The sequence below is a fragment of the Pelodiscus sinensis genome, chromosome 10, assembly GCF_052426305.1.
Source record: "Pelodiscus sinensis isolate ZL-2025 chromosome 10, ASM5242630v1, whole genome shotgun sequence".
NCBI classification, from domain to species: Eukaryota; Metazoa; Chordata; order Testudines; family Trionychidae; genus Pelodiscus; species Pelodiscus sinensis.
The window spans coordinates 39,551,074-39,691,865 of record NC_143061.1 but is presented as its reverse complement, the minus strand read 5'-3'; the positions used below and the strand labels follow the sequence as shown (position 1 = coordinate 39,691,865).

Below are 140,792 nucleotides of genomic sequence, written 5' to 3'. Positions count from 1 at the left end.
CGCGGCATGGAGTCCGCACTAGCGGACATTTAAAAATGGCGGTGCCCAGCTTTATGCAAATGAAGCCCAGGAAATTCAAATCCCAAGCTTCATTTGCAACTCCGATGCCTATATTACCACCCTTGTTCGTACTAGCGTGGTAGTGTAGACATACCCTTAGAGTTCTTTGAAGGGGTTAACAAACATGCAGACAAGGGGGATCCAGTAGATATAGTATACTTGGATTTTCAGAAAGCCTTTGACAAGGTCCCTCACCAAAGGCTCTTGTGTAAATTACATGGCGATTGGATAAGAGGGAAGGTCCTTCGTTGGATTGAGAACTGGTTAAAACACAGGAAACAAAGGGTAGGAATAAATGGTAAATTTTCAGATTGGAGAGGGGTAACTAGTGGTGTACCCCAAGGGTCAGTCCTGGGACCACTCCTTTTCAACTTATTCATAAATGATCTGGAGAAAGGGGTAAGCAGTGTGGTAGTAAAGTTTGCAGATGATACCAAACTGTTTAGGATAGTCAAGACAGAAGCAGACTGTGAGGGACTCCAAGAAGATCTCACCAAACTGAGTGATTGGGCAACAAAATGGCAAATGAAATTTAATGTGGATAAGTGTAAAGTAATGCACATTGGGAGAAATAACCCAAACTATACGTACAGTATGATGGGGGCTAATTTGGCTATGACAAATCAGGAAAGAGATCTTGGAGTTATCGTGGACAGTTCTCTGAAAACTTCCACGCAGTGTGCAGCGGCGGTCAAAAAGGCAAATAGGATGCTAGGAATTATTAGGAAAGGGATAGAAAATAGGACCCAGAATATCTTACTGCCCCTGTATAAAACTATGGTACGTCCACATCTTGAATACTGTGTGCAGATGTGGTCTCCTCACCTCAAAAAAGATATTTTGGCCTTGGAAAGGGTTCAGAAAAGGGCAGCTAAAATGATTAGGGCTTTGGAACGGGTCCCATATGAGGAGAGGTTAAAGAGACTGGGACTTTTCAGTTTAGAAAAGAGGAGGCTGAGGGGGGATATGATAGAGGTCTATAAAATCACGAGTGGTGTGGAGAGGGCGGATAAAGAAAAGTTATTTATTAGTTCCCTAAATAGAAGAACTAGAGGACACCAAATGAAATTAATGGGGAGCAGGTTTAAAACTAATAAAAGAAAGTTGTTCTTGACACAGCGTGTAGTCAACCTGTGGAACTCCTTGCCAGAGGAGGCTGTGAAGGCTAGGACTATAATAGAGTTTAAAGAGAAGCTAGATAATTTCATGGAGGTTAGGTCCATAAAAGGCCATTAGCCAGGGGATAAAATGGTGTCCTTGGCCTCTGTCTGTCAGAGACTGGAGAGGGATGGCAGGAGACAAATCACTTGATCATTGTCTTCAGTCCACCCTCTCTGGGGCACCTGGTGCTGGCCACTGTCGGCAGACAGGATACTGAGCTAGATGGACCTTTGGTCTGACCCAGTACGGCTATTCTTATGTTCTTATGTTCTTATGTTATTCCAAAATAATGGGCATGCTCAGAAGACATGGAATAGCTCCCTCTGGTATTTCGAAATAGCTCTGGAGTGTAGATGTGGCCTAAGAAATATCTGAAGAAAAACTACTTGTGTAACTGACTGCGTGTAGTTGCCAAGAGCAAGGAAAGCTATGAATTGCGATACTTCCAGATTAACCAGGATGAAGAAGACAACTAAATGCACATAGATCCGGAAATATTTTGTACATTAAATTTCCTTCAACAAAATGTGGGGGAGGGAAGAAGTATAGTCAACAGACAAATTGTTCTTTCATCTAAAAACATATGAAGGCTCATCCACTGAAGTATATAGCTCAATAGATAAAATATGCAATTCGAATAAAAATACATCTATGTTCAGAAGACAGAGAAACCAGTTTCACCAAGAAACAGTATTTAAAATTATTTGCGACTGACACTTCTGCTTTGGCTATTTAATAGACTGACTAGTGAATGCCATTGTATAACCAGAAATGTGTGCTATAAAGGATGAAACTATTACATTATGTAAGTTTATTAGTATGTTTTGTGTAGATCGGAAAGAGGTAACCATACATATGACCTTCATCTAAGAAAGAAGAAAAAGAAGAAAAAGCTAAGATGGTATTGAATTCTTGATTGCTATTCAGACTCTTTCCATTAAGGATTTTGTCAATCAGCCTTAGAGAGACCATTCCTTCTGATGACATTAATGGACTTACTGAGTAGTCCTTAGTCATGACTCCGAATATCTTTCTGTATTTGCATATGTCTACACAGCAAGTTATTTCGAAATAACTTTACCAGCATCTGCACAGCCAAACTGCTATTTCGAAATTAAATCGAAATAGCGGAGGGCTTATTTTGAAATAGGTAAACCTCATTTCATGAGGAATTGCACCAATTTCAAAATTGCTATTTTGAAATAAGTGTTGTGTAGATGCTTATTTAGAAACTAGCCAATTAGCCCATCATAAGACGGGATTTTCAAGTCTCTCCTCCACGTCCGTCTTCTCTTCAGAGCCTCCAGTCTCTCACTCCGTCTCTCTCTCACTCTCTCTCTCTCTCTCTCTCTCTCTCCTCCTACTGCCTCCCCCTCTCTCTCTCAGCTCTCCTCTGCCTTCTACCTCTCTGTCCATCTCACTTTCTCTTCTCCCCCCTCCTGCCTCTCACTCTCCCTTTCTCTTCTCCTCCTCCTCCTGCCTCTCATTCTCTCTCCGCTCTCCTCTGTCTCTGTTGGGGATGCACGCTTATCCAGGCCCTGCCGCCTGGGCGTGTACATCACCGCTCCACCACCCGCAGTGGAGCTTGGCAAGGGGGAGCAGGGCGGTGATGTTAACGGCCGGGAGCGGGGCCTGGAGCCGCTGTCATGCCGCACTTCACTGCCCCACCCCCCTTCGCCTCCCGCCGTGGTGCTCAGCTGTGTTCTGCGCCACTAAGCTGGGCCAACACAGAGGAGCAAGTGGGGCAAGTGGCCGTTTGGGTTTCCCCGCAGCGGCTCGGCTGAGTGGCGCAGAACTCAGCCAAGCGCCACGGCGGGAGGTGAAAGGGGGCAGGGCAGTGATGTACATGGCCAGGACCCACTCCCTGGCTGTGTACGTCACTGCCCCGCCCTCATTCCCCTCCCGCCATGGCACTCGGCTGACTTCTGCACCGCTCAGCTGGGCTGCTGCGGGGGCCCAAATGGCTGCTTGTGCCGCTTGCTCCCCCGCCGCAGCCTGGCTGAGCGGTGCAGAAGTCAACTGAGCACCACGACCGGAGGCAACAGCACCCCCTGGAGGCAACTCATAATGCTACAGCGTCACAGACATTGGGCTACTATATATATGATGAGGGCCTCCAGCCCTTCCCAGGGTGCCCTGGTGGCCACTCTGGGCACAACCAAGAAAACTCCCTCCCCAGAGCACTTAAAGGGGTAGACTCTGGCTACAGTGCCTGTGCCAGCTCTAAGCCTGCCAGCCCAGAGCCAGCAGTCGCTGCACCTGACCCAGTGGCCCCAGCATGAGCCAGGCAGCCAGTGCCAGCCAGCCCTCCACCGCTCCCCAGGACCAGTCTGCCAGCTCCCAGGAGCCTGCCAGGGGCCGGAAAAGGCAGGCTCCTGCCTGCTCCAGTGCAGAGATCAGGGACCTAATTCAGATTTGGGAGGATGCCGCCAACATCCATAATCTTTGCACTAAATGGAGGAATGCAACCGTATACAGGTGGATAGCTGCCAGCCTGGCCACCAAAGGCCACATGAGAACCCAGGAGCAGGTTCGTATGAAAATAAAGGAGCTGCGGCAGGCGTATGCCATGGCCACATGGGGCAGCTCCCAATCAGGGGCAGACCCAGACCCCTGCCCCTATTTTGATGCAATGGACTGCATCCTGGAGGGCAGGATAGTCTGTACCTACCAGGTGGTCATCGACCCTGGGGCAGAGCTTGCTGCCTCCTGCTGCTCCAGCCCCTGCTGCCTCCCCAGCTACCACTGCTACTCCCACTCTTTTTCCTCCTGCTGCTTCTTCCTCCCCACCCTCTCCATAACCCCAGGGACACCGAGACCCCTGCACCCACAGTGCTGGGAGACAGTTGGGCTGGCGAGACCCCCAACCCTGAGCCCTGAGCTTCTCCTCCCCCTTCCTCCCCTCTCCCACCTTCTTTCCCTAGTCTCACCTCAGTTTCATTCCCCCCCCCCCCCGCCCCAGTTTTGTTCAATAAACAGGCTTTATTGTAATGAACACGTGTTTTTATTGTACAGCAGGAAGGGAGGGCTACAGAGAGGTAAGTGGGAGGAATGAGGCACAAGCCCCAGTGGGGCACACCAGGGAGACTGTTACTGCCTGCAGACCATGCTGCCAGGCAAGCAGCAACATGTCCAGGAGAAGCACCAGAGTGCCCAGGGGCAGCTCCATGCTGCAGAGTGCTGTGGTGTCTTGAGTGAGGGGAACCACAGCATGCAGAGAAAAAATAGCTTTGCTGTCCCTCAGCGAGGTAGGCAAGCAAGCAGGGAAACCTTAGACCCAGCTGTCTGGGGGTGGAGGAGGGTCCCTTTAAGCATAGGTGTCAGATAGCCTCAGGCAGCAGCCACACAAGGTAACTCCTGACCTGATGCCCTGCAATAACCGGTTCCATCCGGTCTTAAATGCAATTCCGTGTCCTATCAGTGTGGACACGCTATTTTGAAATAAGCTATTTCGAAATCACTCTGTAGTGTAGACATACCCAGAGAGTGTAAAGCTCTGAGCTTTTAGGCTTAATCTTCCAATATACTTGGAAAGAGGAAGGGAAATTTCTATGTATGAATAGTTAATTTCCTAGCTTGGAGCCAAGAGATGAGCTATGCTGGTATATATATTTATGGGGAAATAGTCTTTATCAAAGATGAGAAATTAATAAAAAATTCTTTTGACTAGATTTTTTTATTTTTCAAGTATTTTTGGAACAATTTCTCAAAAAATACATAGTATTAAGTATTTTCAAAATTATTCCTTTCAAAATGATTTTAACATTGTAATGCAGCTTGCTTTTACTACATTTCGGCAATATTTTAGATTGAAAATTTATGCCACATATTACCACTCCATCTCTAACTGAGGCTAAGGATTGACTTCCGATTTCAGCTACAATTTCAAATGTCTGCATTTATCATAACTCAGATCAATACAACAATTCTTCTCAGCTCCATGTTTGCTTTAGCTATATCCATCCTGATGACCGTGTTGTCCATTGGCTAGGCAATAGGAGCCTGGAAACCTAGATTCTTTTCCTATATCATGGGCGGGCAATAATTTGTGATGGGGGGCACTCCAAGATTTTGGGAGGGGTCCGGGGTCTGGGATGTAGGTTGAGTGGAGGGGGTTGGGTGCTCTGGAAAAGTAAGACAGTGCACATCTCTTTTATTGGGCGCTTTCTTGAATGAAGGCTCAAGTGTCTTTTGACATAATAAAGCTAAACATATTATTTTTGGATAGACACCACATAGATTTTTTGGGATGAACATCACTGAATGACATATTTAGGTATGCTGACAACGTGTCTGAGATTGTCTAAAAAGCCATAAAACTGTGGGAACTTTCATAGCTCATTGCCTGTTTGTATCTGCTGGGGGAAAAGTCTGCAGAGGGTATGCAAAAACTCTGTGTATTGCATCCAGAGTCTCTAAATAATAAAATTGATGACTGATGGTTTTAAGCTAATAATAATATAGCCATGGTGTGTGTGTGTAATGTATATATAAATTTGGTCCTTTCTGCCTTTATGAAGGGGGAAAAACCATTTGCAAGTAAACCAACAGTTGTTTCTAGCTACACAGTGGTTTCCTGATGTAACCAGATCTCTTATGAGAAACATTAAATATGTTTAATCAGTCACATTTACAGCTCTTGCAACATAAATTATTAACCATCTCTAACGTTCTAGAATCACCATCCAAAAGACAGAAACAAAGTTACTCTTAAGATAATCAACACTGATTCAGGGCTCATCCTTCCCATTCTATACACTGGAGGCTTTGCATTTGTTTGCTGCTATTAATTTGATTTACTTATTGTGCTGACTGAGTTAAATCTGACCTTAGACACAGAAGAGGTAAACAAATTTAAACCTAGGGTAACTTTGGATAGTGCAATAACAAATTGGAGGGCCTACATGAGGCACAATTTCCATGTGCCTTGAACTTCTTACCCCAGAAATATTCCTGCTGAAATTTCTGGAAGATTTGCCTGTGTAAGGACTGCAGAATGAGTGTTTACAACAGTTTATGAAAATTTCCTAAGATTGTGATGTTCCCATAATACACAAGCAGCAGAGTGAAACCTAGTGGATAGTACACTGAACTTGGACTCATGAGACTGGGGTTCCGTTCCTGGTTCTGTCACTGCCCTGTTAGACATTTCACTGCTCTGATGCTGACCTCCTTTTGTGTAAAAACAAATGCTATATAAGAGCTGGGTGCTAGTTATAGTCTTTCCTCTCCCAGTCTGTGTGATACTAAACCAGACAGGATTACGTGGTAAATCAGCCTTTGCTATGGAAGACACAGGAACGGATGTGCTAATTTATTTATGTAAATATCTCTCTATAGAGAACAGTTTCTGCACAGGCAGTCTTCACCATGTAAACCAAGTTTCATCACATCTGGAAGACGCCTGGAGTGCATCTTCCTGGGATGTGTGGAGGCTCATCAGCCCAGCCATCCATGCAGGTACTTTATGACCCTTGCCACTGAGTGCTCCTTAACCATTAATGGGTTTCCTCCCCAGCAAGGTTGGAACAGCAGTTTTTTGTGAGTGTGTATCTACATTTGACCCGGGAGCGAGGTTCCCTCTAAGCTGTGTGGCAGCATGACTGCACAGCTGCTTGATAAATCCCACCCAGAGGCTCAGGACTGCCACACAGGGAAGGGCACTTCTCTCTCAGCTGCTGTTGCTGTAGTTGGGGCTCATTAAGCAGCTGTGTGACTGTGATGCTGTGCAGCTTAGAAGGAACCTCACCTGAGAGGTGTGATTCCCACCTCACAGAGATATACCTGTGCTAGTTCTGCTTGTGTTGGTGCCTAAAAATAGATGTGTGTAGTCCTGACACACAGTAGTAGTTCGATAGGCTTTATTTTATAGCTTTGTTGCATATAGTTATATAGATTTTGTTTCATAAGCTTTTTTATAGCAGCTGCGAAGTATTAAAATAGATTTTGTATTAAGTATTATAAATTAGTAAGAAATTGGTTTTAGAATAGTTTTTAACTTTGTAAGTCTGTGAGGGTATGTCTACACTGCCACCCTAGTTCAAACTAGGGTGGCTAATGTAGGCATTCGAAGTTGCAAATGAAGCCCGGGATTTAAATATCCCGGGCTTCATTTGCATCTTGCCGGGCGCCTCCATTTTAAATCCCCCTTAGTGGGGACTCCGTGCCCGCGGCTACACGCGGCACAGAGTAGGTAGTTCGAATTAGGCTTTCTAATTCGAACTACCGTTACTCCTATTCTAAAACCAATTTCTTACTAATTTATAATACTTAATACAAAATCTACCTACTCTGTGCCGCGTGTAGCCGCGGGCACGGAGTCCCCACTAAGGGGGATTAAAAAATGGCGGCGCCTGTCAAGATGCAAATGAAGCCCGGGATATTTAAATCCCGGGCTTCATTTGCAACTTTGAATGCCTACATTAGCCACCCTAGTTCGAACTAGGGTGGCAGTGTAGACATACCCTAAGAAATCCTGCCTATTCCTTTGTAAGATAATGTGTTTTCTCTGAAATAAATTGTCTGCTGAGGAATGTGTGACTGTATGAAAACAAGAGACAGTAGATACCAGGTCAGCATGGTTAACAAAAAATAATTGATCCTAAAGCCAAAGCATACACATGTGAACAAGATCTGTGAAAGAGATAAACCAGCTGCAGATATTCACTCCCAAGATATTCATCGAAGTACTGATGGAGCACAACAATGGAAGCAGCCTTGAGGTAAACACCAATTAACAAGTAGATGACTCCAAAATGACACTGGAAAACCCATAGACTAGAGGTGGGCTTGCAACTATAAAAATGGGGTGTGTATCATAGAATCATAGAATCCTAGAACTGGAAGGGACCTCGAGAGGTCATCGAGTCCAGTCCCCTGCCCTCATGGCAGGACCCAGTACTGTGTAGCCAACTTCAGAGCATTGAATCATGACCAACAGAACCTGGCCCTTTCCTCCTGCCCAGCCTAATTGGCCACTAGCTTGGCATGAGCACCAATAAAACTGGTAACTATGGCACCAGCTGCAGGACTTGTGTCCGTGTGTGAATGAATTCATATGCTGATTTCTATGCTGTGTTTGCCATCACGCGGTATATTGTCTTTCCCCCTGGAAAAGATACTGTGTGCTTCTTATAACTTGTGTGCCACATAACCTGGTCAGGGGCCTGGTCTAACCACTTGGGTATGTACACATGAAGTCAGGTTTGATTGTATTTGGGAAGCCAGCTCAGTGGCCACCTGGGCTACAGCAGACCCACTGCTGCTTTCCAGAATTAGGCTGAAGAGCTTGTGCAAGTACAGCTGCATGAGCTGGGAATCTCAAATGGAGACATACTCTGAGGCATCAGCACCAGTCTTGTAATGTCTTTTTCTGCACCAGGGAGGGGGATTTCAGCAGAACTCCCCCTGAGACACAGACGCCTGCACCTGCAGAGAGGACTTCAGCTTTTCTTCCTCTGCAGCGGCAGGGGTAACTCCTATAAGGAGACTGTGTTCTTGGCCTTGCATCCAGGAATGTAGGGCAGGCTTGAGTATTAGCTGCTTAGCATTAGGGAGCCTTTTTTCATAGCCCAAGAAAGGCGTTGCTTTAAAAAGAATAAGACCTATTGTCAACTAAAGCCGAGAAGAAAAATGGAAGGAGGTAAAGCACTGGGTACCTAACATAATGACCAAGTTGATGAGACATTAGTCGCAATGGGAGGGTTAAGAAGAAGCAAATCAGTTCCCCAACTGTTTCAAACCAGCTAATGATCTGTAGAAGGTAAAAATATTTGTCCTCCTGCTCCCTCTCCATTGTGTTCTGCCCTCCTCACAGGCATATTGTCCATGGGCAGCGGCGGATTTAGGGCAGGGCGAGTGGGGCGGCTGCCCCGGGCCCCGCGCTTCCCGAGGCCCCGCGCATGCGCCTTGGCACCATGGCGCATGCGCTATGTCAAAGGGGAGGGGTTCCCGCGAAATTTTGCTGCCCGGGGCCCCGCGGCGCTGCCCCGGGCCCCACGGCACTCTCATCCGCCCCTGTCTATGGGGACCAATATTCAGAGACTTTCAACCACCTCCCTTCACAGATAGACTGCAGGGGGTGGATGCCTGTATGCTTGGCCCTTTCCTGTACGAAGGGAGCCAAATATATTATATTATATTATATTATATTATATTTTATATTATATTATATTATATTATATTATATTACAAATCCTGCTTCTTCCAGCAGTATGTACAGCAGAACCAGTGCAAGATGAGATCAATAAGAAACACATTTTTTTGCAAGCCTACCCATTAAGTTATCTAGAACATATAATCTAAAGAACATTGTAGAGTGTTATATCCTAAGAGCAAAGTTTTAAACTTCATGCTTCTGGAACTAAGATCTGATTAAGTGTGGTATTCGGTGCAAGGTCTTAGACATTCTATTTGCATTATTAACAGCATGATTGATTGTCTCACAACACCCATAAAGAAAACAAGAAACAGTGTAGCACTAAGTTATTATATATTATGAGATCTGGAGTGGCTCAGCCAAGCAGCCACAATGAACCATATAATATTCTCTTATGCATTTTGGTAACTATAACCTGTGAACTCAATTATTAACAACTGCTGCTTTACAAGATACTAAATATCATAGGATTACAGGTGTTTTACCAAGATATTCTTAGGCACTGTGCCACTTGTAGTCTTGTTTTTGTAATTATGCATATCCTTCCTGGGTTAGCATATTTTATTTAATACTTCCCTATTTTACTATTCTTTTAAGTGCAACTATTTTTATGAATTTTTATTAGTAACAAAGGATTTACACTGTATTTCCCAAGACAATTAAATATGTACTGTATTTGCTTTCTGAGAATGGAAGAATAAGAAAACTATAATAAAGCTTTTAATGTAAAACTCATAGATGCTGAGTTCTACCACAAAGACTTATTATGTCAGCCTAAATATTTGTTTTATTTGCAAAGATGAAAAACACAAAGAAGAAAGAAATCCTAATGGGATTTGCTTAACTATTGTAAGTGAGAAGGTCTTCTGTAGTGAAACAATCAAAACGTATACCTGATGTTTCCTAAGCTCATTGAGCTAACAAAATCCTTAAAAAACAATTGTACCATTCTCTACTCTGAAGGTCAGATTGTCACTGGACTTTGCTGGATTTATAAGCTGTGGAGGGAGAGTAGAAGGAATCTTCTCACACAAGGTTCCCCATGCAAGAACCAAGTCCAGCTACTGTTCCTCTGCTATTGTGAGTGTGTGCGCTCAAGGGCAAGAGGAGATGTGAAAAGGAAACAAGGCCATGACTACAGGTGGAGAATGTCTCCAAGGCTCCCATTGTCAAGAACCTTCAGCACGCCATCTTCACAAAGGATGGAGAAAGGCAGAGGGGGCAGTTTTCCCCTTTGTTTTTGCTTCTGGATGTGTTTTCTCTGCTGGGATCCCACAAGAATGTATTCATATTTATATGTTTAAGAAACTGAAGCTCCCTTGTATCAACTAGATTCAAGATTACTCTTCTTTTTTTCTAGAAGATTAATTTAGATCCTCTTGTGCAGAATCCTTTGGAGTACTGTGTCTGATAAACATCCTTCAAGAGCTTTCTTTTCACAGAGAACTATATATTTTCTTGCATTGGCACACATCATTTGACTTGACTTGTAAACAAAGGTATATTATCCTCTGGTAAAACCATTAACTAATGTCTGAGGGAGAACCCTGTGAAACCAACTTCCTATAGGCAAAAACATGCTCTCAAGAGAAATGTGATGTCTTAAAGACATTCTAATAAAGGGAGTTACATGCTCCTCTTATTGTTAAATAACTTTTGGGTTTCTATGTATTAAAAATCCCATGAATAAAAAATGTATTATGAAGAGTTGGTCTCTGAGGAAAATATTGAATACTTGCCGAGTAACCTCTACTCCAGTGGTTTTCAACCTATTTATCTTTATGCACAGCAGCTCTCTGTGTGTTAGGTGGGCTTCATCCACACAATATATTATATAGTAAATGTATGGCCCTGAGGATGCTACATGGGCCGCAGCTGTATACTAATTAGGCCATAAACAGGCTGTAGGTTGACAGCCACTGCTCCATTCTCTTCTGAAATCTCTAGAATCTATCTGTTTTCAATGAAATTAGTAGAGCAAACAGAGTTTAACAATGTTTGTACATACTGGATCAATGAAAAAGAGAATAAAAAATGATTCATTAAACTCATTGCACAAATCTAAATGCAGAGTTAAGGCTAACATTTCTGGGTGGGAGGCTATGCCTATGTAATTTTTAAACACAAAGCAGGAACCCAGGTTGAGACTTTAAAGCAATTTTAAGCTGCACATTCTTTAGCGCTAAGATGCATTGTTCAATTACTACCTAACAGAGTGGCCAAGTAATGCACCCTCACTGTGCTGATCTTGTCCCTGCTGCCATAGCAACCTGTTGGTTCAGGACTGAATGCTGGGATCATGCTTAGAAGGGAGATTGCAGCTCAGATAAATTTTGTTCAGCAAACGCTGATGGAGAAACACAACAGATGTTACTTTTATAAGCTACTGTGTGCTGTCATTTAACAAATGAAGCAAAAATCAAACTTTAATTTCCAGTGACAAGTAAATAGTGTGATTTGTTTATTATTTTATAATTGCTTTTGGAGGCATGGAGAAAAATCCTAATATAGCACCTTTGAGATACAAGAAGTGACACAAGATGTTGGCTTTCACATGTGACCTTAATATCAATCCACAGCCTCTGTGTGTATAGATTTTAAAACCTCAGGCACTAGTTATTTTAATATGAGAAAGGGTGCCTACATGCTTTCTATGAACATGTCATAAGGTATGGGGCAGCCCTACAATTGAAAAATATAGTGTTCTGGGGCCTGATCCAAACCCTTCAATCTTCAGTTGGTTTGCATCTGATCTCTAAACAATACAGAACTCAGTTTTCATGCTACCTAGTTTATCTTTATTGTTTTATTGAGTCTCCCTTCCTAGGAGAAAGGTCCATTCAGGTTCTACATGTGGCCCACAAACCTCCCTTAGACTCCCCGCCACTCCCATGCCTCTTTATAGCTGTGGACCTTGCACTTACCTTACCCCTTCCCACTCAGAATTTCTGCAGCACTGTGAATCAGCTGATTCGTGGTGTTCAAGCTCTGAGAAGGAGGTAGAGGAGCGGAGACTAAGTTGGGGTCCAGACTGTGAGTCACAGCAAGCAGAGGATTCCAGGTGGTGACACAACCCTTCACTGCAAGGATGTTACAGTGGTGTGATCAAACAGGGTGTACACACCACTTGCTGTTTTAACAGAGATTTATGTTTTAAGTACTGGTAAACGAGTATTAAGTGAGTTCACGTATAAGAGGTAAACCCAAAGTTACTACACGAAAATAAAATTAAAATACACTGTCCAGCGGCTAAGACAACAAACTGCAGCCTAAGTTCAAGGTAAATTTCTTACCAGTTTTCTTCTTTACAGTCATTACTGACATTCTCTCAGTCAGGACCTTCCACAGAAGTAGAAAGGTGCTGGTTCCCTTTGTCTGTCTGGCTATCTCTACACTACAAAGAAAAGTCAGAAAAAGATACGCAAATTGTGAACTGCAATTTGCATATCGTTTTCTGCTTTTCTTTCGGAAGAGGCTTTTCTGAAATTTGGTGTCTACATGGCACCAAATTTCAGAAAAACCTCTTCTTTCCACACATCCCTGCTTCCTCATACAATGAAGTTACCAGGGATGGTGAAAGAGTACGTCGGCTTTCCTGAATTTTTTTTTGGAAAAGTGGACACATTCCTTGAATGCGGCAGTGTAGACATAGCCTCTGTGTGAAAGACCTTTGCTTATGCAGGTGTCTCACCTATATTTGGTTCCCAGGGACTTCAACTCCTGAGGCCGCAGGACCCAGCTTGCAAGAGCTCCTTGGTCTGGTCCATGATGGAGGCCAAGATGTCGTCTTCGCTATCCACTGTTCTGTCCCAGACTCAAGATGCCCTCATGTCGTTTCTCCTACCTGTGCACTTTCCTGCCCCTGCTGCGTCGCACATCAGTGAGGCTTTCACTGGTTATGGTCACAACTTTGTTTAAGTTCACTGGAGACAGGTAAACAGCTGCCTTCCCTGAAGACTGAGTGAAAACCCGTTTCTCCCTTTGGTCACAAACTTTAGGGAATAATAGCAGTGAGCATTCATAAGCCCTATAGTACATATATTTTTCAGTGATATTAGTCAGCAGTGTGTCACTAGCTGTCAGAGAAATCCTTTCTTGATGCATTGTTGTAATAACGTATACAATCAAGTTGAATAAATTACTTATCAGATTCAGACCCCTTTGTCTTTTTGGTCGAGTAAAACATTAAAATGTACTCTCAGATAAAGTTCCCTTTCTCTGCCAGGGAAGAGCGAGAGACCCTCCCTCCCCCCCAATGCGGTCTGGTGAAGACTTCCTCCCCAGCTGCTGATAAGTGTCTTTAGCGTGGCCCTATGTTAGCTTGATGATTTTGTTTGCCTTGTAGGTAGTAAATGCACTTTCATTGTCTCCCCCTTATGACTAGGCTCATCAACCAACCAAGTACCCATTCCATTATCTATGGTAGATTGGGTTTATGCATTACTTGCCAGACATATATTCAGAACATAAGTCCAGCACTTATCCATAACTCAGTGTACACACTGAATACATATACGATGCATGATCACTGAGTTGTTAGTTTTCCAGGTACATGACATTATTTACCTACGGACTATGACAAAAGTGAATTGGTGGTAGTAATTACTCAAGGCCTGACAGCTACAACTGATACAGACTAGTGAATGACAACTGAGTGTTTGTGTCACAGCCTCAAAACCAGAATGTTAATTGTCTTTATAACAACGTATGGTGTAGATTGCTGAAGACCTGGGATTAGAAAACAAAAGGCTTTGCTAATGAGAGCTGGGGAAGGCTAGCTATGGCAGTTGTGAAGCCTTACACTGCTGGTTGCTTGGGTTTACTTGGTTTTGTATTGCTCCCAGCAAACTAAGCCAAGGGAGAAACAATGGCAAGCTGGGACAAAGGGAAGCGAGTTCAGGAGTGCACAGTGGGCCCACCAAGTCCAGAACCCAGACTGAATGCCAGGGGATGTAGTCACAGGGTGGTGGACATCTTTAAAGCCTGGTCTACACTAGAACTTCACCATGAATTTACTCCTCCCACCATGGTTGCTTATCTAAGTGATGCGGTCACACTACCAAGCCTGTTGTTCCACCCTATGGGACGCAGGTGAAAGGAGTCCCGTAAGTACCCACGGCGGATTTTTGGACCTTGCGGACACCAGAAGCATAGGCCCTCCTGCCAGGCTCTCCAGGGTGCTTCCTTGTTCCATGAATCCCAGGTAGGGTCCATCTATGTGGACACGCTACCTCAGAGAACATTCAAATCCTGGCCAAAGTGGGGACGCGGCCCTTGTCTTCTCAGCATCGTGTGCCCGTCATAGTAGATTCAAGCTTATCTCATAGTGTAGACAAGCCCTTAGGGATTGGCTTGTTTTGGTCTTGCTTTGAATGGGAATTAGCTTTATTGTTGTCTTTTTGGGAAAGTTGGGATGCTTATTTACAGCAGGTGAAAATTGGCAACCCATTCCTCACCTTTTTAATAATAAAGAACATGTTTCTTTATTGTCACTCTACTTGTGCTGAACATTGTGTGGCTTATTTCCACTGAAATAGTTGACTGGGGCTTAGTTCCACTGAAATATTTATATGCTAGAAAAGTTTCACGGGGAAGGATAGCTCAGTGGCTTGCATGTTGGCATGCTAAACCCAGGGTTGTGAGTTCAATCCTTGCAGAGACTGTTTAAGGATTTGGGGCAAAAATTTGTCAGGGATGGTAGTTGGTCTTGCTCTGCAGGCAAGGAGACTGGACTAGATGACCTTTCAAGATCCCTTCCACTTCTAGGAAATAGGATATCTCATTTAATTTAATTTTCTGTTATGAGGAAAATAAGTTTTACAGCAGGCAAAATATGGAATTGCACAGTATTGCATATAGTCTAATGAGATGATGTCTTCCGGAAATTTTTAAGCTGAACTTTAATATGAAAGTGGCAGTATTCAATCATTCTGTAGTTTAGCATTTATCTCAAAGTATGCAAAACAAGATCAGCATTTACTGAAGACAGCCCTTTATGTCCTTGGGAAGCAACCTGAATGTTATTATTTATAAAAAAATGTCAAGCAGTAGTGTAGTTCTTAACTTGAAAAAAAATTATAGTTTCTTCCAGCTGAATCAAAATTTGAGAATTAGTGCCTCAGCCAATTAGGTAACTAAAAACAAACAAAAAAAATCTGTAACATCAATTGTTTTCAGAAAGTAAAGTCATTGCTGCCATAAGGAAGTATATCTCTATCAACAGCAATTGGAGTTATGCCATCTTATTCCTTGGTGAATTTGGCTCATTATGGTATTTTTTTCAATTTTTGTGCTTATATTTTTAGACATAACATTTTTTTTAAATCCAGTCCCAAGCAAATCCAGACAGAATATTTTTTTAAAATCCAGCCCAAAGCAAAGACTGCAGTGGAATCCTTAATAAACTGCACTTGAACAGGATGATGAGAATTAAAAGGTAATAAGAGTTTCTCTCTGCAGCGTCTGTGTAGTATCTTTATTAGATATTTTGTGATGGACACCTGCTAAAACCCATACCACACCACACCCATTGGCCATAAGAAGCACTCAGATGCTTAAGAATGTGGGCAGAACCTTACTTAGGTGTCAGTTCTGGAAATACTTTAACTAAACTTATGACTTAGTCCAATTTCTTCCTCCCCCCATCCTCCCTCAAAAAGCAGTGGCCATCCCATATACAATCGGCATTTGGAGGAACAAAACCTTAGAATTTCTGAAAGTTTTTAACAAGAACTGGAGAACTTTAAGGAGTCCGGGTCTATATTTACCTATTACATTCTTCCTTGACAATAACATAAGCCACGAAAATCATTTGTCAGCCATTTGCCTTACCATGAGCCTAATTAATGGAATAAACTTCCATGCAAAGTGGAGGTCATGAATAACCAAAACTTTTTTAAACTGTAAGGAAAAGGGTCATAATTTTTATGAACACATCAAACATATAAAGAAGGAGTCCCTATTCATTGTGCTATCATAGTCAAAAAACTAAATTATCTTAGTTCAGACCTGTGGGTTAACTCCTGATAGCAACATATGAAAGAAATCATGAAATTTATGGTATTTTGAAATTCTTCATTGAAGAACCTACTTCCCAGCACTTTACTTTTCCTTATTGGATGCATAGTCCTCATGACAAGTTTGGGTTTCCTTGGTTTCATATAGTTTAAAGACTTCTAGTACAATGTGTCTTTTCTGCTGAATAGATCAGCCTCCTATAGAGCCATAACCAATCATCTTATGTGACCAGATTGTCAAAGGATTCCATGAAGCCTCAACTCCAAATTATATCAGGAAAACTGCAACTAATCAGCATCTTCATTAATCAGGCCAGTACGTGACTGTGGAGCCCAGAAACATTTTCTGCTGAATGATAATATTCCTAGTTTTGATTCATTTTTAGAAATTAATTTTCAAATGTTTTCGCCTAAAAATCAGTCTATCAACTGTCATAAAGAAGCACAGTCTATTGTCCAGAAATAATATTTATTCATCAACAATAAAACACAGAATAGAAAAAGCCTTGTAAATAAAACTATATATATGCTGTATTTTTATTCAGTACTCCACAAAAACACTACAGACAGTAACAAAATAATCGAATTAATTTAGAAAACTTCAAATATGATAGCACTGTTCATTTATCATGTTTTATCAACAATGCAATGGTCATTTGTTTACATATTACATTTTTACTTAAATTTGTAATCTTGCTTCTTAAAACTATGGAACCAAATGTTACTTGATCCAAGACTTATAACATATATGTATATCCATAAACAATAACAACTCTTAGAAATTTATGCAGTCTGTTCAACGGTAACTGCAAGTTGTTTGGGGGAGGAAACATAACTGAATTGGTGTAAAAACCAAAACACTGAAGAAAAATTATATTTGGGGTAACAATTACATATTTTCCATTGCCCGTTTAGTAATGTGATCTCTTCCTTTTTCTGATTGCTCCTGGTTTAGGTACTCCAGCACCTTTACCAGCATATCTTCATCCAGAAACTTCCTGTTTTGTGTGTCGTCGTTCTCCGGGGCCATGGACAGCCTTTTGCTGAGTGAAGTGAGTTTTTCAGATTCTTGTGGTCCCAGCTGATTTAAATGTTCTTTAATTGCTTGCTCAAGCTGGTCATCATCCTGTAGTTCATTTTCAGAGGAAACTGGGCCGGGAACACGTTTCAGCTGATTTGTATTGATAATTTCAGGGTATTTTGCCAACATCTTTGCCAAGTAATCAGCTAGTTCTTCATCTTTCTCATTTAGTTTTTCATATTCCATTTGTCTTCTTTCCAAATCATTAATCCAAGTAGCTTTAGGAAATTGATGTCCTTTAGGTCTTCTAGGGATGTAGGAAAGTCTTGGCAAACTGTTCTCGTCATTAAGCTGATTTATAAAGTAGGAGGCTTTCTGATTAGCTAAACTACCAGTCCCTAAAAGATTGACAATATCTTCAATATTAAGATCTTCGGGCAGTATTTCTGGCATAACATTAAGTGGCTGCTTCATGTAACCATTTTTATGGTTCATTTTATTTTTAAATACATCTGTGCGGTCTAGATTAGTTTCAGAGATGTCATCATCCAGCTCTTCTGGGAGCTCTGGCTCCTGTTCTGTCTCTACCCTGTCACTCTGATGTTGCTTTTCTCCAGTTTTCAACATGTCTAGTAAATCCTCTGGAGGGATTTGTAAATTCCTTGAAATTTCTATTAGTTGAGATATAGACTGAGGATCAAGTTTTTCCAAAAATGTACCTGCCCTTTTTTCTTCATTTCCAGTCCTTAACCTCCCATTTCCAGCATCGCTCATCAGCCTCTTCAGATAATAATTAATTAACTTTGTAATGTCATCAGACATTTGATCTTTACTGTCTCTCCTCATATCATTGTCCAGGAAGCCTTGCTTCCCTGACCTATTCATTTCATCATCAATCTCTTCTTCACTTTTATCAATTTCCTCTTTATGATCTTTTATCTCTTCTTGCGTTTGGCTTTCCACTTTTTCCTCTATTGGATTCCAGTCTTCTCCTCCCACTACATCTTCATAAGCAATATTATTCACTTTATATACATCATCTTCATCTTCTGTGTACAATTTCTGGTCCTCATCCACTTTCTCTTTTTTGTGATTACTTGGTCCTGTCATCTTCCCCAGCTCCTGAAAGACTGATTCCAAAGTAGCAAGACTTTGGGGTGTGTACTGTTCTTCTACTATTTCATTGGTCCGCTTGAAAGGACTGTCTCTTGAACTTTCTTCATCATGTACATGTGGCATTTTGACAAGTTTATGACGTCTCTCAGGCCACTTATAAGCCTCATAATCATCACTCATATCTGCTGGGAAGTTATCTGAACTCACAGCATATGGTTTATTTTCTTTTGATCCAACCTTTGACTCTTTTTCTGTTTGCCTCAAGGCTTCCAACATTGACCTAACCCACTGGGACTCATCTTCTGTCAAAGAATCTCTTATATTATCTGATAGATGACTCTGATCTTTGCTTTCCTTCTGCTGCAGAAGGAATGGGGCTCCTTGATAGAAATTATAATCTGGGCCATTTTCTTCCTTGTTAGCTTGTTTGTGGAGATTTTCTATATATTCCAAGGCTTTGACCATATCTGGGCTTGGAAGCCTTTGTAAATTTTTCACTAAGTAGTCTGGGTCTTTCTGAAGCAGCTGATAGTGTTGGATTGAAGCTGCTTCAACACAACAGATTAGGACAAAGAAAAAAGTGAAAGAGGATGCTGCTCCATGCCAGCACATTTTAGCACATGCCATGTTTGAAATCTTGCCTTAAAAAAAAAAAAAAGGACAGTTAACATACAGAGATAAAATTTGAAAATTATGAAGCAAAAGCAAATTTGAGATTACTGCTTTGAACTGGACCTCATGGTATTAATAAAATCTTTATGGTTTTATTAATTATGAAAAGCCAATATAACTCCCTTTATGGCAGTCCGAAAATGATAGTGAGAATTTGTTAGTCTTTCAGGTCTTTGGCACCTATTGGTTTGCAATGGTAAAACCATTTTATCTTTAGTGTGAACTTTTTATCTGCCAAAGAATAAAGTTAATTTATAAATATAGGTGCCAAAAGAAGAAAATCCAGATCCTACATAGTTTATTTTATATGCATCCAGTATGTAGATACTGATTTGAGCATCAGCATTTGAAAATTTGGCCTAAAATATTAGGACAAGCTTAAAGATAAACTGTTCATTGAATCCTGGTGCCCATTTGTCCAGTCTGCTACACTAACTCTGCTGAAAGATTTTGTTCCAGGTTAATTCTAATGTAATAGTGTGGACAATCTGGCCAATAAAATCATGAGGTTTACTTGTCTCAGTATTGTAAATATATTAAAATATTCTCCTATGCTGGTTTTCAAAAATATTATTAATATCCAAGTTTGTTAATTTTTCCATAGGCAGCAAGGAAAACTAAGCCCCTTTGTTCTGGTTAATTTATTTGGTCCCTTAAGGGTGTCATGTTCATAGCCTCCTAAATCACTCTTTTGTAAATGGAAGTGGTCAGGCAGAGACTGAATGGCAATTTCTTCTGTGGTAGCTAAACTGTATTTCATTTTTGTTTTGAAATGAAGATGGGCATTTTGTCATTCACTTCAAGGCAGTAGAATGGATACACATGTGGAATCTTTGCATTACAAACCAAATTCTCTGATGGGTAAAAGCCTTATGAGTTAGTCATATATAAGCATCACAGTCATGTCACTGCAACATATGAAAATATTTCTATAAAGGGTCCAATCCTACAAGGTGCTGGGTATCCTCACCACCTACTGATGTTAAAGACTCCACTCCCAGGAGATGCTTAGCATCTCATGGGAATGGGCTGTAACAAATACTACCCTCTGATTTTACCCAATTCAATTATATTATTCTATGAGTCATGAATAAATATAGTAGATGAAAAAAAACCCCACCCTTAGCTTAATTGACTTAGTTCGTTTCATTCACTTTCCCCATGAGCCTATGGAAAACATCCTGTTGAGATGTCAGTGACTCATACTACTAGGCCAACATACATAGACTAGAATTTACCTATGTCTGTAAGTAAAAAAAAAAATTACTGTAGGTATGTTCACTTCAATTCACTCACAGGGTTTCCATTCAGATGATTATTGTAGTTTGTCATAAAATAAGTTGACAAAGTAAAGCAAATGAAATAAGTTCAGTTACCCAAAATTACTTTTTTCCCTCTATGCATTCAACAAATTAATTTTGAATATCAAATACTTTCCCTGGTCAACTATTAATACACCAGACTGGATTATTTTAGAGAAGTCAATAATACAGTCTCTTTTTGTCCTTATACAAAAGCAAGAGAACCCCATACCTTTTGTTATGGAAAAGGCTTTGGTTTTGAAAGAGATAAAATCAGTCAAAAACAAAACAAAACAAAACAAAAACCTGCATAGTTACAATTTTTATGTTGATGCCTAAAGTTGCAATAGAATGAAGCTAATATTTTTCAATGGAGAAGCTGTATATTGTTTAACCATTAACTTATTAATAAATAGAATATTGTGCATTTTCAATAGCCGAAAAATTATTTAATAATGATAGATATAGCTCTTCCTGGTAAGAAGTCTGCTAAAATCCTTCCTCTGATGAAGATGATTGTTTCAGCCTCTGACAGTACATACAATTCATGTACTGTAGTGTAAAACTCAGGAAAATTAAGTAAAATCATGGAAGAGAGATCCAGAGGCAAAGTGTAGACAGGCATTTTATTCCAAAATATTTCATTTTGAGAATTGACACCTTATTAATTCCTTTCTGAATATTTCAGATGAACTTCGTTCAGGATTAGTTTCACTTCCAATTTATTTATACATGATATTTGAAATATTTTAAAATATTATTTGGATATAATTTGTTTTATACCTCTAAAACTAGATTATTTGATTACCTTAGGTAGAGGAAAAGGTTTTCTCACCAGTCTTCAGACCTTTAACTTATAAATATGAAAAAATATAATACATTTTTTCATGACTTCACATCTAGAAAAAGCATTCTCTATTATTTATCACTTTTAAAGCACATTACTATAAAACAGCTTTTTTCCTAAAGGTTGTAGAATGGTGGTGCCGGTCTTGGTGGATTAATGTATTTATCTTTATTGTAAAATCTGTCCAGTTAGCATCCAACAAAGAGAGAAGTAATCTCTTATTTGGACTCTTATTCTTTAAATTAGATAGTCACTGTTTGTAAAATGAGGTGTTTGAGTTCTCAGTGTAATATGCATTGTCAAAGGAAAGGAAGAGTGACAGTGGGGAGTCTTCTGAGAACAGGCAAACAACCAAAAACAAAATTCCCTTTCTGGGGTGTTTCCATGGCAGCAGTAATATTTCCCACTGAGCCCCTTCCTGTAGATTCACATATTGCTCTAATGGGAATATAATATCTCCAATTACAATTTTGCATAAAAACTCATAATCTTTTCTATGGAACTCACACATAATGCATAATGCTCTGTGAACTACAGCAGAAATCTCTATGAGATTGTCCATAAGGAAAATATGAAAATGCAATATATCCTCTTTATCATTCGTATATTTCTGAGCAATTAACATTGATTGCAGTCAATTAGCATTCTTAAGAGTTTGTCTTAGTGCTAATATACAAATGAGGGTTTATATTAATTTAATTTCAGTATTTTGCAAATCAAGTGGTTTCTGAATTGGAATACTGATTGTTTAAATGTGTGAAAGACTAATTGAACTGAACATGTATCCAAGGCAACCTCTTATTTTACACATGTCAGTGAACCACTGAGAATGAATGAAATTACAAAGAGAAACATCAAATGATGTTTTCCCTTCAGAGAACAAATAAAGCTGATGTCAAATTGTAATTACCAGCTGTAGAACCATTAACTTTCCCCACTTATTCAATATTTTAATTATTCCCTTTTAAATATTTTTAAAACCAGATTTAAATCCATATGTATTTTTAAATAATAGGTAAGAGGGATAAAAAAGAGAACGATTCAGCCACCTGGGAAGCACTATTTCTATGCTAACTGAAGTGCATCAGGTTGTCATTGTGGTCCCTAATTTTACTGGTTTCCCAGTGTAGCATGGAATGGGAAAAGCTTTGAACAAAGAACATTACATTTAATCTCCAAAAGTACAAAGGAAAACGCTCCCTTACCTGTATGACTTAGAGAGCAGAGTGAACCCAAAGCATGGTCTTCCTTGTCTTTTTGCGATGAGTTTGTGGACTGTTTTCAGCACTAGGACAGCTCCCTCTGCTTATACTGTACATCACCTGACTCTGCACTGCCACATTGACGTCACCTCACCCAGTCACAAACCACAAGCACAGCAGAGCAGTTGAGAGAATGCTGGAGAAAAATAATAGTTTGGGCTATTTTTGAGTTAATTTTTCTGTACAATTATGCCCCCTGTCTGCCTCTAGAAAACACTACAAGCTTCATAACATCCTAAAGCCTCAAAGCCAAAGAGACTCTCTGAATAACAGAGACTTAAATCACTGGGGGAAAACCCTCAACAAAAGTAAAAAGAGCCACAAAAACCATTCTGCAATCTGCACACAATTAATAAACAGCATTGTTAATTTCAACTCTCGGCACTCTTTTTGAGAATACCAGCCAGCATAGCTAACAGATGATTTTCCCAATCTAACACAATAATACATGCTTCAGTTTATAAGTTTATATGTTCAATATTCACCTACCTTAGCTTTTAGCCTGTGTACAGCCCCCGCCGTGTACCCATTGCAAAGAGTCCACATTACGGTTTCCAGTTTAATTTCAATAGGCCCACACTGGTGTAGGATTATATAGCAAAGAAACGTAGCTAATACATACATTTTATAAACTGTCCCCCAAACATTAGGACACAGTTTAGCATGTGCCTTTTCTGTGGGTGCACTGTGTCTCTGTGGAGGTGGTTTTCCACAATCTGAGTGGGTCATTCCTGCCATTCTCATCTCCCTCTGCACTGGCATGGTATTCCCCACTCTCCCCCAAAAAAACAGTGATGAGAGAAACAGAAACAGGCCAGAAAGAATGTTTCTACATAGGTTGTATATTGGGGAGGAGGTGTTATAGCAATTCCACTACACTATTCACTGACCAAAAGCTCAGCACAGAAGTGCAGAGTACCATGCAGTCTCTACTGCATACTCATCATGGCAGTAGAATGGCTCTTATCTTAGGAATGGAACAAAGGTCCAGAATTAGCTCTCCCTTTTTGTTTCCTTTTTGGGGCAGAAGTGGATAGGAAGGGCTCTTGCTCTTAATTATTCACGTAGGGTCCATCTACACAGCACCCTAAACTCGAAATAAGATAAGCAAAGTGCATATCTTATTTCAAATCTATTTTGAAATAGCATATTTTGAAATTTGGCCCATCTACACAGTGCCAAATTTCAAAATAACACGCTATTTTGAGTCATCCCTTATCCCTCATGCAATGAGGTTTGCCAGGTTAGTGAAAAAGCATGCCCATTACTTAGAAAAATATTTTGAAATAATGGGTAGCTTGTGTAGACGTGGGGTAGCTATTTTGGGATGTGTAGACTTACCCTTAGTCACATGTAAACATTGATGAGTCATTTTAGTAAATGCTATCCTCAGTTATCAGAGTACGAAGACGTGTACATGTAAGCAATTCAGACAAGAATGCTATTTGGCTGTAAATCAGAAAGCACAAAATATAAAAGCCATTCCTTAAACTGCAGTTTTATCTGTTATTAATGCTTTCAACTTCCTTTCTATTCTGTAATGGTTATTTTACTTCCGCCAACAAAACAAGAGCTTCTTTTCTCTAAATAAATCTTTCTTGACAATTCTGACCTTTTGCAGCACAAAATTTAAAAACTGGGATGAATGCCCCTTCCAAACCAATAAATAGTACTAAACTAAATTGTTGTAAGAAATAAAGAAATTCTACCCTGAAACCACCCACCCACTCACCCACCCAGTATACTTGTTGCATTTAGAGTGCCTGGTATGGACCTCTAAACAATATAACAGGCTTTGCTTCCTTTTCACCTAACATACTTTGATAAAATACATACATGTTGTGTCTGGCCCCTGTACAGCTACACAAGGGAGACTGTCTTTTCCCATTGCATTCCCTATTTAGGATCTGGTTAAAATCCAGCATTTTCTGTTAGGAGCTCAAACCAAAGGGGAAGGAAGCGACAAGGCCCTTTGCAGTTTCCCTGTTGATAAGCATGCAGCAATGATTCGGTTGCAATCTACGCAAAAGTGATTTTCCTCATTAGAGATATCAGACGTATGCTGTGTAGGCTTGTTGACTCTCAGGTTTACAGACTGTGCAGTGTTGTGAGGCCTCTTTCCCTCACACAGTCCAGCTAAACCCTGGTCTGGATTAAGCAGCTGTGGAATGGATTGCCGAATACAATGTACTCTCACTCACTCAGCATGGACGAGCACTTACAAGAGGCTACAGTTATAGGGGTGCTCCTCCAACCGACTGAGGAATACTTTGAGGCATTAGACTTCTTTAGGACCGATTTCCCAATATAGCAAAGCCACTCTGTAATGCAACAATGCTACAGTGGCACTGAAGGCCCATGAGACAAATACAATCTGTGTTATTTTCATTACACAGTTATAGGCCCCCTCCCAGTGTTATCAGTGGCATAGATAAGCTTAACCTGCTCTCCTGAGCTTCTAGCAATAGGGCCAGCATGAGACTCTGGCTTTGGAAATATATCAGCTACTGCAGCTGTCAGTCTGCATTTTCCTTTCTCAAAATACCAGTCACCATTCTGGATCTCTAAATCACATCTCTCTTTATAACACCTAATCTCAGTTGAAATCAATGGATGTTATGCACCTAATTATCTTCATGAATTTGGGCCTCAGGGCACAGCATTGTAGGATGCTCAGTGTCTCTAAAGAGCTACTATGAAGCCTCCACTCCTATTGAAATCAATGGCACTACATGCATGAGCAAGTCTTCGATGGACAGTGTACCCGCCTGAAGTCCCTAACTAAGTAATTATGTCTTGACAGTGGCTTTCCAAAGCATTTTAGCCATATCATGCTCACCACTAAACTTGGGGCAGCCAGAACAGCCAAATCCAATGTTTTAAAAATGATGTGTCTACATGGCATGTTTGGCAGTGCAGATAAGGTTTAAGTGAGTGCCCCAAACACACAGATATTAATATAGTACGTAAAGTCTCCACCTGACCTGGTGCTGCATGATGGAAAAGCTGGAAGAATCAGATCCTTGTGTATAAGTTTGAGAGCAAACTTTAAAAAGAGATTTTGGGTACGTCTAGACTACCGCGTTTTGTCGACGGAAGTTTTGTCGACAGATACTGTCGACAAAACTTCCGTCGACACTTTGCGTCCAGACACATGGAGTTCTGTCAACAAAGCAAGCCGCTTTGTCGACAGAACTCCGTAGTCTGGACGCAGTGTTACAGGCAATAACACCTTCTGTCGACAGAGTTCTGTCGACAGAAAGTGTTATGCCTCGTAAAATGAGGTATACCAGCGTCGACAAAACCGCGGAGTTCTGTCGACGTTATGTCGACAGAACTCCGCGGTAGTGTAGACGCTGGTATTGTTTTGTCGACAAAAGTCCACTTTTGTCGACAAAACTAGGTAGTCTAGACACACCCTTTGTGTCACATGTTAAGGAAAACATGTTTTTATTGCAATCACATCCAAAGTGACTTCAAATTGCAAGTGTCCCTCACCATCAAGGTAATAATAATGAAGAGGGAAAAATAAAAACAATTTGGAGGAGCTGTTGCTAGAAAACAAGAGAGAGACAGCATGGACTGGAGGGCTGGGAGTCAAACTGTCTGGGTTCTATTTCCACTCAGCCCCTGATTTGCCAGTTGACCTTGGCCACAGCCCTTCCCCTCTCTGTGCTCATATTACCTTTCTAACCCTTTCTCTAGTTTGTCTAGTCAGTCTAAGCGCTTTGTGGTAGGATCGGTCTCTCATCGCGTACACACACAACCTGTAGCATGATGAGGCCCTTATCTTGGGTGGTATAAGTAACAAACAACAATTGCGAGCATGCTTATTTGTTGATGCATCTATGTTTGCCAACACCAAAGAGATTGTACTTTGTAAAGAGTTAAACTCAGTCTATTACCTACTTCATATAATTGGTATCAACAAAGGTCAATGCTGCCTAAAAAATAAATTGGATTTTGTCACTTTCCCCCTGACAACTAAAAATAATGTACTGTAAATGCATAGTTAATATGCAGTCACAACATTTCAAAATTGCTTTCCTATCTGACATCAATATGCATAACATTTTCCTCTGGGAAGGAGGAAAGGGGAGCTTTGCTTTAACTCAATACATGATGTCTTTCTTTGTAGACAGAAGTTGGTCCAATAAAAGTTATTACCTCACCCACCCCCCAGTCTCTCTAATTGCCACTATTGATATTTTACTTAGTTCATACATTTGACAAGAAAATCTAGTCCTATATTGGACCACATTGTTCCAGCACATGGTTGGTGCTCAAAATATCAGCTATATCTATATGCAAATCTCTCTCAGCTCAATAAATGTAGTTCAGAATAAAAGGCTTGCATTTGATTGTCTGATTCATACAGAAAAAAAAAGAATAAGTTTAGGAAACAGTTAGGGCTTTGCTGGTTTCCAGTTGTAAGGGCAATCTTGAAGGACCAAAGAACCAGAGTAAGGCAAGAGTCTGTGGGGGTCCTAGAACATTAGGAGAAATTCCACACTGTAACAGGATTAAATAAGTTCAAAGTCAGGTGGGCCAACATGCCTCACTGATCAGCTAGTGCTAGTTCCACAGGGCCACTTTTAGAACATGGATTGCTGAGAATAAGCAAAATCCACTTTCATCCAACATTTACGTGTTAAAGATCTTAGTCCACTTGCATTTTTAAAAGAAGCCTAATCCTGCCTTCCGATACATGGGTGAATAACTACCGCAGCTGCCCTGACCTTGTAGTCCTTTCCTCTAGGGTATTCTCCTGAGCACCCAATTCTGTTTTAACTTCAGTTAAGTGGAGTTACATCAGTAAACTGGGGTACGCGAGATCAGATTACGTATGCAATGGCGTGCAAACTCTCCTGTCCCAATGGCTATGGGAAATATTTGTCCTCAAATACACACGTAACTTCCACTACCAGTGGTGGGCTCTTCCCTTATATGGCTATGACTATTTCAGGGTAAGTTGTTCTTTACACCCTTTTTAATCGCTCTCATGTACATCCTTCTCATAACAGCTTTTGCTATCTTCCCCCCTCTGTAGATGGTAGCCCACCCTGAGACTATATCTGCACTACTGCAGGATTTGACAGAGTGGAGATCGATGCACTGGTGGTTGATTTAGTAGGTCTCCTGAAGACCCACCAAATCAACTACAGATCACTTGCCAGTCAATCCTCGTACTCTTCCCTGTATGAAAAGAGTAAGGTAAGTCAATATGAGACTGTCTCCCATTGACCCTGAGTGGTATAGCCTCTACAGGTAGTCAATCTAAGGTATGTCGATTCCAGCTATGTTATTCACACAGCTGGAGCTGCGTAATTTAAGTCAACTTCCTATGGTAGAGTAGATGTAGCTTTACAAGTGGTTACCAAACTTTTCAGCATCACGCACCCTTTTTGATTTTTGAGAAACTCTCATGCCCCTCTCCCCAAAAAATAACAGCAAAACTTTTGAGGGGGTAAAAAAAAGGAACTGAGCGGGGCCGAAAAGCAAAACTTGTTGGGCTCTTTCTTGGGGTGGGGGGATTAACAGAGGGGGAGCTGGTTTGCCTTGTGCTCCCCCTGGAATTCCTTCATGCCCCCCAGGGGGGGCATGTCCCCCAGTTTGGGGACCTATGCTTTAGACTTAAGCTCTAGGTTTGCAGCCCTCTGAAATTTGCCACCTCTGAAAAAAAAGGAGTAGCATAGCTACATTTGGCATCTGCAAGATCTTTCTCTCCAGGATCCTAGGATCAGTAGCTAGTTAAAGGGACTCAAAACAGTTTCTTCAAAATACAGTATGATTGATTCACCCAAAGGTTTATACCTTCAGAGAAGTGAGGCCTACATACCTGGGTCAACCGAAACACTATACTTTCTTTGAAAGTTTTGGCAAGTTTCACTTGGTCCAAACACCACTGCTCATAGACTGGGAGATATTGGTTGCTACTATAGAATACTCTGCATCTCTCTTAGTCTCTATCCTGAGTAATTACTGCTCACTCACCTCCACCCTTATTTTCTAGGCCAGAGTCTAACCATTTCATTGGGGAGGGAGAGGGAGGTTTTACTTTTAATCTTAAACTCAATCTGCTGGGCATTCTTGAATTCATAGCTGTATTATTCTCTTAAGGCCCTTTGGTATTTTTCCTGGCAATAGCATAACTCTGTCACTGTTCATTTCCTAGCTTCCATTAAATTAATTCTGTGTAGTCAGGCAGAATAGTATCAGGCAGGGAACCTGAGTGGATATAATAGTCATACAAAATAATACAGTTCTCTCACTCATTCTTCCACAGTGTTTTACGTCAGAGTTTTGCTCAAAGTGCTTGGTTTCTACAACACTTGCTTGCCTCAGTTGCTTAGGAACCAACACACCCAAGATCACGCCCAAAACAGGAATCTATGAAAATATAATGGTTTAGCTGGGATGGAGCATTCACATATAACAATAGTTTCACGGCACCTGCTCCCATTCCCACAACTGCTTCCTATGGCACCAATATGCCTGGGGAGCTGAGCAGAAAATCAAAACACCTTCAAACCCAAATAAAGAACAAAGAAGAGCATTGGAAGAAGAGGTCCAGCACCATGACTATTTTGCTTTCAAGCACTTAGAAGAAGTGTATTTCATATGCTAGAGACTGTGATTCTGAAACCTTAGCACCTTCCCACCTCAGGACAGAGGAGAATTGGGATAAGGCTAATATTATGTTTTTAGAGCACATAGAGGCTCAAATAGAGAGCTTGGCACCATAGCTTGCCCAAAGCCAGTAGCAGAGCTGGGAATGGACCCCACTACTCTTTGAGTTTCAATCCAGTACCTGGTCCACTAGCCCATATTGCCTGTTAGACCCCAATTAGTTGTTCCCTTTATGGTTTCATTGCACCAGTCTAAGTGGTTTTGCCTAACTGCAAAAACCCACAAAAGGCCAGAAACGACGTGTTCAAACCCAGTGTCTTTGAACGGATATCTGTTTTCAGAGGGCTCTGAAATGATACTGATCTGAGTTGCTGCCATGCATATCACAAGTAATCCCACTGCATTTGATGGCATTTTTCACTCCCATCGCTGATCAGAATCTGGGCCCCTGGATTTCCCCTTCCTTTAACCCTTCAGGAATCTCTTGCTTCACTTGTATTTGTAGTTGTGGGGTGGTGCCCACGCATCTCAATTTGTCTAGCTTTACAGACAGGGCTGTCTGTGATAACATAAGGCGTAAATGCTAACGACCATGGGCAAGATTCTCAGCTGGTGTAAATCTGCTCCACTCCATTCAAGTCAAGCCAATGTTCATGTTGGTGTACCTCCTTTGAAGGCAAGAAATTCAATACAATTACACAAGGAAATAATTTAGCCACCCATGCCAAATCTCCATCAGACTCATGGTTCTCTAGAAATGCTGGAAGGTAGGGGGAGGAGGCAAGAAAGAGGCTGGGTGGGAGTTTGAATGAAGGGGTGAAGTGGGGGCAGAAGGGAAGGTCATACCCTGCAGCAGAGAAGAGGGTCAAGCAGCCCCTGGCAAAATGAGAAGGGACACACATTTAAAGCAACAGCACATACGAGATGCATGCTGATTGCACTCATCATTGTGAGAACCATACGCTCCCTCTGCTCTTTTATGTTACATTTGCCGGCAATTTAATTTGCCCCTAATAATGGATCAGTTTGTGTTGAAAAAGGCATCATAAAAGGAGAAACAAGGGCAATCTTATATCTTGCATTAGGGTCATGGTTAGTGCCCATGCCTGATTTCAATCCTGCAGCCCATTGGATGAAGAGGGCCACTCATGTAGCCCACTCACTAGCCCATCGCTGTTTTACATGGAAGCTTGTGTGACCCAAAAACTAAATACACAGCACTTCTTCTCATGAATCAGCCCATATTTTTACACACACCTATATTCAACTCAAATCAGACCTAACATTGAGGCAGCATGTATTGGGACCTATTCCAGTCCTCCTTTAGCAGCTCTTGCAAGGACTTGTGTCTCACCCTAGCAGAAGCAAAGTTAATCTTCAAATAGTACCAGGGTGTCATTGTCTTCCTGAGTCTGCAGACACCCCAAAACACTGAGCCCATTCTTTGGATCTGACTGAGATGCCACAGCCCCTGGCATAACATAGAAATGATTTTCACCAGCTGGCAATGGCCCTTAACTCCGACAGCCTATGAGACACCACAGCAGTGCAAATTAGACCAGAACAGGGCCCTAGTTGTGCCCTGGTTCTGACCCAGCACTCGCAGAGAGATGTGAACTAACCACTTCAGCTCAACTCTTAATGATTTCACTATTATCAATGTAGTTAAAGATCACAGAATTTCAAGATGGGTTGAGCCTGTGCCCACTAAACTCATTGACAAAGCTATTTTTTTTTTAATTTCATGATAAAATTAGCTCCTTAATTTGCTCACTACCAGTATAGGTTTGTCTCTTACACTAGTTCTTCCAGCATTTGTTCATTTCAATTATGTGCCTTCCACTAATTATTTTAAGACTCTTCCATGCTATGGAGGTGCCTGGAAGCAGCTCGTGATTTCATGCCTTGTCTCTTAGATATATTCCTGGTCTTGAACAGAGAAACCAAAATGAGGTCAGCAGCCACCAGAAACGGAAGAAGGGGACAGCACCTACCACAGGAAGGAAAATGTAAACAAGAAAGCAAAACCAGCATTAATAGAGTTCCACTATTCTTTTCTAATTCAGCCCCCGAGGTGAGTAATGTTCACTAACGCAGCAAAACATTCTAACAAATGAAAATGTGCCTTTTCTTATAATTAGCAAAGTATTTTTATTCCCTTCCTGTCTCCTCCACCCTCTTCCCCGGCAGTTTAGATGCCTTCATGGGCATATGACATCGGCTTTCCAACATGCGGTGTAAAAATATCAATATCTGTTTTGCATAACTGCTATGAGCGAGTTACATTTACCAGCCAGCAAAGATCAAGAGTCTTCTGGGAGCTTGCTGGATCAAACTGTCATGGTTTCAACACTGCTTTGCGTCAGACAGCTGAATTTAAAGTCAAAACACACAGTTTCAGGGAATAAGACAATGAGAAATTCTGAGTCATACTCTACTGAGGGTGAAGAGAACAGATTAATAGACAGCAAACATGAATGAAAGTGAATGTCTCATTTCAGTCATGCTGCCAGTTCTTAAACTCAAAATAGGCTTTATTTTTAGACATCCGGAATGAAGAGGATTTCTTTGCACCTTGCTAAAGAGAGTTTAGAAAAGATTTTAAAATAACTGAGCGCCAAACTTCGGTTTCATTTACACCACTCAGGAATGTGGTTCTATACATTCAGAGAAGATTTGCTGTTCACAATTCACTCTTAAATGATATTTCTTCAGCCATCAGCTTTAGCACAAATTGCTCTTATCGTGGCTTTCAGAGGTGTCAGGGTGCAGTATGAAATAGTCCTGTCCCACCAATTCAGCCAGAAGGGGAAAAGTTGTGGCAGACATACCAAAGTTCAGTCACAATGGAAAAATAAAATAGGTTATAGAAAATAAGGCTGTGTAAATCCTCACTTGCTGGGTCACAAGAGAACCACCAGAGACGCGTGTTGACGTGAACCAAGCCTCTGACCTCTTCCCACCAGCAATGCTCACGAGGGGCAATGTTAGATATTGAAGGACCATTATTTCTGCTTTTCAGAATAAAGGTAATAGGCTGGGTAGCCTGATTCTGCTCTCACACACACTGGTGTAATGCTACTGACTTCATGGGTGTTATTTCAATTTGGCAGTCCCTCTGAATGTGGGTGCTTGAGATTCAGTAGAAGAATTTACGCTGCCATTTAGGCCTTTTTAGACCAAGGCCACTGAGCATGTGTGTGTCACAGTTTGAATTAATCTCAGTGCATTAAACCACCTCTAGTGGCATCACAACCCACCCCCCAGTCACAAATTTTCCTAAACGTTAGCAAATAAGCAGAGCTTGCGCAAGGTACCAATCGCCATTTCTCCCATAGCAGGAAACTGGGGTTGTAAGACACAGAACCTCCCCATACTGTGAATAAAATAAATCAATTTGGGGCTTATGCCAAAGAATATCCCCTCCCTAACTAATCAGTAACCTTGTATTTACATCCTTTATGGCAGGGCCAATTAAAAAACTGATTTGCAAGCCCACCCAAGAATGCAAAGTTTGGCTCCTGTGCCGAGCTCCATAGAAAAACGAATGGAGAAACCAACCAATTTGCCTTTGATAATACCAACAAACACTACACACTCTTGCTGATATGATAAAAGATTATGGCCAAGATCCTCGTTTGGTGTAAAAATCAGTGCAGTAGCATTACTGGCAATAGAATTAGGCTATGGCTCTGCCTTCTGCCACCACAAATCAGTAGAAGGGCTTTACTTCTGTGTGAAGGAAAGGCTGGAGTTGTTAAAACACTGAGATTATATTGCACATTTTCTGTGCTTGTTCCTGAGACTTCAGCAGAGCATAGCTTTAGAAAAACCCACCCTGATTAATAGCTCCTTGATGTTTTCAGTAAGTTAAGACAGGCAAGGCTTCCAGAATCTGTGGTGAATTCACTTGGACATGTCAACCCTCGCCCCTTCAGGTAAGACATTGTAATAGAGGCATTCATAAGTTAAAAAAAATCAAAAAGAGCACAGCATCTTTGAGCTGCCTGAATCTGAGTCAAAAATATTTGCAATAAAAATTTGATTACAAGACACTCAGATTTTTGAGGCAAAGCTCATGTGGGGGAGGGTCAATCAAGAAGAGGTTTGTAGAAGGGATTTGTTAACCTTGTGGAGATGGCAGGGGGCAGAAAATATCCATTTCTCCTGCTTGCACGTTATCCTCCCTTTACTCTCACCTGTGCACTGTAGTCCTGTGCTTTGCATCTCTCATTCCTCCCCACTCTATATTGGTCATCATTACTGCTTTCTCTGCCTGGCTTATTCGTTCTGGGTCACATTTCTTTATGTTTCCCCTCATCCTACCGCAATTTGCCAGGCACTTGAGCTTAGGGAGAGGTGAGCAGGAGCATGGGGGCTGACCCTAGCCTCCATCTTGTATGAATGGGGAGCAAGTTAGGCTGCTTTCAGTCTTTCCACCAACATTTGTCTGTAGATGGATCAGTTGCTATGGGGGGAGAAGGCTGGCTTGAGAAGGCTTCACTGGGAGTTTCATAGAGATTACGATGACAGCACTACTAGAGATAGACCTGGGGGGTAGTCCCTGAAGTGCTCTCCCCCGGCACCTCTTTCCCACTCCAGTCATTTAAACCAACTCATCTGGCTACTCCATGAGGCAGTGCCTACGACTGGGTTTAACAAAAACCAGCAGCTCTGTTTGCTGAAAAAGGAATGGGCATTACCTGGGGTCTAGGGACTTATGCTTAGCCTCTTTCTTTGTAACCAGAGCGATTCAGTCATGCAGACAGGGCTGTGATATTCCTGGCCAAAGGCTAATCTGGCAGCATCCATAATGTTGAGGCTGATGGTATGTGGGGGGATATGTGGCAAATGGGTCACACTCCTGGCAGAAGAATGTTAAAGCTGGCACTGGAGATACACAGCTGAGGCCACAGCATTCTGCATAGTGTTCAAGTGGCTTTGACAAGCCCAGGAGGAATTAATGAACTTCTTTTCATACCGGTGTGCTTTTAGGAAATAAAACCTACATTTTCACAGCATATGCCATCAACAATTTACCTTGAATGAGGGTTTCATGAATGAACAAATACCCAGTGTGGGAGTGCAGAATCAAATTAGCTCAGCAAGGGAGCATGTATTAGACTCCTTCACTGTAATCACTGGGTTGGGCTTGCTACATTTTAAACAAGTGGATAGAACAGTTGAAATGCTTACGGGCAAGGATTATTTACAATGACTCCTTATTCTGATAAAGGATTTGCAGGTACTTGGCTCCACGAGATTTTGGAGCTAAGCCATTCGTATCCCTTAATTATACCAAAACCTCATTCAGTGGCACATTAGTCATTTGCAAACCCAAAAACGTTCAGTGATTTTTTAACCCGCTGCTGGCTTACAATGCCTTGTATTTTTATCAGCATGTCCATCTGGGGATATGAGGTAGCAATTTATAGTAACACAATTGCCATTCATTGTTTGCAATATTAAACGAGTCACAAAGCGTAGCCCAGCAATAATCAAAAAATTCACCAGGTGACTGATCTTGTATCCGTTGCTGTGATTGCTGACATTCAACATCCTTGCCCTGCTCCCCACTCCCATTCTTGCCTGCCTTGTCGCTGAGGCCCTACCACCTGCTCACTCCATACCTTCACTCACTCATTTTCTGCTCGGGTTGCTGGCTCTGGGTGGGGCTGGAGATGAGGGGTTTGGGGTACAGGAAGGGGCTCTAGACTGGGGCCAAGATGTTCGAATTAAATATCCTAATTTGAACTACCTTTAATTCTCTACTTACTCCGTGTCGCGTGTAGCTGCGGGCACGGAGTTCGGACTAAGGGGGATTTAAATATGGCGGTGCCCGGGAACATGCAAATGAAGCCCGGGATATTTAAATCCCAGGTTTCATTTGCAACTCTACTTGCCCTAATTACCCTACCTAGCTCGAACTAATGAGCTAGTGTAGACGTACCCTTCGGGATATAGAAAATCATGCTATGGACTGATGATAGTGGGCGTCCTGGAAGGCATCACTTCTGTCAGTAATGTTAGGATTGATCACATGAATATGGGTTATAAACATAGGTCCACACAGCCCACTAAAAATAGTTGGAAACCAGAATTTCTGTTCCCCAGGAATTAAAAAATTAAATTTAAAAAGTCATTCTAAGAACCAAAAGGTTTTCACCAGAACAGAAATCTCCCCCACCCTCCTCAAATTGGAATCATCAAAACATTTCATCGGGATAACGTCAGTTAATTTAATTTAAACTTTCATTTTACATATTTAAAGTTATAGATAAATATTTTAATAAATATTATTTTAAAATACATTTCATATAAAAATCAAAACAGTCAAAATGATAAGGTGGACAATTGAAAATTTCATCAAAATTAATGCAATCCAGCTAAATGTTTAGATGAAGCAGTGTCTTTTCCTGGGAAATTGTTCCCCTGAAATTAATTTTTGACCAGGCCTAGTGTTCTTTGCAGATGAGAGTTTCTATTTTATCAATTACATTATTTTATTCAAATCATACATAAAAGAACAGCAACATGAGCCTTCTCATTCCTCCATCCCACCCTAATCTTTGGAGTCCTGGCCCCACTTTCCAAAATGATAGGTAATATTTGATCTCTGTAGCCATAGCCCATATTCTTCTGCTCGGACAGCTGCTCTGCAGGAGAGAGTAAGGATGGGCTCTAGAACTGCCAGGAACATGTTTGATGAAAGTTTCCAACTGGAAAATGCTCTTTCTGTAAAACTGATTTTGTTGTTGTAGAAAAATCATCTTGATTTAATCAATATACAGTGACAATTTTTTTTTTTTTTTTTTTTTTGGGTAATTCCAGATTTTTCATTTTGGAAAAATTTTGAAGTTTCTCTTCAAAATGGAATTTCATTTTATATTTTACTTTTATTATCACTGTCCTTCTGGCAGCCTCAGATTATGTTCTCAGAGTCCTAAAAATAGCTGCATCTCTAATCAGTAAAATGAATGTTTATTCTTCCTTTCTTGTTTGTGAAGTCAGTAAAATGAATGTTTATTCTTCCTTTCTTGTTTGTGAAGTCAAAGTGTCAAATAATTTCATTGCAACAAAAAACAAGCAACACTTTGAACAAGAAGAGATAAGAAAATGCTTCAAGCTCCACTAACCAACAGCTGCTCTTAATGATTTTAAAAATAAAATAGAATATGCTTTCTATCATAGCATATTGTAACATGTTAGTAGCACATAATGTGCCTTGCCATCTCATAATATATGTCATAATATATAACTAATATTATGAAATACCGTAAAATAAAATATAAAGTTAAAAATAATTTCAAAGAGAGTTTACTTTTAAAATGAAATTTCAAAAAAATAATTCTAAATGGAAAAATTGGATTTTTTTTTGTTTTATTTTAAGTTTCAAAAACTGGACCAACCTTTTTCTATGCAGGGTCAATTGTAGGGTCCCATTATTAGAGGAAAGTGAGTATTTCGGGGCTCTTGGATGTCACTATTTAACAAATGTAATCAATTTTCCAGGACTTCAGGGACTAGTTAAAATCCAAGATTTTTTACAGGGTATTATCTTAGCTGTGATTTATAATTTATATAAAGGATTTTTATGTACATATAAATATAATATAATTTTTATTTATATATAAAAAGCACCAACCTGCTGCTGTTCACCTGCTTAATACTGGATAACTTTGTCTCTTATTTTGGTATTCCAGACAATAATTTGGAGCCCATTATGGATCATTTTGGGGGCAAATGTTCCCTTTTCCCTCCTTCCCTTCTAATAGGAACAGGCCTATGTCTATGGAATCCTTAAGATACATGCTGATTTGCCCAATGCACTCTGTGGTTTTCATTTGTGCATTACGAATCAAAGTGCCTGTAGCTCTGGTTAACCTAACAAATTTGGCCATAAAAAAAATCATTACAATATTATTCAATGCATACAAGTCATCAAGAAGGTCATTGGACTTCAGTAGGATTTTTGCCTGAGTAATGAAGGTAAAATCAGGACAACTACAGCCACAACTCTCAAGAAACTATGCGAAGAGAATAGAAGACATCTAGGTTAATAGGCTACCTCCAGACTTGTATTTAAAATACTTCTTAATCAATACTGCAAGGTGTTCTACATCAAACTTCATAGATAGTTTGTGAGCACGTTTGGTACCTTTAACATTCTGACAGAAATATGGAATCCATAAACCTGATGTAGAATTGGGAATGGGAGGGAGAATTTTTTGAGATAGCAATGGAGCTGACAAAGCCTACATTTCTCTGCCATTTGCGATTGACATTTCTCCATATTGATTTTGGTTTTAAATGATTTTGACTGCCTTTGCAAATGATTGACTAGGTCCTTTTAAAAAATATTGAAAATCGGGGAAATGCAAAAATGTTGCAGCTCTCTGGGGCTGCAAACAGCCAGAAATTAGTTCTGTGATGTTTTATCATTTTGAAAATGGAGTTAATTATTAGGCTATGGTGTTTCATATCACTCAATCTAGAAAAGTTCATTTGAGCTAGACGAAACAGACAGGTTGTTCTATTCATTATCCATCAAAAGTCAAAATGCAATCAATCAATATTATTCCAACATACTACCTGCAAGACAGCTGAAAAGTAATAATATATCTGCAGACTGAGGAGGGAAATTGCCTTAGACTTCCAAACTGTACTCCAGATAATCCCTGATGGATGAGAAGTAGAGCATTAATGATAGACTCCTCTGCTTGAGCTAGTAGTTGTATAAAATCCCTACTTTGCTTCTCTCTCTGGTTGCCAGGTATAGTCTATATAAAAGTAGAGAAAAGTACTGTTATAGTATATTACACTACAGTAAATATGTTGCTCTATAGCAGCAATGGGCAACCTAGGCTAGTGAGTGGGCTGCATGAGTGGCCCTCCATCTGAGTGGATGATACACAAATATTCCCCAACGACAACAGGAACACACTAACTCCTAAACAATAAGATCGGCATGATAATATGTAATAAAAATCATAGAATACTAGGACTGGAAGGGACTTCGAGGGGAGTTATTACCCATTACCTTGTATGTTTTCATTTGAGTAAAACATTTTGTGTCGGAAAGATAGAAAATATGGCAAAAGATCACATTGGCTTAACCACGAGATCTTGCATGATCTAAAAATAAAAAAGGAGTCATATAAAAAATTGAAAGTAGGACAAATTACAAAGGATGAATATAGGCAAACAGCACAGGAATGGAGGGGCAAGATTAGAAAGGCAAAGGCACAGAATGAGCTCAAACTAGCTACAGGAATAAAGGGAAACAAGAAGACTTTTTATAAATACATTAGAAGCAAGAGGAAGACCAAGGAGAGGGTAGGCCCACTGGTTAGTGAGGAGTGAGAAACAGTAACAGGAAACTTGGAAATGGCAGAGATGCTCAATTACTTCTTTTTTTGGTCTTCACTGAGAAGTCTGTAGGAATGCCTAACATAGTGAATGCTAGTGGGAAGGAGGTAGGTTTAGAAGATAAAATAAAAAAAGAACAAGTTAAAAATCACCTAGAAAAGTTAGATGCCTGCAAATCACCAGGGCCTGATGAAATGCATCCTAGAATACTCAAGGAGCTGATAGAGGAGGTATCTGAGCCTCTAGCTATCATCTTGGAAAATCATGGGAGACAGGAGAGATTCCAGAAGACCGGAAAAGGGCAAATATAGTGCCCATCTATAAAAAGGGAAATAAGAACAACCCAGGAAACTACAGACCAGTTAGTTTAACTTCTGTGCCAAGGAAGATAATGGACCAAGTAATTAAGGAAATCATCTGTAAACACTTGGAAAGTGGCAAGGTGATAGGGAACAGCCAGCATGGATTTGTAAAGAACAAATCATGTCAAAACAATCTGATAGCTTTCTTTAATAGGATAACGAGTCTTGTGGATAAGGGAGAAGTGGAAGATGTGGTATACTTAGACTTTAGTAAGGCATTTGATACGGTCTCACATGATATTCTTATCAATAAACTAGGTAAATACAACTTAGATGGGGCTACTATAAAGTGACTGCATAACTGGCTGGATAACCGTACTCAGAGAGTAGTTATTAATGGTTCACAATCCTGCTGGAAAGGCATAACAAGTGGGGTTCCACAGGGGTCTGTTTTGGGACCGGCTCTGTTCAATATCGTCATCAACAATTTAGATATTGGCATAGAAAGTATGCTTATTAAGTTTGCAGATGATACCAAGCTGGGAGGGGTTGCGACTGCTCTGAAGGATAGGGTCATAATTCAAAATGACCTGGACAATTTGGAGAAATAGTCTGAGGTAAATAGGATGAAGTTTAATAAAGACAAATGCAAAGTGCTCCACTTAGGAAGGAACAATCAGTTTCATACATACAGAATGGGAAGCGACTGTCTGGGAAGGAGTACGGCAGAAAGGGATCTAGGGGTCATAGTGGACCACAAGCTGAATATGAGTCAGCAGTGTGATGCTGTTGCAAGGAAAGCAAACATGATTCTGGGATGCATTAACGGGTGTGTTGTGAGCAAGACACAAGAAGTCATTCTTCTGCTCTACTCTGCGCTGGTTGGGCCTCAATTGGAGTATTGTGTTCAGTTCTGGGCACTGCATTTCAAGAAAGGTGTGGAGAAATTGGAGAGGGTCCAGAGAAGAGCAACAAGAATGATTAAAGGTCTAGAGAACATGACCTGTGAGGGAAGGCTGAAGGAATTGGGTTTGTTTAGTTTAGAAAAGAGAAGATTGAGGGGGGACATGATAGCAGTTTTCAGATATCCAAAAGGGTGTCATAAGTAAGGGGAAGAAAACCTGTTCATCTGGCCTCTGGGGATAGAACAAGAAACAATGGGCTTAAACTGTAGCAAGGGAGGTTTAGCTTGGACATTAGGAAAAAGTTCCTAACTGTCAGGGTGGTCAAGCACTGGCATAAATTGCCCAGGGAGGTTGTGGAATCTCCATCTGTGGAGATATTTAAGAGTAGGTTAGATAAATGCCTAGACAATAGGCATGGATGGCCAGGGATGGCCTAGACAATATTTGGTCCTGCCATGAGGGCAGGGGACTGGACTCGATGACCCCTCGAGGTCCCTTCCAGTCCAAGTATTCTATGATTTTTATTACATATTATCATGCTGATCTTATTGTTTAGGAGTTAGTGTGTTCCTGTTGTCCTTGGGGAATATTTGTGTATCATCCGCTCAGATGGAGGGCCACTCATGCAGCCCACTCACTAGCCTAGGTTGCCCATCGCTGCTATAGAGCAACATATTTACTGTAGTGTAATATACTATCACAGTACTTTCACTGGAAGTCTGTACCCTTTGACTGTACACACAGTGGGGCAGAGAGGAGGAAAGATTGTCAGGATGGACAGACCTCGGAGCAGGGGTTGGCAACCTATGGCTCGTGAGCCAAATATGGCTCCTAGAAGCCAGATATGGCTCTTCTGGAGCCCCAACTCAGCCATCCCTTGCTCCCCCCACAACAGGGAGCCAGCGCAGCCGCCACAGTCACGTGACCTCCTGCAAGACTGGACTGCCAGTGCCAGCTTCCTGGGAATGGAGGGGAGAGGAAAGGGGGAGAGAAAGCCCCAAGCCTCCGCACCGGATCTGGTGTGCAGGGAACAAGCAGAGCCAGAAATGGCTTGGCACAACAGCGTTTTCCTTCTCCTCAGTGTGCAGGGAAACCAGGAAACAAAGATGGCTCCCTGCACGCTGATAATTTGTTCCCCTGGGACACACTTCCCTGGAGGCTTCTATTGCAAATCCTGCCTGGATGCTTCCTGCTGGGGAATGGGAGCAGCGGGAGACGTGTTACATGGTGCCTGCCACATGGCACAAAAACAAGTAAGTTCCCCCCCACATGCCCAGACCCCCTTCACTCGTTCCGCCCGGTATCCCGAAATAGCCTTGCAGTGTAGACGTACCCACACTGATCATGTGGGGGCAGCATGCTCTGCCATACAATGGGATGAAAGGGGAAAGAGAGAGAGGATAAAAGAAGGAAAAAGGAGTTTCCATGTTCTTAAGAAATTGAAAAGGATCAAAACTCTTCATCTAATTATACTATAAAACAGGAGGATAATCATCCAAAATCAGAGGGGACGGTTTCTTGACTGGTTAGTTGCTCACTATGGGTATGTCTACACTACAGCATTATTTCGAAATATCTTATTTCAAAATAGTTAATTTGAAATAAGTTATTTCGAAATAACACGTCTACACACAAAATGCATTTCAAAATGCATTCCTCTGTCTAGTGCGGAGATCATGGATGTTGGGGGCATCCACCCCAAACCTGAATAAGGTCCATTATCTCTACCCTGGACCAGGAAGGCGCCTGCCTTCTCCGGGCCCTGGCAGGCTCCCGGGAGCTGGCAGACTGCTCCTGGGGAGCGGTGGAGGGCTGGCTGCCAGTGGCTTGCTGGCTCATGCTTTGGGAACCCATGGGTCAGAGGCAGTGACTGCTGGCTCTGGGCTGGCAGGCTTGGAGCTGGCACAGGCACTGTGGCCAGAGTCAACTCCTTTAAGGGCTCCAGGGAGGGGGGAAGGTGAGGAGTGTTCTTGGTTGAGGCTGGAGTGGCCACCAGAGCACCCTGGGAAGGGCTGGAGGCTCCCTATTTTGAAATAAGTGTCTACACAGCACTTACTTCAAAATAGATATTTTGGATTTGGTATTATTCCTCATGGAATGAGGTTTACCAAATTGGAAATAAGCGCTCCGCTATTTCAAATTAATTTCAAAATAGTGTTTTGGCTGTGTAGATGCTAGTAAAGTTATTTCAAAATAATGGCTGTTATTTTGAAATAACTTTGCTGTGTAGACATGCCCTACAATAGCAGTAGGTGAGCATGTTGGACTCTCTCCAGCTTAAGTATACAGCCAGAGGAAAGGGAAGGGGGGAAATATATGGCTTTGCACCCAAATAAAAGAATTGAATGAAACTTTGAAAGATTTTACAGAAATTGTCATTTCCACAGTAACACAGAAGAACTATACGCGATTTAGAAAAATGTTAGACATATGCTATTTTTCCAGTCTAATGAAATGTTCTCAAACATTGTTTGTGTCAAGGGATCCTCAGCGACAACAGAAGGTTTGTCATGAAACCAGCTGTCAGAGTGTTGGTCTGATGAGTCTTTTTTAAGAGGGTATGAATTCTTGAAGGAAACAGACACCCAGTTGATTCTCCTTCTCCAAATCTGCCGCATTCCTACTTCTGTGATTTCTCCCATGACAGATTTAAAAATGAGCATCAGATGCAACAAACATAAAACTTCACAGGCACTGGATGACTCAATTCCAGGAGTCGGAATCCACCATTAGGTTCTAGTGGAAGTAAACAAACTTTCCATAGGATTCAGCTAGATTATTTATTTTATTTAATTTAACTAGACTAATTCAAAGGGTCTTTATTCATAGCGAGTAGTGCCTTAATCCACTCAAGGTTCCACTGATGTCATTGATGCCACCCATGGGGTAAGTAATATTTGAATGAGTAAGCACATTGGAGTCTGATAGCATATTAGAGTGCTGGACCACTTTCTCTTGCTTCTGACCCTAAACTACATCGCTGTTCTCAAACATACAGTTTCTTGCAATCGCTCATCACTTTAATTTGCTCCATTCACATCACATATGTCTGCAATCAGATCTGCATGTCTGCATCTGTGAAAAACAGAGTGGTGCTTGCATTTATGAGTCTGGACTATCAAAGTGTTCATCTACCAGTCTTCTGACATCCTCCAAATTGGGCAAGTCTCTGCATTTTCCTCTCCTTACTTGTGCAATGAGGGTTCCATTCGAAGGAACATTGTTCATCCAAAAAATGTCTGTTTTTAACTCAAAATGATTTATTCATTAACTATTGTCTAAAAATATGAGATGGTCGGAAGTGACTGCCAGGCTTACCAGGAATAAGCTTTGCGTATGTGCCTGTGTCAATGTGTAGACAGTCAATAGGGAGTTGTCTGTGACTTTCTATTGCTAAATCTTACAGTTAAATCAGAGAGCCAGATACTAAATCTAGCACTCCAAGATCTTGTCTTGAAGACTAAAGGGATTATGCATCCATGCATGGAGGTTTTCTCCATCTGTTGCAGATGTAATATTAATGAGTTGCTTAATGTTATTTAACTGCTTCAGCATATCCTGTGACAAACAGCTCACTGGGCGCAGAGGACTTTGTGTTGTGCTGTAAACAAACCCCCATATTGCACTATAATTAGCCATTTTTTTCCATTTAAATTAAGGGCTATGTCAATTACTCACACTCAATCTTTGTGTGGCAAGGCTCAATTTGCTGATTTTCTCATGGGCAGAGGAGATGTCCTTTCCCACTCACTTGACCTTTGTTCTGCTGGCATAACTCATTTGCTGGCACAATACTGGTTGAATGCTGAGCAGAGGTGATTCTCCTTGCTAACAAAGGCCATGGAACAATTTCCTTTTCCTTTTCTGTGTAATGATGTTGTGAAGGTTGGCAAATCCACTTTCTTTTTCTAAGTAAATGTATATGTTCTAGTCAGTGACTATTAAAACTTCATTTAAGATGTTTGCAGTTGCGACATCTAGATCACATCTACCACAGGGATTTGAAACGCTTAACCCTCACTTCTCATTTTTGAAGCCTTGAAAGCAGGGCTTGGACTAGAAGGAGCATGCACATGTGGAGAAAAAGGGAGAAGGTCTTGCCTTGTACATCAAAGATGCTTGCAAGTGCACTGAGGTTGAATTTGAAGCAGAAGGCAGAGCTGTTCCTGGGCAAAGATAGAAAGGGTTAAAAAACAGTGACGTCATGGCAAGTGACTACTGTACTATAGAACATATAACCAGAAAGAAGAGGTGGGTGAGGGTTATTTTTAAACAAGATCATTTTACACACACCCCAAAAAAACACCCCACCACAGGACTTGGTAGTGATGAGAGATTTTGACTAACCAGACATCTGCTGGGAAGATAATCCATCTGAGAACAAATTATCCAATAAATTCTTGGAATGCATTGGAGACAGCTTTTTACCACAAAAGGTGGAGAAAATGATTAGGGGAGAGGCTATTCTCGATTTGATTCTGACAGAGATGATGAAACTAGCTAAGAATCTGAAAATGGAAGGCAGCGTGAGTGAAAGTGATCATGAAATGATAGGAGGGAAAAAGAGTAGAATAAAGACAATGCACTTCAAGACCTTTAACAAACTCAGAGAACTGGCAAATAAGATTCCATGGGAAGTAAGTCAAAGAGTTAAGGACAGCTGGAAATTTTTAAAAGAAACATTAAGGGTGTAAGAGCAGACTATCTCAGTGCATAAAAAAAAAGATATGAAGTGTGGTTAGAGGCCACTGTGGCTTAACCAAGAGATCTTCAATGACCTGAAACGCAAAAAAGACAGTGATACAAAGCGGAAAATAGATCAAATTACAAAGGATGAATACTGGGGGGAAAAACCCACACGCATATAGGCGACAAAATTAGAATATGAAAATTAGAAAGGCCAAAGCACAAAATAAGTTTAAGTGAGTGAGGGTAAAAAGGAAGCATTTTACAAATACTCAAGAAGCAAGAGGAAGACCATGGACAGGCTAGGCCCATTACTCAATAAGGAGGGAAAGACAACAACAGAAAATGCAGCTATGGCCAAAGTGTCAAATGCCATTTTCATTTCAGTTTTCACTAGCAAAGGTTAGCAATGATTATACACTTAACATGGTGAACATCAGTTAAATGAGGTAGGATCTGAGGCTAAAATAGGAAAACAACAAGGTAAGAATTGCTTGAATAAGTTAAATATCTTTGAGTTGGCCAGGCCTAATGAAATACATACTAGGTTACTTAAGAAACTGGGTGAAGAACTCTGAACCATTAGCTATTATCTTTGAGAACTTATGGAGAGAGACAGTAGGACTGGAAAAGGGAAAATGTAGTACCTATCCATAAAAAGAAGAATAAGAACAATTCAGGTAATTATAAACTAGTCACCTTAACTTTGGTACTCAGAAAGATAATGGAACAAATGATCAGTCTGGGTACAAATGCACAGCAGCGTTCTTTTGGAATAACTGATATTATTTCAAAATAACGAAGTGTGCACCTATATAGCAAGTCATTATTTCAAATTAATTTTGAGATGGAGGACTTCTTACTCTGACTCCTGTAACCCTCATTTTACGAGGAGTAAGGGAAGTTGAAGAAAGAGTGTTCTTTCTTCGACTTCCAGCTGTGTAGACAGCGCCAAAAGCCGAATTAAGCTATTTTGACATCAGCTACGCAACTGACGCAGCTGAAGTTCTGTAGCTTAATTTAATTTTAGCCTTGCTGTGTAGACGTGCCCTCTGTAAGCATCTTGAAAATAAGGTAGTAAGTAACAGTCAACATGGATTTGTCAAGAACAAATCATGACAAAATATCATAGAATCATAGAATACTAGAACTCAAAGGGACCTCGAGAGGTCATCAAGTCCAGTCCTCTGCCTTTATGGAAGGACCAAGTACCATCAGATCATCCCTGATATCTATCTAACCTGCTTTGTCAGAGATTAACCAACCTCCCTAGGCAATTTATTCCAGTGTTTAACCACCTTGACAGGAAGTTTTTCTTAATGTCCAACCTAAACCTCCCTTGCTGCAGTTTAAGCCCATTGGCCAATCATCAGAGGTTAAGAAGAACAATTTTTCTTCCTCCTTCTTGTAATACTCTTTTAGGTGCTTCTCTGACAGAGTCACAAGTCACTGTGGACACACAGAAATCAGTAGATGTGATTTCTCTCAATTTTAGTAAGGCTTTTAAAACTGTCTCACATGACTATTTCACAGACAAATTAGAGAAATATAGCCTAGATGAATCTACTATAAGATGGGTGCACAACTGGCTGGAAAACCATGCTTGAAGAGGAGTTATCAAGGGTTCACAACTGAGATAGAAGGGCATATCAAGTAGGTTCCTACAGGAAGAATGGGTCAGTAAATCATCAAGAAGGTCAACATTAAAGGTATGAGAAGATCACTTTATGTTAGCAAGTGGGAGACAAGTTGCAGTACTCACTTTAGGTTTTATGTAACACAGCTACATATTTTATTGGTTTCTATGTCCAACACCATGTGACTTTTCAGAAGTGTACTTCTGTGATTTACTCCTGACCCTTCTCCATATAAAAGATTTGTCCTATTCTTTATCATCACATACAGTTATCCTCCTTTTTAAGTGTTAAATTGATTTATTAGTTACCTGAATCACAATACCTCTTTAATGTGTTTTTAACTATTGAAATTAGTTTAGCAATTTATAATCAAGTCATCCAACTGCCATTTCTAGCCTGTACTTATTAAAACTTCTTGGTGCCAGATTTTGTACCTCTTACCTAAGTTGAATTCACTTCAAATAAGACTATTCACATGAGTATTTCTGCTCAGTCTGAATAAAGATTAGAGAATTTGGACTAGAGCAATTCCATTGGAAATCTGTCTACCATTGACCTTTGTGTCGTGACTATTATACAAAGCTGGAAGACTTGCTAAAGTGTTTTTAGAAGAGTGAAATAGTTACTTAAAAGTTCAAGAGAAAGCACATAAAACACAGACTTCATCATCTCCTCCTCCCTCCCATCCTATCCCCTGATCTGCTCGAAGTTGGCTGAGTCAACACACTGGTGGGTGATATTTCTTTCAAAAAAATAAGTTTCAATTTTCAAGCCCATTCCTAGTCCTCAGTAGTCAGAGATGATGGCATGTACATATTATAACATTCTTCAGCAATTTTCTGCACTTCCATGCAAACAACCTTTTGCAGAGATAGTGCCATCTGCTTGGTTCCTTCTTATGCTTGGCAGTTCGTTCAGTATCAAGACACAGCAGGGTCTCTGTTATAACAGAAAACTAAGCCATAAATTCACTCAAGTCATTTGAAATAAACAAACACTGAGGCTTTCCAGACAGAGAAAACATGTTTACTGTTTCAAAAATGAGATTTTGGGTCACAGTGTTTGTCTCCATTATGTTGTAGGGAGGAGAGGCAGAACCAGCCCATCATGGTACCCCACCTGTCAAGCCCTAGGCTAGCACAAGTAATGAAGAATCGGCAGTTGTTCAAACACCAGGGCTATGTCTAGACTGCAGGCTTCTTTCGAAAGAGGCTCTTTCGAAAGCATCTTTCGAAAGAGCCTCTTTCAAAAGATCGCGTCTAGACTGCAGGCGGATCTTTAGAAAGAGAAATCCGCTTTTTCGAAAGAGAGCACCCAGCGAGTCTGGATGCTCTCTTTCGAAGATGGCCTCTTTACATTGAAGAACGCCTTCTTTCGAAAGAGGAACTTTCGAAAGAAGGCGTTCTTCCTCGTGAAACAAGGTTTACCGCCATCGAAAGAAAAGCCGCGTTCTTTCGAAATAATTTCGAAAGAACGCGGCTTGAGTCTGGACGCAGGGGAAGTTTTTTCGGGAAAAGGCTACTTTTCCCAAAAAAAACCCTGAGTCTGGACACGGCCCAGGTCTCATTTACAATGAAAAAAACACATGGACCAAAAAGTTGGGTATGTTTTTCCTCCTGTTTCACCCCAGACTAAGTCATGTTCCCAGAGTGCACTTGTTTGGGCAATGACCTTTTTTTTTTCATTGCAAAATAATCAATTTCTCAACAGTTGGGTGTTGTAAAGATGGCTACATTAAAGATTTGCAAAAGCGACAAGGAGTCCTGTGGCACCTTATAGACTAACAGATGTATTGGAGCATAAGCTTTCGTGGGCAAAGACCCACTTCGTCTGCATGTGACGAAGTGGGTCTTTGCCCATGGAAGCTAATGCTCCAATACATCTGTTAGTCTATAAGGTGCCACAGGACTCCTTGTCGCTTTTGCAGATCCAGACTAACATGGTTACCCCTCTGATACATTGAGGATTGTGAGGTTGCTCAGTCATTAAGGTAAGAAGTGCCATACAATCATTCACCTGTGCACACACTTGGCAGGAAAATAAAGAGTACCCATAAACTAAACAGTGAATGTTTAAGAGAAACTTCTTGGTGGAATATTTAGTCTTATGCTTCAGAATTAACTAGCATTTCATGATTCTCTAACAACATTCCTATGCTTTCTGAAGTTACTGTCTTCAGGCCATTCTAGTGCTGAATCATAATGAATTGGAATGTGACAGATTTTACCTTTCTAATTAGAAATGGTGATAACCTTCTTACATCATAGGTTTCACATTCTCAAAGCAACTCCATAATCAAAACATGAAACGAAAGAGTCCAGATTCATCTATTCAGGACATTTTCGACTGATATTTTGTATAGTTAAAGGCATTAAAAGTGTAAGAAAAATATTCATAGATCTATCACTAGGTGCCATCTAGATTGAAAGGACAGATTCCACAGGGTTCACTGTTGACAGCATTAAACAAAGTAGTTTCTCCTGGAATCACATTTTACTTCATCATGGTGAACATTTTGGACTGGAAAGACTCTGCTTCAGCTTTGAATGGCTTGTCACTTATTAAACAAAACAGAGATTAAATCAGCCTTTCATTATTGCCAGTTTCGAGACCCCCAGCTATGACTCTGCTACACTGATAGCTAAAAATCAAGGATCAACTATTTTAAATATAGTTACTATCAATTTCCTCAGGTAGTCTTACATCACTTCCCATTCAACTCTTCGGTGTGTTCCTATTTTCTGCATAGTTTCAGCCAACCAAAGCACAACTAGTTCAAATGAATAGTTGCACTTCGTCTTTTTTCCTAATTTTTCCAGTTCTTTTCCTGGTACTTCTCTGACTCCCTCACACTGTTGTATCTAAGGGTTTGTCTAAACTACAAGCCTCTTTCGAAAGAGGTTTTTCCAAAGAAACTTTTGAAAAAGCCTCTTTCGAAAATAAGGGTCTAGATTACAAGAAGATTTTTCGAAAAAGCGGCTCACTTTTTCAAAAGAGTCTAGACCCTCTCTTTTGAAAAAGCCCTGTTTTCATTCAATAGCACCTTTTTTCAAAAGATGACTTTCAAAAAAAGGTGTTATTCCTCATAGAATGAGGTTTACCACAGTTGAAAAAACTGCCGTATTCTTTCAATTTACTTTCGAAAGAACGCAGCTGTAGTCTACATGCAGGTGAAGTTTTTTCAAAAAAAGGCTACTTTTTCGAAAAAACCCTGTAGTCTAGACACACCCCGAATTCCTCTCAATCTAACATTCATCCTCATACATCTCCAATAAAGTAGAGAAGGGCTATCATGCCCATTTTACAGATAGGAGACCTTAGGCACAGAATGGCTAAGTGATTTGGTCAGAGTCATACATGGATGTTTATGGCAGAGCAGAAAATTAACTCTCAGCTCTCACAGCTTGGGCTAATGCTCTAACCACTAGATGGTATTTCTTCTCTGATGCACAAATCTCACAAAGCACAGACACACACAAAGTAGAACGGCCAATTGAATGTAAACGTTTAACTCATTTTTTCAAGTTACAGTTTGCTGGATTTTAGACTCTCCCACAAGAATCAGAGAGCTACTCTACTCTCCTTAATCCTGAGGCCATTTGCTGCTTAAATCCACTTGAAGGAAGAAAGACTATAAAAAGTCACCTGCCCTTTCTCCAGTGACTGCCAGATTCATTCAGGCCTTATGCTCTTCCATAGCCACACAAAATGCTAATAAGGCCAATTTAAAGATGAAGGAATTTCAAAAACATTCAGCATTGACCTCATTCTATTCCTTTTGAATAAAAAGGCTTTACTAGTAATTTCAACAACAGAATTCTGTTACCTGGAACTCCCTTAAAAATCCCACCCTAAAAAATGACATTACTAAAGATAGAAATTGAGATGTCAGCTCGTTAATGCAAGGAAATTAAGTCTAAATGTTACTCCTTCCTTTGTGGTGCATTTAAATATTGAAAACAGCTGGTGCTGTCTCTTACACAAGCAGCAATGTGTGGGCAGAGCTGGATAAAATGAGGTTTAAGAGGCAGGCTATTTTTCTTTTTCATTGCATTACTAAGTTTAGTTGAGATTCTGGATATTGTTATTTTAATACTTCTCCTCCCCCCAATTTAATCAAAAGGGCATATTTTTCAGTTCTGACTTCCAGTTTTGCACAATCTTTTTGGTATACAGGCAGTCCCCGGGTTACGTACAAGATAGGGACTGTAGGTTTGTTCTTAAGTTGAATTTGTATGTAAGTCGGAACTGGCGTCCAGATTCAGCTGCTGCTGAAACTGACCAGCGGCTGACTACAGGAAGCCTGAGGCAGAGTTGCTCTGCCCTGGGCTTCCTGGAATCAGCCACTGATCAGTTTCAACAGTGGCTGAATTTGGATGCCTGGGACAGAGCAGCTGGGGCGCTGCCGGGTAGGTCCCCGCAGTGTCGCACCTCAGCGCTGCGGGGACCAACCTGGCAGCACCCCAGCTGCTCTACCCCAGGTGTCCCCAAATCATCCGCTGCTGAAACTGATCAGTGGCTGATTCCAGGAAGCCTGGGGCAGAGCAACTCTGCCTCGGGCTTCCTGTAGTCAGCCGCTGGTCAGTTTCAGCAGCGGCTGACTTGGGGACGCCTGGGGCAGAGCAGCTGGGGTGCTGCCGGGTTGGTCCAGTAGCGCCGAAGAGCGGCGCTGCGGGACCAACCCAGCAGCGCCCCAGTTGCTCTACGCCAGGCGTCGTCGGGGAGAAAAGCCTGGTCTGCTGGTGAGGGGCGCACTAGCTGTGCCCCCCCCCCAGCAGACCAGGGAGACGCGGGTGGCGGGACCGCTGAGACACACCACGGTCTAGCCCGCATTCTCTGCAGCTTTGCTCCGCATCTCCCTGGTCCCGGAGCACCTGGGCAGCGGGACAGCCCAGACGGGGAGACGGGGAGCTTAGCCGCAGAGCACCTGGGCAGCGGGACAGCCCAGACGAGGAGACGGGGAGCAAAGCCTCGGAGGACGTCGACAGCGGGACAGCCGCGGTGCGTCTGGGCTGTCCCGCTGCCCGCGTGCTCCGAGGCTTTGCTCCGCGTCTCCCTGGTCTGCTGGGGGGGAGTTTCCCCCCAGCAGACCAGGGAGATGCGGAGCAGCTTTTCTCGCCCCGGAGGACGCGGGCCGCTGGACCGCGGCGCATCTGGGTGTCCCGCCGCTCGCGTCTTCCGGAGCGAGAATAGCCCCATTCGTAACTGTGGAGTCGGATCCACGTAACTCGGGGACTGCCTGTACATTCAACAACACACAAGGATTTCCATGAACAGCTACCAATCTGCATGTACAAATGGGTTACATTTGTCAAATAAATGCTCGTAAACGTGTACAGGTTGTACCACCAAAATCTGGGACTCTCTGGTCTGGCAAGACCACAGATGCTCTTGGAGCAGAGAACCCAGGAGATAAGGGCAGGAGGGTCAGCCAGGGAGAATATTAGAGTTAGAAGCCCAGCTGGGGGCAGTGCAGGACCAGAGTTGGCAGCCCCCAGGAGCAAAGGGCCGGGACCAGAGCCCCACAGCTTCCCCTGGCTGCATGGGAATGGGACCAGAACCCTGCGGCTTCCCCCGACTGTGCAGGGCCAGGAGTCAGAGCCCCAGCCCTACAACTGCTCCCAGCTGCACAGGAATGGAGCCCTGCAGCAAGAGCTGGAGCCTGTGCCACCCAGGGAGCCAGCAGTAGCTAGGCAAGCAGCCCAGCCAGGTTGGGGAGGAGAAGGCAAGGTTGCCCACTGGGGCAGACTGCCAGCAGCTGGTGACGGACCTGGGGGCCAGTGACAAGCGACTTCTCCATGTCTAGCACATTCTCTTGTTTGGGACCAGTTAGGTCCCGATGATGCCAGATCACAGCTGTCCAACCTGCAGTCATTTTACTTGTGTAATCACAGGTGTGTAAAACCCACCAGAAGGCTAGCTGTACAATTGCCCCTTAATATATGTTTTGTTAAATTAAACAAAGAGTGTACATCTACAGAGCAGGGCTACATTCGAATTAAGCTACATAACTTTGGCCACCTCAATTGTGTAGCATAAGTCGAAATAGCTTAACTCGGCTTTTGGCACTGTCTACACAGCAGGAAGTCAAAGGAAGAACACTCTTCCTCCGATTTCCCTTACTCCTCATGGAATGAGGGTTACAGGAGTCGGAGTAAGAAGTCCTCCAGCTTGCCATTATTTCAAAATAAAGACTTGTAGTGCAGATGCACACTGTGTTATTTTGGAATAACATCAGTTACTCCAAAATAATGCTGCTGCGTAGATGTACCCAGTGTGTGCAAATATAAAGTCAGATAGATGTGCATTTCTTCATAATTTGCTTTTATTGGAATCATATTTGAAACTCGGCTAGATGTATCTTTCCACTTTAGCTAAATACCAAGTCATTTTGATTAGCAAAATTATATTAACAGCAGCTGCTGCAAGAAGATAGTCAAACTGCATTGGAGGCAGTTTTACTCCCCTCTCCTTTATTCACATTTTAAAAGTGTGTGTGGAACAGCAGTGAATACTATGTATTGCATTTTAGAGAGCTGATCCTATTAGTTTGTGACTGATTTGCAGTTGTGGCCTTTCATGAGATCTGCTAGTGAAACTGAGATTTATCAAGAAAGCAATCGTGCAGAACATCAAGCAGCTTGCAGTCAACTTGTTTACCATATTAGCTGCTCTCCAGTTCTCCTGGATTTGGAAACCTTGAATGCTGTCACTGTTCATCACACACAAGAAGACACGTGTGGAACAAGATGCTTCTATGATTTTACATTTGTCTGCAGGGAACAACTACATTTATATTAAAAACATGAAAGGACAGATTTAAAAAATTGTGGCTACAGCAATTTTATACTAGATTGATTCTAAAGAGCTAATGGTGTTTAATGATAAAGTCTTGAGGGTAACTCACTCAAGTAAAATGTTCTGAAATAACACCTCCCAACAAGACTAGTGCAGGGCAACAGGCTATTGTCTATTCTCTGATGCCTTTGACAAACATTCTAAACAGAGGAGTTGTTCACAGTCAGACATATGTCACACTGCTCCCCTGCTTGTGAGCAAGTCAACATCCCCCAAGATATTGACGTGGAAAGAAATGTGTGCATTTCATCTTCATCTTGCAGTTTGCTGCACTCACATGGAATGTTGGTGGGGTTCTGTGAGATCACACTGGCTGTGTCTAGACTACATCCCTCTTTTGCCAGAGGGATGTAAATTAGACACTTCAAAATTGCAAATGAAGCGGGGATTTAAATATCCCATGCTTCATTTGCATAATTGTGTCATGGTGCTCTTTCGAAAAAGCGCCGTTTCGAAAATAAAACTGTGGTCTAGTCGTGGTTCTTTCGAAAATGGCAGGCTTTTTTTGAAAGATCCAGGATCTGTATGTGTTAAAGAAAGTGATGTTTTAAGTGTTTCCTTCCACCTCATACCTGACAAGTCAACCACTATTTCAGGAACTTACCATATCTGGATTTGGGACCAAGCAAATTTAGCTGGCCAAATATTCAATGAAAGTGCATCACTCAGAGAAGCTAGAAACAGCTTTGAGGTTTGTAGGCAAAAGAGCAATAGAAAACAGTCAATCCTTTTCCCCATGACTTTGCCCCCACTTCTCAGAGTACTTTCCCAATATCATCATTCATTTATTGCCTTGAGAGTGCGTGAAAATGAATGAGTGTGTGATGCTTGGTGGACAATTATATTTAAACAATCAAGACTCTCATGTCTGGGATCTAGGTAGATGTTTGCCTACTGGATCATTTATATGTCGCCGTTTTGCATCTGGTTTTCAAGTCACATCTTTTGTAAGTAGCAAGGACTCAGTTTATGATACATGTACCAAACTGGAATCTTCAGTGTTGCTAAGATCAGTACAGGAAGTCATGTGCTGAAGCGAACACACTGGAACTCCTAATTGGTCAAGAGTACTCCTGAGGCTCAATAGAAAAATCTCTGATTCCTACATTGTGGAGAAGGGGAAGGGGCCTTTTCTCGCAAACACCTGAAATTGTGTCCTACTCTCCTCTTCCTTAGACTAGCCACCCAAAGGAAGAGAATTGAAGGACTCTGACCATCAGCTGATGAGCATGAAATGCAACTGAGAGGACAGATCAAGACCACTGCACGTGAAAGCACGAGTACATCTTACAATCAATGATGATACAGGTAAACATTTACTTTTTCTAAGAGCTCAGACCAATCATGTGAGCTACAGATTTTGAGCAGTTTGAATATTCTATAGGGAAGCTTGAGGATATCTGAATGACACTAATGCCCACATATGTAAATGAGTGTGTGTGTCTGTCTGTCTGTGTCTGTGGCATTAACCCCTACGTCTGTTGTCAAACAAAAAAAGATCTCTGAACCAGGGTTGCTCTAAGTGTGGAATTTCAGAAATCAATCTGTTGGAACATACAAGGATTGTAGTAAGTGGGGAGGGACCTACATTAAACAACTCAAACTATGTAATCTTTGTGAACAGTGAAGCTTAATGGGAAAAACGGTGAAAGAAGCTGCTGCCAAGAAATTATTTTGAGAGATGTGCTTCCTTAAAACCAAGGAACAACACTGAGTTAAACAGATTACGTTAACAAAACGCTGAGCTAAACAGCTTACATGAACACAAACAGATTCTCCCCGTCTCCTTATTGTAAATTGTTAAAATAATGTTGTTTCATTTACTCAATGTTTGATTTAGTTAGTAAGCACAGTAATGGGTGAACCCAATACATTGAATCATTGGATCTATTGACTGTCTCAGTGTAACCTCAGTTTTGCCATTGTTTTCATTGTTAGGAAAATTTGGCTTTAATTTACTCAGTGATGATTTACTTAAAACTTTTATATAACTCCTGCTTAAATCTTTTAATATAGATGTTAGAGTTACTATGAATTGGTTTATTTCTCAAACCTTTAACTCAAACAAAATATGCACGAGAAAAAGCTAAAATAATTTAAAATCATCCCCAAACCCATACTGTATTTTAATTACTCCTACAGTTGAGCATGCATAAAAATCAAAGCTGGTTACCATCTTTATCATATTAATAGTATCTCCTTCATTTTAATGAATTAACTCTATGCATAAAGGTGTTGAGATGTGCGCTTCACAATTACTGTGTGACATTTGGAAAAGGGTTAATCAGCACTTGGTGGTTGCTAGGCAGTTAGGGGCCTGCTCAGGTGGTATGTTCTGCCAATGAGAGACTGTTCTGGTGAGGTAATGTTTCTATAGCTTTCTGTGAGAATTTTATGAAAAAAAAAATCAGTCTGCAATGGAATTAGATTTCCATGTTGCTCATGCTGTTAAATTTAGCTACTTATTTTTAATTGCCTGTGGACTGCTGAACATTCTAGTAAAAAATGACCAAGATCTATTTAACTCATATTAGCAAGTTTAAAAAAATGACAGGGAGCACCAACCAATAACCATTTTTGACAACTAAAAGGACTTCCGTGCTGTCTAGCATTTCATTATTAATGCACCTTGACAATGACTCTCAAAATAGTAACAATGGAGATTGGCCAAAGCAAAACTTCAGATTCAGAACTGTGGAAATGTTCTGGATTCAAACTTAATAGCTGGTCCTTTCTTCCTCTCTCCTCCCTGGAAGGCTGCACATCACAAAAGAGAAGAAAGTGTCTAGTCTTTTCTCATTTATGATCCACTTCTCTCTTCAGAATCTTGTTTATTCTCCCAGGAACCAAACACCTCCTTTGTGAGAGAGCAGCCTCTTGCTTCATCACTAGCCTACGTTTCTTGCAACATTTGTATTTCCTCATCTTATTCAGAGAACTGGTCATATTCAGTGTGTTCTTGGCTTCATGAGGTGATAGGTGTAGGAAGTAGGGTATGGGGGGCGCTTATGCACGCCCTGGGTTGACGGGAGTCAGGGAGGTTTCCATCATACCCAGGGTTTACACCTGGATTCAATGGCTCTCAGCTCCCCCACATGTGAGTATCCTCAAAAGGCAGATGAAGAATTCCACAATAACTATTTTGGCGAATACTGGCCAGATCTAGAAAGATGCTAAGCACTCACAATACCACTGATTCAGTCAGGCCTGGTTTTGTTTGCTTGTTTGTTTGTTTGTTTTTTGCCAGATAAGATGGCATCTACATAAGGAAAATCATTGTAGCTCTTAAGAGGTCTTCCCCCAGCAAACAATCCTAAAGCAGACTGGGTGTACTGTCTTGAAGTAAGGGGCTTGTTGAGAGAAGGGATGTGATTACAGCCGCTCCCCAAGTTACGAACAAGTTACAGACCAACACTTGGTCCATAACTTGAAGTGTTTGTAACTCGGATCCCAAAGAGTTACATGGCGACCATGCTGTTCGTAGGCGCGGATCACCATTCATAACTTGGATCTGCATTTACAACCTAAGTGCGGATGGTCATAAGTGGAGGTGGTTGTGATTCAGGGAGCGGCTGTATTCTGAAATGAGCCTTTTTTATTTGTCTCTTGTGATTCATCTGAACTAGGCATTTCCACTCAGACTTTTCATTAAGGGGTTGCTAATGCATGTAGCTTTCTTTCAGTCTGTGAATGCTTACCCTTTAACCGCACTGGTCTTTGATCTCTGGAGCTTATGAGAAGACAAATAAGCAAGTCATTTTGGCAACAGTTCTAGGCTTTACAATGTTTGCAGATTTATTGCTCTCAAACGAGAAAAATTATTTGAGAAGAAATGTGGCTATACTGATAAAAGGTCAATAAAGGAGAGATTATGTTCAATTAAAATAAATGTAAGACATGATTTGCTAACTGCCTTCTCTTGATTTTCAAAATAAACCTGGTTTGATTTAAAGCAGTTGGCTCTCCGGCTATTGTGGGGATAGCTTACCCAGCGTGGTGGGAGGGAAATAGGATCTTCTGGCCTGTGAACAGAAGCAGAAGCAGCTTTCAGTCTTTACAGACAGTTCAATTTCTTGGGCTACCAAATGGATTGGAGAGGCCCTGGAAGGGTCACGAAGCACACCAGTGATGAGAGACAAGCTGTGAGGAGGTGGCAGCATTTGTGGAACAAGACTTGGCAAGCCACAACTTTCCAATCACCAAGGAGAAAGAGACGCAGCTTGTAACTAGATCTCACACTTCCCAGCTTCTGCAGGTTGAGTTCATTGCACGCACCAGGACTCGCTGGCAGCCCAACATTCCATCCCATGTGCCAGCCTCCCGTCCCTCTCTCATTCAGGGTTTCCCTGAAGATCCATAGTTGCCCTCCCTTGTGTCTGGAGTTGTGCAGTCTCCCTGGCCCCTCCACTACAAGCTAGGGAGCCCTGTTCTAATAGCTCAGTATGTATTTCCAATCCTACCTCCCCTTCATTTCCTCCATACCCTTTCCCCATCCTACCATGTTGGGTTTGGTATACCCTCTATTCCAGGGGTGGACAATAATTTTAGAAGGAGGGGCCACTTCACAAATATTTGAAGTGTCCCCAGGCCAGGGCAGAAAGGGCGGGGCTTTAGGTGGAAGGGTCAGGGCCAGGAAACTTCAGTGCTCCCTTGCCCATAGGGTTGCCAGATGGTTTCAACAAAAGTACTGAACACACTTGACATTACATCCCAATCCACATTACATCTTATTTAGAAAATACCAGACATTTACATTTTCTCAATCTGTTTCCTGAACAGAAAGCTCAAATACTGGACTGTCCAGTTCAAAACCGGACACCTTACAACCCTACTTGCCCACAGACCCTGGATTGACCTGGGAGTGAATGAAGTCTTTGGCCCCCAGAGCCGCGAGAGAACCACCAGCTGTTCTGAACATCTGGCAGTTCCCTCTAAGTGCCCGCCCCCCAGTGGTGGGAGACTTGGCACACTCCCCTCACCCTGAGGCCAATCAGGGCCTGGGGATGGGAGGAGTGCACAATGTCTCTCGCCTTCTGTCCCTCCCTGCAAGGGGCATGTGGCACTTAGTGAACCACCAGTTAAACTGCTGCACGCTCCTGGCAGGGGAGGAGGTCCTGATTGGCCTCAGGGCAGGGGAGTGGAAAGGCCCACTTGGTGGGCCAGATCCAGCCCGTCGAGGCTTTCCTGCCCAACCCTGCTCTATCCCCTTACCAAATTCCCCCACCAAGAATTCCGTGTACCCCCCCATCCCTCCCTCTACCCATTCTAGTGTCCTACACCACCCCTTAGCAGATGCTCTATGAATCCAGTTATTCCCTTCCCTCTATAATAGGGATCTTGTCTGCCCCCCGTGTTACCTCCTGCAAACCAGGATCTCCCATTTCCCCCCTCCATTCTAACAGCTTTGTGCATGCCCCTACCCCAATTATTCTTCTTTCCTTCTGAGAGAAGTGTTATTCAGGGTGTCAGCACTTTCAGCTCTATTGAGATTCTAGGCAGGGAGGAGACAGGAGTGTGGGATGGCATTAATGGGGAGGGGGGCTTAAATTTTAGCTCCACAAAAAAGCTGATGAGAATTCATGCAAGCCCCCATTCCTTTCCCTCAAGTCAATAGGGGTTTGATCATTATGCCTAGAACATTACCTGAAATGTTGGACTCAGACGGCTGCAACATTCAAATTTAATGAATTGTATAGACACAACCATATCTAGCTGAATGTAAGGTTTCCACAAGCTTGGCCAATTACACGGTCCCATCAGGTAGGCAAGTCCCTTCAGAAACCACTTTCACTTGGAATTGTAGCTCATGAACCATAAGTATCTGGCACACTCAACATATTGTTATGAGACTAATGAAGTGCTGGTAAGGCCAGGTCAAGAAAGAGGGCTGGAGCTGAGGAACAATGAAATGCTTTAGAACTGGGTGGAAAGGATTTTAAAGGGCTATTGTCTTCTCTCAGTGATGGGCTTTTGTAGAATAAGTAATTTCTGCTGAGAATTAAAGCGAAAACGAGATAGGCCCCAGCCTTAAAACTTGGGTCTGGCTCCAAAGCCAAACTTTCCTCACAGGTTTCTGGTGTTGGTAATCAGGATTTTAGGTCAGGTCTGCTACAGCTAACGGCCCAATAATTTTGGTTCCATGTATAGATTTAGATCTAGCTCAAAGTCAGTGGGATGTTAGGTCCGAGTCTGGGTTCATCTCTAACTGCAAGTCACAGGTGAAAGGCAAATATGTAGGTCCCTTTAGAGGAATAACCAAATGATACAACTCTGATTGATTTCTCAATGCAGCTGAAAGAAAAGCATATTTCAAATGCCTACTCCCATGTCTAAAGAAAAAGAACATGAAGTACCCAGGAGTTCATTCTGAGACATTTTCATGCCGTTTTAAAGCATAAACAGGAGCTCTGACTCAGTGACTAACTAAAGGGAATGAGTCATGAAAAAAGTAGGCTTAGTGAAAAAAGTCTGTGTCCGAGTCTTTTAACCAGTTTGTACAAAAGCACAACCGACGGGATTGAATTGCTATTGTATTTGCTGAAGAGAGATAACAAAATAAGGTTGAAATCTAAGAACTTTGAATTACATCTTTAAAAGCCTTGTCTCATTCTACAGTACTGTGACACTAGACGTCTATGCTTTATTCCACAGGGGAAATAGCCTTCTATTTTTGTCCGTGGCATTTCCAACATCTGCATGACTTGATTTCTTTTGGATTATGCAGAATACAGAGGCGTATAAGGCACTTTTTCCCCCTCTAACCCAATGGATAGTCAAAATTCCAGCAAAGGGAGATCAGGAATAGATATATAATCATATTGCATTGCATCTCAGACTATTACGTTAGTCATATATTGCTACAAGTCGAAAGCAGTGGCACAGGGCTATTTTTAGGACAGAGGCATGAGCTGTGCTCCTCCATTTACCTCTTGTCTCACTGCCCCAAGTTGGGTAGGGTTGCAAGTTCTGGCTCAGATGCCAGTGCAGCAAATGGTGTCTGGTCCAGGAGAGTTGGCAACTTTAGCTCCAGCTAGAAGTAGCTATGGAGCTCTGGGTCAGCAGTGGGACCACAAGCAACAGCAGAGTCTCCAGAGTAAGTGGCCTGGACCCCAGGGACAGCAGGCTGTAGCACCCACGGGGACAAGAGTGACATTTTGGGAGAGTGGGGAAGGGGCTTTAGCTGTGCATACTAGAATGCTGCTTGCTCTTCTTCCTGTTCCCCTGACTACAGGGAGTGGGGGGAAGTACACAGTTTGCATGAATTAGTCCTCTGCTCCTCCCCTCACCTGCCAGGAGTGAGAGAAATGCTCACAAGCTATGTACTTTCCCCTCACTTCCTGAGACATCAGCGTCCCAGCTTCAGTCCTCCCGGTCTTCCCAAAATGGTGCTCTTCTCAGGTGGCAGGATCCCAGGGAATAGCAGGTCCCATGGGCTGGCTTCTGGGCATGAGGAAGCCGGCTGCAAAACTGGCAGATGCCGTAGCACTTCTATTTCTGCACCTATGGTTAGAAGAGTAGTGTACTGCTGTCACTTTTACACACTTATTCAAGGCCACAGGGAGTTAGCTATCACATGCCCGGTTTATTCATGTGTGCTTATGCTAGCCCACAGTGTGATACCTGTGACCATCCAGCTGTTACTTCAATAACCAGACTAGGTTGTTTGAACTCACAGTAGCATCTCCCGGGAATCCAACAGCAAGAATAACAAGCTGCTTTCAACATGGCTACATCTACACTGGCATGATTTGTGCAAATACTTTTAACGCAACAGTTTTTGCGTTAAAGTATTTTCGCAAGAGAGCGTCTACACTGGCATGTGCCTTTGTGTAAGAGATGTGCTTTTGCGCAAAAGCATCCATGCCAGTGTAGACACTCTCTTGCGCAAGAAAGTTCCGATGGCCATTTTAGCCATTGGGCTTCCTTGCGCAAGAAATTAACGTTGCCTGTCTACACGGGCCTCTTGCGCAAGAACAATTGTGCAAGGGGGCTTATCCCTGAGCAGGAGTGTCAGAGTATTTGTGCAAGTAGCACTGATTTCCTACATTAGAACGTCAGTGTTCTTGCACAAGTACTCACGGCCAGTGTAGACAGGTGGTAAGATTTTGCGCAAAATCTTGCCAATGTAGACACAGCCCATGAGATGGTCCAGCACATTCCATTTCAAACTCCCCTTCTAATCTCTTGCTGCCCTCTTTTATACCTGGCCCAGCAGGCACTGAGGTGGAGCAAAACCTCCCTTCTCTCCTTATTTTAAAAGGGAAACTTTAACATGCAAAACAGGTGAAAGTGGGGCAATGCACCCTGCTCTGGTAAGAAAGGGGCAGCCGGCATGGCAAGGGGTGCTCCCCTACAAGTGGAGGCCCGGTGTGTGTTCCCAGCCAGGCTCCTGCCAGCTGCCAGGGCTCCCAGTATCCTAAGGCTGGCCTGCTTCCCTAAGCATCAAGTGTGCCAAAGGAGCTGGGTGCTGCTCCCAGCCTCTTCTGCTGCTCCTCTCACTGCTTGGAGGCTGGGCAGTGCAGACATGAGCTGTCCCTGCACAGGAGAAGGGGACATCATCACCCATTTGCCTGCATGCATTGGGTACCCCCACACAGCCAGAGTTCCCTGGGCAGGAACAGGAGCAGTATGGGGGTAAGCACTATCAGGTAACCGGAGACCAGGATTGCCCCAAGCCCTCCACACCCCTCCAACCTGGATTGCTTTGCCCTGAGGGCCTCTGTACTCCCTCCTACACCCCCAACCCCACCCTGAGTCCCCTACCCTCACCCCTAACTCCTGCACCTCTCCTCAAGCTCCTGCCCTGAGCCCACACACACCTGTCAACTCCATGCCCTGAGCCGCAGCGCTCTACTTACACTTACATTTCTTACAGGTACTGTCTCATAGCAATTCCCCAACCCCCTGCCCAGAGCCCTCCCTCCATAGTGGCAATATGACAGAACCTGTAAGAAATTTAAGTTTCTTTCACCGCCTCTGGAAAATCTGAAACCCAAAACAACATTTCAGAAATATTTTATTAAACATACATACCGTTATTGCACTAGTGCTACATTCTGAACGTGTTTAACCCTGTATATTCCAACATGCTTTTCAAGTGTGACTAGACTGGGAGGTAATTGGCACCTATATAAGAAATCTCCAAGGCTATGTCTAAACTGCACCCTTCTTCTGCAAAAGCTTATGCAAATGAAGGACAGATTAGCATATTGCCACGCTTCATTTGCATAATTAATTAGGGGACGCTTTTGCACAAAAAGGAGCTGTCTGCACAGTGTAGACAGCTCCTTTTTGCACAAAATCCCGCTCTTGTGCGAGAGCTGTTCTTCCTGAAAAAAAATGAGGAAGAACGGCTCCTGTGCAACAGGAGGTTTATGCTAATCCATGCTTCATTTGCATAAACTTTTGCGGAAGAAGGGTGCAGTATAGATGTAGCCTAAGTATCGAGACAGTCTCTGTAATACTGGGACACCTGGTACACCTGAAGTGTGATGAAGACTAGATGTGCTTTTATCAATATTACGTGACCGCTAGTGATTACTATATCTAGAATTAAGCCTTTTCTGCTAAAAAGGAACCAAGTTCAGACTGTTTTCACAGTCACCAACAACTAATGGCAGTAAGAAGAGAGGAATCTTATTCATTTTTAAATTCATAAGCAATTGTTGTGAAAGAAACAAACTCATGAATATAATGCCATCAGACTATGGCTTCATGTTCTTTTCACTAGAATTGTAGCTACCTCTGCCCAATCTATTACTTGATTTACATACAAATTTTCTGGAAATGAATTAAAGTGTAAGGTCCTGCCAACACATCATTTAGAGAATGACAAAACCTGCTGCTGACTGCATTGCTGTGATCACTGCTTAAGGGGGGCAGTTGTCTTCTAAGTCACTTTATTACTGATGATTCAGCTTTGAAGCTTTGTACTTGTCTCTTTGGAATTTTCAGCTACCTTGCCTTGTAAATGCTGCACCTTGTTGTAAGATTGTTGAGCTTTGTCACTCTCAGCCATTTTGCTTTATAAGTTCAGAAACCTATTGTAAGCTTGGTGATTGTCGAGCCTTGCAACTTCATAATCTTTGTAACTCTCAGCCACTTTGCTTGCAACTTGCTCTAAGCTGCATTCCACCCTGTGATAAGAGTGAGTGAATGGAGCATGTTTGGGGTGAGGGAAACAGCAAGGCTAAACAGGGGGAGCCAGGAGGTAACAAAGACACAAGAACAAAACATCAAGCAAATGGTCTGGTAGCACTTTATAGACTATAGATGGTATTATGAGCTTTCGTGGGCACAGCCCACTTCTCAAGGATGCCCTAAGCAAACAAAGGACTCAGACTGAGGGAGGTCTGGGCATGCTCCTTGAGGAACGTGGAGGTAGGACCCCTGCATGCTTGAGAAGAGCCACCCAGTTCTTACAAAAGGCAAAAGAACATGGCAGGGACCAGCTCGCCTGCAGGGATCCATAGCTAGAAGCAAACCTCTGGAGTCAATAGTCCTTGGCTCACTCTGCAACCTTTTGCATGTGTAAGTCCTGCGGCATGAATGAATGTGTGTGTGAATGGACTAATGACTGTGTGTTTGTGTGAGATAGAGATAACTCACTCCTCTTCAGTTTAACCCTATAGTGGCACTCAATGACAGCTCAGTCCCCTTGGCTGTGTCTACATTGGCACCCCTTTCCGGAAAAGGGATGCTAATGTAGACTTTGGAATAGGCAAATCCGCGGGGGATTTAAATATCCCCCGCGGCATTTGCATTAACATGGCTGCCACTTTTTTCCGGCTTGGGGAAAAGCCGGAGAAAAGCGCCAGTCTAGACGTTATTCTCCGGAAAATAAAGCCTTTTCCGGAGGATTTCTTATTCCTACTTGAAAGTAGGAAAAAGCTCTGTTTGCATTCAAGAATGCCTTTTTTCGAAAGAGCACTTTCGAAAAAAGGCGTTCTTCCTCATAAAATGAGGTTTACCGTGGTCGAAAAAACCACCATGTTCTTTCAATTTAATTTCAAAAGAACGCAGCAGTAGTCTAGACGCAGGGGAAGTTTTTTCGAAAAAAGGCCACTTTAAAAAAAAAAAGAAACCCTGTAGACAAGACACACCCAAAGAGGAAAATTTTTAACTTCCCTATAAGGAGAAACAGAGAGTCCCAGGAGCATGAGAATAAGAGTCATTTAAGACTAAAACCTAGTTACTATAACTGTTGGTACTATTCTTAGTCACATAAAAAGATACAAGCAATAAAACACACATGATCTCACTTTTAAGTATTCTGTAAATAATTAATAATGACATAGTAAGCTGAACATCGGTGGCATTAGAAGAAATCCCCAGTGTCTTACTGAATGCGTAAGATACCAATTGCTGTATAACAGAGCCAATGTTAGGGAATAAGTCCAGGCAGCCTCTTCTGTCTTAGCAGGCCCAAATTTAAAATGAAGGACCAAAAGTTAGCAAACAATTTAAATATTTGATTAAATGGCAGGTTGCACTTTGAGTATCCCTAAAGAGATAATAAAATTCACAGATAATGGTGCAGTATGCGATAAAGGAAGAAAAGTAGATTTGTCTCTGTTTACACATTTCTTACATATGTAGACTTCCCCAACTTCAAAAGAGGGCTTACAGACACCATGTCACTTCCATATCCTCCTCTCCCCATGCTACATGCAAGCATAGCTCAGACTGAGTGGGAATAATCAAGGCCATTTTCTATAGACCAGTGGTCGCCAACCTTTTTAAGCATGAGATCACTTTTTGAATTTAACTGCAATCCAAGATCTACCTCAAACCCAAATACCTTTGCCCTGCCTCCTTTGTGTCCCTTCTCCAAGGCCCCGCCCTTGCTCACTTCATCCTCCCTTCCTCCCCCATCCTCCCTCACCTTTAACAAGGCAGGGGCAGTGGGTTGGGGTTCAGGCTCTGGTCTTGGATTAAGGGATTTGGAGTGTGAGAGGGGCTCTGAGCTGAGCTAGGGGCAGGTAGTTGGGATACTGGAGGGGGTTCTAGGTACAGGCTCTGGGAGAGCATTTGGATGCCCTCAGGGCTAGGGCAGAGGCCTGGGGTGCAGGAGTGGGTTCATGACTGAGGTAGGGGTTCAGGATGTGGGCTCCGACTGGGCACTGCTTACCTCAGGTGGCTAAGGAAGGCTCAACCCTGCCCTGGCCTTGCACTGCTCCCAAAAGCAGCCAGCAAACTCCACCCCAAGTCCTGTTGTGCTCCCTCTCTGCTCTGTGGAGATAAGATACAGAGTGGGAGGAGCACCTTGACATTAGCACCCTCCTCTCCCTCCCCTGTCCTGCCCTGCCCTGACCAGCAATCAGGAGGCTCCCAGGGTGGGAGGAGGCAGCTCCGAGGCAAAGGGCAGGAGGTACACAGCAGTAGTGGGAGGGGCAGTTGAAATGCCAGCACTTGATAGCCTGTTGGCCAGACCACTCAGGATCACCTGTCAGAGGCTCCAAGATCTACCACTGCTCGGCTACGTCTACATTGGCCCCTTTTCCGGAAGGGGCATGGTAATTTTTGAAATTGCAATAGGGAAATGCGCGGGGGATTTAAATATCCCCCGCGGCATTTAAATAAAAATGTCCGCCGCTTTTTTCCGGCTTTTAGAAAAGCCGGAAAAGAGCGTCTACACTGGCCCTGATCCTCCGGAAAAAGCGCCCTTTTCCGGAGGATCTCATTCCTACTTATTCTTATTCAAAGTAGGAATAAGATCCTCCGGAAAAGGGCGCTTTTTCCGGAGGATCGGGGCCAGTGTAGACGCTCTTTTCAGGCTTTTCTAAAAGCCGGAAAAAAGTGGCGGACATTTTTATTTAAATGCCGCGAGGGATATTTAAATCCCCCGCGCATTTCCCTATTGCGATTTCAAAAATTACCATGCCCCTTCCGGAAAAGGGGCCAATGTAGACGTAGCCCTATAGACCATCCATCTGTTAGCTGATCTTTCATGTCCACTTAATGTTTGCTTCATTAGCTGATACAGACAAGGTTACCAATTAATACTAACATTACACAGAATTCTTACCTTTTCCACTGGGAACTAGATGGAGATTGACTCTCTTTTCTCACACAAACTATTAAATAACAATCAGAGGGTTAACAACTTTTGGCTACTACTGACCTAGTCTGGAATTGTAAAAGATGAAAATTTCTGTTCCTCTTTACTAATGCCCAGATAGGTCCAGGCCATCACAATAACATTTTGTTTCTCTCTTCAAAAGACTGTTTAATGTTTTAAACTTTTTCCAGAAACAGTCTGGAGAATTGCTGGAATAGCAGATATAGTAAAACTAAGCAATGGCTACACCTCATTTAGAAAAAAAATAGACATGTTTATGGAGAGCTGAGAAAGTCCATTTTTTTCCTACTCAGCTCTAGATAATACAAGTCAGTGCAAATATGACAACAAAGGACAATTTATATTGTCTTCAGCTCTTGTAGTCCACCACACTGTTCGCCATCTCATTGTCCTCTGGAGCGCTTTCATGCTCATAACTAGCATAGTAGTATTACCGGACAGCCTCCTACCTTTTGTTGCCATATAAGATCTTCTGACAGCTTTATCTACCTATGGCTCAATCTCATCTAGATATTGAGATAAATCTCATTTAGATAAATCTCTGATTTAGACATTGGCATAGAAAATACTCTTTTGCAGACAATACCAAGCTGGGAGGGGTTGCGACTGCTCTGAAGGATAAGGTCATAATTCAAAATGATCTGGACAAATTGGAGAAATGGTCTGAGGTAAATAGGATGAAGTTTAATAAAGACAAATGCAAAGTGCTCCACGTAGGAAGGAACAATCAATTTCACACATATAGAATGGGAAGCGACTGTCTAGGAAAGAGTATGGCAGAAAGGGATCTAGGGGTTATAGTGGACCACAAGCTGAATATGAGTCAGCAGTGTGATGCTATGGCAAAAAAAAAAAGCAAACATGATTCTGGGATGCATTAACAGGTGTGTTGTGAGCAAGACACAAGAAGTCACTCTTCCGCTCTACTCTGTGCTGGTTAGGCCTCAGTTGGAATATTGTGTCCAGTTCCGGGCACCGCATTTCAAGAAAAATGTGGAGAAATTGGAGAGGGTCCAGAAAAGAGCAACAAGAAGGGTTAAAGGTCTAGAGAACATGATCTATGAAGGAAGGCTGAAAGAATTGGGTTTGTTTAGTTTAGAAAAGAAAAGACTGAGGGGGGACATGATAGCCGTTTTCAGGTATCTAAAAGGGTGTCATAAGGAGGAGGGAGAAAATTTGTTTATCTTGGCCTCTGATGATAGTACAAGGAGTAATGGGCTTAAACTGCAGCAAGGGAGGTTTAGGTTGGATATTAGGAAAAAGTTCCTAACTGTCAGGGTGGTCAAACACTGGAATAAATTGCCCAGGGAGATTGTGGAATCCCCATCTCTGGAGATATGTAAGAGTAGGTTAGATAAATATTGGTCAGGGATGGTCTAGACAGTATTTGGTCCTTCCATGAGGGCAGGGGACTGGACTCAATGACGTCTCGAGGTCCCTTCCAATCCTAGTATTCTGTGATTCATAACCGGCCTCCCCTACTCAGTTACTCCAGGTTGCTCTTAATAGGTTTATTACTTTTCCCTATGTCATCAACTCCTTCAATAAGACCTTTTCAATAGGTATGATACTTGAATTTACAAAATATATTTCCTTTGTCTCTTTGATGCAAGGCTTCAAGGAAATTGTGCTTTTTAAGTCTTAAAACAATTTCCCACTATTGATATTGTTCAGTTTTATTATTAGGTTTCTTTAATCCCCATCACTTTTCCATTTCTTTAATGTTTTAACTTTAATTTCCCTGAAAAGTCACTTTGTAAAATTCTGTTATTGGATTCTATATACAAAGTGTCCCATTTGCAAGTAAAAAGAAAGTGGACATTCCCCTGCTAGTCCAACCAGCTCAGCCTGGGCTCTGACAGTCACACTGGAGCCTGTCGGTCTGAAATGTCACAGATTTGCCAACCCTGGTGGTTTTAGAGCAAGTCTCGTAATATTTGTGGTTTGTCTTAAAAGTTGGGCATCATACAATTACACCAAAATCTCAGCTTTCATTTTAAATGTTTTCCAGCTCTCCTGATTGAAGAGAAATTAAGAAAAATAAAAATACACACCCAGAAGCCAAATAAACTCCAGGAGTGAAATTTGGCTTCAAAAATCATGAGCAGGCTCCACCAGCAACCCAAGATACTTTAAAAATACGACATTTGGGTGAAATAATTGAACACTTGGGCCAGTATAGATGCCAACAAAGTTTGAGTATGTCAACATCAGCCCTTTGGTGACATGATACCTATAAAACCCTGCTGTCCCTAGATTATGCCCCAAATAGATTTATACAGACATCGCTAAAGGCACAATTTGAAGGGAGACAATTGAGTAGCACTGGTATCTTGCAGTGTGTCTATACTGCAAAAAGAAGGGGGAACGAAGTCTCAGAGCTCAAGTCAATTGACAAACATGTAGGGTCAGCATTAAGGGGCTAAAAATATAGTCAGCTGAGTGGGGTCTGAGATTCGCTGCTGCAGGGTTATATTCAGTCTTCAGACTCCTTGCTGCTGGTTATGATATGAATGATTGACAGGGGGTGCAGTGGGAGAAACTGTTTAAAATTATTAGAGCCCCAGGGAAGCTTGCTGGCCTGACAGTTAAAAAAAGAAAGTATCTTTGTACTTGCAAATTGGGAAAAGTTTGCTACTTTGCTACAAAATCATCAAATCATGAATACGCAATACCGCAGGGCCACTCTCACAAGTTTTTCAGGTAGAATGACATTTTTAGATGGTTGGTAGGGTTGGGAGTAGATCTTTTTTGTTCCAAAGAATGCCACACATTTCAGTTCTGTCACTTAAAAAGCTAGGCACTTATAGAATACATTTTCATTTGCTGAAAAGCCTTTAGGAATCAGGGTAGGATAATTTTGATTTTCATAAGATTATATGGCCAATTAAACTGATGTACTAGGAAATTAGAAGTGGCAGATCTATAGTAATTGGCCTACCATGCTGAAGGAAGTAAACTCTACCCCTTTCTTTCACAAAGCCTCATTAGTTAACTCTTTCTGAATGTCTAGACTACAGAGTTTGTCCATCCAGGGAACGCGTCTGCTCTTCCTACATTTCGTGGAAGAGCAGACACACTCTTTCGAAAGCCCCATCTTCCTCGTTTCACAAGGAAGAAGGGCTCATCTGAAAGAGGCGATTTTTCCAAAATTTGGCCCAGTGTAGACAGGCCAAATTTCAGAAAAGCCTCTTCCAAAAAAACAATCGGAAAAGGTACACAAATTGCAAAGCACAAATTTGCGTACTTTTTTCTGACAAAAAGTGGCAGTTTAGCTGTAGCCTGAGGCTGTTGTCTAGCAGCCTCTGACTGTTGCCTTTTCTATAGTTGAAAGTTGATGTATTTTAGCAGTGATAAGGCATAGCGCTGTAGCACCTTAGAGACTAACAAAGTGAGTGTGAGTGTGTGTGTGTGCACACACACGCACAAAACCCACTTCCTCAGATGAGCTGAGAATATTCCTCAGTGGGATCAGAGGAAAGACACTGGTAGAATGTGGTGTTGGTGAGTTGTCCAGCAGGCTCCTGCTCGCAATCTCTCCTGTTCATGACAACTACAGCACCCCCTTTGCCAGCCTCTTTGATTGTAATGCTCAAGTTGTTTTGAAGGCTGTAGATAGCATTGTGTTCTGCATGGCTGAGGTTGTGTGTCACATGATGTTGTTTGTTCACAATGTCAGCCTGTACACATTTTCGGAAGCAATCGATGTAGAAGTTCAGATTCTTGTTAGGACCATCAGGAGGGGTCTACATAGAGACCTTCCTCTTGTGGTGTTGGTAGAGGGAATCCTGAGGGTCAGTGCAATGTTCAATGGCGTGTTGGAAATATTCCTTTAGATGGAGGTGGTGAAAATAGGTTTCTAGGTCACCACAGAACTGAATCATATGTGTGGGTGTGGTGGGGCCGAAAGAGAGTCCCCAAGATAGGACAGATTCTTCTGCTGGGCTAAGAGTATGGTTGGATAGGTTGGCACTGTTGTTAGGTGAGTTGAGGGTCCCAGAGTTGAAGTATCCTGAGGCATGTAGCTTCACGTCTACACAGCAGCTTTATTTCAGAGAAAGTAGCATTATTCCGAAATAACAGTGTGCGTCTACACTACAAGCCTTTATTTCAAAATAATGGCAAGCTGGAGGACTTTTGGAGGTTCCCTTAATCCTTGTGAAATGAGGGTTACAGAAAAGTCGAAGGAAGAGTGTTCTTCCTTCGACTTCCTGCTGTGTAGACAATGTCAAAAGCCTAATTAAGCTATTTCGACTTAGCTGAATTTGCGTGGCTTAATTTGACTTTAGCCCTGGGCTATGTGTACACTGCAGGCTTCTTGTGCAAGAACTGTTTTGTGCAAAAGGTCTTGCGCAAGAGCGCGGCCACACTGCCATGTGCTTTTGCACAAGAGCATCCATGGCAGTGTGGATGCTGTCTTGCGCAGGAAAGCTCTGATGGCCATTTTAACCATATGGATTTCTCGCACAAGAAGGCTTATTTCTCGTGGGGAGAGGAATAACTCTTGTGCAAGAAGCCCTCTCTTCTGATGCTTTACTGTAAATTTACTTGTGCAAGAACACGCATGCAGTGTAGACGTATCCCTGCTGTATAGATGTGCCCTTAGGGTATGTCCACACAGCAGGGCAAAAATTGAATTAAGCTATGCAACTTCACCTACATCAATTGCGTAGCTGAAGCTGAAATAACTTAATTCGGCTTTTAGTGCTGCCACAAAGCAGGAAGTTGAAGGATGAACACTCTTCCTTTGACTTCTCTTACTCCTCATGAAATGAGGGTTACCATGTAAGAAGTCCTCCAGCTTGACATTATTTCGGAATAAAGGCCAAAACCTACTTCCTCAGATGAGCAGACGTATCCAACTAGTGAAGGATAGTGATATTCTTTGACTATCTAGCCAATAAAAATGGATGTTTTCATATTTGTATGTAACATAAATGATTAAATAAAACAGGGATGGTTAACCTTAGGGCTGGATGCAGCTCCTTGGCTTCCCTGGATCCAGCCCCCAAGGCTCAGGTCCCCCGCCCCAGCTTCGGGGAACCTGCACCGGCACTCCAGCTCCCCCACTGCCCCACCACAGGGCTGGAGCACACAAAATCTGATAGTCTGGGCCTCCCCACGGTCTGGTGTGGGAGGGAAATGTGGGAGTGTCTTTCCCCTTCTCATTCGGGGGCCACATCAGTGTGATTTTTTGTGTGTGTGTGGATTTGTTTTTGTTTGGTTGGTTGGTTTTTTGTTTCTCACTTGTGTGAAGCCCTTGACTGACTTTTCTGCTAGTCAGTGGCCCCAACCCAAAAAACGTTCCCTACGCCTGAAATAGAGCACAGTAAGTTTAGACCTTAAACTAAATTCATAAATGAAAAAGTCATTTAAATTGAACAGTACATGCTTGCTGCCAAAGTTTTAAAGAAAGTCAAACTATTGAACTGGTGGAAGTCACTGGCTAATCATTCGGAACCAGCTTGTGACAGAAGTAGCCTCTTCTGCAAATGCAGAGAGAATAAACTGAAATGAAGAAAACAGTATACTTGTTGAGTTCAAGGACTAATGCATTCAGAGTTTGCAAACTGATTAGGAGTTGAAGAGGCAGGAAAGCTCATTTTCCCTCTTGCAACCTGAGAATAAAAATGAGATGTAGGAGGAATGAGATTTACTAGTTCTAAAATCTTGAAAGATATGGAAACCAAAACCAGCTGAATTCACTAAATACACATACTGCCTTTAATAAAATATGTTAATATGTTTTGCACTCAAAGCTATGATAAAGAAGTTTATCTAGCTCATTTAAAATTAATTTTAAAGAAGTCTGCATTTTTAATAATTCCAATTTTAGTGAAAATAGAACTTGATCCAAATCACAATAGGTTAATTTAGTGAGAAATGCATAATTTATGATTCTCTAACATAAAAATGTGCATAAATATTTAAGATATATAATTGCTTAAATCTGCTATATGTTTGAGCAAGTCAGTCTGTCGGTTCAAGAACTCCTCCTGAACAGTGAGAGCTAGGACCACCAAATTTGATATGCAGCTTCTTCATATCATAACTTAAAACAATGTATGAGTTTGGTTGTGCCAGGAAAATGGGATGTGCCTGGAATGGGATCGTTTTTCATAAAACCAAACAGAAGAGACACAGATTACCAGGCAGGTGAAAAGGGCTTCTTGGAGTTACCCCCTTGTCTGGGGCTGCCCCAACCCATGCCTCTCACCCTGTAGAGGGGTGGGGGTGGCTGAAGTCCCCCCAGGTTTGTATGGGAACATTGCTGGCTGTTCCACTTCAGCAGGGAGCAAGAAGAAATTGCAGTTTGCTGCATTCCTCTCTGGATGAGGAGTACAGGGGGCATATGAGTTGTGCACTTTGCTCTCACTCCTCCACAGGCACAGAAAGTGGAAGAGCAAATATCACTGGTATGAATCTGGAGGGGGGGGTGACTTTGGTGCACACACACACAGTTCCCAATGCTGAGTCCCTCCTTACCCTCATCCCTGACTCCTGATTCCCCCACACCCTCAGCCCCCTACCTTGAGCCCCTCCTTATGCCCCAGCCCTGAGTACTGCACTACCCCACACCTCGGCCCCCCACCCTTAGATACTCCTCACCCCCCCAAGCCCTGATTTCTGCACCTCCCATACCATCAGCCCTCTGCCCTAAGCCCCTAATCAAGGACCTGAGCACTGACACGTATATATGCTAATAAGTATATAGATACATTGAATGTTCATTAGCAAAAAGTAATTAACTTAAAAGCTATATTTAGTTGCAATTAAACATGTTGTAATAGATATGAACTAATGAGAATCAGTTTTTCTTTAATAAAAATAAAAAATGTAAAAAGATTAAAAACAAATTATTTTCTGATTTAAAGTAAGTTATTTGAATTGATTTAAAGTAAGTTTAAAATTAATCCAGCCTATTGCCCAGTTCATGACATTTGCTCTCATCAGAAAAAAATGAGTTTTGAGAGGTTTCAATACAACATCCACCATTCCCAAGAAGTCAGAAAGGTCTGTGTATAGGAATCACTTTATTTACCACTGAAGTTGAGTGCCCACAAAGATGACAGAAAGAGATGGACCATGCTACACAGAGTTGGACTATCAGTAGAATTCAGAAATGCAGGATGTTCTTACAATTCCTTCCCACTCTTCCAAAAGCCCTGTATGATTGGCTGCAATGACAACAAGTGACCAATAGCTCTTCTTTCTCTCTCATCCAGCAGAAATATAATATATGAAGATCTACCATCTCCTAGAGCTGGAAGGGACCTTGAGAGGTCAGTGAGTCCAGTGCCCTGCCCTCACAGCAGGACCAAGTACCATCCCTGACACATTTGCCCCAGATCCCTAAATGGCCCCCTCAAGGATTGAACTCACAACCCTGGGTTTAGCAGGCCAATGCTTAAATCACTGAGCTATCCCTCCCCCACAAAGCAGCCCAATGCTCCCTAAAACCATACTGGGGCATAGGTTCAGTATAAACTCAGAGCAATATTCCCTCCTAGAGACTAGTGGGTTTGGATGGGCACCATCCAACAGACCAGCCTGCACAACTTGCTTAGGCTACATCTAGACTACAGCTCTATTCTGGAGTACCAGAAGAAAAATTTCCAGGATACAAAAAAAATTCGGAAAACGGACACATTCTTTCACCATCCCTGTAAACCTCGTTTCATGAGGAAGAAGGGATGGCTCAAAAGAGGAGGTTTTTCCAAAACATGGCACCATGTAGATGCACCAAATTCTGGAAAAGCCTCTTTTGAAAGAAAAGCAGAAAAAGATATGGAAATTGCAAGCCACAATTTGCGTATCTTTTTCTGGCTTTTTTTGGTAGTGTAGACCTAGCCTTAGCTTGAGAACTCAAGATCGCATGGCTGAGGCAATGAATACCAGTCACAGTATGTCTGTATTTGAAACATTACAGAAGCAGCACTGAAGTGGTCTCACTGTAGCAAAGACATTTCCTACAGCAGTGGTCACCAACCAATAGATCGGGATCTACTGGTAGATCTTGGCGCCTCTGAGAGGTGATCTTGACTGGTTTGGCTAAGAGGCTACAAAGCGCAGCACTTCAGCTGCCCCTCCCCTCACAGCTGCGCATCTCCTGCCCTTTGCCTTGGAGCTCCCCGCCCCCGCGGGAGCCTCCTGCTTGTGGTACAGAGAAGGGAAGGAAGAGGAGGGGGTACTGATATCAGGGTGCCCCCTCTTCCACCCTGTATTCTATCTCCACAGAAAAGGGGAGGGGGAGGGCGGCACAACAGGGCTTGGGATGGAGGGAGTTTGCAGGCAGCTTTTGAGAGTGGTGCAGGGCCAGGTCAGGGGTGAGCCTGCCTTAGCCCGCCTGCACCACCACCCAGGAGCCATCTGAGGTAAGCAGTGACCAGCTGTAGCCAGCTACGAACCCCTGCCTCAGTCATGAACCCTCTCCTGCACCCCAAGGCCCTGTGCTAGCCTTGAGCCCCTGGACCCAAACTCCTTTGGAGAGCCTGTGCCCTGAACCCCCTCCTGCACCCCAAATCCCTGCCCCAGGCTCAGTTCAGAGCCTCTGTACACTCCAAATCCCATAGCCCAAGACCAGAGCCTGTGCCCCAACACTCTGCCCCTGCCTAGTGAAAGGGAAGGAGAATGGGAGAGGGAGGAAGGGAGGACAGAGTGAGCAGAGGCAGGGCCTTGGAGTAGGGGCAGGAAGGAGGTGGGGCAGGGTATTTGGGTTTGAGGTAGATCTTGGATTGCACTTACATTCAAAAAGTGTTCTTGCACTTAGAAAGGTTGGAGACCACTATCCTACAGTGAGGAAAGGGGCTCTTCTGTGGCTGTAGTAAGTTCTCTGCCCCAAGAGCAATATCTAGGTTAACAGAAGAATTGGCCCACTGATGTATCCTTGTCTATTCTGAGCCTTAGATAAGCTTCCCTAGGTTTTTCCTAGGTGCGAGTTTGTCCACATCCCTAAGCCACATTGCTAGGTCAACCTAACTTTCTAGTGTAGGCCAGCCGAATCTGTTAGCTTCAATCTCTTGGGAAAATTAAAGTCTTTTTGTACACAGTACAATTACTAGCTTTCCCCAACACCTTCATGCAGTGACTCTTAGCAAGTATGCATATGGATAAAGAGCTCTCTACAAGCAAGACAACTGTGCTGATAAAAGCTAAGTTACATAACCTGTTTTGCATTAATCTAATAACTCACGTGAACACTTGATTGGGACAGATGACAAGCCAAAAGCTATTTATAAAAGCACCTGAGAGCTATCTGAAAATTCTCTTTGTCAATACCTGGCTTCACACAGATCCTTCCCATAAATCAAACACATCCTCATAATGAAAATAGAACTTTAATTATTCACAGGCATTTCCCTTGAGCATTCTCTGATCTTTTGGTGAATGAGTAAGAGCAGCTGGTGCAGACAAAGCACACCATCTCTGCTGGCTGCCCTGTTAAAAGCAGTGACTCATCAACACATGACGTCAAACTCTCCACTCTTCCGAAATGGGAAAAAAAAAAGTTTAATTGGAGGAGGGGAGAAAGGCACTTGAACAAAACAACCTGAACTTCCTTCCAATTACTGCGTTAGTCATCCAGCATCCAAGTTGCCATAAAAAAGGCCAATACATGAAGAGTTAAATTACATACATCTAGTTTGGTCTTTTAAGTGGGTGACTTTGCTTTTCTATTAAAATGTCGGTCCATAAAACATGTTTCCTTACCAAATAAATAAATAAAAATAAAGGTTAAATACCTAGTGACTGTTACAAAACAGCATTCCCCTTGGTAAAACCCATTTACCAATTTTGCATGAATATGCTTCATCTCTGAGAAATATTCAATGTCATCCAAGGGAGAATGACTCAAAAAGAAGGAACTGATATAAGGAAGACTGACAAATATAGTGACTGCTTCATGTTTATTAAGAATTTTCATAAGGTGTTTGCATGATAGCAGATATCACAGACTTCAACTAAGTAGTTCTTGAAACTGCCAAAAGAGCATTTTACAGGATCAAAGTGCACAAGTGAGGTACCCTTACAAGAATATTATGAAAAAAATCAATAAAAGCTTCATGATAAATGCAAAATACCCTCCCTGCACTAGTTCAATCTCAACTAAACAAATGTGCATTACAGTTGAATGCACAACCTTTATTTTATCCCCTTGCGCAAACATTAGATTTGCAGCCTGCTTCCATCAAAATCAGCAGCAAAACTGGCAAGTCTCAAAGAACCAGCATATATGTAAAATGCAGTCCTACGCCAGAAAGACATTGTATTATTTTAAAGTGCCTTAAAGGTGGCATTCCTTATAAAAAGCAATTCACAGGTTCCTCTGAGCAGTTATGCTAGAAGCAGGCATACTAGAATTACTAGCTCATCTCTTCAAAGATAAAAGTCAAATAGCTTTTGCAAGATTAGAGGTGGTCTGAAAGGACAGCATGGCACAGACATAAATACATCAAAGGTCACACTTGGTAACCAAGCTAGGAAGAGAACCCAGATGTGCTGGCAAGATATAAACACCTACTCTCCCCCGGCCCCCCTTTTAGGCCATCCCCAGGTGTTTCCTGCTCAGGTTAATTGCATTAGTATTTAAATGAAAGAACCAAGGCTAATTGACCAATCACATGGCAGTCTCCAGACAAGATTCTCAGTGCAGAAAATATGGCATCAGAACTCTTAACAAAACTTATGCACCCTTCCCCTAACCTTTTTTTAATCACTTAACAGAAATGCTTCCCAATCTGATCTTATAAGCACCAACTTCATTCTTACAGCCACCCTCACATAGATTTTCTGCAGTGCCATTTTCCTAGCAACATTTGAATCCCTAGAATTAGATGTGCTGTTTTCTCACTCCTAAAGGACAGGAGACTTATAAAAGGAAGCAACACCTTCTGATTTCTTCCTTTGAGGTTTCTCTCATGAGTACTAGTCTCTAGCAGTGCTTTAGTACTGGTAATTCCAGAAGAAAAATTAAAACCCAATAGGTCATTCACTCAGTCTCAGATCAGCATGTGCTTAATTTTAACCACAAACTTAGTATTGAAAATGTGATTAAGGAGCAAATCATGAATCATTGGCCAGATCACCTCTTTTACAAATGCTTTGCATTGTCTTTAATCATTTAATCACATGCCTGTGAAGTAGACTTTGGATTCCATGATTACTCATAATATAGAGGTGGGGAATCAGAGTAGCAAGTGTGAAAACTCACAAGGGCAATTCCCAGAAGAAGTGTACAGGCTAAAGAGACAAAATATTAATCTCCAGGAGAGCAGAGGAAAGGACCTGGGGAAAAGTCAGCAGATATGATATCCCTTGACTTTAGCAAAGCTTTTGATATGGTTTCCCACAATATTCTTGCCAGTAAGTTAAGGAAGTGTGGATTGGATAAATGGACTGTAAGATGGATAGAAAGCTGGCTAGCTTCCCAGGCCCAATTGGTAGTGATCAACAGCTCAACGTCTGGTTGGCAGTAGGTTTCAAGTGGAGTGCCCTGAGGATCGGTTCTAGGGCCGGTTTTGTTCAACATCTTTACTAATGACCTGGATGAGGGGATGGATTGATTGTACCTTCAGCAAGTCTGCGGACGACACTAAGCTAGGGGGAGAGAGAGATACATTGGAAGGTAGGCATAAGGTCCAGAGTGACTTAGACAAATTGGAGGATTGGGACAAAAGAAATCTCATGTGGTTCAACAAGGATAAGTGCAGAGTCCTGCACTTGGGACAGAAGAATCCCAAGCATTGTTACAGGCTGGGGACCGACTGGCTGAGTAGCAGTTCAGCAGAAAAGGACCTGGGGATTACAGTGGATGAGAAGTTGGATATGAGTCAACTGTGTGCCCTTGTAGCCAAGCAGGCTAATGGCATATTAGGGTGAATCAGGAGGAGCATTTCCAGCAGATCTAAAGAAGTTATTATTCCCCTTTATTCGCCATTGGTGAGATTACATCTGGAGTATTGCGTCCAGTTGTGAGGCCTTCCCCTCCCCCCACTATACAAAGAATGTGGATGCATTGGAGCAGGACCAGCAGAGGGCAACCAAAATGATTAGGGGTGTGACAGGGCGCTCGCCCTGCACTGGCCCTTTAAGGGCAGACCCCGGCCTGAACCAGGGCCGGGGAGTTTAGCCCAGCTGAGGCTGTACTAGTCCATTAGGGCCCAGCTGGGCGCTATAATAGAGGATGGGCTGCTGCTGTGAGAGGGAAGCAGTGAGAACCTGGCTGCTGAGGGAGCTGGGGTGGGCTGGAGGAGGAGGAGGAGGAGGAGGAGGAGGAGGCGGCGGCAAGGCAAGGCAAGGCAAGGCAAGGCTAGGCTAGGGGAGCTCTGGCCAGCAAATCCTCAGACTGCAGGGCTTGAAAGAAGGCCCGATGAAGGAACATCGACCCCCGGAAGGGGGGCTCAGAGACAGACTTGGGCACTGCCAGAGGGCAGTGTGACAAAGAGGATGCCGCAGCCGGGAGTAAAGAGGGGAGACCCCACCCCAGAGAAGGCACCCTACCTACTGAGGGAGCCAATTCCTGAGGACAGACGGCAGGGGGGTTACGGTGGTGAGTGAACCCCCTCACAAGGGGGATGGAGCACATGACCTACGAGAAGAGGCTAAGGGATTTGGGCTTATTTAGTCTGCAGAACAGACGAGCGAGGGGGGATTTGATAGCAGCTTTCAACTTCCTGAAGGGAGGTTCCAAAGAGGATGGAGAGAGGCTGTTCACAGTGGTGACAGATGACAGAACAAGGAGCAATGGTCTCCAGTTACAGTGGGGAAGGTCTAGATTGGATATTAGGAAAAACTATTTCATTTGGAGGGCGGTGAAGCACTGGGATGGGTTATCTAGGAAGGTGGTGAAATCTCCATCCCTAGAGGTTTTTAAATCTCAGCTTGGCAAAGCCCTGGCTGGGATGGTTTAGTTGGGCCTGGGCCTGCTTTGGGCTGCGGGCTGGACTCGATGACCTCCTGAGGTCTCTTCCAGCCCTAGGATTCTATGATTCTAAGTATACAAACAGAGCAATCAGAGGGGCATATATATACTTGGTTCGATTTATTTTTTCCTGGGGTGGGGGGAGCAGATGGAGAGAAGGTGTAAGTAGAACTGAGGGGAGCTGAAAGAGATAGGGAAAGGCAAGGTGGAAAGCAACATAGAAGCTTACCAAGGAAAGACTTGGGAGAGTGGGGTTGGAGTAGAGAAGCAGGAAGTGGTTGGGGAAAACAATCTGTTAACAAATGAAAGTCATCTTTGGTTTATGTTGTGAATAGGCCTGTTGAACTCGCTCACATCCAAAGGTGTGAAGGTTAGTGTCCCTGGGTCAGACCTCTCCCATCCCTCCACTATTCTTGTTGTTCTGGGATAGGTTCTCCTCTGCTTCTCCCTATCCCAGGTGGTGGAGAAGCTTGTTGAACCCTAGGGTAGAATTAGCTGCTTTTGAAGATTAGCACCTGCTCCAGATCAGGCTTTGCTTTCTCCAAGTTCTATGACCAGAAACAAGAGGACCACCAAATTAGCTCCCACATCCACCCCCACCCCCCGTTTAGTGATTCCCAGCTTTGCTCATCAAGTAGCTAATTTGACACCACTTTGCAAAGCAAAGGGAGCAGGAGATAAATTCTGTTGATGAACCTCCTTTCCAGAACCACAAGACCAGGGCCTCTCCTCAGTGAAATACCTCCATCTAGTAAGCCGCCTTCTTCTGTAGTACCGACCAAATGTTAAATCAAGAATAGCCTTCATTCTTTCATTCTCTGGACTAGTGTTCATTGAACAGTCACAGGATCAGAGCCCTAGCTCGCCTCCATTGGTAGATCACCGCTCTCTTGGAGCCATTCACATACCTGCTTTGTTTGGAGCATCGCTGAAGTATGTTGGCAAGCTTTCGGGGGGAGGAGGAAGAAGTGGGGAAGGATGTCTTCTTCCTTGAACTGAGAAATCTTACATAGCAAAATGAAGAATAATAAGTTCATCAGGAGCTGTCCTTGTGCTGAATCCCACTTCTCTATTAGGACTGTGATCCAGATACAGGGTTGCTCCTGCTTTGACTTCAGTGTGCAATCTCCAGGTTTCCTTTCCTCAGCAGCAGGAAGAGAGTTAAGTCTCTCCCTAACCTTCAAACATGGAAATTGCTGCAGCTACCTGCCTCTGTGCAGGGACTGCCAGGGTCCCAATGTAAAGGAAAACATGACTAAGCTCATCTAGAGTGCATTACTGAATTCCCAGGAGGACTGTCCTTTAGCGAATCTTTTAACTTAGGCTATGTCTAGACTGCAGGCTTCTTTCGGAAGAAGCTTTTCCGGAAGACATCTTCCAGAAAAACTTCCTCCAAAAGAGAGCGTCCACACTGCAAAGGCACACTGAAAAAGCGATGTGCTTTTTTCAAAAGATAGCGTCCACACTGAATATCTCGCATTTCAGCTGTGATTACTATGGATGGAATGGCCACCAGGGCACCTGTACTTTTTCCTCTTTCCTCTTCTTTCGAAAGAACTCCCTCTTCCCTGTCCACACACGCCTTTCTCTGAAAGAGCTCTTTTGGAAAAAGGCTTCTTCCTCATAGAATGAGGATTACCAATGTCTGTTCTTTCGATTTTCTTTCAGAAAGACACAATTTCAGTGTGGAGATGTAATTGAAGTATTTTTTTGGAAAAACAGACATTTTTCTGAAAAAAAAAAACCCTCTCTAGTGTAGACATACCCTGAGTCACACCTGCAACAGAGCAAAACCACCCTCGTGTAGAAAGTGAAATTCAGCAGAAAATACCATCAACTTCCCTTACGTTTTCTAAAATGAGGTTATCAGAAATTTTAAACTTTGGCCACATAAAGCCCTGATTTTCTTGAAAACTCCTGGCTATGGAAAGAGCTGCAGGAAGCCTCTTTCTGTCCTTATTTGACTATCAACGGGTAGCTTAGTTTTCTCTTGGCCTCACTTCACATTGTGTATTAGTTAAAAAAATATATAGCCACTTTTACAGATTTAGCTTTCTTTCCCTCCCCACAATCAACTCCCCATTGTCTTGCTGCTGCAAACAGTTCTCCTGCCTTATGTTTGGGGGGGATGGGAGGAGGGGAGTGACTATGGAACTGTGTGAACAAATCCAGGTCCTGTATTCACTACTTTACCTGCTTAATTTAAATAAACTTTTACCCCTATCACTCTAAAAAAACAGCTATAGGAAAGTGAACTGAATTCTACTGCCTCATGCATCAAATGATCGAACTAAATTCCAGGGCCCCTATTCAACAAAGCACATAATCACATTTAACACCAAGAATGCATCAAGCCTCATCCAAGTCAGCTGGGCTACTCATAGGTTTCTCTACTGAAGAGCTTGGCTGAATCAGTGCCTTACTGCCAAATTGTCATTAGCAGTTAGATATAGCTGGAAAATGGTGGCAGGCAAGGAGGACTTTTTTTTTAATAACCGGATTTCTGGTTTTCCAAACCTCTTATTCTTCATCTCTATTTTCTAACCAGCATAGCTTGAATATCAGCTCCTAGGATGTTTGCAGGGTTGGGGCTATTGAAGTGGGGAAGCAGAGACATGTCTTTACACTTTAACACTACACATATGACCTGGAAATCAGACAGTAAGCACAGAATCTCACCATGTTATCTTTAGAATACTACTTCAGAGTACAATCATATTAGATTTGCTTTGACTTAATTAGTTTTTCATTATCATTGGGACAGAACTGTTACGCTAAACTTTATCATTTCCCCATTGTACTCCAGTTGGAAAAGGATTAAAATGAATAGCTTATTTTAAACTGCTTTCTCGTATTTTATTCAGTCCTTTCTGCACCCACTTTTTTTTGACAGCAGATTCACATGCCATTCGTTACATAGTATTTTGGATAAGGCCAAATCAGTGCTGCAAATTTAAGGTTTTTTCTATCACTTGGAAGAGACATGATGGAAGGGAAGAGCATCCACTAAACCAGCAGAAAATAGGATTCTCACAGTCCATCACAAAGAGCCAAATCCCTGTTATCCTCTTGTCACTAATATTACTTTCCTGGGAATATTCTTTTTGGATTCCATAATCAGCAATCACTTTACAGCCTTACCTTGCACTCTGGTTTTAGCTCTTCTCCTGGAAAGGTCTTTACCAGATATCTTCCTTGGTTTGTTTCCTTCAGAGCTACTCCCCCAGCGCACTTTGTCTCCACAGAAATAAGTGTGATGGTAGCACACCAGATGCCAGCTCATGCTGAAGCTGGAGGCCAATTCACCTGGGGTACGTCTACACTGCACGCTTATTTTGAAATAAGCTATTTTGGAAGAAATACTCCAAAATAGCTTATTTCAAAATTGCACGTCTACACTACAGGGAAGCCTCAAAATTACTCTGAGGCAGGCTTCCCTAACGTGGATGTGCTACCTCAATCCACACTATAGCTATTTCTAAATAGCTATTTCGGAATAGGCATTATTCTTCATGGAATGAGGTTTACAGAAATCAGAATAAGCTGTTCGTTATTTCAAATTTATTTCAAAACAATGAAATTGCTGCATAGATGCTTGCATTGTTATTTCAAAATAATGGTGCTGTGTAGATGCACCCTTATATACTAGTGTCGATCAAAGTGTTAGTTGTATGGTAATAGTATTTGATATTTAAACCTCATGGAAATCTTGTTAGTCTTTAAAGTGCTACATTGTCCTGCATTTTGCGGAAACTAGTGGGATGTTCTCAGTTAGCTGTATCCTATTCTAATGCAGTATAGTAGCAAACATTTACATTGTGTATACTCCTGTAATTAAATAGCCCATCAAAGGAGAAAAGCCTTTGTGGAATGCAACTGAAGATCTTTATCAGAAAAGTGCTAAATTCAAAGCAAGTGGCCATTGTATGTGCTGACTGGAGGTCAATAACTCAAAATGCATTCCTCACACTTCCTCATCAAAGAAAAAACCCACACGGGGTTGTTGAAGCAAAATGCAGGACAATGTAGCACTTTAAAGACTAACAAGATGGTTTATTAGATGATGAGCTTTCGTGGGCCAGACCCACTTCCTCAGATCAAATAGTGGAAGAAAATAGTCACAACCATATATACCAAAGGATACAATTAAAAAAAATGAACAAATATGAAAAGGACAAATCACATTGCAGAACAGGAGGGGGATGCGGGGGGGGGGGGGGGGAAGAAGGAAGGTAAGTGTCTGTGAATTGATGATATTAGAGGTAGGGAGAGTGGGATGTTTGTGAGTTATGGTATTAGAGGTGATAATTGGGGAAACTGTCTTGGTAATGGGTGAGATAGTTCAAATGTTTAAGTCCTTGTTGGCAAGTGTCGAATTTTAACATGAATGACAGTTCAGAGGATTCCCTTTCAAGTGCAGATGTAAAAGGTCTTTGTAGCAGAATGCAGGTGGCTAAGTCATTGAGAGAGTGTCCTTTCTGGTTAAAATGGCAAGAAACTGTTTTCTCTTTGTGATCTTGTCTGATATCTGTTTTGTGGGCATTAATCCTTTGGCGAAGTGTCTGAGATGTTTGTCCAATGTACATAGCAGACGGACACTTTCGGCACATGATAGCATAGATTATATTTCTGGATGCGCAGGAATATGTGTTCTTGATCTTATAACTCACTTGGTTAGGTCCAATAATGGTATCAGCAGAATGAATATGTGGACAAAGCTGGCAACGGGGTTTGTTGCAAGGGAAGGTACCAGGGTTGGTGTCATTGTCAGCTTGCTTTTGGTAGAAAATACTGTAAGATTGAAAGAGCATCCATCTCTGGACTATTTAGCCCCCTCTAGGGAAGCATACCAGATGCAGGGGAGAGCCCCAAAGACAATCTGGGAACCCTGAAAAGACTTTTGGGAAGCAGGCTGTTTATAACATCACTGCTACAATTTGGAATTACAAACTATGATTCTCTTGTTAAGATATTTCACCTGCTTTAACTTCTCTATAACTCATTTATCCAGTATTAAAGGAAAGCAACTCTTGCTAGGTTGATACAGGTGTAACCAAAGTACCTAGTACAAGAGTATGAATGTTGAAGGGGCAGATCTCCAGCTGGTGTAAATTGTCATAAATTGTTCCATTCAAATGAACAGAGCTATTCCAAATAAGGATCTGTCCTTCATGTCTCAATGTTTGTCTTTTATAAACAGATCAAACAGAAGATTTTGGCAAATTGTTTTCTAATTTTTTCTGTAATTTGTTGTATATTAAAACATCGGGTTATGAGGCCTTTTGCCCTTGTTTTAATAAATGAGCGAATGGAATTTAGAATATAACAATTGTATTATCATATACATTGGTCTTCTCTAGGGTTTGCTGAATTATAGCTACATCATTTCTTTTAGCCTCGGTCCCATTAGTCATAGTCTGAATCAATAGGTTTCCATGGCAGCAAGTTTCTGTGCAATGCAGCAATTCATTCTTTATTTCTGCTCTAAACTTCTACTGATATTTCAACCTTGACCTTATACAAATTTCCTTTATCAAAAGTCATTTAATACAATCACTAGAGTTTATTTATACCATGATCGAGCGCAAGATTCCACATGCTAGTTGCTGGAAAAGGTTGCTGCTTTTCTTCCAGAAAGATACTTTTTAGCTGGTTCTACCTCACATTTTTCAGAGTACAGTGAACCCTCGTTTATCGCGGTAGATAGGTTCCAAACCCGACCGCGATAGTTGAAAATCCGCGAAGTAGGGACATGTATATTTAACATGTATACAGCGAGCCCTCGCTACTTCGCGGTTCGACTATCGCGGATTCACGTATATACATAATGTAATGAAAAAAGTCCGCGAAGTCGGGAATCCGCGATGGTCGAACCGCGAAGTAGCGAGGGCTCACTGTAGTTGTTTTCACAGATTCAGACTCACACAACAAGGAGTACTGTGGCACCTTAAATGCTAAAAACAGATATTTAAGGTGCCACAGGATTCCTTGTTGTTTTCACATATTTTTGGCAGAAATTCAAAAAACCTAGACCCCAGAACCGTGTCAAGCTTTAAGTCTGCAAAGTGGGTTGATCCCTGTGCAATGCTGAGCTCCCAAATCTCCCCAGCATCCGAAGCTATATTTTGAAAAAAAAAATCAAAACATATTTGCTCTAGAGTAGTAGAATTTCATTGATCAGCAATGGGAGGGGATTTTCCTCCTTAAGAATGATGATCAATCCTATTATTTTCAATGAGAATCCTGCATCTAAATCCTTACAGCAGCTTTGAAAGTCTTAGCTACAATGTTTAGCTCTTTTACTCTTTCTTCATAAATCATTTCTACCCACCTCCTGTTCTCTGTATTGGATTATTTTTCACAGGTAATGTTCAACTGTACACTTCCTGTTGGATTGACCATAAAATAAATAATCATTTAGCTAAATCCTTTTACTGCAAAATATTATTCATGTTAATCTGTCCAACGAGTATTTTCAAAAGTCAACATGGAACCCATACATTAAATGGTACGTCTAGACTACATGCCTCTGGCGACAAAGGCATGGAGATTAGACTACCAGGCATACGAAAATGAAGTGGCGATTTAAATAATCGCCACTTCATTTAAATTTACATGGCTGCCGCGCTGAGCCGATCAGCTGTTTGTCGGCTCAGCGCGGTAGTATGGATGTTCCGCGGTCGACATCAAAGGCATTTGTCAACTTCCCAGGTATGCCTCATCCCAGGAGGCATACCTGGGAGGTCGACAAATGCCTTTGATGTTGACCGCAGAATGTCCAGACTACCACGCTGAGCCAACAAACAGCTGATCGGCTCAGCGCGGCAGCCATGTAAATTTAAATGAAGCGGCGATTATTTAAAACGCCGCTTCATTTTCCTATGCCTGGTAGACTAATCTACATGCCTCTGTCGTCAGAGGCATGTAGTCTAGACGTACCCAAATATTCTCTCTCTTGGTTGTTTACTTTTTCAAAAGCATACACATTTCATAGTCTTTATTTCATAGGACTTCTCCTCCCTCTTTTTCCACAGCTCCATTTGAAAGGGCCGTTGTTAAACACACGCTTGGTAGGAAGTTACCTATCTCACCTAAATATTTATAAATATTCAATACACTTCAATGAGCTAGAAATTGAGAACAAAATACCAACTACAAATTCAGTGACAATAAGGGTGTGAAACATCACTAGGCCTTGCAACACTTGGGCAATTCTCCCACTCCACTAATCTCATTTGTCCCCATTTTTAATATGAACATGCGTCAGTTATTGATATCTTATTCTGAAACACTCATTGATGTCACCATCACCCCGTCACAATTAGCTGTATAGCAGAAAGCTAGCCATAACCATTACAGTAAGAATCTCACAAGCAGAGAATGTTAATAAGAAAATGGAAAAAGTTAGTCAACACAGCTGGCAAGAGCTCAGAAAGAAATCTAAGCCAAAACATGCTTGTGTTGAATGGTTATTTTGAGAAATTGAGGCTGTGGGCGTTCTAAGCTCTACAACAAGGAGAGTTTAGATCACTGGATTTTATCTTGGTATTTAGGCTGGTTATTACAAGCAGTATTTAATATTACTTATTTCCAGTTCTACTGATAATTGTTTGATAATCACTCAGTAGTGACAACAGTTTCTCTTATGGGCCCAACAAAGTTTATATTCTCTATTGTATGGAACATAACAAGAGACTGAAGTTTAACACAGTAAATACCAATACTTTCAAATTGGGTATCAGTAAGACAGTTTTAATGTTGTACCTTGTCTATTCTAATAACTACCAAGATCAAATGTAATAGGATGTTAAAGCCCCATCCCTGCAATGCACTAATTGTAGCCCAGACCCACATCTGTTGAATCTTTTTGAAGTGGCACTCTCGTTAGACAAAAGGACACACCTATCCACAAAAGCATTGCAGGATAGCGCCTAAAAGAGATTTGATGATGTATTTGGGGTATTTTGCTATGATGTAACAATATGAATTAAGTCATCTGAGTTACTGACACTGTAGCCAGGGAGCAGGAACCACAGTACCTCGTGAAGTCCTAATTTGTGTGTTGTCTATAGCTGGTCTTGTAGCCTTTTCTTATCCTCTCTTTTTTTCATATATTTTAGCAGGAATACTGGCAATGCAAGGCCTGCAGGATTTAATTTGCCCTGTATGAGTTGGCTTTAACAGTAGTATAGTGGGATAAGAAAGGGTTAATGTATCGTCTAGACTTTATTTGTTCCTAATATTTCTTTTTAGAAATTATGAAAGACCCTGTGGGAAAATCGTCATTTTGGTCAGTACACAGAAGGATGTGTGTGACTCAGTTCCTTGTGAGCTTGTGATACCTAAACACCAGAATCTGCCAGACCCAGCTAACTGTCCTTTTGAGTTAAAAAAAAAAAGCAGACCTTATTGCACCTAACCACAAAACTTGCACTTTTTCCATGTCCGGGACCAGATCTGGTTGTTTTGTTCTGTGTGTTTTGTTCTGCTAGCCATTTCAACACCTGTCATAATAAAACTTGTAATCTGGTACTATCTTCATTATGAGTGTGGGTGTTGTTGTGGACGCCTAGACCTACCTCCAGAAGTATAACCATATGTGACCTGAGGTACGGAGGGTGAAACCTAGAACCTTCTAGTCAACTTGGTGAGCCTTACCCATAAAACCTCTATTATACCCCTCACCAAGGCTGTATTATCCAACAGGCAGACTAAGCACGTGCTTAGGGCACCAGCAAAGCAGGGACACACACACACACACACACACACACGATTTTACGGTATAGTATTGTTTTTATTTTGAATTACATGGGGGGGCACCATAATCTTTTCAGTGCTTAGGGCCTCTAAAGGTCTTAATCTGGCCCCGCCCCTTACCCAGGCTACAGTCTAAAGCTGGGCTAACCAAACAGTAAGGGTCCATATTGCAGTCCCCAAGACTGGGCATGGCAAAGAATTTGGGCCACATTATTTAACTCAGATACGATATGGGCTATATAAGCACTTAACACCCTACTAGTGCATCTTCATAAAGCATCCCTCCAGGTCTCTCGTGCATTATTGCCACTTGGGAAGTAGTCGAGCAAAGCCTTATGTTTCTTGTTAGAACCACCACAAAGGCCCCAGTTTTGATTTTCTTACATGCACTGAGAAATATCTTCGCTCTTTAGCTTTTCCATTTGATTTCACTGAGGCTGCTTGAGGAATATTGGCATAAAATAAGTCAGAAGAAAGTAAATTAATAATGATTTAAATGTTCAAGTCACTTATTAATCTGAAAAGCCAGTATTTTAAAAGATCATCTATATATGGTATGAACAGATTTTAAAATGATTAAACTAGAAGACTTACCGCGCAACGTCTAGATCCTTTAGGGCAGGCAGTGTGTGGGGGGTGTAAGAGTCAGGATGGGGGGTTGAGGAGGGGCTCAGGACAGGGAGTCCTATTCTGTAGGGCTCTCTCCCCCCTTCTCCTCCCCTCCAGATGGCAACGGCATTGCCCACCCCCCAGGAGCTACTCACCTGGTCTGGTGACAGGCAAGATGGTCTACCTCAGCTCCAGCTGGCCACACTCTTGGTGATGCGCCTGCCCCCCAGTGCTCACTCTGCAGTATAGCTCTCCCCTGTGCTCACTGCCCCCAGTGGCCACTGCGAGTATCATATCCCTCCTCTCTGCCCCTCCCCTTCCATGTTATGAAAAACAGTCCTATTCCAGGGACTTCCCATTTTCCTGGCACTACCAAACCCTAATCTTGTTTTAAAAGTCTGAGTAAGAGGAAGCTGCCTACGAAACTTGGTGGCACTTTCTTTCACTTGTTAGGAGTTCTTGAACAAATGAACTCACAGACAGACACTCAAATGTACATTACTGCATTGTAGATTACTGCATTTCAAACAACGATGAAATAATCTGCAGCCACCCAATTTCACATAACTGAATGTTAAAACCAATGTTCTGGAGCTATTTAAAAGCTCCGTTGTTTTCACTTTATTTCCATGATACTGGAAGTTTCACTTTGACATCAATATGGAAAAACAGATGGCTAGAGTAATGAATAAGTGAGCAGTATGATGCTACCAAATGACTACTCACAAGTCTGACTAACAAATTAGATAATACCGACAGAGAAGAAGTGGGTTGGCAATTAATATTAAAGTATTTAGAAAACCAGTAAGACACAAATAGACTGTGCAGGGGGTACCAGGGAAATATTTAGAAAAAAACCCAAAAAGTTTACTGGTGAAAAGAACTGAAATATGGCTTCTGCCATAGCTTCAAGAAGAATGAAAGGTGAAAAAAACTCTATAGTACTGGAGAAATCAAACCTGTACTTTTGGGCAACAAATTCAGGAAGATTAAAGAATTCTTTCAATGATAAAGAGAATGTCATGATTTGGAAAGGGTCTAGAGGGGAAAATATGGAAAAAACTTAAAGGGAAAAGGAATTTTTAAATTCGAAGACTATTAGAGTGGAATAATCACTGAAATGAAATGAGTTCAGTCAAAGCACTCGAAGTCAACACAAAGGGGGAAAAATACATCTTTGGAAGGAAACTAGACAAGATAACATGCTATTATCCCCTCCTTTTAAATGCTTTATCAAAACATTATTATAAAGTTAGTCCAAATATTTGTTTCTTCTCATCTCGTGTTGTTATTCTTGGTTTTTTCCTTCTTTGTATAGTTTATAAAATTACAATGGGGTTTATTATATAGTGTCCATTCTTAATAACATGAGGCCAATTGTGACTTCCAAGCAACAGGCTAATCTCCGTGCGTGTATGCCAACTTTAGAATGCCTAGTTTTTCAGGGGATAGTGCTGGAGACGGGTAGCCATTTCTGGACACTAATAGAAAATTAAATTGGAACTCAAGGGAGAAGTACATTCCACCAGACTCTAACAGTCATTCTTCCCCAAAATAATCTCATCCTCTTCCTCAAGACCTGCCCTCCCCAGTGGAGTCTATCAATCAGACTCTTCTTTTGTCCTATGATCTAACAAAAGGAAAAATTTATACCAGATGGACTAATTGGGATGGGGGGAAAAACATGGAATTAAACCATCTGGGTATGCCTAAACAGTAGGGCTAAAGTTGAATTAAGCTACGCAACTTCACCTAAGTCAATTGTGTAGATGAAGTCGAAAGAGCTGAATTCGGCTTTTGGCGCTGTCTACACACCAAGAAATCAAAGGAAGAGCACTCTTCCTTTGACTTCCCTTACTCTTTGTGAAATGAGGTTTACCATGAGTTGGAATAAGAAGTCCTCCAGATCAACATTATTTCAAAACAAAGGCTTGTAGCGAAGACTCGCACTATGTTATTTCGGAATAACGTCAGCCACTGCTGTGTGGACATAGCCTCAGAAAATAATAGAGAGGGCTCTAACAATCATGTAGAAACATGATGGACATAGCAGATCACAAAATCTTGCATAGGCATTGAATGTGGCCTTCTAGTATTTATCTACAATGGTAGACTTAGGGGATGGAAAAGCTCTCCTTTTATTGGGTAGAAGAGCAGGTGGTAGAAGGAAGACAGGACTCCTAATAGTAAGACTAGAAAGTGAGCTGAAGAAATGCATATGCATTTTGCTTGCTCTAAGTGGCAATGTCCTCAAAGCAGACTCCAGAAAAATATCTCAGCTTTTAAGAAAAATTATTATTATTAGACCTGAACAATCATTACATTCAAAAAATATCCTGTTACAAAAGTATATTGATGCAATCAGTGATAGATCAAAACTAGTATAAATATCTTTTGCAAATAATTTCTTAGATTGAAAAAGTTCACAGCTAAAAGCCATTGTATAAAACTCATATTTAGTCTAGGAGGATAGTGGTTAGAACAAACGTAATAACAGTTTTAAAAAACTCCTGTAAAGAATAATATACACTACTGGAGCTGACCTTCATTTTGACTACTATACAAATCCCTTTAGTTATTGGTTTTTGGTATTTCTCAGAGGATCTGGCACATAGAAAAGCAATTTCAATAAGTGAATTTCACAGGTAGTAAGCAGCATCTCTGTTCCTCCAGGAGGTTTGAAAGTTAAAATGCAGGCTTGCTCATATATTCCTCCATTGTCTGAAGAAAAAAAAAAAAAAAGCAGGTGAGGTGTTAGACTGTAAAGTACTATAAGATACAATAAGGACTAGGGATATAAAATCATGTTTAATTCATTAAATGGTTAAATGTAGTTCTACCACTGCCTTTAACCGTTTAAAGGTGGATGGGTGGGGGGGGGGGGGGGGGCTGCTCCAGCAGGGCTGAAGGGGCCCTCCTGCCTGCTGGGGTCAGGCTAGAATGGTGCCTGAAGGAGACAGAGACTGCCACCGTGTCTGTGGCTCCTGCATGGGCTGGGACCTGGCAACCACATGCGGGGGACCCAAAGGGGCTGAAGCATCTCCTTACCCATAGCTGGGCTGCAGGAGGGGGTTTGCTCCCAGGTAATGGGTAACCATTTAAGCAGTTACCCATTAACATGCCTAGTAAGGACCCGACCCTACTCCCATTGAACAGGATTGGAATTTTTGATGGATTTCCATCATATCCAAGCCATAGGATCAACACTCAAACAACAACTACAATAAACTTTAAACCCAAGTTAGATTGAGCAGCTAACTTGCACAGGTAGTTGCCTTATCTAGCTGGCCTTTTGTACGTGTCATTACTGCAAACTGATGGGCTTCCTCAACAGTCCAAAGAAGAACTAGTACTTTGCCCATGCCTCTCTCAGGACCTTGCTTCAGGACAGAGTATTATTCAAAAGACAAAACAGAGCTTTTCCTTTGACCAAAGTAATCATCAGAAGCCTTTCCACTTGCCCCTCTCGCCACCCCTTTTAAATCCATACTGAGTTATTTGACAGACAGGTTGCTCTTAACTCTTTCCGGGCCATTTCACTCTGTTACCCTATCAGCATGTGCAAATTCCAGCCTGTGATGAAGAAGCTGGATGGAAAAAAACAAAAGGATGGAAAAAAAACAAAGGGCCTATTCACATAGGCTGTGTCTACACTGGCATGAATTTCCTGAACTGCTTAAAACGGAATACTATTCCATTTTCAGTTTTTCTGGAAAAGGAGCGTCTGCATTGGCAGGCTTCTTTTCTGGAAAAGCCCTTTTTCCAGAAAAGCGTCTGTGGCCAATGTAGACGCACTTTTCTGGAAAAGAGCCCCGATCGCCATTTTCGCGATCGGGGCTTTTTTCCGGAAAAGACTACTGGGCTGTCTACACTGGCCCTTTTCCGGAACAGTGTTCCGGAATAAGGACTTATGCCCAAGCGGGAGCAGAACAGTTTTTCTGGAATAGCGGCTGATTTTGTACAGTAGAGCATCGTTGCTTTTCCAGAAATTCAAGGGCCAGTGTAGACAGCTTGCAGCTTATTCCGGAAAAGCGGCTGATTTTCCGGAATAAGTGGCCCAGTGTAGACACAGCCACAGTGTTTTCCTAACTAGTTCCATCAGCCTGTTGTTTGATTCCATGATAATAAAAATTGAATCATCTGTAGCATTTGCCAATTCTTACCATTCTTGGTAAGGTAATTTACAATATAAGAAAATGAAGCTCATTCCTGTGGGTTTTTTAATACAAATCTTATACCTATTCCTCACAGAAACCATTACATGGCCTCGTTATGGACAAACTGGAGGTTACCCGCACATACTTGTGCTGAGTATGATACAGTATTACAATGTAGGTCATTTATTACTGTTTCACTAATAAATTGCCAAAACAAAAACAAAACAAACCCCATTAACATTCAGGTAATCTATATTGCAGTATTAAACAAAAATTCTAATAGCAGAGTAGCCATCAACGGCATAGAAATATTAGGAATGTCAGAGTGCATTCACTCACATAATTAACTGATAAGCCTGGGCTCATCGGTTAATCCTAATGGTTACCCGCACCCCTCTCACTGGCCCCCCCCCCACCATGTAATGATAAAAATGTCAGCGGTTACGTGTTTACACAAATACACATTTTTAACATCCCTAATAATTATCTTCATACCATATCACAGTATACCAGATAGTTGAAGGGAATGAGATGTTGCCACCTCTTGTAAATCTATGGTTGTACCCCATAGCACTAAACTTCACACATGTTGGGATATCAAACGCTCTTGTCAGACAAGAAAGCTGTAGTGAAGTGTGTACCTCCGCTGTCTGCCTCACCTCTTGTAACATATCAGAATCTTCTATGGCTTTCACTGCTGATTTCTTTGATGTTTCTTGTATTTCTCCACCCATTATAAACTCATCAAGAATAAAATAGGCCTTCTCAAAATTAAAGATAATATCCAGTTCACATACCTGATGAAGCAAAGCACACATTTAGGAATGGTAGTATAGCATTATATTTATTCACATTCCTAGAGCTGATAGAGTGCCAAACCTATTCAACATATGCACTCTTGTGGCAGACAGTAAAGTGAGAAATAGAAACACTGAATATTAGGTGATATCACAACTTCTGTGCAAGTGAAATCATATTCTTTTCTGCATGAACAAAAACCAAATATAAACAGCTCTGTTTAAACACGGCTAAGGAATACTTATTAAAAATCATTTCATAGAGGAAAACATATTCCCATCCACAAACATCTTGCAGTCTCTGATAGGCCAAAACCAAGACCTTGCACAATGATTTATATTCAATAGTCAGATAAATTAGCTGCTCAGGAGAACATCGTAGAAAATATTTATAAAAGTGGGTCTCTTGTAACACCCAATTGCCATCCCTGGACCATCTCCATGTTCTCTGGCTCATATCACCTCATTATTCATCCACACTTTGCTGATCCCATGCCCTCATGTGGAGTTTCCTGTTGCTTGACAGGAGTTAAATGGAAAAAAACCCTCCTCAATATTAAAATTATTTTTGATTTTTCCTAAACTTGCTAGACATCATCTCCTCTCGGAAGAGATGTGGCATATTAAACATCTGGACTAACTTCTATTTCGGGATGGGCAGATAATGGAACGTAAACTCCCTAGAATAGGATGGGAACTATTTTCTGTTAAATGCTGATGATACACCTCATCCTGGATGTGTGGCCATGGTACAGGCAAGGCAGAGGGAAAGGTTGAGTAAAAACAGCTACAGAGATTTTCATGCCTGGCTTGTGACGAATAACTGAAGGGCAAAAATGATCACAACTAACATAAGGAAGAAAAACTTACATTGCCAAAATACCTGTCCAGCAGTTCTACATAACGATGAACGACTTCTAGTGTCAGAAGCTCATTATCCTGGTCTTCTATTGCACAACAAAAATACAAACTAGCATACCTAAAAAATGAAAATAGGTGAGTGTTCGGTAAAACCTAAAGTAATAACTCAATCAGAGATAATTTGATTAATTTCTCTGCCTATGCAAGCCTGTTCTCTTCAATGAAGCGAGGTCTATATGCAATTTGTGTTGCTCAGGGATGTAAAAAGCCACCCCCCTCAGCAACGTATATTATCCTGGTGCTTAGATCAGTGTAAACAGCGTTATGTCAGCAAAAGAACTACACCCATTGCTTATGAAGCTGGAGTAGTTCAGTCAATGGGGAAGCTCTAGCCCATTTGCTTAGAGCAGTTACATTAGAGAGCATATAGCAATGCAGTTGCATCGCTATGGCGCTGCTGCTGTAAACTCTCTAAAATAGCTGTAGCTTAACAGATGAGTTGATTTTCCTTCTCTGCACATTTAATTTTAAAAATAATATATTAACATTAAATAATTAATCTTTTAAAAAATGCTGGGCAGATTTATTGACTACCTCGTCAGTACTTAAGCTTCAGCACTGCACTTAAAAAGAGCAACTGGAATGGGACAAAAATCTCCCCAAGTGCTGCTGTAGCCTGTATTGTAGATGTATTGGTTTAGTCTGTAGAATAATTTTGTGCTTTAACAAAATAAGCATAAAAAGAAACATTTGGGTCACTAGTCAGGCTACCAGATGGTTAACAGGCCAATTTATGTGTTCTTTAAGAAATAGATTGCGTGTAACTACTCATGCTGATCAATTTTTACTGATTTGTAACAGTTGTATTTACTTAATCCTCCCAGTTCCTAAAACTGAAGGAAGATCCACTTGAGTGTTCTTCTCGGGATAGTGGCTGGAGCCCCATTTCAGCAATGCCTCTAAAGCTCTATTAGCCTATTCCTTTTCAACAAGCCACTTAAGAATATGCTTAAACTTTAGTGCTTTGCTGAATAGAGGTAGACTGCTATTACAGGGCCTTCATTTCTTTCCTGTAACAGTAAAGGGAGGGAATACAATACATTTGCAATACACTGACAAAGCAGAACATGCTTTTCAGCATTATATCTTTGAATTAGCAAAATGAACTAGACAAAGCATCGTCTATAATTTAAACTGTCAATCAATGTTTACTCCCATTTTTCTTCTGTGATAAGCAATACTGGTATTTTTCAAATGGCAATTCACCATGTCAATTTATGGAATGGGGAAAAAGCAGGCTGATTTTGTTTAGAATCATCGTGCCCTATTCCTAGTTTCAAGCTCTTCTCTTCATATTATATATTTTCATTCACATAAAACTACTCACACCTTTTGTAAACAAGCTTTAGGTCTTTCCAGTCAACAAAACTGCTCATCTTTTGATTGCGAGCCAGAATAATCTGAACAATTTCCCGTGTGATCTTCTTCCGCTCTTTGTCAGGTAACGTTATGTACCACTTCTGAAGTCTTAATTTCCCTTGTCGGCTGAACAGCAGAATAAATCGTATCTAGAGTAAACAAAGCAACATGATAATATCAGGTCACATGCAATTACTTTCCAGGAAACAACAATTCAACTGTGCAGATGGCCAATCTAGTGCCTATGGCACCTAAGCTCTCAAGAATTTCACTGTTACCATAAATATCTAAAGTCTGCCCAAAAACATTTCTCATTTAAGTATATGAAAGCAACAAAGATGTAATCAAATACATGACTTATTTTATCCAGAGAGTTTAAAGGTTAATTAAATATCCCAGAGAATTATGAATCATTTCAATATAATGAAAGATACTTGGATATATATTAGAATATTCCAAGGCACTGGTACAGTCCCACGCCCTACTCACTAGAGACAGGAGAACTGAGCCCCTGGATAAGGTAGGCGGAAGAGTGGCTCCATGCTCCCAGAAGGGGTGGGACCAGGGCAGCCAACCCTCAGTATTGCCTGGACAATGGAGCACCAGCCAGCCCTAAGAGCTGCCTTGAGCACAGAGCTCCAGGGGTGACTTAAAGGACCCAGGATACCATGCACCGCTGCTGCTGCAGCAGCTTTGACAGCAGTTGGGAGCTTAGTCCCTTTTGAATTGCCGGGTTCTGGGACAGTTGCCACCCCTCCCCTGCCCACCATTGGTAGGCCTGATTTGAGGAAAGGACTAATTTGATCATTAGGTTTACATATTTACTCTGTGAACCCAACTGTTACAAGTATGTAAAAATTCATATGTCGTCACAATAACCTAGAACATGTTGATGAGAAAAGGTATGAAAGGGAGACATACAAAAAATAATCTAAACCAAAAGGCACATTGATATAACTCAAGGGCCAAATTAAGATCATGCTTGATGAACAAGAAAAAGCAGGTCCAGAAATTACTGAACCAAAACCGGAATGTCAGATATTAGGCCTAGTTGGTGAACAAAATAATAAGGGACTGTGCTATTCTCCCCAATATTCTCTTCTAGGTTGCTTAAAAAGACTTTGGCTGGGAGGAAAGAGGAACAGATGCTATTGGAGTGAGCTTCACCATCACAGCTGCTGTCTCCACTGTTTCCTGGAATCCCAGGCCTTTGTCATCCAGGGCACATTCCTCAATCTAAGGTAACCAATCCCAAATTTCAAGACAAGGCTCCAAAGTTTGGGGATGGCAATTTTGTTCAAAGATAGGGTTGCCAGATTTTTTTAAAATGTTTAACCTGGATAAAAATTAATTTTCCTCTGCCTATATTCTTAGAAACAGCTGAATTGGTTTTGGGCTAAACATTTCTAAACAACGCAGACCTCGAGGCAGGCACATGGCATACAAAATTGCAGCCTAAATGGTTAAAGTTGGGCAAAGGTATAAATAACCGAAAATAGGATCTCATAATAGGAACTGCTGGGCAAGCTTAACAACAGGTGGCACTATCAGCTCAGCCCATAGTGTACACACATGCAATTCTGCTTCTCTTACTCATATTTGTTATGTCGTGGGGAGTTTCACAGCATAGGAATAAATCAGTGGAAAGACAGAGAGCTGGAGTAGGTGCAAGTGTCCATTTTATTACATAGCACAGAACTCACTAGAACAAGCCCAGACTAGCTGGGCTGACCCCAGTGACCTACAACCCAATATACAACATATTCCTCCCCCCTTAATAAAAACGTCCCTTTAAGAAAACAAAAACTAACTATGAAATGAGAGTAGACCGCCTCAAGTTCCCAGCTAACCCTGGGGATTATTTTGCCCCATTGTGAGTTAATCTCAACTAAAGGTCCAGCTGTTGAAGAGGCCTCCTTTCTCTAGGTGGATTACGGCGGACATCTGGCGTTCTCGCACCCGAAGATGTTATGGGTGCAAGCCTGACACTGGGCTGGGAACTTGAAGTGTGAACAGCCTGCTCAGGGAGGGGGTTATTGTTTGCCGCTGGTGGTGATGGAGGAAGAGAGTCATGAGCAGGTGATTCTTGACACGGTAGCTCACCAGCAGTGGGAAGGACGGGCAACTCAACTGGAGATGTGCCTTGGGGGCAGGAATAACTTGTCAATAACTGATCCACACGTCGCAGCCAGATGAGATCTTTCGCAGTCCGGACAGTATAGGAAACAGGTCCTGTTTGAACAATAATAGTGGCAGGGACCCATTTAGCTCCAGGAACATAGTTCCGAGCCAAAACTATCTGTCCAGGACTAAAGGTTCGGTCTTTTGCTCTGGATGCATGCCTCATGACTTGACCTTCCTGCTGATGTTGCACAATTTGTCGTGGTTCTGAAGGTTTCAGCAAATCAAAGCACGTGCATAGCTGACGTCCCATCATTAGAAAAGCCAGGGACACTTTGGTTGTAGCGTGAGGAGTGTTTCGGTAGGATAGTAAGAAGGTGTCCAGACTCTTTTGTATGAGTGAATGTTCTCTAACCGATTTCAAAGCTTGTTTCATTGTCTGGACAAACCTTTCAGCCAATCCATTTGTGGCTGGGTGACACGGTGCTGAAGTGATGTGATGGATCCCTTTTGCTTTCATAAAATTTCCAAACTCCTGAGACACAAACTGTGGACCACTGTCACTCACAAGTTGTTCAGGAATACCCAAATGACAGAAGATTCCCCGTAATTTTTGGATAGTACTCCCAGCAGTAGTGGAAGGCATTATACAGACTTCTGGCCATTTGAAATGAGCATCTACCACCACCACCAACATGCTACCTTCAAATGGGCCAGCAAAATCAACATGAATACGTTGCCATGGATTTTCAGGCCAGTCCCATGGGTGCAGAGGTGCCAGTTGAGGTGCATTCCTCACACCCTGGCAAGAAATACAAGCTCTTGCCTTCTCTTCAATGCCACTGTCCAAACCAGGCCACCAAAAATAGCTTCGTGCAATTTCTTTCATGCGCACCATTCCACAGTGACCTGAATGCAGTTGCTCTAACATCTGTTGTCTCAGTATTTTTGGAATAACGACATGCATTCCCCACAACAAGCACCCCGAATGGGTTGATAACTCCGTTCTCCTGGACATGTAACGGACAAGGTCAGATGAGACCTGAGAGTTCCGTAGAGATGTTCCACGCATCACTAGTTCCATTACTTGGGAGAGTACTGGGTCAACATGAGTTGCTCTCTTAACTTCTGCAGCAGTGATGGGCATGTTCTCTACCTGTTCAAAGTAAAAGATTTCCTTCTGGCCACTATCTTGATGTTTGACTGGCAAAGGCAGCCTAGAGAGACCATCTTCATTGCCATGTAGAGTGGCTTTCCGATATCTGATCTCATATGTGTGTCCTGAAAGACACAATGCCCATCGTTGCATACGACTAGCAGCCATTGGTGGAATACCTGAGTGTTGACCAAAAATTGCCGTCAGAATTGATGGTCAGTGAGAAGTGTAAACTTCCGTCCAAACAGGTACTGGTGAAATTTCCGAATTCCAAAAATGATTCCCAATGCTTCACGTTCAATTTGCGCATAGTTAGTTTCAGCTGTGCTTAAGGTGCGTGAAGCAAAAGCAATTGGTTTCTCCTCTCCTGAGGGCATAACATGTGACAAGACCGCTCCCACTCCATATGGGGAGGCATCACAAGCTAACTGTAAAGGTAAGGATGGATCAAAATGCGTCAGGACCTCTGCATTTAGCAATGCACATTTAGCCTCGTTAAATGCAACATCACAGACGTCAGTCCACTTCCAGACCTTGTTCTGGCCAAGGAGCTCGTGAAGTGGTTTTAATAGTGTGGCTAGCTGTGAAATAAACCTTCCATAATAGTTCAATAGTCCTAGAAATGAGCGAAGTTGACTAACATTTTGAGGGGGTGGAGCTTCCACAATAGCCATAACTTTTGAAGGGGACTTATGAAGACCAGTAGCATCAATGATGTGTCCCAAATATTCAACAGAGGGCTGAAAGAATGCACACTTATCTTTACGGACTCTTAGGCCATACTCTTCCAGTCTTTGTAGGGTAGCCTCTAAGTTCTTAAGGTGATCCTCCTCGTTCCCGCCCGTGACCAGGATGTCGTCAAGATAGCACTGAACTCCTGGCAAGCCACACAAGATCTGGTCCATAGCTCTCTGGAACAAGGCTGGAGCAGAAGTTATTCCGAAGGGTAAGCGACAGTAACGATAAAGCCCTTTATGAGTCACAATAGTCAACAGCTCTTGGGATTCCTCATCAACTTGCATCTGTAAATATGCTTGACTTAAATCAATCTTGCTGAACTTTTGTCCCCAGCCAGGCCCGCAAAGATGTCATCGATGCGAGGAAGGGGGTATTGCTCTGCACATAAAACAGGGCTAACAGTGACCTTAAAATCCCCACAAATCTGAATAGAACCATCTTTCTTCAATATTGGAACTATTGGAGTTGCCCATGGACTATGGGTAACTGGTATTAGGACTCCATTTTTTACTAGGCGCTCCAGGTCTGCTTCAACTTTTGGCCTGATAGCATATGGCACAGTTCTGGCCTTCAGATATTTTGGTTGGCTACCAGGTTTAATGTTCAGTTTCACGGTGATTCCCCTCATACTTCTCAGATCCTCTCCAAAAACAGCAGCATGTTTCTTTAATATATCAGTCAGACCTGTTTCTTCTTTAGTCATCCGGTGCACTTCTGCCCAGTCCAGTGGGATCTTCCTAAGCCATGATCTCTCCATTAAGGTTGGGTAATGGCCTTTCACCACAAACAGTGGTAATTCTGCAGTCCGTCCATTTAGTTCCACCTTAAAATCAGTAGTGCCCAATAGGGGTACTGCTTCTCCTGTATATGTCTTCAGAATTATCTTTGTTGCCTTAAGTGGAAGATGCTTCAACTTTTCCTTACACACCGAGTCTGAGACCAATGAAACTGCTGCACCAGTGTCCACTTCCATGCGTACTGGTTTGCCATCCAACAGTGGGGTTATCTGGTATTCATGGGAGCCCCCTTTCAAAGACAAAACATAGCATGGCACTTCTTCTTCAGACGAGGTGTCACTTTGATCATCAGGCGTCTGCTCGATGGTATGCAGATTTTCCTTTTTGTTCCAACAGACCACAGGCCTCTTTTTCTTTTGTTTGCAGGCACGCTCAATGTGTCCTTTTTTCCACACTGTCGACACACTAGGTTCTTACACAAGCATTCTGATGCATGGTGACCTGTCTTACCACAGCGGTAACATTCCTGGCTCCCCACTGTTTTGTGAGTAGGTTCTTGGAACATTTTATGCACCCCAGGGGGTGCACTAAGGTATTGTGCCTCCTGTGTGGCCAGTTCCATGGAGACAGCAATATCAATGGCCTTCTGTAGGGTGAGCTGAGCTTCTGTTAACAGATGCCTCCGTATAGCTTCACTGTGCAGGCCACACACTAATCTGTCATGTATGGCATCATTTAACATCTCCTTAAATTCACAGTGTTCAGCAAGCTTTTTCAAATTGGCTACAAATTGTACAATTGTTTAACTTTCTTTTTGGTCTCTGCTATGGAACCTGTACCTTTCTGAAATTACCAGTGGTTTTGGAGCATAATGTGACCCCAGGATTTCCACAATGTCACTGTAAGATTTGGTCTCTGGCTTAACAGGGAGCAGCAAACTGCATAGCAGAGAATAGGTCTTAGCCCCTACAGCAATTAAAAATATTGGCACCTTCTTCTCTTCTTTAATGTCATTTGCAATAACAAAAAGTTCAAAATGCTCAGTATATACCTGCCATTGCTCTAAAGTCTCCTCAAAAGGTCCCAGTGGCCCTGTAAGTGTAGCCATGGCTGCTGCACTCTCCCCTTTTTTCTTTCTTTTCCAGTCTCTGGGCTCCTTGATCTTACTTTCAGTTTGCACAGTGTAGCAGTCAGTTCTTACCCCCACCTTCCAGAACAGCCAAAAAGAGTTTGTTTTCTTACATTGACTTCTACTTCTTTTGTTGCTGGAGGCAGCACAGGTATCCCACCCTCGTCGCCACTTATGTCATGTCGTGGGGAGTTTCACAGCATAGGAATAAATCAGTGGAAAGACAGAGAGCTGGAGTAGGTGCAAGTGTCCATTTTATTGCATAGCACAGAACTCACTAGAACAAGCCCAGACTAGCTGGACTGACTCCAGTGACCTACTCAGTTACCATAACAACAAGATCTATATCTACAACCCAATATACAACAAAATTGAGTATCAGCTATGCAGATAATGCCATTAATTTAAATGGGATTACTTGAGTTCTACTCATTACAAGGGAGGGCAGCAGTGTCAGATCTAAACTATTAGTTAAAAAAATACCACCAAGCACACAAGAAAAAACTGGACTTTGGTTCAAATTGCTGGTTTCAAATTAATATTCATTTCCATGAAAAAAAAAAAGACATGGGACAAAACCAAATTCCCGAATCCAAAACTCCAATGGACGCTTTGGTGGCTCAAAATCCTGCTCTACTTCTGAATTTCATAAATTGTTCCATCTTTACTGAGAGAGAAATGAGGACAGATTCTTTGGGGCAGGATTTGGTAGCTCGAGGGAAAAGGCAACTTTGTACTTCCTCTGCCTCCACTCAACAATGAGCCATGCCAGGAACGTGGCCCTAACGCACAGCAAGAACACTTGTGGCCCAGCTACCCACAGCCCAAAGGGGCTATTCTATCAGCTGAGAATTGATGAGGTGGAATAGTGCACAGATACTTGCTTTTCCCTCACAAATATTCCCATATACTGTGGGCTAGGACGGCAGTGTACAGGAGTTCCTGCGGTGGCTTTACACTATCTGGGGTGGTGATTCCTTCCATACAGGGAGAATTATGAAGAGGCTGAATTTGCTGGGGTTCTGTTTTACACTGTAGGTGTGAATGCAAGAGTCAGGATCTAGATGGGGACATCTCAGGTCTGAAATGCTCCAACTCCAGGTCTAAATGCTGAGCCACACCCTCTGCTGGTGTAAATTCATGGAGCTCCACTCAAGTCGATACGGATACTCTCACATCAGCTGAAGATCAGGATGTGCCGTGGACTCATGTCTTATTGATGGACAATTTAAAACACATTAAAAGGATTGAAATTCAGGGTACAATTAAGATTCAGTATTATGATTAAAGATTCTGTGAAGAAAGCCTTACACTAGGGTAAATTATACATGCATCAAGTAAATAGAAATGTACCAGTGAAACTTCTTAAAACATATCCTGCTTCTAACCTTGCTGCACAAAGCTATTTGGCGGTTAATAAAAATGAACATCTAAATATTCCACACTGAAGGATGCTCAGTAGGAAGGAAAACAACCTTTTATCATATTTTCTTGATTTTAGAATGATTTGTTTAAATATTTAAATTAATAAGCACCAGCAGAGATAAATAATTGTTTAAGATTATTCCGGATGTAACAACATTGCTTCTTCTAGCTGCAAACCTTCTGAGACTAAAGATAAAATTGGCTTACTATGCATGTCTCACACATTGTGTGACACAGACTGGAAAACACTTTTCTAAGAGCATTTACAGACAGTGCTGTTGGCAACAGAAGAAAATACTGTATCTTATTCACAGAATCCATATGGATCTGAACTACAGTGAGTTTGTTTATTAATTGTTTTGCATGAGAAACTAATGGCTTCAAATCTTCTGTGTCTTTGTGATGTTCTGTATGAGGAGTTCTAGGCCCCTCCTGTCTTCTGAGAGGTCCATTGAACAGACATCTGAAAGTACTGTAGTGCATTCACACCAAGACCTATGTATACATGCAGGAGGGCTTACAGATTTGGGGGGGAGGGTCACAGCTCCATATTCCTGCAAGAGGTGGGGCTGGCCAGAGCGCATTTTACCGTTCCCCTCAGAGCTGCCCAGAGTGTGTGGTGCTCTGGCAACAATTTAAAGGGCCCAGGGCTCCGTCCCGCCACCACAACACCCTTCTCCCCCCAGTCAGCAAGACTGCGTACATGCTTTGTCCTTGACAATGCGTCTGTCATATTAGCAGACAAATAAGTTATCTGGAAACTAAGAGTTCTGAGTTAATCAGGAAGGTTTAAAAAATCATGATCATTTGTGGGGAAGTGAAGCTACGGGAAATGACTTTTGCTATTATTGGACTAGTTCACTTGACAAAATGAACATGATTTTGTAGCTGATGAAAGTCTAGTAGTTTTAATAGTATTCCCATGAGTTACCTAAATAAAAAAAGGAATAGCCTGATTAAGATCAAAAGTCTACGTCCTAGCATTGCTCTGATTGTGCTACCAAGTTGCTTTGGTATGAAGTTATAATGCCAAGCCACCGAATGGATGAGCCTCTGTTTTAATGCCAAGAAGGGCACCTCCCTTCATGCTGACAACGGCATCAGGGATTTAGCCCAGACGATGCAGTTCCCGATCCAGGGAAAACCCACGGCCTACCTCAAGGAGGGACAAGTATACCAGCACCTGGACACACCCACAGGAGTCTGCAACCAACAGACTCCCAAAGACACCTCATAGAGATCCTGCAAAATGCAGCTACTGTCAACTTCTCCCTGCTTCACCCCCTGGCAAAAGATCAATGCTGTCAACACCTTCCTGATCCCCCACATCTAGTTTGTTTTCAGGAGATCGTTCATGACCAAGATACCCCTGAACAAGGCAGACAGTACCACGAGGCAGCTGGGGTCAGGAAACGGCTTTTCTTCCCACAGAGGCCAGCACCAATATCCATATACACACAGGCAGGGCAACAACAATGTGCCTCAGATGGGTGACCTATGAGATGTGGTGGTAATCACCCATGCCTTTTGCTTCCTGCCCAGAACCGATGGAGAGAAGCATCTCAGGAAGCACCTTGCAGGACATGGTCAAGAAATTTATCACCAGGATCCTTTCCAAGCAGAACATCACCATGTACCCCAGTGGCTCCCTGGAGGCTGAGTTTGGGAGGGAGTGCGGAGACCTATACTTGTTTTGGTCCCACACATGCAACGTCTCGCAATGCCTAGCAAAGAGAATTGGCTGCCGCTGGTGTGGTGCGAGGAGCTGGGAGTCCTGATGCCATGCATAAACCATCACCACCCCAACTGACAGAATGATGTTCTTGAGTTGTAAAGGTGGCCTCCACAGAGTTGTCTGCTGGCAAACAGATTGGGTGGGGTATGGATTATTTTGTTATCTGCACAGCAAATTACCTACAGGGCCTATCTTAAGAATTAACCGTTGGGGGATGAAGACAATGAATTGGTGCACTGGGTTGCTGCATTTAAAAAGAAGTTACACACAGACAGAAGCAGGTGATGACAATTCTATTAAATACACTGCCGAGTGTCAATGACTGTTAAATATTGACACACAAATGAACAGCTTCACTAGAAGTCCCACAGCAAAAGAATTCCATAACCCCACCCTTCAAAAGGGAGACTTCTGTTTAAATTCTCTCCTCCCTTCTGGGAAATGAACCCTGATCCCAGGTCCACTTCCTCCTCTCCCTCCAACTTATTTTGAATGGGACCCAATACAAAAGGCACCTTCTGAGCACACCTACCAGAAGTGGCCTCCCACGCTACACTACTGAGCTACCAAATCAACATGGAAAATGTTCACTATAGAATTAGCTAGTCTTTATCTAATTAATGTCATTTAATGACATTTTTCCACACATTGTGAAGCACCCATTCTTCAGTGAAGACTTATATAGGTCAGATATAAAGTTTTAAAAAACCCTTTGTTCAATAGTGGTGTTTAAACTGTTAGTGAAATCCCAGGGGAATGGTTTTTCTTTATGTTCTTTCGCCCCTCCACCCCACAGCAAATGAAGAGTAGGAAAAATGTTTGAAAGAAACAAAAATTAACCTCTTTTTTGGATATGCTTGCCACTGATATTATCACCGCTCTGAAAGTAGTTTCCAGCTGACAGCCACCAGCTTGAGCTCATATTTTGTTTTTGTGATTTCAAAGTAACAGTTTACATTAGAACCCTGGGCAGACACCATCACACTACACCAAAGAAGGTTTAATTCAGAACCAAATTATTTCATAGTTTTCTAGAATACAGGGTGGCAAAAGGATTATATGGTATCAAACGTCCCTTTACCCCTTACCATCGTCACACCTGCTCCTGATAAAGAAACAGAAACCAAATACAATATTTGTATTATAGAGCTTTCCTTAACATAAATGAGTTTTACTATTGTCAGTTTGCCCTATCTAATACCATTTGATGTTCATAGAATCATAGGGTTGGAAGAGATCTCAGGAGGTCATTGAGTCCAACTCCCTGCCTAAAGAAGGATCAACCCTAACTAAACCATCTCAGCCAAGGCTTTGTCAAGCAGGGACTTAAAAACCTCCAGAGATGGATATTTTAATACCTTCCTAGGTAACCCATTCCAGTGGTTCACTGCCTTCTTAGTAAAATAGGTTTTCCTAATATCCAACCTAGAGCTCTCCCACTGTAACTTGAGACCAACTCCTCATTCTGCCATCTGTCACTACTGAGAACAGCCTCTCCCCATTCTCTTTGGAACCTCCCTTCAGGTAGTTAAAGGCTGCTATCAAATTCCCTCTCACTCTTCTTTTCTGTAGACTACATAAGCCCAAATCCCTCAGCCTCTCCTTGTAAAGCATGTGCTCCAGCCCCCATATCATTTTTGTTGCCCTCCGCTGGACCCTCTCCAATGCATCTACATCCTTTCTGTAATGGGGGGGGCAGGGCCTAGAATTGGACTCAATACTCCAGATGTGGCCTCACCAGTGCCAAATAAAGGGGAATAATCACCTATCTAGGTCTGCCGGCAAAGCTTCGCCTAATGCACTTCAATATGCAGGGAACACCGACTCCTATCCAGCTTTTCATCCACTAATGTCCAGTTCCTTTTCTGCCTAACTGCTACTTAGCCAGTCGGTCCCCAGCCTGTAACAATTCTTGGGATTCTTCTGTCCCAAATACAAGACCCTGAACCTGTCCTTGCTGAATCTCACGAGATTTCTGTTGGCCCAAGCCTCCAATCAGTCCTTCATGACAAATTCATTTTCAGTGAGATACCGCTAGTTTCTTGTATCTAGAGCAAAGTAACTTGATTCCCCGAAAAAGCAATTTAATGTGGCAGAACAGCGAAAGGAGGTTCTGTTTTATCTCTAGTTGTTTAGATAATTAATCTTCTTCAGGTCTTAAAGTCTTGAGTGCCTCTGAACAATAAAACACATTTTTTAAATGAATGATTAAAACACCTCTAAAAAGGTTAGTTAGTTACATTTTTAAATCAGTCATCTAGAGTAACTGTGACCATTCTTTTCCTTTTCCATTCTCCAACTGCTCTTGGTGTTAAACCTTTTTCCTCAAGCAGTTACTTTTTCAGTATCTTATTGCTTCTCACATAAAAGATTGAAAAATTATAGCCACAATTTTATGTCTGTAAACTTTATTTTTAAACACACACCATTGGATTTTTTCCAATATGTAGAGATTTCAGTGAATAACATATTGTATATTCTTCTGCAGCAAACAAATGTGTCTTATTAAAGCTGGCCAGAAAATTGTTTTCCAGAGAGACAGAGAGAGACTCAGATTACAATCCCTGCTGTGCCTGACTGAAGCAGAGACTTTGAACCCAGGTCTCTTGCATGTCAGGAAAGTGCTCCAAACACTGGGTTGGAGGCAATCTCTCCTGTTAGAGATGTTCCACTTTTTAGAAATAAATATTCAATGAGAGAGAATGACTCTATAGCCCATGGTTTGGGCACTCAACTTGATTTGAGATACGTAAAGCCAAGTCCTGTAGCAGGGATTTTAACATGGATCTCTTGACATGGTATGTAATGCCATACAACCAGGCTACTGGGTATTCTGGGGAGGCTCTGTCCATCCCACCCTCCCTCACAGAAATTCCATTTAGGACTTAAGAAACTTTCCAGACAGAAGTTTCATTGAAACTAACCCTTCTAGAGAAAATTTTTTTGTTTTTCCTGAATTGGTTTTTTTTTGTTTTTAAAGTTTTGTAAAAAAAATCCCAACCAGTTGTGGTATATATAGGCTCTTAAATGTGTGAGTATGGCACATGGTCCATTCCATGGATACGTTTAGGTTTTCTATTCTAGATACACACCTTGTGTGAGAAGGCCTCAAGTGGAATATTGTGTCCATTGATGGGCATCGTACTCCAGGGAGAGATGTACAAGGGAAATGTAGATTAGACATTAGGAAAAACGTCCTAAATATAAAGATAGCTAAGCAATGGAACAAATTATCTAAGGAGGTTGTGGAATTTCTTTCATTAAAGAGCAGGTTAAACAAACACCTGTGAGGGATGGGGTTGGAGGGTTTCAGTGCAAGAGACTGGGTTAGATGACCTATTGGGGTCCCTTCCAGTCCTATATTTCCATTATATTGTGTGCAGACAACATACAATTGTAAACTTTTTTATTACTTTAAAAAGAGAATAGGTGAGAACCTCCACATCTGTCCCACCTCCTCCATTCCTGTTTGCAATAAAGTAGTACACACTAAGCTCATGCTTACTGCAAAGTTTTGGCAAAACCATTACTAGTTTAACAGAAGCAATTTCTGAGAAAGCAGCAGACAATTATCTTAGAAGAGGAGAAACCCTATCTTTTCTTTTTATTCCCTCATCACCCTTTTCCTAGTTTCCAATTTTCCCTCACTCACCCTGAGCAACGCTGGAGCATCCTCAGCAAAACTAACAGCCTCATTAAATACATCCACAAGAGCTCAGTCTTACTTCCCAGAACCACGGACCCCAAACTGCAGCTGGCATTTATTAGTTACATTGATTCTTTCTGGGGATGTTAAATTGAGAGTAATTAACTAATCAAATAGTCAATGCATTTTGCATCGACTATTCGATTAGTCAATAGGGCCCCTCTGCCTTTGAAGTGTAGGGCTGTTGCTACACTTCAAAGGTTAAAGCGCCTGTGGAGCCCAGAGTCAACTGGGCACTCTCCTGCTGACCCTGGGCTCCACACGGCGCTGCCACTTTGAAATGATGCGGGGAGCCCAGCATTTGTCTCCTCGTGGCATTTCGAAGCAGCAATGCCACATGGAGCCTAGGATCAGCTGGAGACTCCCCCACTGACCTTGGGCTCCATGCAGTGCTGCCGCTTTGAAATGATGCATGCAGCCTGTGGACACCCAAGCTGACGCCGGGTTGCATGCATGACCCCCAGGTCTGGCCCCAAGCTCCGTGTGATACTGACACTTAAGTACCCTCTCCTCTTCCCCTCCTTGCTGCCTCTTTCTGATAGAGGCAGCTGGGGGGACAGAGAAGCAACTACCAGTAGTCGACTAGCCTGTCAACTATCCAATAAGCATTTGCCTATCAGATAGTCTAGTTGACTAGCCCTTCAGATCCCTATTTCCTTCACTTCAGCTTTGCACGTCTCAAAAGTATTAACGTAACATAGCATGTTGCTCACCCTCACAAATGTTCATGAAAGCATGCCGTAAGGAAGATTGTTATATTAATGAAGTAAGTACTACTGAGGTGTGCAAACACTAACAACCTATTTATGCAGTATTCTTTGAGGATGAAAACATATTTGCTTCATCACTTTATTAATAAATTGACAGAGACATTTGTCAAGCAAATCACATCCGTGTTATAACATGTAGCAACAGACAACTTGTATTTGGATGCTCTCCATAAACATCATTAGTAAACAACTAAAAGGTCACACTTTGTATTACATATGTAAACAGTGATACGTTGATAGTTAGCTATTCTAGTTCTGAATTCTATTAAGCCCCATGCACTGGCTATCAAGCTCTGCGCAGGAGCTCAGGGCTGCAACAGTGAGAGATGCTTCTCCCCAAGCCTCAAAGCTGCCTCTGAGACAGAGAAGTCACAGAACTGCTTTCCGCTGGTCGCAGAACAGAGCAGCATTGCTGGCCTCCGCATAGAGAAAAGTGACCAGCAGCAGGTCCAGCTCCAAGGCGGGGGGCCACAGGGCTCTGCGCACTGCCCCAACCCTGATCACTGGCTCTGCACTCCCACTGGCCGGTTCCTGGTGGCTACTTCACTAGGTCAGGTAGGTGCTGGGCAGGCTGCCTTAGTACCATTGATGAGGAGCTGCCCAGTAAGTCCATGCAACTCTCTCACCAGCTTCTCCCCAGGGCGAGCAGGGGCCATACTGGCTGGCTGGCAGCTATTCATCAGGGAAGACCAGGGCTGTGCTGTAAGCCAGCAGCTGCTCCCTGGAGCTGGAGCTCTTGCTGCCCTCTGTGGTCATTCATGAGTATAACTGTCCCTGCTATCACATCTCTCTCTTTTTGTTTGATGAGAAACAATCACATCTCATGCACATCCCATTGTCCAGGCACAATCAAACCCTGACCTTGCTTTACGTTATACGAGGAAGATGCCTACCAAATTTTGTGGTCCTAAATCTTACTGTTTTGGAGGAATTCTTGAATAAACAGATCCACAGATGGATGGTCACGCAGACAGACAAAAACACAAACTCTCTCAAATATACAGTAGATAATGAAGTACAAACCAGGGTTTCTTATCTTGCCGGTCTTTCAGGCAGTTACAGTTCAGAGAATCTCAATGAAATCTACAAACTCAATCCTGGATGAAGAATGTCATGTCAGTAGTTTTAAAGCTATTGAATATTTAAAAGTGGAATGGCCCAGAGTTTGACAATCCAAACATTCTTAAAGTAAATTGGTAAAGATCAAAAGATTTCTTTACATTTTTTGAACTTGAATTAATCTATAGATTATGTAAGTACAGTTGGGTGGTCCTTTGCTGCTTTTTAGAAAGATTAAATAGACAGATATAAACATCTCCCAATAGCCCATTTTGGTTGTGCACCTTAGCATAATCTGATGGCTCTGACTCATATGATCTTGTTACCTTCACTGTTGTCAGAACCAGCATCCCCCCCCCCCCCAATTTGAATTTTGGTTCAGATTGGCAGGTCACACCTGAAAACTCTGGTCTATTCAATTTCAAATGTTTATAACTCGGTATCAGAAAAGTGAGTTCAAACTTGGAATGTTTTATAGATCTCACAGAGTTTCAAACCTGGCCACATCTGAATGTACTGTGCATACATTCCAGTCTATTTTTTTTAACCTATGGAATTAAAGATCTAAGAGTTGATGAAGATATAAAACAAGGGAAACTATATGTGAAGATATAAGCACAAGGGAGCAGAGTTAAGGTTGAGTTTTTTACTTGAACTGATTTTTCCTGACTTCTGACAGCTTGATTTTTTAGATTCTGGCACACTCCTGCACATGCCTAAAGAACATTGTACTTCCTACTATGAAAAATTCCTCTGGGCTTGTGGTTGGGGGTCTAAGGCTGCTGTGGGAGAGAGGATGCTTATGACAGAGATGCTTCTTCTCTCCCTACCCAACATACACACCCAGCATAGCACTGCTTCCACATCTAGCAACACCATTTCCTTTGCCCAGGGCTTTGCATGTAAGAAGAGAGTATGGACATGGGAGTGCTCCATTATGATTGGCTATGGGGCAAGAGAAGGTTGAACAGAAGTAGGGCAACCAGAGGAGTGAAAAAGGAAGCAAAATTCTTCTTTCCTCTTTCCAGGCTTTTGCTGAGATCTAGGCTTTTGCTGAGACCATGTCATTTTGTTGTGATTTTTTCTCCTCAACCAGGTGGATGTGATCCACATCCAGACCATGCTCTGCCATTGAGTAGCATCATTCTAGATGCCTAACTTGGGCTTTAGGAACAAGATATATACATCCAACTTGAAAGCCTCACTCATTCCACATAAAAGCAGTCATGTAGCACTTAAAGACTAACAAAATAGTTTATTACTTTGATGAGGTTTCGTGGGGCAGACTTACTTCTTCAGATCCTATTCTGAAAGCGAATAGGCATGACTATTTTATAACAGAGGAATACAATGAAAGAAGGTTAAAAAAATTACAAACTAACAAATCAGCTACATAGAAGAGAAGGTGGGAGCGGGGGGGGGGGGGAGAGGGGGAAGCGACAAGGAAGGAGGAAATTGCTACTGTAAGAGCCAATTAAGTGGCTAATCTGGGGTGACTACGAATATCAAAAGGTGGGGAGGCTGTCTTTGTAATGTGTAAGATAATGATCTCTATTAAGGTGTCGAATTTTCGCATAAATAAAAGTTCTGAGGTCTCCCTTTGTAATCTGGTTTTCAAAGTCTCTTTGATCTAAGATGCATGTTGTCAGGTCTTTAAGAGAATGATCAATTTGATTGAAATGCTGGCTGTCAGGTTTGTATGTGTGGAGATTTCTGATGTCTGATCTGTGAAAATTATTTTTTTGGTGTAGTGTCTGTCTAGTTTGTCCAACATACATTACAGAGGAGCATTGTTGGCACATGATGGCATATATCACATCGCTGGATATAAAGGAATATGAGCCCTTAATCGTATAACTGACAAGGTTAGGTCCAGTGATGGTGTCTCTAGAGTAAATATGTGGACAATCTCTTGCAACAAACCTCGTTGCTAGCTAAGTTCCAGGGTTAGTTTTATTGTGCTATGCCTTGGGTTGTTAGTGAGAATCTTCCTGAGGTTAGGTGGTTGTCTATAGGAGAGTATAGATCTGTCACCCAGAGCCTCTTGGAATGTAGCATCATGTTCCAGTATAGGTTGTAGGTTATTGATAATGTTTTGGAGGGGTTTGAGCTGAGGGCTATAGTTGATGACAAGAGGTGTTCTATTGTTGATTTTCTTAGGCCTTTCAAGAAGTAGCTGGTTTCTGGGTATTCGTCTGGCCCTTTCAATCTGTTTTTTCACTTCCCCTGGTGGGTAATTGAGATTTACAAATGCTTGGTAGAGATCTTGAAGTTTTTGGTCTCTGTCAGTGAGATTGGAGCAGATGTGGTTGCATCCAAAGGCTTGTTCATATCACAGTTTTGAAAATGGTGAAAGGTTTCTGGAAGTCATGGAGATACATCCTTTCACATTAGGAAGAAATTAAAAAGATTGTGTGTCTGAAGAAAGGAGATGGAATTTAATCATATATATTTTTGTTATGAACGACAAATTTACCTTTGTACTGATGTTACAACAATTAGATGAGGTCACATACAATATGCCAATAAAGACATATGACAACTACTACACATACTATAAAAGATTATGGAAGAAATTGAGAAAGAGAAAGACACCTGTCATTATGATGATTATGACACATACATTGCCAGAACACTGAGAAAACAGACTGGTTGACACAGCTGAGATGTAATTGTACTGGTACCGTAGTTTCCAGGGTATGAAAAACACAAGGTGGTTGAGGTACTCTCTTTTACTGGACCACTCATCTCTCTCCATGTAAAAATACGCAACAGCATTGAAGACACCCAGAACTACCACCAGATCATAACCTTCTTTCCATTCAACTAGTTCTAATGGCAGTCTGATCCCAAGCTACAGACTTTCATAGAGAAGCTCATTTTCAGCACAAAATGGCATCTCTCTCTGTCCTCCTGGGCTCTGAGAGCTGCTTTTCATAACTGTGTAGAGCCTTGCACAGATACAAAATTTTGTATGCTCACAGAGGTTTGCAAATTTGCAAGGTTTTAGGTAAAAGAAATTGTATCTACATCTGCATCCACAAAAATGAGGTGTGGATATCTGCATCCACATTCACGAATGCAGATACCTGCAGACAAAGTGGATATCCACCAATTTGCAGGGCTCTGTGTACACTTCTGAAAACAGTCACTACTCAGTTACCATAAATACAAGAGGAAGAGCTAAGGTGAGTGATGTAACAAAAAGTGAAAGGGCCACCGATAATATGATTCAGCAGAAAAAGAAAAAATTCCTTGTCAGCCAGCCTTTTTCCTTAAGAAGTTATTTTATACCAACAACTGAAAGTAAGTTGAGCAGGAAATTCCATATCAACCTAGTCCTACAACCTTCAGTGCAGAGTCCTAAATTCCAAGGCTTACTATTCTAAGCTGTATCTTTGAACACCTGTGCAATGGAAGAGGGAAACCCACCTGAAATTAAGCCCATATTTATGGTGGCAAATAGTGCCCCCTGCACTCTGTCACAGCCCATTTAAAGGTCTCCATAACCTTTAGCATATCCAAGGTTATCTGCATCAGCACAACCACAAAGCCCTGCTATTCAGGAATTTTATACCAGCATCCTCCTCTGAATCTGATTTTCCTGGGAACAAAGCAATGGTCTGTTATTTTAGGGCTGTGTGACTCTTTAAAGTGACCAAGTCTCAATGACTTCTCACCCAGCTCATAGCATAATGTTTCAGCCCTAAGAAATCAATGTCGGCTCAGAACATTCCCGTTCCACCAATTAAGCAGCCTTATGAGTCATGACATGGGACTAACAGGGAAGGGTGTGCCTTTGTTTCCATTTCCAGCATACCCTCTGTCCTGCTGCAAGTTTCAAAGTTCTTCACATCAAAGGAGATATTTTCATTGTACACCTTATGGTTACAACAGTTATACAGTAAAAAGGCACAGGTACAGATTCAGACTGAAAAAAAAAAATCAAACAGCCCAACTAATCTTCCATCTGCAGCACACTCTAATCTAACTCCCACTTCATTGTCTAGCAGTATTTTACAGATGACAAACTAAGGCACAGAGAGACTAAGTGACATTGGAAGTGTGAAATAAATCAGGAAGTCAAACCTGGCCTTCCAGGCTAGCACTAAAACCAATAGACTATCCTCTCTCAACTTTGGTTCCTTATCCCCCACACAGTCTTGGTCTGTTTGGACCCACAATAGTTAATTTTAGGCCCTAACTCGAATTAGCTGGTATCCACCTACAATGAGGTTTACCAGCTAATTCGATTTAGGGGCTTTAAATTGGAATCCCATTTCACTGCTGCATGTAGACGCGGGCAGTTACTTCGGGCTAGTCAATGTCTAAAATGGCGACCGGCTGAGAACATGCAACTCAAGCGCGGGATATTTATATCCCAGGCTTGATTTGCAATTTCAGTCGCCCTCATTAGCCTCCCTAGATCGATTTAGGGGGCTAGTGTAGACGTACCTAAGATATTTTCCTTGGAATGTTTGTTGTGAAGACCAGGGGGAAACTTCTGCTTTATTTTGTATGGAAAATATGCATGCCTCAGTCTTCCCCATTCACACCTGTATCGTTACCAATTCCAGAGTGTTTAATGACAGGGGAATCAGAGAAGGGTGCTAGTCATGCAGGCAAATCTGAGTTGGTAGGTGTCAATATGGAAATGGAGCTACTTTGGAGATACAATGGACACCAAGGACCAGATCATTCATTTTTTAAAATAAAACTGTTGCACCAATGGGAGTTTCCACAATCCCCTTCCCAGCCTTAGCCTCAGGGTGGTGGGATTTAAGCAGATCACATGAATTTAGCATGACTGCATTTCAGTTTGAAACAAGGCACTGAGCATAAGTATGCTACTACCTAGTAGAGTGAGACATTTGAATTTGAGGGGCAAGAGAAGCAGATTGTGTTGCCAATATGCAAGATTTGCTTTTTTCATTGTAACCAAAGGACTCTAAATGCTGTATTTCAGCTGACTAAGACATTGCTGTCTTATTCTGAAGAGGCTCTCTTGTGTCACTGCAAACATCCACTGCTTGCCTAACTCCTAACTGGGTAAGACTCTAACACACTACTGGAGGAGCCATGGTGAAAACCAGAAATGCTGAAGCCAAGGACTCAGCCTTTGGTTAGCAGGGACTCCTGGGCTCATCTTCGCAAAACGTGGAGACCCTGAGTTTAGCACTAAAAGGTATCCACTGCCAGAGAGCTGCAGGTAAAGGCCAGAAGCAGAAGACACCCTTTGGAACCATGTTAATACAGCACTAAACTAAAAGGAAGAACAGGTAAATTCTTTTTATGGGGAGAAGGTGTGGTAAAAACAGAGTTATTGTTCACTAAGAGCTCTATTCTACTCTTAAACATCAAGGCTACATCTACACTGCAAGGTTTTTGCGCAAAAAACAGCTGTTTTTGTGTAAAAACGTGGAGCGTCCACACCTCAAATGCACTTTTGTACAAGTAAATCAACAGTAAAACGGCAGAAAAGAGGGCTTTTGCTGGTGTAGGTAAACCTCCTTTTACAAGGCATAACTCCTTTTTGCACGATAGCTGTAGCGCAAAAAGGCAAGTGTGGACGCTCCAGAAGGATTTCTTGCGCAAGAGCATCCATGCAGTGCGGACGCTCTCTTCTGCAAAAGCACATCGCCCCCTTCCCCTCAAAAGACAAAAGTTTTGCCATGGCAAGTGGCAGTGTAAAGGCTCATTGTAAAAGACTCATTGTTGACAGGACCACTCTTCTATCAACAACATGAACCCTGCTTTTAGAGGGTGGAAGTATTTTGTCGGCAAAAGTACCAACAGAGTTTACACTTTCAGACATTTAGCGACATGGCCATGTCGACACAGCCATGTTGCTAAAAGCTATGAAGTGCAAAATCTAAAGAGTGTAGAAAACAGGCTCCTCTCTCCTCTACACCTACTCCCAATGCTCAATCTGACTGTGAAGGGGAAATCCATTAATTTTTTCATTTTCCAGAAATGTCACTCATGGAGATGCACTAAACATGGCAGCTGAATTTTCACGGAAACCTGCATGGCCCTTATTTCAACATATGGCCCAAACCACTGTGGCAGCTACAGTTCTACACCTGACATGTCAATTGTTCCTTTTCTCCAGGCCTAAGTAGTAGATTATGGTATCCTGGATCCAGATTTCCTCTATCATATTGTCAGATTTTTTTTGTTTGATGGGGATGATTTCCCAATCCTGAAAAGCAGAACTGTTTAATTTGTGTGTGTCTGCACAGTCTCAGATGGGAGCAGAACACAAATAAAATAACATCTCAAACTCTTTAGAAAGGTATATGTACTCTTTTTAAAAAGTCTTTTCCTTGATGAGAAGTAAGAGTCTGGCAGAAAAGAGTGACTTTAATGGCATGAATTAAAGTTATGTTACATACAAGGCCCATAGCGCATTTCTGTTAGAATAACAATTCTTGCTAAAATAGGATCTAGAAAATTGAGAGCATACTCTATTTAAGTGGTAAGAACCTTTGAGACTAAAATAATTTTTATTGCTCTGTACTTTTCTCCATGAACATCAAAGCATGTAACAAAGGTGGATAACCAGTATTATCCCATTATAAACAGGGAGAGGCTGAGGCTTAAGGAGTTGTCCATGATTATATAGTAAACTAGTAAGAGTTTTAAAGAGAACCCTAGTTAGTTGACTTCTAATCCAGTACTAGATCGACTATAGTGCAATAAGCGGTCCATGGTTCACCTTGGTAGGCTACCACATGCTTCCTGCAGCTCCCATTGGCTGGGAACAGCAAACTGCAGCCAACAGGAGCTGTGATTGACCGTATCTACAGATGCTCAGAAAAATAAAAAAATCTGGCAGCCAACCAGAGCTAAACCTGGTGAACCATGTCTGGCCTACCAGCCTCTTATTATCTATACACTGGATTAAATTGCCCAGGGTGGTTGTAGAATCTCCATCTCTGGAGATATTTAAGAGTAGGTTAGATAAATGTCTATCAGGGATGGTCTAGACAGTATTTGGTCCTGCCATAAGGGCAGGGGATTGGACTCGACGACCTCTCATTCCAGTCCTAGTATTCTATGATGCTATGATTCTATCTGCCCTGTACAACAGCATCATGATTCTTGAGGAAGCGGGTAGAAACAAACACACATCTTTGCCTTACAAGTTTAATCCTGTGAAAAACTGATATGATACACAGTCTTCAAAATGTCAATAACTGACACTGCTGTAGGCAATGTTTCCTTATCCTATGCCCACTGGGCCACAAAAATGTGTTGGACAGAAAATATTTGTGAAGTGCGTAAGTCAGGGAGACTCTGGAATCAGCTTTCCATGTCAGTCGGGCACAGCCCAAGTTTGTTGACCTTCAATGTAAAATACAAGCTCTATTTATTCACGCAAATTTTCCTTCCACTTAGGGGAATGACTGAGTCAGGTGAACTCAGGCAGTGATCAGAAAGGTTGTGGAGATGGGTGGGAACAAAAGGGGAGGGAACTATTTTTATTGACATATACACATTGGCTACGTCTACACTGGCCCCTTTTCCGGAAGGGGCATGTAAATTTCAGCAGTCGTCGTAGGGAAATCCGCGGGGGATTTAAATATCCCCCGCGGCATTTAAATAAAAATGTCCGCCGCTTTTTTCCGGCTTTTAAAAAAGAGCGTCTAGACTGGCCCCGATCCTCCGGAAAAAGTGCCCTTTTCCGGAGGGTCTTATTCCTACTTCAAAGTAGGAATAAGACCCTCCGGAAAAGGGCACTTTTTCCGGAGGATCGGGGCCAGTCTAGACGCTCTTTTCCGGCTTTTTTAAAAGCCGGAAAAAAGCGGCGGACATTTTTATTTAAATGCCGCGGGGGATATTTAAATCCCCCGCGGATTTCCCTACGACGACTGCTGAAATTTACATGCCCCTTCCGGAAAAGGGGCCAGTGTAGACGTAGCCATTGTTGTGTATACGCGACACACACCCAGCAGGTTGATAATGGGCCCTCAAATGAGACAAACACATTTGTAAATTTGGTTCTGAATGGATCAGCATGTATACTGTGCTTTACCTTTCAGACCACAGCCAAAATCCAGTCTCCGATGAAAGATGCAAAGATGTAGCCATTAGCACAAGGATATCACTACAGGTTAAACCTCTCTAGTCCCGCATCCTCAGGACCTGACCGGAATGAAACCAGAGAATTTCCAAACCATGGGAGGTCAATGCTGTCTAGCAGCATCACTAACACTTCCACTGTTTACAAGGCTCTTAGAAGACATTTAGGGGTAAATTAGAGCTAAACAGAGGTTGTACCTCCCTGGTTCAGCAATTTTGGGGAGAATTTTCCAGACCAGGAGAGGTGTCTCCTGCTCCAAGTCAGCCAGCCCTATGCCTCTGATCCCCTTCTCTCCCCACCCCAGGCCAGGCTGAACGCCCTGCTGCCAATTGCCCCCCTGGTCCTAGGCTGCCATGGGCATCTGATGTTCTCCAGACCCCGGTGCCACACTGCTGTGGTTCCCTGGCCCTCCACTGCTGTGGGTAGCCAGATTTCCTTAGCTCCAGTCCACTGTGGGCAGCCAAGCTTCTTCTTCCTCCAACTGCATGATACTGTGGGCTGCTGGGGTTCTGCGGCCCAGCCCTAGCATTTTTGTGGTGTTCCAGTCCCACTGCTCCCAGCTGGGCTGCTAACTGACCCTCCTGCCATTAGGCTGCTGGAGCAGCGAGTATTGGTTTTCAGAGGTTTAACATGTAACAGCGAAGAACACTGAGAGCCAGGACTGGTGGCTGTAAACAAACTTCATGGGACCACAGGAAACTTGGCCAAATCCATGATAAGTAGACATCTGGCTAACTAAAATCATGCTGGGCCACGGATGTTGTCGAACGAGAAAGTGATGGACTAGAGAGGTTCAACCTGTAGCTGTCTTTCATGAAAAAAAAAATCTGTAGAAAGCAGACATTAACTTCCATGAGATGTTCCTACAGTTAGTGTAGAGATAAGCCCTCTCCTTGCAGCTGGTCTCGCATCCTTTTTCCTTATGACACTTCATAATGGACAGGTGCTGCCCCTAACCAGTGTCCTTCCAAGCTAAAAGATGGGATAGCAACCACCAGCTTTCCCTGAAGATCTTTAGAAGGAAGCATCCTGAAATCCAGCCCATGTTTTATAGGAAAAAGGCCAATCTTGTGGAATGATCAAGTGAATGTTTCCCATGACACACATGAACCAAAGCCAAAACCTATGTGGCTTACTTTGCTCTACTTTAAGAGGGATTTTTTCACACCTGTGACCCACATAGCTAAGCTAACTTTATTTTCTAGAAGTAGACCAGGCCTAAACTAATCAATTTCACTTTTGTTCCGTATCTAGTTCACTTTCTGGGCTTTATACTCTAATTAGTATTCATGCTGGATATCTGCACTACAGAGAATTAGTGAATGATTGTTTAAAAAAACTGTTTCTACAGGAAAGTTTAAGCACTATGCAAACATTTTTGTTTGTCTTAGGTTTTCACAATATTTACTTCTATGGTCAAATTTGTGCTCAGTGGGTCTTAGGTCATAAGAACATAAGAATGGCCGTACTGGGTCAGACCAAAGGTCCATCTAGCCCAGTATCCTGTCTGCCGACAGTGGCCAGCACCAGGTGCCCCACAGAGGGTGGACCGAAGACAATGATCAAGCAATTTGTTTCCTGCTATTCTTCTCCAGCATCTGACAACAGAGGCCAGGGACACCAATTCTATCCCCTGGCTAATAGCCTTTTAAGGACCTAACCTCCAGGAAATTATCTAGCTTCTCTTTAAACTCTGTTATAGCCCTAGCCTTCACAGCCTCCTCTGGCAAGGAACTCCACAGGTTGACTACACGCTGTGTGAAGAAGAACTTTCTTTTATTAGTTTTAAACCTGCTATCCATTAATTTCATTTGGTGTCCTCTAGTTCTTCTATTATGGGAACTAATTAAGAACTTTTCTTTATCCGCCCTCTCCACACCACTCATGATTTTATAGACCTCTATCATATCCCCCCTCAGTCTCCTCTTTTCTAAACTGAAAAGTCCCAGTCGCTTTAACCTCTCCTCATATGGGACCCGTTCCAAACCCCTAAGCATTTTAGTTTCCCTTTTCTGAACCCTTTCCAAGGCCAAAATATCTTTTTTGAGGTGAGGAGACCACATCTGCACACAGTATTCAAGATGTGAGCGTACCATAGTTTTATACAGGGGCAGTAAGATATTCTGGGTCTTATTTTCTATCCCTTTCTTAATAATTCCTAGCATCCTATTTGCCTTTTTGACTGCCTCTGCACACTGTGTGGAAGTTTTCAGAGAACTGTCCACGATAACTCCAAGATCTTTTTCTTGATTTGTTGTAGCCAAATTAGCCCCCATCATACTGTACGTATAGTTGGGGTTATTTTTCCCGATGTGCATTACTTTACACTTATCCACATTAAATTTCATTTGCCATTTTGTTGCCCAATCACTGAGTTTGGTGAGATCTTTTTGAAGTCCCTCACAGTCTGCTTCTGTCTTGACTATCCTAAACTGCTTGGTATCATCCGCAAACTTTACCACCTCACTGCTTACCCCTTTCTCCAGATCATTTATGAATAAGTTGAAAAGTATTGGTCCCAGGACTAACCCTTGGGGGACACCACTAGTTACTCCTCTCCATTCTGAAAATTTACCATTTATTCCTACCCTTTGTTTTGCCTTTTAACCAGTTCTCAATCCAAGAAAGGACCTTCCCTCTTATCCCATGGCCATGTAATTTACATAAGAGCCTTTGGTGAGGGACCTTGTCAAAGGCTTTCTGAAAATCTAAGTATACTATATCCACTGGATCCCCCTTGTCTGCATGTTTGTTAACCCCTTCAAAGAACTCTAATAGATGAGTAAGACATGATTTCCCTTTACAGAAACCATGTTGACTTTTGTCCAACAAATTATGTTCTTCTACATGCCTCACAATTTTATGCTTTACTATTGTTTCGACTAATTTGCCCGGTACTAAAGTTAGACTTACCGGACTGTAATTGCCAGGATCTCCTCTAGAGCCCTTTTTGTATTGGTGTCACATTGGCTACCTTTCAGTCATTAGGTGCGGAAGCCAATTTAAAGGATAGGTTACAAACCACAGGTAATAGTTCAGCAATTTCCCATTTGAGTTCTTTTAGAACCCTTGGATGAATGCCATCTGGTCCCGGAGATGTGTTAACATTAAGTTTTTCTATTTGTTCCAAAACCTCCTCTAATGACACTTCAGTCCGGGACAGTTCCTCAGATTCATCACCCACAAAGGACGGTGCAGATTTGAGAATCTCCCTAACGTCCTCAGCCATGAAGACTGAAGCAAAGAAATCATTTAGTTTATCTGCAATGGCTTTATCATCCTTGATTGCTCCTTTTATATCTAGGGGACCCACAGGTTTTTTAGCAGGCTTCCTGCTTCTAATGTACTTAAAAAAGTTTTGTTATTTCTTTTTGAGCTTTTGGCTAGCTGATCCTCAAATCTTTTTTTGCTTTTCTTATTACATTTTTACACTTGATTTGATAGTGTTTATGTTCCTTTCTATTTATCTCACTAGGATTGGACTTCCACTTCTTAAAAAGATGCCTTTTTGTCCCTCACTGCATCTTTTACATGGTGGTTAAGCCACAGTGACCCTTTTTTAGGTCTCTTGCTATGTTTTTAAATTTGGGGTATACATTTAAGTTGGGCTTCTGTTATGGTGTCTTTAAAAAGTTTCCATGCAGCTTGCAGGGATTTGGCTCTAGTCATTGTGCCTTTTAATTTCTGTTTAACTAACCTCCTCATTTTTGTGTAGTTCCCCTTTTTGAAATTAAAAGCCAGGGTGCTGGACTGCTGAGGTGTTCTTCCCAGCACAGGAATGTTAAATGTTATTATATTATGGTCACTATTCCCAAGCGGTCCTGTAATGGTCATCTCCTGGACCTGATCTTGCGCTTCACTCAGGACTAAATCGAGAATTGCCTCTCCCCTTGTGGATTCCTGACTACTCAACATTTTACTTCACTGAATCTATCATGGGCCCAGAACAGCATAATGCGCTCAGGCCTTAGGCTTGGCCTACACACAAACCTGCTCTGGTTTAGTTAAACCAGTTTAAATTTGTATAACCACACAGCCTTTTGCACCAACTGAACCAAGTCAGTTTCAAATGAGACTTAACATTAAGCCAATGGGACTCTGCTTCTAGAGCAGCCCTCAACAGGGGTCAGCACCTTTTCAGAAGAGGCGTGCCAAGATTCAACTTACTTCTATTTACATTCTACATGCCATTGATAATCTGTAAAGTCAATAACAGTCCTACTTACATTTTAGCAGCTTCATTAATCTCTCTTGGTAGCCTCAAGTGTGTGTTGTATCCTCCTTCATCCCCCTCCCGCCCCCACATCCCAGTGCCTCCAGCGCACACACTGGCAGTGCTGGGTAGCAGTGCTGGGACTCGCAGCCACCTGGGAGCAGCGCTGGGGCAAGGAGGCCAGGGGGAGAGGGAGGGGAAAGAGGGCCACGCGCCACTCAAAATAATCTTGCATGCCACTTATGGTACAAGCTGTACATTGCCAATCCCTGCCTTAGAAGGAAAACCATATCTGTTTCAAGTCTATAACATGAAAAAGTGTATGCAGCCACAGGCAACTTGAAAGGCAAAGAAAGTACTACTGCCCATCTGGAAGAAAGTACATGCTCCACAGAGTATCAAAAAACAGAAGTAGACATCACATGTGATGTTTTCTACCATGCTAGACAGGGGTGGGCAAAAGGATGGATCCTGTCCACAGAGGCCCTGCCACTCCCCTGCCAATTAGGGCCTGGGAGAGAGGGGGACCGCACAAAGTTTCCTCCACCCTGCCAGGAACATCCAGTGCTTGGAAGCACCACGTACTCCTGGAAGGGCCCTGATGGCCTGAGGGTGGGGGAAGCGCATGAAGCCTCTTCCTGCCCTGCCAGAAGCATGTGGCGCTTTTAAGTGCTGTGCAGGGCGAGGACACCCATTTGGAATACTGTGTGCAATTCTGGTCTCCCATGTTTAAGAAGGATGAATTCAAACTGGAACAGGTACAAAGAAGGGCCACTAGGATGATCCAAGGAATGGAAAACCTGTCTTATGAAAGGAGACTTAAGGAGCTTGGCTTGTTTACCTTAACCAAAAGAAGGCTGAGGGGGGACATGATTGCACTCTTTAAATATGTTAGAGGGAAAAATACCAGGGAGGGAGAGGAATTATTTAAGCTTAATACCAATGTGGACACAAGAACAAATGGATATAAACTGGCCAGTAGGAAGTTTAGACTTGAGATTAGACGAAGGTTTCTAACCATTAGAGGAGTGAAGTTCTGGAACGGCCTTCCAAGGGAAGTAGTGGGGGCAAAAGATCTATCTGGTTTCAAGATTAAACTAGATGGGTTTCTGAAGGGGATGGTTTGATGAGATAACATGATCTTTGTAACTAATTGACCATTCATTATCAGTGGGAAATAGGTCAATGGAGGGATGATAAGAGTTATTAGAGAGAACTTTCTGGGTGTCTGGCTGGTGAGTCTTGCCCACATGCTCAGGGTTTAGCTGATCGCCATATTTGGGGTCAGGAAGGAATTTTCCTCCAGGGTAGATTGGCAGAGACCCTGGAGGTTTTTCGCCTTCCTCTGTAGCATGGGGTACAGATCACAGCTGGAGGATTCTCTGCATCTTGGGGTCTTCAAAGTATTTGAAGGCTTCAATATCTGAGATATAGGTGAGAGGATTATTCTAGGAGGGGTGGGTGAGATTCTGTGGCCTGTACTGTGTAGGGGGTCAGACTAGATGATCACAATGGTCCCTTCTGACCTTAAAGTCCATGAGTCTATGAGACAGAGCAGAGCAAAATTTGCACACTCCCCCGCGCCCAGGCCGATTGGCCTGCCGGCGTGGGAAGTCTCCTCCAAGCCAGGGGAATGGGCACCTAAGGAGTAGGGGGAGTGGGAAGGGAAAGGTGCTCCCCCACCCCCAGACCAATCAGGAAACCTGGAAGTATCCCAGCCCCACCACTTCTGCTTGGTGCAGCCCAGGGCCACTTCAGACATTTCTGAAATGCCTCCTGGCAAAAAATTATTGCCAACCCCTTATGTGAGATGTCACCCTCAGTGGGGATTGAGCTGCAGGTTGGGTGAAGTGATTTAGGCTCTGATCCTGCAATGTGTGCCACTGGGGCAGAATACAAGGCGGGAGGCTGGCATGGCACACACCTACAGGCAGGGGAACACAGAAGGGGTGGTTTTCCATGGCCCCATAGTGGCATTGCCAGCTGGTGGGCCGGGCAGCTGGGCGCTCAGGAAAGTGTTTCAGGGAATGGGGGGTGGCACAACCAGCTGGAAGTGCCCAGGAGGGGGTGCTGGGCCCAGCTCGGCTCTCTGGGGTGAGCCCGCCAGGCAGGGCCTCTGCAGCCCGCCCATGGGTCACTTGCGGGGGGGCGGGAGGGGCTGTTTCAGAGTCTGGCCCCAAACTCGATTTTGCCCGGCCCGGCCCGCTCGGTGCCAGGAGGCTGCCGGGTCCCTCCCCCGGCCAGGGGAGCGGGCAGGAGCCACATCTCAGCTCGCAGGGCAGCCAGGCCGGCGGCTGCGAGCTCGCCCCCTGCCGGCCCCGCGAGGCGCGGCAGGGAGCCGGGGAAGGCGCCGGAGCGGCCCCAGCCCTGCCGGCCGGGAGGTGCCCGGCGCCAGCGATCGCGCCGGCCGGGGTCGTTGCCCGGCGGCTCCTGGCGGCGGGGCGGGGCCGTTCCCGCCAAACCGCCAGGAGCCCCCCACTCACCATGGTCGCTGCTCCGGGCGGCTCGCCCCGGCTCCCCCCTCAGTGCCAGGTGCGCGCCCCGCCGCCCATCCTGCCTTCCCACAATGCCCGGGACCGAAAGTTCCTCAGCCCCGCCCGCTTCACCTGCGCCGGGCGGGGCCGGGCACCTGGCTCCGGAACCGGCCCGCCCAGCGCGCAGCTGCGCCGCGCTCCCTGCCGAGCCGCCCCAGCCCCGCGCCCGAAGCGGGGTGCGCTGCGCCGGAGAGGAGGCTGAGCGCTGCCGGCGAGAGGGAAGAGCCCTGGCAGGGCTCCCCCCCACCGGGGAGCTGGAGGCGAAGGGCCCTGGCAGGGCTCCCCCCCGCCGGGGAGCTGGAGGCGAAGGGCCCTGGCAGGGCTCCCCCCCGCCGGGGAGCTGGAGGCGAAGGGCCCTGGCAGGGCTCCCCCCCGCCGGGGAGCTGGAGGCGAAGGGCCCAGGCGGGCTGAGCTGGGAACATGCAACGCGTGAGCGGGCCGGGGGCACCAGCCTGCGCTCTCCAGGGCTTGCCCGGCTGGAGACTAGCAGCCGCGCCCAGCACAAAGCAGGACTGGCGCTTATAGATAGCAAAAGGCTGGAGTGACAGTCCCCACCATTTAACCAGTTAATAGCACAGTGCCCAAGCACAGAGGTGTCCAGGCTAAACCTATCCGCATCTCTTATGTACCTGGGATTTCTAGCACTGGGCTCCAGCAAGGGCTACACACCAGAGCAGATTAACAAGGACAGGCCCCTGAGGAAAGTATGTAGTGGAGTCAACGCTCCAGTCTCTCCTTCCCATCTCTAACCCTCCCCTGTCTCTTCAGCCTCCAGTTCAGCAAAGCCACATGAGAAGCGCTGTTGATGGCTATAGGACTCCGTCTTAAAGTTAAACACATGTTCCTGATTCAAGGCCTAGAACCTGACACAGTAGAGATTGGTAAAGCTGCCAAGATTAAGCTCTTTTGTTTCTATTTAGAAACTTACCAGACATTTTATTTTAAGAGAAATAAGGGACATTTCGGAAAAGGCTTTATTTTCCGAAAGAGCTGCATCTAGACGGGTGCTTTTTACCGGCAAAGCTCTGAGCTGGAAAAAAGTGGCAGCCATTTTTATGCAAGTGATGCAGGGGAGATTTAAATCCCCGCTTCATTTGCAATTGCGACGTGTCTAATTTGCATCCCTTTTACGGAAAAGGGATGCAGTCTAGACACAGCCCTTAGGGAGAGGTGGTCTGAAGTTTGTCTAATAAGAAGGATGGTGAAGCATGCCCTATTCTGGCCCTACAACCTCAACCTGAGGATTGAGGGAGTACTGATCTACAACTTGGAGATGGCTCTCTCATCCAGAGGTGAGTGTACTAGCACCAGGGCAATATTGATTTAGCATTAAACTTATGCAGCGATTTCTACATTTAAGATTTATCAAGCCACACTGAGGCTTGATGAACTTCTAGCACATTGGGTAACCTCAGGTACTATCTCCACTGCAAACATAATGGCTCAAATGGAGCCTTTCCACGGACATTGTAAAAATCATAGTAACTAACTGAAGTTATACCAAGTGCAAAAGACCAGATAAAAATGCAATGGCATTGTCAGGTATTGTCCCAATAAGGTATTTTTAAAAGAAAAAAATGGGTCTTAAAGTGGTAATGCCAGGTTAAAAATTCAAACAAACAAGATTCTTTACATCTCTACTAAGAGCAGGTTAATTATTAAAAGTGGATTTTAAATCCAGTTTACACCTTCTGCTTGCTTACTCACTCTTGGAACTCCATATTAGAGAGTTTTGGTTTCTGGTTCTCGAACATTTGCACAAAAGGTGCAATATTTGGGAAATAAATAAATCCAAATGAAAATTCCAGATATTTACTCAATTGCCACAAGTCTCTCATAGGAAGATCTTTTGTCTTTCATGCACTGAAATTCCCAATGTCATGCTATTATGATAAGGTAAAGGAAACTTACTTAACTTTCTAAACTGTGATCACAAAAAACTCACTTTCATGTACACACCCAATCTATCTTAGGGTATTACTATGGTGTTGTATAGCAGAATATCTATTTTATGTGACGTACCAATAATTTTGTTTTTAAAAACCAAGATCTGAATTAGTTTAGGCATAGAAGCAAATGTACATTGATTTACAGCATTTGCACTTATACAAATAGGCTACGTCTAGACTGGCATGATTTTCCACAGATGCTTTTAACGGAAAAGATTTTCCATTAAAAGCATTTGCAGAAAAGAGCGTCTAGATTGGCACGGATGCTTTTGCGCAAAAGCACTTTTTATGGAAAAGTGTCCGTGCCAATCTAGACGAGGTTTTGCTCAAGAAAGCCCCGGTCGCCATTTTCACCATCGGAGCTTTTTTGCGCAAAACGGTTTTTAGCTGTCTACACTGGCCCTCTCGTGCAAATGCATGTGCCCCAGAGGGCTTTTTCCTGAACTGGAGCAGCATAGTATTTGCGGAAGAACACTGACAATCTTACATTAGATCATTAGTTCTTGCGCAAATTCAAGCGGCCAGTGTAGACAGCTGGCAAGTTTTTCCGCAAAACTAGCCGCTTTGGCGGAAAAACTTGCCTGTCTGGACGCAGCCGTATTGTATAAGAAAGGGAATAGGTCAGTGCCTGGTATCAGCTTTAATAATTATTTATACTTGAGGGCTGATCTAGCAGGTTTATGAAGCTAATTATTGGGCAGTAGAATATTATTATTCTCTTTAACCTCTGGTGATAGGACAAGAAGCAATGGGCTTAAACTGTAGCAAGAGAGGTGAGGAGGGAGATTAGGAAAAACTTCCTAACTGTCAGGGTGCTTAAGCACTTGAATAAATTGCCTTGGGAGGTTGTGGAATTTCTATCATTGTCTAACCTACTCTTAAAAAATCCGAACACCTATCAGGGATAGATGGTACCTGGTCCTGCCGTCAGTGTAGGTGACTGGCTTTGATGACTTTGAGGTCCTGTCCAGTATTCTATGACTCAGAGGGTAGTTGGAGATAAATACAACCATGCCAAGATGTGTATCTAAGTCAATGGTATTTAAAAAAAAAAAATCAAGTGTTAAGTAGAGGTTAACAGCTAACTGGAAGCTGGACACAAGTAGATATTTACTTGTGGGTGTGCATATTTTTGCAATAAACCAGCTAGCCGAGTGTCACCTACAACGGGGTGAACTAACTCAGACCCCAGGTCTGCATCCAGCCCGCCAAGCATTTCTCTCTGGTCTGCTCAGCAGATTAGTAGTGGTGCATACTTCAGCCCCTCTCCAAGGTTCACCACGTTGTGTGTTCCAATAATCAAGAGCAATGCTGCCTAGAGCCTCCAGCCCTCATGGGGTGAGGTGAAGAGACAGAGGAATGAGGTTCAGGGCTTCCCATAGGCCAGATTTACTTTTCTGGGGTTCCAGAGTTAGTGGATTTTGTGGACCCCCTTAGGTTGTGGGTTGGGAACAAAAATGAGTTCAATGTGTGGGACAGGGCTGCCAGGGAATGGGATAGGTATGCAGGACAGGATCTGGAAGGGAGTTTGGCATCAGGAGAGGATGTGGAGTGGGAATATGGGGTGGGGGAAGTGATGCAGAAAAGGTGAGAGAGTGAGAATGCAGCCAAATAGCTAGTTGGCGAAGGACACAAAGAAGTGGGAGTAAAGGAAAGTGCAGCTTCTGCAAAGTAAAACTGTATCTCCCCTCATGTCTTCCCTCTGCTCCAACCTCACTCCCCTCAGCTCCATGATCCCCCCAGCCTGATCCACTGCCCCAGTGCAACTCCTGCAGCCTGATCCCCTGCATCGCTCCATGCCCCTCAGTGTAACCCGTGCCTCCACATCCAGATCCCCCTGCATCATCACATGCCCCTCAGAGCAACATCCGTCCCCTCCCATCCTGCCCCTGCATCCTCCTTCACCCCTCCCTCTTGCCCCCACACCCCTGTACCTCCAGCACACCCACTGAAAGGGCAACAGCACTAGGACGAGGTGATACTGGGGGGGGGGGAGGGGGCAGTGGAATCTTTTCCCTGCCCAGACCAGCCTTTGCTTGCAGCTCTGGGGTTGGGGTTGGCTCCAGCCTGACCAGGGGCAGAGGGACATTGGGGAAGGGGCTCCCCACCCCCACTCACAGGGAGCAGCCTGCACCCCACATGTGCCAGCTGTCCAGCCCTGCCCCTTCCCGAAGCAAGAAACCTGTAGTGAGGAAAGGAGGGTTCAACCCCTTAGCTCCCGGGAGCTGCACACCCAGGCTGGGCTGGGCAGGGCAGGGGCAGGGGCAGCCCCAGGGACATGCACATGCCACTCTTGCCTTCCTTTCTGCCCCACTCCCAAGCAGGAAGCTGGAGCTAGTGCACCAAGCCTGCAGCTGCATGACTGAGGCTGGAGCCACAGCATAAGCTCTCAACTGTGTGTGGGGAAGGGGAGGGGCTGAGCCCCTCCCCCCCCCCCACACACGCCAGAGGAAATTGGTTTGTGGCACACATGGCGGGGGTTGCCAACCCCGATTTATAATAGATCAAAAGCTGTTTAGGCTTAGTAGTCTGAAAGCTAAGAGTAAGATTTCCACCACATAGAATAATAGAAATGGAAGGGACCTCAGGAGGTCCAGTCCAGTCCCCTTCCCTCAAGGCAGGACCAAGCACCATGATAGACATCTATTTACATCTATCATGGAACTTCAGTATGCCGATGACAGCGCATTTTTTGCCCATTCTGAGAAAGATCTTCAAACTATCTTGAACATGTTTGCTAATGCTTACACGTGTCTTGGTCTCACCCTCAACATCAAGACAACCAAAATGCTCCAGCATCCCTCTCCAAATGAGATACCATACTCTCCAGCTATTACAAAAAATCAGCAGACACACACAGAGAAAATGATCTACATTCTCCAATCTTGGAAGTTATCTTTCATCCAAGGCAGATATCGATGACATTGTCTGAGCAGTGCCAGTGCAGCCTTTGCTTGTTTACAGCACAGGTTTTTTGAAGATCTATGACACTTCAACAGACACCAACTTTCTCATCTATCAAGCTGTCATTCTCCCAACACTGTAGTATGGATTTGAAACCTGGACAGGCTACATCTGATCACTTGGAAGTCCTTAAGGCATCACCAGTACTGCCTCCACAATATCTTAATTAAATGGGAATACAGGCGCACTAATATTAGTGTTCTGCAAGAGGTAAAGACCACCAGTATCGAGACAACAATAATCCATCAGCAACTTCGCTGGACTAGTCACGTTGTTCAGATGCCAGACCATTGCCTCCCAAAACAAGTCCTTTTTTCTCATCTGAAAGGATACTGTAATGTGGGAGGGCAATGGAAGTGTTATAAGGACTACTAAAGGATAACTTGAAACATTAACACTTGAGACACACTCGTCCAGGATTGCTCAAAATGGAGAGAAGTCCTACATGATGGCCCCCTGCATTTTGAATTTGCCTGTCAACAAGCTGAGGAAGTAAGAGGAAAGGGAGACTGGCTTCTAGTCATGGTCAACAGCCTCCTGCTGTACCTGGAAATGTCTGTCCTCATTGTACTAGAGCTTGTGGTTTAAGGATTGACCTTATCAGCCACCTGAGCATCCACAACTCCTATGAAAGATGATCACACTGGGCAACGGGTGGCCGCTCATCACCACCGCAGCCCATCATCACCACAGCATGTGTTCAACTGCTCCTCCCCCCACCTTGCTCCATCCTGCAGCCAAGCTGCTTCCAGGATTCTCCCCCTGCTCTGCACAGCTAGTAGAGCGGGGGAAGGGGAGTGCTGAAGTCAGGGTATTCCCCTTCTCCTTTACCCATCTCTGCAGAGCAGGGGTCAGAGGGGGAGAGAGTCAGCAGAGCTACTCCATTCTGAAGCATGTGATGGAGAAGTGGAATGGGCAGGGAAGAGACAGAGCAGCACAGATTTTCCTTGGAAACAGAGCATGCCTTCTCTCAAACTTAGCCAGCAGTGTCACTGTCACAACCACTCTGAGCCAGTCTGTGCCCCACACACACAGTCACTGGCACCCCCCCCCCCCCCCCCCCCCCCCCCCCCCCCCCCCCCCCCCCCCCCCCCCCCCCCCCCCCCCCCCCCCCCCCCCCCCCCCCCCCCCCCCCCCCCCCCCCCCCCCCCCCCCCCCCCCCCCCCCCCCCCCCCCCCCCCATGTCTGTGCCATGCACAGTTTCACAACATCTCACACAAAGGGTCTCACACTGTGTCTCTCTAGTCCAGCCCCACCCCTTTTACCCATGACCACATACTAAAATGTGTGAAGTGGCTCCCCTGCAAAAATGATTGCCCACTCCTGACAAGCTTCCTAGCCAGCCGTATTTGTTTATCAGCCTTACAGAAACTCTTCTGCTCCCACAGTTTCACTTTTGCACATAACAGGCAGCTGCACAATGGAATATTATCTTGCTTGGTGCCACAACAATTTTGGTGGGAGTTGTACATGCACAACAAATGGTATAAAGTGGCTCTGGTGTCAAGGCTTGGGACTCTAAAGAGTTTGCGAATGCTACCCGGATTGCATGGTTATTACTGACAGCCTCTTTGTTGTCATAAGGCACTGATTTTTGTCATGGTGGTGAGTCAGAAGGCCTGGACACATGGGCTAGATCTATACTAGACCCCTCTAGCAGCAGAGGGATGTAAATACAGCACATTGAAAGTTCAAATGAAGCAGAGATTTAAATATCCTGTGCTTCATTTGCACAATCACATTCTGGCGCTGTTTCGAACAAGCACCATTTTGAAACTGAAACTGCAGTTTAGACGCAGTTCTGCCGACAGTGGGATGATTTTTCGACAGATCCTGTACTCCTCGTTTTTTAAACAGTATTTAAATATTTAAATCCCCACTTCATTTGCACTTTCGATGTGCTTTATTTACATCCCTCTGCCAACAGAGGGGTGTAGTTTAGATCTAGCCTTAGTGTCCCGTTCCTTACAACAAACTTCATACATACAGGGACTTCAGGAGGTCTCAGTGGATTCAGAGTCTAGTTGAGCTCATAGCACAACTGGGGCCATTGGAAGCAAAGATATGCATCTTTGATAATTAGCTGGGAAACTATATTCTTGTACATTTCCAACATAAAATAGATAAATCTATGCCAGGTCACAGCTGAAGGGAAATGAAGAGCAGCTGTTATGTATAAAGACAGCAGGAAATAAGAATGTTACATTTTGTTTGCTCGCCAGGGCTTGCTGCTTCTCAAAAGGAAATAAGCAAAGGCCCCGGATAAATCTACTCCTACCACAACAAATGCAGCAGAACATTTGCCTGTTCTATTAATTCTAGCCAATAGTAGCAATAGGCTGACTTCATAGCCTCTAAGTTAAGATTCTCTCAAATGTATACAACTTCAGGTAAATAGCATCTAGTAGACCAAAGAGTTCAGGCTGATTAATCACCCCCCTCTTACTTTTTTATGAGGCCCGTACAGGGTTGTGGGTTTGGTTTTTTGAGGAGAATGGTGGTGTGGGGGTGGAGAGAAGTCTACTTTTAAAGAGAGGTTAGAATAAAATCTAAATTCAACTGAAAGAGCTACTTACTATTTACATTTTACTCCTATATTGATCATTTTTTCCTGTTGGTTACAAGGCTGACCAGATGTCCAATTTTAATAAGGATAGTCATAATATTTAGGGCTGTGTCTTTTAGGGTATGTCTACACTACACAGTTTCAGAAAAACAGCCATTTTTCCAAAAAAAACAAAAACCAAACCCTTCAATTATGTCCACACTGCTATTGCTTTCTTCTGAAAGAAAATAGAAAGAACAGAGCGGTATTATGTTAGTAATCCTCATTCTACAAGGAAGAAGCCTTTTTCTGAAAGAGCTTTTTCAGAAAAAGGCGTGTAGATTGGGGAAGCGGGAGTTCTTTCAAAATCAGAGGAAAAAGGAAAAAGCAAAGGGGCCCTGGTGGCCACTACATCCATGGTAATCACAGCTGAAATGTGAGATAGTGTCCACACTGAATGGATGCTATCTTTCAAAAAAGTAGATCACTTTTTCGATGTGCTTTGCCAGTGGGCTGCTCTCTTTCAGAAGAAGTTTTTCCAAAATATCTCTTCCAGAAAAGCTTCTTCCAAAAGAAGCCTGAAGTCTAGACATAGCCTTATAGTCACCTGTTATCCTCTATTCCATCCTGGTTTTCACATTTTCTATTTGATTATCCTACTTAAAGAGGCAGGTATCCAGTTCTGCAGGCTCATTTACCCCTGGTTTGCTTGCTGTCTTTTACATGATTTGCAAGCAAAATTTGATTGGTACAAGTACTGGCACTAATGGGATGCTCAGGAGAATTCTCTCTGATATTAAGGCTATCAGATTTTTAGTATTTATTCTGCTCTTAATGATATTTTAGGTACAGGCAGTCCCCGGGTTACGTACAAGATAGGGACTGTAGGTTTGTTCTTAAGTTGAATTTGTACGTAAGTCGGAACTGGTACATATTGTAGGGGAAACTCTAGCCAAACATTTCTCCAGAGCTCACTTTTATTCTCCGACACCTCACTTCCCTCAGTCCTTTATTCTCAAGCTGAGGTGTCTGCTGAGAAAAGCCGCTCCGCATCTCCCTGATCTGCTGGGGAGTGGGGGAGCTAGCATCGTGTCTCCCTGGTCTGCTGGGGGGAAAGCAGCTAGTGCGGGGTTGCCTCACCCCGTTTGTAAGTAGGGATCCGATCTAAGTCGGATCCATATAACCCGGGGACTGTCTGTACTTACAAGGATGTCTAGGCACTTACAGCTAGAGCCTGGAATAAAACGCTAGGAGCAGAAGAGAGTGCTGATGGGACATTCCGAAGTTTCAGACTGAGCCCATTTTCCTCAGTCAAACTATGTCATTGGAGCCTCGTGTTCACTTTGACCAATAAATATCATTACCTTCCCACTTCAAAATCTAGAGCAGGGACAGGCAAGATCTGCCCTGCAGGCTGGATCCAGCCCATGGCCTGCCCTGCTGGGAACCTCAGGCAGGCTTCCTGCCTGCTGGATACAGTCCTAGGCTGCTCAAAGTGGCTGGCTGCAACACATGCCTCTTTGTACTGCACATTGGGTCTGCCATGTGTGGTCTCAACCGCTAGCACAATCATTGCACTCCCCATTGGCCAGAAACACCCTACCCCATTCCATGCCCAAACTTCCTGACCCAGGTCACCGCCCAAACCCTCTGCACCCCCTACCATAGGTCACAACTCCCTCCAAGATGCTGCATTTGTCCCCCAGTTCAGAATCCTCTCCTGCACCCCAAACCGCTGCTCCAGGTCAAAGCCTCCCTCCTTTACCCAAACTCTCAAACCCCATACTCCCTTGCACAGCACTCCCTTACCCCAAGCTCCCTTCTGCATTCATCATCTATCCCAGACTCTTTGGGAGGGTGCAACCCTTGACAACTTACCAAAGTGTTAGGAGTGCCCCCCACCCCCACCCCCAGCACAAATTGTTGCCCACCTCTGATGTAGAGCAATCTGACCCTTAGCTCCATTATGGGAGGCTTTGTTTGCTCAAACTGAACCCTTTCCTCTTCCTCACCAGGGAGAAAGGACTCTGTATAGTCCCTATATCTCCACCATACTTTCCCTCGCTAACCCCTCTCGCTCCTTTGTTGTGTTCCTGTTCACTTGGTGGTAATGAGTAAAGAACTTCTTTGAATTACACTGCAATCTATAAAACATTCCACATATGCGCAAAACCAGTAGTGGTTGTTAGAGGAAGTACAAGCTACATCTGCACTCATTTGCTGTCTGAATAGACACACACTTGCTGGCTTTAGTGTAGCTAGCATAGTGAAAAACAAAACAGCAAAGACAATGTGGGCTTCAATATATGCTATTGATATGAATACATGCCCACAGGGTCCAGGCTGGCTTTCACAGACTGCACAGGTTATGCTGCCACCTTTTGGTGGCTAATTTTAGCAATATAGCTAGATCAGAGCTAGCATGGGTAGATCTGTCCTGAGCTGCCCTTTACACTTTTGACTACAGTGTAAGTCTAGGCACATCTATTTCTTTGCCCTCCAGTATCCTTCACTCCAAACTTATTTTGTCAATGTGTTAGTCACCTTGCCTCATTTTACTAGATCAGGTCTAGGAGAATGTGTTTTAAAGTTTAGTTTTCCCTAATCAAGTAGACCTTAAAAGTCTCCAGCAATAGCATGGAAATTAACGGGTAACTTTTCAAAACCACTAACCTATGGGCAGGAAGTAGTTTAGACAGGTAATAGCAATTACGCATAGCATGGAAGGCCTAGTATGGGTAAGATATAAATTCACCGGCAGAGAAGAGCAGTTTCAGTGGTAAGTGAGGGCTGAGGCATCCTTCCCAGTTGGGCCGGCAGTACTGTGGCCATAGCTCTTCTCTACCAATAGCAAGTGGCAAAACAGCAAGGAGTGGAGGTCATAGCCTAACTGAATACAAGTTTGAAGGTCACTGAAGTTGAAGGTGACCTTAGCAGTATTGTTTTCCATCACAGGAGGACAGAGAACTCAATAACAAGGGATGAAGAAAGCAGCAAGAATGCGAGACCCACTCCTGCTAATGGAATGGTGCCCACAGTTGCAAAAGCAAAAATTGCAGATACTTCTTGAAAGACACATACATGGTCTTCCATTCCCACTGCTCTAACCATCAGTACTTCAGCCAGCCACAGGAAGAGCTCCAAGAACAACTTCAGACCCAGACCACATCATAGAATCTTTTACCAGCGGCAGGAGCCACAAAAATGCATTAGAAAGGAAACAGGCAGAAAAAATTGAAAAAAAGCAATATTGTTACTTAGCAGAACTGCAGCTACATGAAGTGACTTGGCAGATAGGAGTGCAGGATTTATCCCCCACAAAGCTGAACCAGAAAGAAGCTCAGTATCCTTGCTCAACACTATACCCACTGGCAAGTGTTTCTTTGAATGGGGCCTGCAGATGGTAATAGCAACAGCACATTTTAATCTTAAAGCCAGATTTAGTGGCTTAAAGCCAAAACGTTTTATCCACTGCCATGTCCTTTCCCTTATTTTGAGCAGATAGTGTAGTAAGCAGACAGTATGAGGTCTTAAAAACTGCTAATGGTAGAGACAAATGTATTCAAGAGCTCCATTATAAGGCATTTTAGAGGAAGGATGAAATTAATGCATAAAAGAGACTAAGGATATTTTGCAATCAATGTGATTTTTATTTTTTGCATTGGATACACAGAGATGCAGTGAAATTGCTCTTTCCCAGAAAAGCACAATTGAGAATCTTTGAATACTGGCTGGTTGGAAATGAGAATTGTTTGACAGAACTTGAGAAATGGTAACGGATAGCTACAAGGAATACACTACCTGTTCAGTGAACTACGCAACGGATTAAAATTGTCTACTTGCACATCATACAGTAAAATCAATACAATCACGTGAAGTGTAAATCATACAGCCTGGGTGAGCTTCTATATGGCTGTGTCTAGACTGGCAAGTTTTTCCGCAAAATCATCTGCTTTTGCGGAAAAACTTGCTAGCTGTTTACACTGGCCGCTTGAATTTCCGCAAAAGCGCTGACGATCTCATGTAAGATTGTCAGTGCTTTTACGGAAATACTATGCTGCTCCCATTTGGGCAAGAGTCTTTTTCCAAAAAACTTTTGCGCAAAAGGGCCAGTGTAGACAGCAGAGATTTGTTTTCCGCAAAAAAGCCCCAATCGCGAAAATGGCGATCGGGGCTTTTTTGCGGAAAAGCATCCTGCCAATCTAGACGCGCTTTTCCAAAAATGCTTTTAACGGAAAACTTTTCCGTTAAAAGCATTTCCGGAAAATCATGCCAGTGTAGACGTAGCCCTCGAGTTCAGATGTGATTAAATGTTAGTTAGAAAAATTAGGGTGGAGAAATATAGGAATTCGAGTTGGGACACAAGAAAAACTAAAGGAAATTCAGATGGAGAGTACAGCTCCTGCTTAACATAGTGCCTTTAGGGAGAACAGCAGATTTTTAGAGTCACTTATTACAGGACAGAAATGCTCTAAGAACACTTGATGTAGGCTAACTGCAGCTTGGGCTGCAGGTCTGTAAGATTGCCCTCTAAAGGTATGTCTGCACTTCATTCCTCTTTTAAGAGAGGAATGCAAATGCAGCTGAGCAAAGTTGCAAATGAAGCACAGATTTGAATTTCTGGTGCTTCATTTGCATAATCGTGTATGGGCGCTATTTTGAAATAGCATTTCTTTTTTCAAAATAGTGTGTCTAGATGTGGTTATTTCAAAAGAAAACCCTTCTTTTGAAATTACCCTTACTCCTTATAAAATGATTTTGAAAGAAGGGTTTTTTCCTCAAAATAACGTCTAGACAGCATTTCTTTTTTTGAAATAGGGTATTTTGAAATAGTGCTCAATGCAATTATGAAAATGAAGCGCGGGAAATTTAAATCTGCGCTTCACTTGCAATTTTGCTCAGCTGAATTTGCATTCCTCTCTGAAAGAGGAATGCAGTGGAGACATACCCTTAGTGTCTGAGCTAGGGCTGAAGCCCAGGCTATGGGGCCTTGGGAAGGGAAAGGTTTCAACACCTAGGCTCCAGCCCAAGCCCAAACACTTAGGCTACAATGTAGCCGTACTTCCAGAAAAGCTTATGCAAATGAAGCACAGCGTGGAATACTGCCGTGCTTCATTTGCATAATTAGCAGCCACTTTTGCTCAAAAAAAGGAGGTGTGTAGACTGTTCCTTTTTGCACAAAACCCCTTCTGCTCAAGAGCCATTCTTCCTGAAAAATAAGCAAGAACAGCTCTTGTGCAAAAGCAGTTGCTAATTAATTATGAAAGTGAAGCACAGTGATATTCCATACCATTCTTCATTTGCATAAGCTTTTCTGGAAGGCTAGTGTAGCCGTAGCCTTACACAGCAGACCCATAGCCCCATAACACAAGCCCTGCACGCCAGAGTCAGCTTCCATAGGTGTTCTACTGCAGTACAGAGGTACCTTTGAGGACTTCATTTAAGCAGCTGTGATGCAGGGGATAGGAAACTGGCCAGGGATTTGAGAGGTCTAGGTTCCATTTCTGGCTCTCCACTTAAACAACGGTTCAATATACAGCATCATGAAGACGACAAAAGGGCTCCAGTTGGAGGTTATAGTCTCTAATCTAGAACACTTCAGAGGGACAAGGAAAAGTGGGTTGTTTAATCTCTTAGCTACCAGGAACTAGGATCCTGATCTAGAGATGCACTGGGAAAAAACACAAAGCAGATACTCAAAACATACAATACAGGATGTTTCATTAAAAATAAGCATCAGCTTATTGTTCAATATTCTCAGTAAAATAAAAGATTTGGGGCCAGATTGTCAGTGGCTTCAACTCCACCTCCTTTTTTGGAATTTAGAGTAGATAACCTGTTTGCACACTTTTCAAGGTCCTTTGTAAATGATTAAACATGAGTTTGCACACAGGCGCTGGTAGGGATCCGCTCATGCCACACCATTTGTGGGCTTCCCCCCCCTGCCAGTCAGCTGAACTGCTAGTATGCGAGCAGTTATGAAGCCACCTCCAGTACAGGTCCTATGAAGGTCTCCCCGAGTTGCATAATTTCAGCACTGTTTTCAGGGCTGCACTACTAGAGTTATTTAACTGGCAGGGATTTGCTGTTTTCTGGAGAGTTCAGAGATATGAAAGTTACTTCTCATGATTATTTAAGCCAGCCTGAATCTAGGATTAAGCCCACTTGTAAAAATAAAATTCAAAGAAGTTGGCTGGTAGTTGATATGAGAGAACTTAACCCACATAGCACACAAAAGGAAAATTATTGAAATTTAGAATCCTGTTTGAGGTGAACATTGGTATTCCAAATCTATACATTTGAAAGCTATATGTGAAATAGCCCATCAAGCAAAGTACTCAATATGTTCTGCAACAATATATGCAAAGTGTGGAACCTAAAAGCCTAGTACTGAAATGCCAGATAAAGGTATTATAAGGAAAACAAACTTAACTTACAGCATGCACCGCTTACTGCAGATCTCATTAAGTAATATCACATTAGCTTAAACTTAATTGTATAGCAAGCCTGAGGTGGGAACTGACTTTTTGCCCTCCACTGAACTGAAAAAGAGCAAAGACTTTACATACAGCCCACAGCTGCTACAGTACCTATCAATGTTGTCAGAGGGGGTGGACAGATAGCAACAGAAATCACAAGCTAAACTGGTCATTTTATTGACTAGTCTTGTTAATGAAACGGAGGTACTATATTGCATGGTTAACAAGACTTCTCAGAGCCAGCAGGAAGAACAATACAGTATGTTTTTATTTAAGAGTCCTCAGGCTTAGTCCAACTACATCTGGTGCACAATTCAGTTTACATTTCATATTGAAAACCCTCTCAAACTTTAACACTACCCATTCTGTCAAGTGCTTCAGCACATGAAGCTTCCAAGAGAAAACTCTCAATTGGGGGGAGGGGTCATGATTACCTGTATCCCTAAATAAGGGGGCACTGCTATGGAAAATACTGCTGTTCCATGCATTTCAAGTCAAGGGAGTTAAATATCTGAGTTTTGCCACCACTTACAAATAGTTTTCCAATTATTTTACAGGAGAAGTGCAGTGCTTTCTTCTACCCAAGGTAGAAGGGGGGGGGGGGGGGAGAAGAGGAGAAGGGCCAGCTCCCCACTGGGACATCCATGGACAGGGGCTGCTGCTGGAGCAGCCTCTGCCCAGAGTGAACCTCAGCCCACCGAAGGCAGAGGCAGCAAGGGGAAGCAGGCAGCACCACGGAGACAGTGCTGGGGAGAGGGGGGAGAATTGGCTTTTAAGCTGGCTCCCCCAGCACTGGCTTCTGTTCCCCACCCCCCATTGCTGCCTCTCAGAGGCGATGGGAGTGCGGGGGGAGTGCGCGAGTAGTCAATATTCCAATTGACTAAGCAATAAGCTTATCAGGTAGTTGACTACTCACTATCATCCCTACTACATTCTCCTCAAAACACTCCCTTCTGTAGCACAGTTGCTTCTGCCTAGCAAAGCTACAGCTAATCAGCAGCTGCTATGTGGTACTACAGGCTCCCTCCTGTCAAATGTGTGCTTGTCTTTGGCTAGGAGGCTTCTTTACAAATTCAACTGTAGGTCTACAGGACATTAGCCAGTCACCAGCCTGGATCCTGCTTTCATTCACCCCTGTTCACAAGCACCATGTGTAATTTCTTTGCCAGTATTTCCTGCAACAATGAACAATTGAAGATGGGTCATTAGAATAAACTGAGTGACTATCAATACATTTTATTATGCATGTGTTCAAAGTTAAATATCAGAGGATGGAGCAAGACTTATCTTGCATCTCTAAATACGTGGTGTACAGTATTTTGCAGAAACACAGCTAGCAAAAGACTTAAATACATTTGTTCCACCAATGAAAGAAGGCCATACAAAATAAATTGGTAATGCTTCAAAATAATTGCACATTTGAATTCACTGGGTTAGTTATTGTATTTGAAATTGCACAATAGTATGTTTCTTCAAAAATATGTTTGGTTTTTAAGCAAGTGTATCATTTTTCAGAGTATTACTGGTTTGTTAAACTAAGTTTTAATTTTTATGACCAACTGGTGTTTTGCCAGCCATCATCCTGTTAAATCTAAGTGATGCTACAATTATAGAAAACATTTAACATATGTATTAAATTTAAAAGCCATGCAGCAGATTATTAGGTTATCTAATGGTAAAATCTGTTATTGCCAAGGATGGGGTAATTCACAGGAAAGGGGGGAAATGTTAAAATGGTAAGTATCGGAGATGCACTGGATGCAAAAAACAAAAATTGGCAATTTTTTTTTTTGCAAGAGAACATCCAACTGACCTGGTGCTGGAAAGATTATTCCAGTAGTA

General features: G+C 42.7%; 2 protein-coding genes across 3 annotated transcripts; both read right to left on the bottom strand.

Moving 5' to 3' along the window:
- Nucleotides 1-17,144: 17,144 nt before the first annotated feature.
- Nucleotides 17,145-22,674, bottom strand: SCG2 (secretogranin II). The gene is made up of 2 exons (XM_006131937.5): nucleotides 22,558-22,674; nucleotides 17,145-19,173 (listed from the first exon to the last, which is right to left on the bottom strand). The coding sequence occupies exon 2, from the start codon at nucleotides 19,157-19,159 to the stop codon at nucleotides 17,285-17,287; it is 1,875 nt and encodes a 624-aa protein (XP_006131999.3). The 5' UTR covers nucleotides 19,160-19,173; nucleotides 22,558-22,674; the 3' UTR covers nucleotides 17,145-17,284.
- Nucleotides 22,675-88,951: 66,277 nt separating this feature from the next.
- On the bottom strand, nucleotides 88,952-125,103 carry AP1S3 (adaptor related protein complex 1 subunit sigma 3). Of its 2 annotated transcripts, none has more exons than XM_075937559.2 (5): nucleotides 124,963-125,103; nucleotides 95,575-95,753; nucleotides 94,195-94,303; nucleotides 93,187-93,324; nucleotides 88,952-91,091 (listed from the first exon to the last, which is right to left on the bottom strand). In XM_075937559.2, exons 1-5 carry the CDS (start codon nucleotides 124,963-124,965, stop codon nucleotides 91,056-91,058), a joined length of 465 nt encoding a protein of 154 aa, XP_075793674.1. In that variant the 5' UTR covers nucleotides 124,966-125,103; the 3' UTR covers nucleotides 88,952-91,055. The 2 variants fall into 2 exon arrangements, with proteins under 2 accessions (XP_075793674.1, XP_014433462.1); XM_014577976.4 differs by lacking the exon at nucleotides 124,963-125,103 and adding an exon at nucleotides 101,408-101,479.
- Nucleotides 125,104-140,792: the final 15,689 nt, after the last annotated feature.

Bases quoted from the DNA above. Each gene is read 5' to 3' on its own strand.
- AP1S3 (XM_014577976.4), bottom strand. From the start codon at position 101,464: ATGGCTACACTTACAGGGCCACTGGGACCTTTTGAGGAGACTTTAGAG. The intron at 95,754-101,407 runs GTATATACTGAG...TGTTTACTCTAG, and splicing joins AGACTTTAGAGCAATGGCAG to ATACGATTTATTCTGCTGTT. The intron at 93,325-94,194 runs GTAAGTTTTTCT...TTGCTTCATCAG, and splicing joins TGGACAGGTATTTTGGCAAT to GTATGTGAACTGGATATTAT.
- SCG2 (XM_006131937.5), bottom strand. From the start codon at position 19,159: ATGGCATGTGCTAAAATGTGCTGGCATGGAGCAGCATCCTCTTTCACT.